The sequence below is a fragment of the Argentina silus genome, assembly GCF_951799395.1.
Source record: "Argentina silus genome assembly, chromosome: 8".
Lineage (NCBI taxonomy): Eukaryota > Metazoa > Chordata > Actinopteri > Argentiniformes > Argentinidae > Argentina > Argentina silus.
Window position 1 is genome coordinate 4,164,765 of NC_139662.1, and position 120,117 is coordinate 4,284,881.

The 120,117-nt window shown below is 41.8% G+C and overlaps 10 protein-coding genes across 15 annotated transcripts in view; 5 read left to right on the top strand and 5 right to left on the bottom strand.

Annotated features, from left to right (window-relative positions):
• Positions 1-1,197, top strand: part of slc6a17 (solute carrier family 6 member 17) — a gene marked incomplete at both ends in the record, with an annotated part of 7,064 nt that extends 5,867 nt beyond the window's left edge. The window contains 3 exon segments of the mRNA XM_083675958.1: positions 9-53; positions 828-938; positions 940-1,197. Of these exon segments, the coding sequence (XP_083532084.1) occupies positions 9-53; positions 828-938; positions 940-1,197 (414 nt within the window).
• Positions 1,198-16,847: 15,650 nt separating this feature from the next.
• On the bottom strand, positions 16,848-32,834 carry kcnc4 (potassium voltage-gated channel, Shaw-related subfamily, member 4). The gene is made up of 4 exons (XM_083675705.1): positions 32,043-32,834; positions 22,241-23,177; positions 20,391-20,585; positions 16,848-17,051 (listed from the first exon to the last, which is right to left on the bottom strand). Exons 1-4 carry the CDS (start codon positions 32,658-32,660, stop codon positions 16,984-16,986), a joined length of 1,818 nt encoding a protein of 605 aa, XP_083531831.1. The 5' UTR covers positions 32,661-32,834; the 3' UTR covers positions 16,848-16,983.
• Positions 32,835-36,043: 3,209 nt separating this feature from the next.
• On the bottom strand, positions 36,044-49,622 carry ahcyl1 (adenosylhomocysteinase-like 1). 2 transcript variants are annotated; one of them, XM_083674366.1, is made up of 17 exons: positions 49,401-49,622; positions 42,902-43,019; positions 42,615-42,758; positions 41,712-41,812; positions 41,401-41,503; positions 41,198-41,292; positions 40,983-41,089; positions 40,667-40,783; positions 40,515-40,578; positions 39,215-39,303; positions 39,038-39,108; positions 38,627-38,721; positions 38,401-38,499; positions 38,124-38,192; positions 37,926-38,004; positions 37,527-37,647; positions 36,044-37,002 (listed from the first exon to the last, which is right to left on the bottom strand). In XM_083674366.1, the coding sequence occupies exons 1-17, from the start codon at positions 49,605-49,607 to the stop codon at positions 36,996-36,998; spliced, it is 1,686 nt and encodes a 561-aa protein (XP_083530492.1). In that variant the 5' UTR covers positions 49,608-49,622; the 3' UTR covers positions 36,044-36,995. The 2 variants fall into 2 exon arrangements, with proteins under 2 accessions (XP_083530492.1, XP_083530493.1); XM_083674367.1 differs by lacking the exon at positions 49,401-49,622 and adding an exon at positions 45,974-46,129.
• Positions 49,623-52,788: 3,166 nt separating this feature from the next.
• nfyal (nuclear transcription factor Y, alpha, like) lies at positions 52,789-58,013 on the bottom strand. Of its 2 annotated transcripts, none has more exons than XM_083674556.1 (9): positions 57,933-58,013; positions 56,795-56,904; positions 55,761-55,907; positions 55,451-55,582; positions 55,224-55,326; positions 54,866-55,011; positions 54,347-54,520; positions 54,018-54,128; positions 52,789-53,918 (listed from the first exon to the last, which is right to left on the bottom strand). In XM_083674556.1, exons 2-9 carry the CDS (start codon positions 56,870-56,872, stop codon positions 53,862-53,864), a joined length of 948 nt encoding a protein of 315 aa, XP_083530682.1. In that variant the 5' UTR covers positions 56,873-56,904; positions 57,933-58,013; the 3' UTR covers positions 52,789-53,861. The 2 variants fall into 2 exon arrangements, with proteins under 2 accessions (XP_083530682.1, XP_083530681.1); XM_083674555.1 differs by having other exon boundaries at positions 54,848-55,011.
• A 222-nt stretch (positions 58,014-58,235) lies between these two features.
• On the top strand, positions 58,236-59,954 carry ngrn (neugrin, neurite outgrowth associated). Its single transcript, XM_083675225.1, has 4 exons — positions 58,236-58,327; positions 58,559-58,807; positions 58,942-59,052; positions 59,256-59,954. Exons 2-4 carry the CDS (start codon positions 58,578-58,580, stop codon positions 59,842-59,844), a joined length of 930 nt encoding a protein of 309 aa, XP_083531351.1. The 5' UTR covers positions 58,236-58,327; positions 58,559-58,577; the 3' UTR covers positions 59,845-59,954.
• A 37-nt stretch (positions 59,955-59,991) lies between these two features.
• On the bottom strand, positions 59,992-72,466 carry sort1b (sortilin 1b). Its single transcript, XM_083675224.1, has 20 exons — positions 71,837-72,466; positions 69,635-69,694; positions 69,297-69,370; positions 69,083-69,185; positions 68,779-68,940; positions 68,283-68,356; positions 67,065-67,114; positions 66,834-66,961; positions 66,449-66,593; positions 66,157-66,312; positions 65,792-65,898; positions 65,390-65,492; positions 64,919-65,090; positions 64,509-64,699; positions 63,968-64,157; positions 63,638-63,754; positions 63,324-63,432; positions 63,056-63,168; positions 62,689-62,821; positions 59,992-62,540 (listed from the first exon to the last, which is right to left on the bottom strand). Exons 1-20 carry the CDS (start codon positions 72,089-72,091, stop codon positions 62,526-62,528), a joined length of 2,457 nt encoding a protein of 818 aa, XP_083531350.1. The 5' UTR covers positions 72,092-72,466; the 3' UTR covers positions 59,992-62,525.
• A 1,678-nt stretch (positions 72,467-74,144) lies between these two features.
• On the top strand, positions 74,145-79,382 carry sypl2b (synaptophysin-like 2b). The gene is made up of 6 exons (XM_083674573.1): positions 74,145-75,223; positions 75,353-75,427; positions 76,589-76,710; positions 76,863-77,067; positions 77,695-77,886; positions 78,280-79,382. Exons 1-6 carry the CDS (start codon positions 75,206-75,208, stop codon positions 78,400-78,402), a joined length of 735 nt encoding a protein of 244 aa, XP_083530699.1. The 5' UTR covers positions 74,145-75,205; the 3' UTR covers positions 78,403-79,382.
• A 386-nt stretch (positions 79,383-79,768) lies between these two features.
• Positions 79,769-86,577, top strand: atxn7l2b (ataxin 7-like 2b). Of its 2 annotated transcripts, XM_083674846.1 has the most exons (10): positions 79,769-79,880; positions 80,840-80,908; positions 81,144-81,438; positions 81,645-81,871; positions 83,469-83,551; positions 83,725-83,933; positions 84,074-84,263; positions 84,526-84,647; positions 84,754-85,585; positions 85,801-86,577. In XM_083674846.1, the coding sequence occupies exons 1-10, from the start codon at positions 79,784-79,786 to the stop codon at positions 85,816-85,818; spliced, it is 2,142 nt and encodes a 713-aa protein (XP_083530972.1). In that variant the 5' UTR covers positions 79,769-79,783; the 3' UTR covers positions 85,819-86,577. The 2 variants fall into 2 exon arrangements, with proteins under 2 accessions (XP_083530972.1, XP_083530971.1); XM_083674845.1 differs by lacking the exons at positions 79,769-79,880; positions 80,840-80,908 and adding an exon at positions 80,937-81,057.
• Positions 86,578-91,103: 4,526 nt separating this feature from the next.
• Positions 91,104-92,624, bottom strand: amigo1 (adhesion molecule with Ig-like domain 1; the record flags this gene model as incomplete). The annotated part of the gene is made up of 1 exon (XM_083675959.1): positions 91,104-92,624. One exon carries the CDS (start codon positions 92,622-92,624, stop codon positions 91,104-91,106), a length of 1,521 nt encoding a protein of 506 aa, XP_083532085.1.
• Positions 92,625-110,161: 17,537 nt separating this feature from the next.
• Positions 110,162-116,295, top strand: gpr61 (G protein-coupled receptor 61). 3 transcript variants are annotated; one of them, XM_083674936.1, is made up of 3 exons: positions 110,162-110,211; positions 110,372-110,441; positions 113,163-116,295. In XM_083674936.1, the coding sequence occupies exon 3, from the start codon at positions 113,449-113,451 to the stop codon at positions 114,841-114,843; it is 1,395 nt and encodes a 464-aa protein (XP_083531062.1). In that variant the 5' UTR covers positions 110,162-110,211; positions 110,372-110,441; positions 113,163-113,448; the 3' UTR covers positions 114,844-116,295. The 3 variants fall into 3 exon arrangements, with proteins under 3 accessions (XP_083531062.1, XP_083531061.1, XP_083531063.1); XM_083674935.1 differs by lacking the exon at positions 110,162-110,211 and having other exon boundaries at positions 110,306-110,441; XM_083674937.1 differs by lacking the exon at positions 110,162-110,211 and having other exon boundaries at positions 110,401-110,441; positions 113,267-116,295.
• The last annotated feature ends 3,822 nt before the right edge of the window (positions 116,296-120,117 follow it).

Sequence of the window (120,117 nt, forward strand, 5' to 3'; positions counted from 1 at the left end):
TTATAGAGATGTCTGTCAGTCCTGCAGGCTACAACGCCTGGGTGGAAGAGCAGGTCAGTGACTCACTCATATTAGTTCTGTGTGTGTGTGTGTGTGTGTGTGTGTGTGTGGTGTGTGTGTGTGTGTGTGTGTATGTGTATGTGTATGTGTGTGTGTGTGTGTGTGTGTGTGTGTGTGTGTGTGTGTGTGTGTGTGTGTGTGTGTGTACCTGTAGTTCAATGATTAATCCATGAATTAAGTCAAACCCATGTTTGTCCTCAGGGTGTCTTCGTACTCATATATGCATGTGTTTGCCCTTTTAAAGATGCAGGGCGTAAGTCTGTTGGAAACCTGCGCGTGTGCTATTAAGCTCAATCTGTGCAGTGCTAGCGATACGAGTGAGATAAAGCAGAGCTTCTGCTGCTCATTTACAGTTTGACGGAACGAGAATCTTTTTATTTACATTGAATTGTTTTTATCATAAAACAATGTTTGTCCAACCAAGTAACGTGTGGCTATCGACCATTTAGTTTTCTAGGCAAGCATAACTTTAGTGATGTTTTTTTCGGTAATGAAAATCATTGAGGCCACTCTCATAGAACACCCCAGGCCAATTGTATACAAACCTGTGTCTCGATTTTAGAAAGCACTTTCAGGACCAAACAGTGTTCGTGACTGAAATATTTATTTCATGGGATCTCATTCCCTGATCGCTTAAATTAATCAATTAAACATAGTAATTTAGAACCATTAGAAAGCTTGAATGTTACACCCTGCACCATTAAGTGTGGTTCTCTGCCAATTGGTTGAGTCTTTCTCTTCTCCCCTCTTCCCACCTGTCATGCCAGGCCTCAGAGCAGTTCCTGAGCTACCCGCCCTGGGCCTTGGCCATGTGCTACGCCCTCATCATCGTGGCCATGCTGCCCCTGCCCATCGTCTTCATCATCCGCCACTTCAACCCTGCTGTCGGACGGCTCCAACAAGCTATCTGTCTCCTACCGCAAAGGCATGATGAAGGACATCTCCAACCTAGAGGAGGTCGATGAGTCACGCTTCATCCTCAGCAAGAACCCCAGCGAAGCGCCCTCCCCCATGCCAGGGCATCGGGCCTATCTTGGCCCTGGGGGCACCCAGGAGATGACCAGCACTGGCTACGGCACAGGCATCGGCACCAAGAGTGGCTATCAGAATATCACCTCCCCAGAGTCCGAACTATGATTCCACCAACCCCCCAACCCCCCCCCTCCAGGGAGAGAGAGTGAGAAAAAGAGAGTGAGAAAAAGAGAGTGAGAGAGAGAGAGAGAGAGAGAGAGAGAGAGAGAGAGAGAGAGAGAGAGAGAGAGCGAGAGCACTGCCTGGGGATGTTGCAGCGTTCATCACACCTTAACCACCACCTCCACTCCGGACCGGAGCAGAGCAGTATCCTCCTTCATCTTCCAGAGCTCCACTCCGTCACTCCTCCCCACTGGACCCATGCTGCTGACTGTCTGTCCCAACCATGATGGGAAATGAGTCCTACCAGATATAGGTGAGGACTTCCATTGTTATCTGCTCTAGGGAAGAATGGGGTTAATGATGTTGGATAGGTAGGCAGCAGTGACTGAGGGATACAGTCCAAAGCTCTGTCATTTGGCCTTCCTTGGGTCTCTACATTGTATGAGCTGGGCTTTTCCCATAATTGTGCCCATTTTGTGTATGGGGCTGCACTCAAACTCCAAAATAAGATCAAGGTCAAGGTGTCACTAGTGCTGCAATATGTTACACTGTGTTTTTGGTGATTTTTTTTGTCATGGTTGGTGTGTTCTTACCTCAAAGCTTTTTTTCATTCCATACATTTTTTTTAGTATAAAATGGAATCTCCATTGGCCCTCTTAATGGATATATGGCCTGGTAGTAAACAGATCATCTTTAAAAGTAATGTACTGTAACTTACAAAAGGAAGATATCTTTGTCGAGTATACTGAATGATAACAGAAAATCATTAGTAACGGATAACAGTATGTTCCACTATATTTGCATTATAAGGTCAATGCAGTATTAAGTATAACTGGGTCCACTACTTATGTCTTTCCAGGATAAGTATCATATAACACTATCAAAGTACATGGAGGTATCACCTCTAATACTATATGTGTCCTTAAACATCAATTGTGGGTCTCCTTCTATCGCTATGCTATTAGCGACATAGAATATTGTACATACTGTATGTTTGGCATAAGAGGTATTATTCATAATTATAAACCATCATGCAGATACAAATACTACATGTTGAGGGATAGATTGTGTTCTTGAGCTCTTCTGTTCTCCCTTGAGTCTCAGAAGCACAGCCCGCCCGTCCTTCTCTGAGCCTTAACACAGAGTAGCACTTTTATTAGTTGTAAACCAACCATCTCCCATCTCCGAAACAAATAAGGCCCCAAACTAGAGCTACTGCCAATGATGTTCCACATCTATCCTACTTCAGTTAGAGGCTCAGACAAAGCCTCCACATTTTAATCAAGCCCTTAGAAGGCAGGGGAGGCTTCATCTGAGCAACGACAAGCCAGGCAAAAGCTAGCATTTGATCATCAGGCAGCTCGGTGTGTGTGTGTTTGTGTGTGTGTGTGTGTGTGTGTGTGTGTGTGTGTGTGTGTGTGTGTGTGTGTGTGTGTGTGTGTGTGTGTGTGTGTGTGTGTGTGTGTGTGTGTGTGTCTTTCTGCTCTCCTCAACCAGCCCCTATGACCCCCAGTGTTTAAAAATAGAGCCACGTTACCCAGGGGAAGCTGCGTAGGAGACAGCAACGTACCATGGAGATGAATTCTCTTGTGATGCGGTCGAGGAGCACCCCCTGCCCTCACCCCCCACAGACATGCACACTGTTTTTTAAGTGGAGTTGGGAGCCCTGGCAACATTGTGGCAATGAAAGCTTAACGTAGTGACAACAATTTGGAGGCGGGGGGCTTTAAACTAGGTGTGCAGCTAAGCCACTCCCTAAAGATGGTTGTTTACTTACCATGATTCCAAAATTGATTGATGTCTGTTCAAGGGTTAGTTTTGTACATTCCTCTAATTATGACAACTATTTGATAAGCTGCACTCTTGATTGATGGCACTAACGTAGGTATAATTATCTTAATTATATATGTCAAGAAAAAAAGTGTTTTGGTTGTTATTGTTGATGTATCTATGATCATGTGTGATTTGTATATCATGTGGAAAATGTAGTGCAAGATGATTATGGCTTTGTTGCTGCAGTAGCAGAGTTTGACCACAGAGTGTCACTGCTGGCCACCAGAAGAGCATGTGACAGACAAGAGTATCTCTGTCTCCTGCCCCTCCCTGAGTCAGATGGCAGTGAGGCTGAGTAGATCTGGGGTGTGAAAGCACTGTCTTACTGTTGGTGCCTGAACATTGTCTCTGTGTCTGTCAGCCTTATGGTTTAGTCCTCTTTGTTTAGACCTGCTGTAGTGTTGTGTAGAGTTTGTACCTCCTGTATGTCTAGTCTGAGTCACTTGAGCACTTTATAATAGGTAGAGACCCTGGAGTTGTTCATCAAGCACAGATCAACAAGAATACCACAAAGCATGTTTTGTCTCTAGTCATTAGTCATAACAGCACTGTTAATAGATGGATAAATAGATGGACTGATAGATAGATAGATAGATAGATAGATAGATAGATAGATAGATAGATAGATAGATAACAATTCAGTAATCAGGTAAAGTAAAGCTAAATCTCTAACGAATGTGGCACAGTACGCACACAACAGCATACAAGTGGCAAAGCACACACTGGAAGCACAAGTAGAGGCACAAAGCAACTGCATTTCAGGATGTATTGCCTTTTAACTGGTTTAAAAAGTAAATGGTTTTATACAGTACACATTAACTGCATGACAGCACTAATGATTCATAGCATGGTTTTGGATGGTGGATCACAGGTCATTATGGGCTAAATGTTTATGTTGGAAGACAGATGGAGACAAGCACACAGGTAACTTACATGTATCACATGTATCTGCAGGGACTTACTGTCATAGAATTATAGTTATGCTAATTGTAACCCTGAGAGGAAGCCAAGCTCTACAATCAGACTGGACTGTTATGGATTTCACTGCACCTTTTAAACAGTTGCCTCACAACATTACAGTGGCTGAGTAATGCAACCCAATGGTTAAAACTTTGGAGACTAGTATGGATTATCATTTAGAAAGCTAGATCAGGTGACCTATTATTCATGGGGTTAGGTGAGGGGGGGGGGGGGGGGGGGGCTAGAGAGAGCACAATGGAATGATATCAGTCATAGAGATAGTCATCATACACTCTCTTTAAACCATATCACCTTTTGCCAATGGTTTGCTGGGCCTGGCATGCACATGGAGCTGTCTGCTCTTTGTCTTAAAGCTTTGCTCTTAAGGCAGCTAGACAATCTGGAGAGCACTGGTGAAAGATGGAACAATTTCTCCTTGCACCTAATGGACCAAGCTATGGCAACTCGAAACAGGCCTTTCTGTGGATTGCCTATAATAAGTTAAATTAACTAAAACAGTTATGGTAATTGCAACTCCAGGGGCTCTTCCTTGTCATTCTGTCATTGTGTCTTGTATAAGTACAATAAATGAATCCTGTTTAGACTAACTACATTTCTTCAATAGTGTACTGTATTTATTCATAGTGGTTATAGAGGCTTTCTGTGATTGATCAAAAACTATGTTTATAGTACTTAATCTGTATATGTTGATGTACATTCTGTCACAATGAAGTTCACAATGAATATCTATGTAGTAAGAGTGACAAGGTGAATACTTGAGCTGTAAATAATAATTGTATATTTTGAATTATTACAGATTTTTGTAAGTAATGTACCATTGTGTCTACAGATTTATGATGTAAAGCCATTATTGTGGGGTTGCTGTTCTTAATCAGTGATGAGAGACTGTGTTTGGTGTGTGTTTGTGTGCGTGTGAGTGTACATGTACTGTATGTCTGTTTGTGTGTGCAGTAGTGTTGATGTGAAAATGTGTGTTTCTTTTTTCCACCTTTAGCGTTGTGTACACTTTACATAATCAAACAGACTTGGGACCACTTCTGAAAGCAATCTGTGTTTCTCCAGCAGCTCCCAGAATATATATATATCAACATTTTGGGAAATGTTAAGTAAAAGTAAACACTTTATGAAACACTTAAAACTGTGCATGGAAAGTGCTTTTTTATTTTGGTAGAGCAAATTAATATAAATGCACTTTTATTTTACCCCAAAGACTTATTTTTCTTCCTGAATCTTTGTTACACCTGTCTTGAAGTGGCCTGACCTAACGCCTCTATATTGATGGCCACTGTAAGAAAGTGTTGTCGAAGCTCTCAGCAGACACTACTCAGCAGACACTAATACTTAAAAGAGATTCCTACACTGTATCTGCCTGTGTCAAAGCAATATTTTGCAGAATCTATCTTGTAGGGGACTGATACTCCCTTTGGACATTGGCTGCTAGCAGAGTGACTGGACGATGCCAGTAACTGGGCACCAGGCACTGATGCTCCACCTGCCACTGTGGCACTATTCTGTTGCTGTTTTTACAGTTTGAATGTGTTCATCTGCATCTATGTCATCAATAATGTTGGACATCCTTACCACATCTAACTCCTCATTATAATCTAGATTGTATCTCTTTGCCCCTTAAAAGAGAAAGCTCCTTAATTGCATAGTCTTGTGTCATTGCAACTGTACAGTGTTTAACTACTGTATGTATTGGGGAGGGGTGAAAATTAATTATTTGTTTCACTATAACATACCAATAAAGGCAACACTATTTGATTGTTCCTATTTTCATATCTGTTTTTGTTTGGTTGTATGTATATCTCTACCTATGTGATAGCTGATTGAATAGTTGTAAACATAACTCATCACTGAACTCTCTTGCATCTTGGTTCCTAAATTCCCCTGAATTAAAATAATGGCACCTTTTTCTCTTGAAATATTCTGAACTAAAATGTGTCACCTGATAATCAGTTTTTTATGAGTATGAAGACATACACTATTTGCTAGCTAGAGAGAGAAGAAGACAACCGTCATTTGTGCATGCACACACACACACACACACACACACACACACACACACACACACAAACACACACACACACAGCTTTCATCTTTCATCAAGGCTGACAGGTTTAATATGCTCACATATTTAATGGTTAAGCAGATATACTGATGGCTACACAGAAAATAATGGTAAGAACAGCAGAAAGGAATTGATCAAGATTTCGGTACCAGAATAGATGTGTCTGTTTCTATTTTCATGATACAGTACTTGCTATAACCTTGCATGCATCAAGCAACTGCATGTTTGAGGTAGCAGCCCTACAAAATTCCCTACGATTTGATGCAGTTGTCACTCTCCACTCATAACACCTTGGCTCATTGACAACAAAATCAAAATGGGGTTGGTGAGTGGTATTTAAGCCTAATTGTTGTATCTTGACTTGTACAGTATCTGGCCACAGATTGGCTCCCATCCATCCCTAAATGCTGCAGAGCCCAGGAAGCCAGAGCGTTAGTGTGTGTGTGTGTGTGTGTGTGTGTGTGTGTGTGTGTGTGTGTGTGTGTGTGTGTTTGTTAAAGCATGTTTAAATGGTAATGCCCACTTTAAGTCTGCTCTCAGTCTCTCCCCTCAGTGTGTGAAAGGCTGTGGGGATACATTAGCTTGACACAGAAACAGGAACTCTGGCCCTTTTTACGGTGTCCATAATGATGTTCCACTCTGTTCCTCTATGGCTGTGTTCTCTTTGGCCCCCTCATTAAGCTGGCCTTCAGTCAGTCAGAGTTGGAGTGCAGTGGCAGAGCAGCCAAACAAACCAAGGCAATGGTGTCTATCCTTTCGCCTCGGCTCTCAGCCAAGGCACTTTTGGCTTTTAACCGCCAAACACACGCCTCCAAACACACACGCACACACACACACACACGCGCCATGATTGACACATACTATAGGGCCATTCAGTTCAAGAGCGTATCATGGAGCCAGGCATTAGCACGGTCCGATATCTCACCACTGACACAAATTACTCTGCGAGAGTCAGGGCTGGACACACATACATCCATTGCAAAGCAGGATTATTATGGGATGTTGACAGGACGGCATCAGCAGCCTTTTAAACTGTTGAGTCCAATCTCCTGCTGTGTCCTCTGTGGGGCTAAGTGGATGGTCATTTACACAAGCCCTGTCACAGTCAAATGAAATGAACTAGTCTCAGGATGATATACAAACAGCAGCATAACACAAACATGAACGCAAACTGTCAGGTTGGAGGAAACCTGTTCCTCGGTTGTTTAACTGAAGTTACATACCAATGATTAATGCCCCCAAGCAAAAGATTAGTCCACAACGTTTTTTTCAAGGTTGATTGCGCAGAATGTACTTAAGAGTTCCGCTAGAGCAGGAACTGATACTGACACTGTTGACTTGGCAGACAGGCAGTGTGCGTAAATGTCAACACTATTTTCCTCCACTGGTTGCGTCACACTTCCATTCTTAACCCCTGTGTCCTGTGTTCTTTGAACAGCATCTCTCTTTTCAGTATCCTGTAAACAAAAGTAACCTCCCCCCACACCTCCTTTTCCCCATGATTGAAACACACACACACACACACACACACACACACACACACACACACACACACACACACACACACACACACACACACACACACACACACACACACAAAGCTAATGGGATTCCCATCTTCACAGCTAATTACGCAGGACGATGTGCCGGCATGCAGGTTCCCTTCCAGATGTGTATCTGGCAGCAGTGCATGCCAAGAGGCCACTTCCCTTTTTCCCACTGGCTAGCCACCTGATTTAGGAAGAGGCTTTCAGCAACACACATTTTTCACACTTTAAGTTTCTTTCCTGGCAGGAAGGACTTGGACATGCGCAGGGGTGGAAATCTCTAAGTCATATTCTCACATGGCTGTTTCAACTCCTCAGCCTCCACCCTCCAGACCAGTGTCCAGCTGGTCTTCAACAAGGCATGCTCTAGAAAGGTTTAGCCATTCAAGCATTACAAGAAATGATAAGGCCCTATTCTCACTGAACACCCCTGACTTTAAACAGAATTCACATTGAAAGTTTTTAGACACAGTTACTATCTAATTTTTCACTAATACAGTCATAAGACACTATATAATCATATATCACTATTTCGCTTTTGTCCAGAATTTGGAGGAATTCTTTCATATAATCGTATAATCAGTGAGGTTTGCCATGTTGAGCTCAACTCAAATAGTATGAGTTATTGTGACATAGACAGAGCCATATTGACCAGTGAGAGACACCATGGGCGAGGAACAGGTAGATCAGCAAAAGAGATCGGCTGTTCCCCCTCCAGCTGAGTTTTCCTCTTGGATGAAGGAAGCTTGGCGTGACTTTCTCTTTCTCTACGTTCTAGAGTGAGAACGCAAAGGATGATAGGGAGGTTACTTTACTGCCTTAAGCCTGAGGGCCAAATAATCTGGTGAGGTGTCAGTCCGGTAGAGGCAGGATCTGACCCTTCTATTTCTAAGAAACATGTCGGACAAGACACTTCAGTTTCATGTGCGCTTCATATTGCTCACTATAATGTTTGCTATTGTAGCGAATAGGGGGTATACTGTAGATTGTGAATCTGGTGGGAATCGAATCCAGCGAATGCACCATCCATAGTGCTAACAGAGTCAATTCACTCAGGATAGGGTATTACACTGTGCAATGGGGTGTGGCCTGATGAGCTTGCAGTGAATGCACCAAATGAAGGGTTACTGTTCCAATACAGTAGTCTACTACTTTACTGTACGGCGTTACAATCCCCCTGAAAGTATTTAAAGTGTTTGAACCAGAGTTGTCTTTTCTTTTTTTTGAAATTGATTTTCACATTGACCAAATTACTCATCCCAAGGGCTCCAATGTGAGTGGAACATTGACGCTGTGGAAACAGTCTTGTGCCATCTGCTGAAGTTGACTGATCCTCGACAATGACAAATGATTCATTGGAATGAAAAGTACAAATTATTTAAGTCTTAAAGACAGATTCAGCAACAGAACAGCAAAGAGAATATACCACCACAGGAGAAATATTTTCACTGCTATTTTGGTTTGTCAAGTCCTGTGTCCTGTGTTCTTTTAACATCTCTATTTTCAGTATCCTGTAAACAAAAGTAACTACCCCCCACACCTCTTTTTCCCCATGATTGAAACACACACACACACACGCACGCACGCACGCACGCACGCACGCACGCACGCACGCACGCACGCACACACGCACACACACACACACACACACACACACACACACACAAATTCAAAGGTTAGCCACGATGTTACTCCATTCTTCTTTCACTTTAAGGACTATTATAAGGGTCAGAGGTAAACAGGAAGGAGTTTGAAAAGCACCAGGAAGATTGAGGAGAGAGCAGAGGTCACTGGATTCTGTCCGTTCTGAGATAAACAAACAAGTCCAGAGACAAACAGTACCTTTTGCCTTTATTCATCATTTCTGTGGAATCAAGAAGGCAGGAGCACAACCACTGTCAAAACAGGACAATGAGATTTTGTTTCCATCATACAGAAGATTTACACAAGCAAGCACTGAAGCTTAGAAAGGCAATGAGTCTTTAGGGTGGAGCTGGGAATAGACAGGAGGAAACCAGATCTTTGAATGTAATTGTCAACAATATATGTCACAGTCCCATCAATTGCCAAATACAGTGTAGTGCTGAGGTATGCCCAGGGATTCAATATGAATATGAACAAGCCAGAGGATTACCAAGGCATTTAACAGTTTCCCATTGTTTTTCCAAAGGCAAGGGCAGCTCAATTATTCTTTGATGATTACATATAACCTCTAATGGTTCCTCCACCTACCTGAGGATCACCTCATCACTAATGCATTAGCCACTTAATGTGGGGTGTAGCCAGAGAGCCAAAGAGGGATGATTGCAGTCATTCAAGTCATACAGTATTGTTGGAGTGTGGCTCTGATGCCTCATGTCTGTATTGATGACTGCTGATAGGAGGAGAGGGCTCTGATTAGACAGATAAGAAATACAAGACATGCTCTCTACCTCATTTATTTAAGAGAAGGGGGGACATTTGTCTATATTTTGGAGGACTAATGACTTACATTAACATGATCAAAGCAATCTGTACCATGCAGTATTAAAGAGGTAATGTACTGTACAGTATTGCTTTTAGCAAAAAAACCTTTTCAATCACTCTGAACTCATAGCAAAATGAGTCTCAATGCTGATTAATATTCATGAAATCCAATTGACCATATGTACAGTAGGCTCTCAATGAATCTTCCTTCAATTTATGTCTTTCATTTCCTTTCAATGTGTCCGGATGGCTCTGCACTTGTATGTGTCTAAAGGGACACAACGTGTCAACAGCTTGAGCAAATGCATGTACTAATGGGATGTTACGTTTAAGAGATAATGGCCTGGCTCTCTCACGAGACAACAGTCCATTCCTTTTAAGAGGGATCTTCTTAACATTAAAAACATGACAGACATTTTATTGCAGTTGAAAAAATATCTGTACAATCCTTATTTCTCAGGAACTTCTTTTACTACAGCTCCAGTTTTACTCTCAATTTAGAAAAAATCAAGAATTAGACATGATAGAGGTATACAAGATCTAACTAAAATGGATAAAAAAAATTGGTATACTGATATTGATATACTGTAAAACTCAGCTGTGTGACCAAACAATTTACCCAACAATAGACATAGCCCCCCCCCCCCATACAAAATGGGCTGATTAGGTGTTGTTCTGTTGGTTGGTTCTCCTGCTGTTTCTGTTTCCCTGGCATTACTGCTGTTCATATGCTCCGGCTATACTGCTCATTAAAATGTCTGTGTTCAACACCTGAGGCTCCTAGACTGGTCACTGGAAAACTAGGTGGGCCATAACTGACTATGCTGGGATTTGGATAAAACCAACACAACAAAAGAAAACATTCAACAATTTCAAGCATTGGATTGTGGACACATACTGGATCTCATTTGAACACACATGTACCTCTATTTTAGGCCCTGTACTCTGCTTATGGCTACCATTACCAATAATAGCTATGCACCTGCTATACATTTATAGAAGATGGCATTTTTATCTGAAGTATTACAGAGACAACTGCAAATACTGGACAATATTCTGTCTACATTTTACATCAGATATTGTAATGATATATCGTGCCAAATACCGGGTAACATAATGATCAGCCTCATGCATCAACAACCAGACTGCTGCACGCTGACTCACATGTCCCGATGAGTAAGTGTGCATGGCCTCTTGTTTAATTAATTCTGTTGCATAAAGACTGTGGCCACTAAGGAACCACAGTCTCCCCTGTCTCATTAGTGTGCACCTGGAACCCCACTCTCGCCTCACACTCATCCACTCCACAGGAGGGCTGTTGACCCATAGAGCACATCAAATGATGTTAGGCCATGGTAATACTTCATTACATAACATTATATAATAAATACCTGCACTAGTACTGTACTGGATAGCATCAATTTGAGACTGACCATTGCTGGTATTTTTGGGTGTCTGCTGCTATTGACAAAACCTGACTGGCTTTCTTCCTTTCTCTTCCGTCTCTCTGTTGATGCTGTGAGTTGGCAGGGTGATTGATGGGTTCAAATTGGTGATGACGAGAGTGGTGGTGATGGGTGGTTTTGTGTCGTGGTGTACTGGAGCGCTCTGGGGAATTGCACCGATGCAACACATCACAGTCAAAGGCCAATAAGTGTTCGCACTCGCTGACCCTCTCTTTTTCTTTCTTTCTTTCTCTCTCTCTCTCTCTCTCTCTCTCTCTCTCTCTCTCTCTCTCATTTACCACCACAGAGTGCCTAGAGAAGTCACAAGGGGGGTGGGGGGGGGGTGGGCGCAGAACAAACAGTGATGTCAATTAGAGACTCCACAGAGACGGCTCTCCTGTTGAACACAAAATGCTGTAATAGCAGGTATGCTGTTTAGGTGTTGACCGCTACTTATTCTGCTCTTCATGGATCATTATGTTTCCATCCTGCTCACAGGATTGGGTCTGTGTACTGTTGTTTCTGCGGAGTGTCTTTTCTTAAGATTTTCCCTTAAGAGGACTCACAGGGACCATCCATGAATGAAAAGTGTTGGAAATGAATGACAATATATTTGCAGCTTGTAAAGTGAGTTGATTAAAAAATAGTGTGGACAGTTATTGCTCTAAGCTTATCAAGTGTATCATGACTACGGTTAGGGCATTCCAGATCCATCTTGATTTTTTGTAGCTACTGCTCTGTCTTTAGAGATGAAACCATTGAAAGGATAGACAGCTGACTCCATCGTGACTTCTTCTACAAGCAGTTAGACAGATTGATTGACACTCTTGGTGTCTTATTAAAGACTATGAACTGATAAAAGAATAAGTAGCTTATGTGATAAAATAACATGAAGTATGACTATCGACAATAGTGCTGTGATAGTGAGTGTCAGTGTTAAGGCTCATCATAGTCACAGCCCCACTCAGGATATAGAGGCTAATGGGGGTTGGCTCTCGAAATGGGGATGATGCTTTGGACTGGAAAAGAATAAATCAACAAAGCCCTGAAGCTGCATCACCATGGCAACCGTTTTTGTGCCTCTGTTTTTTTCTCCTTTGGTTTGTGCCGGAGAGGCGCAGAATTGGTGGAATAAGGGTGGCATGGAGAGGAGAGCATCAGAATACTGATAGGCCAGGGCAGAACCAATTAGACCTGAGGATTCTGACATGTGGTGGAGACATGCTCCTCACAGACTTTGGTTCCAGGATCAGACATAATTGTTTATTTGCTTCGGATTTGCTTTCTAATATAGGCACAAAAAAGGCATATTCTTTTGATGATAAAAGACACACGGATGACATAAAAAGGAAGGGGTCTGAAGTATCTGTTATGTACATTTATTTACTTTTACAAAAACATCAATTTCAACAAACAGATGACCACAACATGCAAGATGGATCCCTCTTACAGCTGTTTTTCTATAATAAAAGATACCATATTTAGCAAATAGCAGAGAAAATTGTCCACATGGTCTGACAAGCTTGACACAGGAAAGGGTGAACTGTCTGTCAGAGTGCCTTAGTGCCCAGTTGGACAGACAGTGACAACAAGGGCTACAAGGGGATCCAACCCACTGTGTGTCTGTCTCAAGGCTCTCAAGGGCTTTCAGACCTTTTGTGATAACCCAGCTGTGAAGTATGGTTTTCTCCCTTTACTATTTCTCAGCTATGGGAATTCTTATCAATAATCTTATCTCATGCTGGTATATTGTAGTGACCACATTGCTTATGACAGTGTCCTGCTGCTTCCCTTTTGTGAGGTCTGAATACTTTCCAAGTTTTAATTTTAATAATAAGACTGTGTGTGTGTGTGTGCGTGCGTGCGTGCGTGCGTGCGTGCGTGCGTGCGTGCGTGCGTGCGTGCGTGCGTGTGCGAGTGAGGGTGAAATAATGGGTCAATAATGTGTTGTGAGAAGTGAAACAAAGATGCAGAGTGAGTTTAATGTACCCCCCTGAGATGTCAAGATGGCCACCCTCCAGGGGTTAACAACAACTGGCTACTCTGTGGCCTGGCTGGGGCTGTGAATGAGCCCTTCTCCATGGAAACTGTGTTTGATATTGCCATGACAACCCCTTTTTAGGGTAAAAATACAACAACAAATGACAAGAAACAATGAAGGGAGTAATCAAGGATGACAGCAGAGCCTCTGACAGATACTTCCCCAACCTCTGGGTCGGAAACATTTCCTTTTGCCCAAACTGCCAAGCCCACCAGCCCACCACATCTGTCAGTCACTGGGGCATATTTTTTCTGGTCTCAAGCTAGTCAGTTAGGGAAGTATTCAGATATACAGCAGTATCATCTGCTACTCTGTTGAGTACTTTAGATACAGTTATCCAGATGAAGTATTAAACATGTTGAAAGGACTCTGGTGGCTAACTTTCATTCAAGCAAAAGTGCAATGAGTTTGAACTGTAAATGGTTGTGATTGTAAGTAAACACTAGTATAAAACTGTCTGGGCATACAGTACAGTACATGTGGTAAACATAAAGAAAATGGCAAGACAGCAGTGGAGATAAGCGTTGTGCTATCATGAGCGGGCATTCTCTGAATAACTGAACCTCAATCCACCATCCAATCTAAATGGTAAAGATACAACATACAACATAGTGCATAATACTGTAGATAATCTCAATCTTTCAGCGCAATCTCAGGCAAGAATAACAGGTGGCTGTTGAAGTAGGCAGTTCTAACCAGAGAAGAAGAGTGAGTATTATCACAGGCAAGTGAGGTGGCTGATTCATTTTCTACATTGAGCGAAGTAAGATATATATGTGTGTTCAAGAGTTCCAGATCTTGAGCCACTACAGTATGACAGGTACAGTAAGATGGGTTTAGTTAACTGCTGTCTTATAGTTACACACCACTTACAGTATGTGTTCAGATCAGGAATATGCTCAGATCAGCTGTTTGGTTGGGTATATGTTTTTGAAATGTAGACAGCATTGCATTTGGAATGTGAGAACAGATTAACCTTAAATATTTCTCACATAGTTTTTCACATCTAACTAGAGGTCTAAAATTCAGGGCAATCCAGATGAATTCACAGAACATGAATGTATCATTATTATGAGAAGAATACGAGACAGAATACCAGCTCCCAGTACCAGCCACCCTGTCGCCATTGGTTCAATCCATGACATTTCAATCCATCCTAATGTAAGCTTACTTAGTTATTTCTGCCTTTCTGCAACCTGATTTCATATTGATACATGCTGGATGTCTGTGACTCATGTGTACGTGTGTGCGTATGTGCGTACAATGCACACGTCAGTTTGTTAGCAAGCATAGGTGTGAGAAACCGAGAGAAGGGAGGGGGATAGAAGCAGCTGAACAGTAATTAGTATTGCCTGTCATCCCAAATCTCCATGGAGATGCTTGTGTGTTTCATCTACACCTTCAGCATATAATCAGCAAAACACACGGGGATAGGAGGCATGGGCATGACTTTCATTAGGCTACATCGTTTTACAGACATTACCACAATAACAGAGACTACCGTTTGGTGCTATACCTGCTAAAAATAGAAGTTGTTAACAAAGTGCAGCACAGCAAGGGTAACACAGTGCAACCAATGGATCAGTATGGAGGCTATGGGGCCAATAGATTAGAACAGTGAGTAACAACACAACAAAGTACATGTACTGTATGGTATCGGCTCATAAAAGACAGTTCCACACTTGGCTTTTTATATAGGGAAAATTGATTTTATTTGTATTTCTACATAGAAACACATGCCTACATGATACAAGATAATCAACTGCATTGTTTTAGACACACAACATCTGACAACTTCACTGGGTTTCATTCCAAAATGACCACTGTTCCAAACACAACCCATAACGAGCTTCTCCCCCATCAAAACACAAACACAAACAGTAAAAGTGGAAAAGGAGGTTGAACAGATAGATAGAATTAAATTAAATAAAAAGTAATTTTATTTTATAATCTAATAATTGCATTTCTCGATACTAACTGAGCAGATCATGTATTCTATATAGGGTTATATTATTTGGGAATGGTTCAGTATAGTGTGCTACATACAACTGTGCTTTTATATACAGACATTTGTGTCAGAGTAGAAATGGGGTTGATATCTAAATAAAATAAAATTAACTTTACATTTGTTTATTAAAAATAAGGCAACTATGGTAGACCATGAGGAACGTATTAAGTTTCCTTAGCAACAACTTATGCAAGGGATATCCAGATCTCAAACAACCAAGTAAAAAGTGTTTAGGAACATAGCTAAGCCTCACGTTACTCCACACATATAAGCTCCATTACTTGACATTAGGCACGACTGGAACTGTATCAGTATGTATCTCTATGATGCATTTACTAATGATGGTCATGACAAATCTACTGTACAATCTAATATGGCCCAATGTTGGTCCCCTCTCAACCAGCAATGTATCAATGGTATACAGCTAATGTAATAGAAATACAAAAGCATTTCTTATGTTTTTCTTCTTTTTTTAAACAAGGATTTGCAGACATTTTGTTTTGTTGCCAGTGAGAAGTAGCTTGAGCTACAGTAGTCATATGCTGCTGCTTGACTAATGTCTGCATGTTGTCTCACTGGGCTGCCATAAACAGTACTGGCACGACAGAAGGCAGAGGCCAACCTGTTTTTACTGTTATGTTTTAATCAAAACAAAGCTGGACTTGGATCCTTTTTGTTGGGAGTCAATTCGGAACAATGAGTTTGAGTTCTATTTCTAGTCCTAGTTCACACTAGGTCACTTTTTTACAATCACTTTTTTACAATGCAATATCCACACATTTTTGTAGTATTTCAGTCAACATTTACCACAATTTAACGGATGAAAGGCTGCATTTTATCTGAAACCACACATTTTGCCTGTCTCAGAATTATTAAAAGGACTTTGAACTGATCATATACTGTATTGCACACCTTAAAACATCATTGTTCACAAATGTATGGTAGCAATATCTTGCAAACACCATTGGAAATATTGCGGCGTAAGTGCAACTCAAGAGAAAGTATTAACAATGTTAATAACATCGGTGAAGTCACTTCAGATATTTAAACACATCAAGTTTAGATGTGACCCTAACCCTAACCCTAACCCTAACCCGATAAAATACACTGATGTGATTTTCTTTCAAGGAACATTATATAGTGCTAGATCATGCAATACATGCAAAATGCTTTGAAACAGACAGATAATTATTAAGTATATAATTATGCCTTCTAAAGCAACAGATATTCTACCACAGAGAGTTTGGGTGTGTACTTGACAGAAAGTGTTCTTCTCATGGTGAAAAGTATCCGCCCTTTGATTCAGTGAGAGAGGGAGGGGTCTAGGTGCTGAAACTCCACCCCTTTCTTCCATGTTCCACCCTTGTTCATGCCCAATTGCCCTTCAATAACCAGCTTCAGGTCAGAGTGGTCACTTCAGCTTGGGCATAATTTCCTGTTGCGGTGAGGACATCTTTACAGCTCTCTGTATTAGAGAAACACAGGGGTTGGAAATAAGAGACATTATTAATGCATGCAGGGCAAACTATTTCTTGCCAACAATTTGCACGTCCATAAAAATTATCAGGTCCCTAACAATCTACAGGATAACTGTATGAACAAACAAATGATTTATGATGACTCATACCAGACCATGACCGTGCCATATGTCTAAGAGGGCCTCAGGCCAATGGAAGCTCGCTGCGGATGCTAACATTGACTAAGAGAATCCGGCGGAAGCGTTGGGCCATGACCATGCTACTAATGGAAACCTATTAGTGGAAATTAACTTGAGAAGTCATTTGGGAGTAAAAGCTCATCCCATCTCAGAAGCCAGTCTCTGTTGCGGTTGCTTCATCTAAGAGGCGAAGATCTTAAATGGCCACATCGTCAGATCATCTAGCCAATGAGCTTTAAACATGGGGAGCGTCTGTCATGGTGAATTTAAAGCATGACAGACAGACCCACTTTTTGACTTCATTTCAATTACAGAGTATTCTAGTGTTAGAAAAGAGTAGGAACACTTTGCCAACCTTTATATCCATCTATGCATTTGCAGACCTGCATATCTATCTGATCTTTTTCAGCTTTGCCATATTGCTCCCTTGACACACTACATCCTGTGTAATCCAGGAATTAGCTCGGCCCTCTCCCATATGGGCATTACAGTTACATTACTGAGAGCAGAGGCAGTTAGCCATAATCCAGTTGCAAGGATCAAATTCAAAACTGCTATGGCAGCCACTTCTATATTGCACGTGAGTATTGTGGTAGCAGTGAATTCTGATCTAATTAATTGATTTCATATTGTTATTATGCAGCAGTGCATATCACAACCCATTCCCTGCAGCTAATGTGCACTAAAATGTGAGTGTATGTGTGATACTCTCTGTGTAATATTCTCCTGTAATAGGCTGAGATGTCATTATCCGCATACTCACCAGACACAGAGCAGCTGATTGAATTACTCTCTCTCTCTCTCTCTCTACATATATATATATATGGATTGATTGGAGCACATACTTCTTTGTCACAAAAAGCATTCATGAAGTTTGGTTCTTTTATGAATTTATTATGGGTCTTCTGAAAATGTGACAAAATCTGCAAAAATATACATACAGCACCTTGAATTATCAATTTTGGTGATGTAGAAAGTTGTGTCAATCAAATTTGCTTTGTGGCATGGCCTCTTAACTTCTGATGAGTGATTATGACTGACTACAGCTGGTGACTTATTTCAGCCCATTTAAATAGGGCTCGTTTGATACACTCATTACACTCAGCCAAAAACGCTACAATGGGAAAGTCTCAGCACGGATCTGAGAAAGCGCATCATTCACTCATAATGAAGAAAAACCCCAAAGCAACTCTCCAGGAGGTAGGCGTGTTTTCAGGTTTTTTTATTTTTCAAATAAAAGCTGATAATCTCTACTTAAACCTCATGTTAATTTTGACTTCAAATCCAAGCTTTTCTAGTGTAGAGCCAACAGAACATGGTGACATGGTGTATTATCATGCTGGAAGTAGCCATTAGAAGATGGGTAAATTGTGGCCATGAAGGGATGCACATGGTCAGCAAAAATACTCAAATAGGCTGTGGCATTTAAACGATGATTGATTAGTATTAATGGGCCCAAAGTGTGCCAAGAAAACATTCTCCACACCATTACACCACCTCCACCATGAGAAGGTGTACAGGTGTTTCTAATGAAGTGCTCGGTGAGTGTATATATCTTTGTCTCTCTCTCTCTCTCTCTCTCTGTCTGTCTCTCTCTCTCAAAGATTGGTGCTCAGTTTTCGTACTCGTGCTCAGTTTTCGTACGCTGCCTCAGAGATCTAGAGAGGGCTGGCAATTCCATGAATGACCTGTATCACTAGTCCTTGTGCAATGTTTCAACATGCTGTTGTTGGGGGGGGCTGTGTCCTAATGAAGGATGTGCACCAAGATCCTGGTCCACTCTAATCACAGTTAATTTTTCCAGGCCTGGACTGCCCATCCTTTTATTGATCCCCTAGGTGGATCTGTCTCCAGGCTCACCCCTAACTGGAATCTCCCATCACAACATGTCCACATACATCCCATTTCACCCCCTTGATTGATTCTAGCGTGAATGTGGATTTTATCTGCAAAAAAAAGGTATGCTATTCAATTCCTATCATCACTCCTCCCACCATTTGAAATCTACAACACTCAACACATTTTATGCCTGGCAAGGTTTTAACCAACATGATTGGTTCTATTTCCTTTAAGGGTGTAAAAGGGTGTGTAAAAACATGTTTTCACTGCAAAACATTCTCATCAGGGTTAAGTGACTCGGTTATCTGTTGGCTTTTCTTGACACTGGTGTATGAATGAGTTTTGACAGGAGTCTTGTAAACAACTTAACTCGAGTTAGGCCATCTGCAGTCAGAATGTTAAGGGGTGGAATGTTTGGATGTGAGAAATGAATCCATTTCTTCCAAATAAAGAACCTTGCGCTCTTTTGGGAATTTGGGAGCTGAGATCTGAGGTTTAGTGAGCGATTCAAGCAAAAATGTGTCAAAAGCTGACAGCATCTGCGGATGATATGTTAGGAGGAGGTTCTGATGCCTCCAAGTCGTTTCACATCAAAGTCTTAATAATAGTCTTAATGATAAAACATTGTTAAAGCCCTATGAGGGTTGTGCTGTTAGTATTTAATTGAAGATGTATACTGTCTCAAATGTTAGATATTCTACCCTGATTGAAAAAAGATATTATGTTACGTTCATACACATTATGCTGATCCAGGTGCTAAAAGAGACAGATTTGATACTTCAAAAAATAAACTAGTTTTAGATTATTATATTGTTAAGCACACAATTAATGCTGATATGCTCGATATGCTAAACTCTAAACAGAGTGTAAGACATCAAGGATGGGTAGCATTGCCGGCAGGTTTACTTGTAAACCTACAAAGGTTGCTGTACTGTGCCTGACTGTTACCACACCTGGGAGTACTCAGTGAAAGTACTACCTTATTCGTCTAAGGACAATTCCCAGAGAGCACAGAAACAGATAGATGATGCAATTAGTCCTGCAAAGCTCTTCAATTGATTTCTCTTTTAACCTTTGGGTGCAACATGACTAAATAACTTCCCCTATTCAGTGGGGGGGTTGTAATGAGGTTGATAAAAGGTTTGAGAATGAACAATACAAGATTCAAAGTGTTTATTATCATATGCACAAAGCATGCTTGCTTTGAGTTTTCCTCCCAACCTGTTGACCTCTAGCCCTCTGCCTTGGTGGTTGTGTTCAGTCTATAGAAGATTATCCTGTCCATCTGTTTCTCACTGGTTCACCTACCAGTGTGGATGGTGGGCTCTCCAGAGCAGGAGAAGTCTCCGGAGGTCAGCAGGAAGCAGGTGGCCTCCTTTTTTGTCATGTCACGTGCTTGGGAGCGCCGCAGGGACCACTTGTCGCTGGGGGACAGAGGCTGGGTCAGGCTGCAGCCTTCCTCCTCCGACAGGGCCACCTTGGCGTCCCCGTTCTGCTTGGAGTCTGACAGCACAGGAGGACAAAAGACACACGGACAGTGTAAATGCCAAAGCTTTTACTCAGCGTCTCCTAGGGCCAGATCTTTATCATGTCGTGTTACTGTCTTTGTGAAGATAAACCTCTTTTATCAAGGAAAACAGAAGCACTGAAGCTACATTATTAAAAAGTTAGTGCATTTCGGTGTTTGCAATTTGTGAAACAACATTACAATAATTGCATATGACTCATGAATCTATTCATAACAATTGTACAATTGTACAATGATAATTAGGTTTAGTTGACAGTAATGAGCTCTCTATGGGTTGAATGAGTGAGTAAATCCATTTCTCATGTGGCATCAGAAGGTTTAATAAAGGGAAATGCACTTATATCTGCACATATATATGCTTCATGTACAATGCCCTCCATACGTATTGGAAAGAGGAAACACTTTGTCTTCTTTTAGCTCTATACTCCAACAGTTTGGATTTGAAATCAAGCAATTACTATGGGGTCAAAGTAGAGATTGTCAGCTTTAATTATTTACATTTTTTTCAGATTGGGTTCACCATTTTGAAAGTACACATTTCAGGGCTCCTAAAGTATTGGAAAAGTACTAATGTTTAGTATTTGGTCGACAATCCTTTGAAAGCAATAACTGCCTGAACTCTGCGCCCCATTGACCCCACCAGACACTGGGTATCTTCTCTGGTGATGCTCTGCCAGGCCTGTACTGCAGCCATCTTCAGCTGTTGTTTGTTTTGAGATCGGATTGGATTTTAAATCTGAAGATTGACTTGGCCAGTCAAGAACTTTTACTACACTTTTTTGGCCCTGAAAAACTCCCTAGTTGCTATGGCAGTATGTTTTGGGTCATTGTCTTACTGTATGATGAAGCGCCCTCCAATGAATTTTGAGGCATTTGCTTGTACTTGAGCAGTCAGCACGTTTTACAGATGAGGTGGTATGCTGTAAATCTTTGGCAGATCCTTTTTTCTCCAAACTTTTCTCTTGCAATTACTCTAGTACATGATAATATGTGTCTTATCTGTCCACAAGACCGTTTTCCAGATCTCTGCAGGCTTTCTGCGTACTTTTTTAGCAAACTGTAACCTGACCATCGTTTTTGAGGATAACTAGTAGTTTGCACCTTGCAGTGAAGCCTCTGTAGTTTGACTGTTGATTTTGGTAAGTCTAAGGTTTTGTTTCTGATAGATTTGTCTGATGTTTCAGCCTCATAATGGCTTCCTTGACTTTCATTCATTTCATTGACATCTCTTTGGTCCTCCTGTTGACAGACACCAATAGCAGACTCCAAAGGCAAATGCAAAGTCTAGAATAAATACTAGACATAGAAGCTCTCTTATGCCTGCACAAATGATGTGACAGAACACACCTGACTAACCTTTACTTACTTTAAATTGTAAAGTAAGTACATTACTTTTGGTGCCCTGAAATAGGGGGACTATGTATAAAAAGGTTTGTAATTTCTAAATGATGAAATCAATCTGAAAAACAAAAACATTGAAGTAAAGCTGAGAATACTTTAACTTCATAGTAATTGTGCTAAATGAAGACTAAATGCTTCCTCTTTCCAATACTTATGGAGGGCACTGTATATTTATATAGTACTTCAAAAACATCCATGTGCAGGGTAAGGAGAATTGGTGGTGTCTCACCTGAGCGGTTTCTCCCGATGGTCTCCTCAGCTGCCAGGGGGCACGTGTCACTCTGGGTGCTGTCTCTGAGAGAGTTACTCTCTGACTTCCCTAAAGAGACTGAGTCTGTGGGCACATCCGGGTTGGGGTTGTGCTTCTTCTTCTTCTTGGGCAGCTTCTGCTTGGCCATGGCCAGTGAGTAGTACATCCCAAAATTGTTCACGATGACAGGCACCGGCATGGCAATGGTTAGCACCCCTGCCAGTGCGCACAGCGCCCCAACCATCATGCCCAGCCAGGTCTTAGGGTACATGTCCCCATAGCCCAGCGTCGTCATGGTGACCACCGCCCACCAGAAGCTGATTGGGATGTTTTTGAAGTGGGTGTGGGCAGAGCCGCGGGGGTCAGCGGGGTCAGCCCCGATACGCTCGGCATAGTAGATCATGGTGGCAAAGATGAGCACGCCCAGAGCCAGGAAGATGATGAGCAGGCAGAACTCATTGACGCTGGCCCTCAGGGTGTGGCCCAGCACACGGAGACCCACAAAGTGCCTCGTCAGCTTGAAGATCCGGAGGATCCGGACGAACCTTACCACCCTGAGGAAGCCCAGCACGTCTGTGGCCGCCTTGGAGGAGAGGCCGCTCAGGCCCATCTCCAGGTAGAAGGGCAGGATGGCCACAAAGTCAATGACGTTCAGCAGGTTTTTGATGAAGAGCACCTTGTTCGGGCAGCAGATGATGCGTACGAAGAACTCAAAGGTGAACCAGACCACGCAGATGCCCTCCACCAGGGTGAGCACGGGCTTGGTCACCACCTCCAGGGTGACCACCTTCTCTGTCACGTTGCCCACCACCACCCGCTCTGTCCGGTTCTGAAGGTCGTTGAAGGCCTCGTGGGTCTCCAGGCAGAACGTAGTGATGGAAACCAGGATGAATAAGAGAGAGGCAAAGGCGATGCCCTGAAAAAGACAAAGCAGCAAACTGAGAGAGAGGGGGAGAGAGGAGGAAGATAAACAACATGTTCCTTCCTTTGTTGAACTTGCATAGAGGATACTGTTACTGAAAGAATGAGAGTGTCATGATTGTTCCTTACAGCTCTCATTTCAAGATTACTGACTGATGCTGTTGTTTGCACGTCAGCAAACAATTTACCCTGGACAAAGCTCTCCGAGAAAATAGCCCCATTTCAAATCAATTACAGCTATGCACACACAGATTGAATAACGCTGTGAGAAAAATGTGATTCCATTAGTTTACACCATCATGGCCCCTGCCATTCTGAGACAGCAGGGGGACATTTCATATAATGACACCAACAGCGTTCGCTGACTCATAAAGGGAGGTAAAGAAGAGAAGGAGAAATGTCTGCAATTGAAAAGAGCTCTGTCCTAAAATGCTAACCAGCCATCACCAGCGCACAGTCAATTGCACACAAATTCCTAGCAAACACAAGGGAGGATGAATGTGGAAAACCCCCAGCTTTAACATGAAGCAGTTTAGTGCTGGTAAAATCATGACCTGCCTATCTGGCTTCCTCTGCTATGAGGGACTCCATGCAACCACCAGCTACTGGACCAGCCATACAATATATCAGCTCCTAGCCAGGGGGATGAGAGGACAGGGGAGGGGCTAGGGCTAAGAGAGGACAGGAGAAGTGGCCATGACAACCACAGCATGTTCGTTCATGTAGCTCACCAGTAGATATGGTATAGAGCAGCAGGGGGGAAAAGCCCTATAGGCTTTATCACCACAGGGCTTGGGAAACATGTAGGATGTAGCTAAAATGCTACAAAACATGTTTTGGGTGAATTATATGTGTGATCTGCTGCTTGCAGATTCAAATTCCCTCTAAAATTCCAAACATTTATTAATTGAGTGGTTGATACATTTTAAACAAATGTATCAACGTTTGTAAGTGTTACTCTCTGAAGAGACTCATGGCAGTTGTTTAACCCATAGAGTTAGATCAGTTCTGTTCTATCTCTATGGTTTGACCACAACCTTGGTTTCACCCATAGACTGGTTTCACAACTGAAAGCCACCTGATTTCCTGCTCATCTCACACAATGACCATGTCTGTGTTTGTATTAGCATTGTAACAGATGATCCATCACAAGTATTTACTATGGCATGGACAGATTGTACTTCATCTCTACTCCTGCTCATCCCTCAGCTGTATAAATATGTACCTGTGCCATGCATGCACTTATCAGCCATTTTCTACATTCAGACCTCCTGCAAACAATCAGCTCTGCAGTGTTTGGATGTATGCTTTGCAAATAATTAAGGGGTCCAGCTTCAATGCTCTTAATAGAGACATTCACTGATTTAGAAATCAACAGGAACCCTAAAATCCTCTCACAGACTATACGTATAAGGGCATAGGAAATGACCAATAGGTCAAACACCTGTTGATTGTTGATACTAACAATTGTATGGTCCTTGTCCAAAAATATGCCTTTGTACAGATTACAGTTTAACCAACAACTGTTTGATAAAGTGCATATGAGTACTATACATCATATTTTGACGAATCTATCTGTAATATAATCATTTACATTTACATTTTAGACATTTAGCAAATGACTTTATCCAAAGCGACTTACAGCAAGTACATTTGTCTAAAGTAAGTGAATCATCTATACATGAGTCATCATAAGAAAAACAAATCTATGCTAGGACCAGGGGCCATTGGTAGTCACAATGCTAGAAGAAGGAAGGATTACTTTTTTGTATTATTCTTTTTTATTATTTACAGTAGAACAGAGAAACTGTGGGGATGAAGAGGTCTTTAATAATAAAAAAAAATACAATACAGTCTGCTGCTAAGCTACTCTATCATAACAACATTATCAGTTTGTGTGATCCCCATATCTCCTGAATGCCGGTCTCTGGGTCCTCCCATGCCCCTTAGAGTGGCACGCAGCAGTACTCCAGGGATCTGTGGAGGCTCAGACATGAGGCCTGCCAGGGGACGAGGCCAGCCTGCCTGACTGCCCCCAGAGCAACACAGAGAATATCTCTAGTTGCATAGACCAATGGCTTGACACATCAATGGTTTGTCTTAGAGCTCTAGCCTTTATTTCTGAAACAAAGAGCCAGCTATTTACATGGTTATGGTTTGGAGTCACTAGGCAATAAGCGACAGTATTGAGGATAAGTAGTCAAGGTAGGCATTGTTTTCAGGTTTTTTGTGTGGATAGAGCCTAGGATTCTAACCATGTGGAAAGATTGCTGTCCTTTTCACGACTAAGTACATAAAGGGGAGAGATACGTGTATGTCATATGTGGAGCACAGACAAGAAATGCAACTCTCAGTCAATAACCTCTCTTTCCTACTCACTTTCATACACACAATCACCACGCACACACAAATACACACATACAACACACACAGCACATTCACTCAAACCAAACGCATGCAGATGTTTCTATTGTGTCCCCTCATCAATATATGTACCAGACTAGAGCCACCCAGACAAAGGTAAAACAGACACAGCTGGAGCCAAATAATTAAGGCAGTCCTGACATACAAGGACATTTTGAGGTGCCGAAGTGTTGCAGCTGTCAATGCCTGGCAAAGGCAGTCACAGGCAGTCAGACCTCCCTCACTGCTCATCACACCAATTCCCTGTGCCAGTCAGACACCTGTGGTAGAGGCTGTCACAATGTCCCGTCTCCCTTTATACCATGGCCTCAAAAGCACCTGTAGGTTGTTGACTAGTTGCATGCGTCACCCAATGACCTGCTGTTACTCACCAAATGCTCTGTCTGGCGTAGCTTAGCATAAACAAGCACTGGGCTGCCTCTTTCTAGGAGATGAAGAATGGTAGATAATAGACTTGTTCAAGCATGGAGGTGTAGTGCATTGTGGCACCATCATGCTTTTAGTCATAGCCTAATGTTTCCTAGATGGAATTCATGTAAAACATAAGGTTATCTATAGATTGTTTGCTATTGTGACAGTCAGGCCATGCTCTCAATTCCAAGCAATCACAGACTAGTCTCTTGATCCCATTGGGCAGGTGGAAGACGGCACCGTTTTTGGCTGTAATCTCTCTTAGCCAAAGTTCAATGAGCCATAGAATAACCCATTTCTTTGATGAATGGGACCAAAATACATCTCACTTTTCTACTGTATGTCCTCTTATTGCACTTCCCATCACAGTGTATACTTGTGAGATTGTGATCAAAAAGGTAAGGCCTTTTGAATTACTGTATGCATAATCTCATCTCCTTAATCATGCCATCTATTGGTGCATGATATGTAACACAATAGGAAAGCGGAGCCCGGAAAAGGTATGAATGTAATATTTTGTCATGGTAATAACAACTGAGAGCACATTCCACTTGAAGCTGTGTCTGGAAATGGCACTTTCTATGGATGAATAGTGACTGAATGACTGAATAATTTGTGATTTTTTTCACATTTGTCAAATTAAATTAGTGCCTCTCAATAACAACTATAACCTACAAGAACAACTATGACCTACAATTAGGCAGTATTTTTGTAAATATTCACTGTACTGTATATAAAATAGTAATAATAAGTAATTATTACGATTTCAGGAAATAACGTATTCCCCATTTGTGAATTAGGTCATTTGAAAACCCATATAGACAAATTTGATAAGGCTCAGACCACCAAGCATGTAATATTTTACAGAATGGTACCGTAGAATCAATTAAACACTACTGCAAAATAGGGTTGGTTCTCATACGGTAGCATGTTTGACATCAAGGTCTCTGCATTAAAACAATTCCAGTTTGACAGCTGATCAGTAGCACCTAATAAAAACCCTTCAGGTTTTGCTTTTCTCATGTCAGAGGAGAGCCTAACAGGCGTTTGGTTTATTTAAATGCCAAACGGTTTACCCCAGAGCTAAACAGAGCTGGCAATCTGCACAGAATCTTTTCCATGGCTCTTTGGGAATGGAGGTGGTGTAGTTCTGAAGAACAGTAGAGGACGAAGCACTCTGGTCATAAAAGGCTCAGCCCTAAGACCTAATAAAAACATGCCCTGCCTGCACCTGTGTGTGTGTGTGTGTGTGTGTGTGTGTGTGTGTGTGTGTGTGTGTGTGTGTGTGTGTGTGTGTGTGTGTGTGTGTGTGTGTGTGTGTGTGTGTGTGTGTGTGTGTGTGTGTGTGTGTGTAAAAGTGAAAGAGTCTGTGCCCATACGTGAGTGTTTGTCTTTGCCAGCCAACCTAGCTACATCTAAATGTGTGTGTCTATAGTGTGTATATCTGTATCTAGTTTGACACCAAGGGCTACCATGATATTGTGTTTACTATTTAGTATCAGAGAATTTAAACACTGTCACAATGTTTGAACCATTGTCAGGGTGTCTCTTTCCAGGGTGCACTGCCATGCTGGTCTGCAGAATCAATCAGTTACAAGCAGTCTGAAGGCCTATAGATACAACAATATCTGATCCTCAAGCACATTTGCCTCATTACTTTTGGCATGTTTGCAGGTTTCCATCTTTGTTTGTGCAGAGCCCAAGCATCAGAACTCCAAAGTGATATCAAACATTAGCCCAGCTGTGTCGACAAAAGCACCCCAGAGGACAGGACAGGGTAGGCCAGAGGCCTCCTGAGGTGTCAGGTGACATTGCCAGGCTGGCACAGTGAGGTTAGCATGGCAGGACCCCAGACAGAGAGCAGGGCAGCTGGGGCAGCAGCTGGAGGGGGGTCCTCTCAGAGGCATCACCTCCAGCTGCTCAACATCATACTCTGTTACAAGTGCAGTGACACTGTTTCCTACACAGCACCAGGCATGCATTCAGTTACCATCAGCTGCAAACCTAATAAGACAAGTCACTGCTGATTTTGCCTGTAATTTGTCTGAATTTATGTCAAATTTGATCATGTCTTTGTAGGGATACAGGTAGTGGTGGCCGTGAACTAATGGTGACAGTGCGTCCCAGTTGCTCAAATTGTCTCTCTCCTGCATTAGAGTGGTGCTTATCTCCTTCCCTGGGTGGGTAAAGTAAGCTCTGATTACAGAAGAAGACCAACTGCTGAGAGGAATGCTCTGAGTGCTCCAAGTCCAAAGAATCCCATGAAAAGTAGCAAGAACATACATATTCCATATCCATTCCCTTCATATTTGTATAGAACTTAGCTTGTCCAATAAACTCCAAAGCTGATAAAAACAGTTCATATGACATAACCGTACAATAACAAAGGGCAACTGCAGAGAGCCAGGGAGTCTGCCTGCCTTGTCCAGAGTTAGGCTGTTCCCGCTTGTGAAAAGGTTGAACACATTCAACATTAGATCTGGGAAAATCAAAGATCCTGTCTGTGTCAGTCAGGGGCCAAAGGTTTGTCTTCCAGACACTAAGGAACAGATATCTTTCAGAGGGGGCCAGTATCACTTAAAATAAGGCAATAAGGCAATAATGTGCAGTTCGGAGAACAGCAGCACAGATGATAGATAAGAGGCCTGTGGTTAGTGTAATCTAAGTTCATATTGTCCATAAAATAAGTCTATTGATTTTTTTGCCTTGGACCCACAGTATGCTCTTTCTTAAAGCAGAATAGCTTGCATCAGAAAAATTGATGTCTCTGCCACACCTGCTTGAAGGCTGCCTGAGAGGTGTCTTTCTGTGGGTAATTTCAGACTTGTCTGTCAGATCCACAGAGCGTAGTCTCAGACTTTATTCATCCCTGCTCCTCAAATTATTTCACAGCGAGAGGGCCAATTTACTCTCCCAGTCAGCAAACAGCTTAGACCACCGAAAAATAAACAGCAAACATAATCACACAGGATTATTGATGTAAATATCGCTTTAGGTAGGGGTGGAAGATGGAGTGATTTGATGAAATGGGGAAAAATCTGAAAGTGCCAGCTTTTATGCCATTCACCTAGTAGAGAGGTGGCAGCACTGTGAGCGCCAGGCAGAAGGATGTATGCCTGTGCTGTATCAGTGGGGGGGTTCAAACAGGCCCTGCCAATTATTTCGGTTTGAGGCGGAGAAAAATCAATCCACCACATCAAAGCGAAGGGCTTAGACTGGGACACAATTGAAGTTCATTTGAATAAAGGGAGCTTTATCATCAACAAGTGATTCATCGGATTTAAACCACTAATTCTTAGTCAAAACATAAGAATAGGTGCACCACATTTTGTATTTGACAGTCAAATGTGATCTTACCATTGCTACTCACATTAAAAACATTGTTATTGCTTAACAGACTCCAATTAAATGATTGTGTGATCAAATAACTGCATAATTGGGACCTGGACTAAAGATGTCTTCAGGGCACATTTAGTGTGTACTTGGTGGAAACAGATGAAATAACAACAGAACATTGAAAAATCACAGTAGCACCCAGATCTCTTTTGAAAAACAGCTTCTTTGTTACAGAGCTTCTACTTATTTTAGGGATACGATTCTAAGGTTAAAATCAATACTGCAATTTTGTCTTTATAGCTGCCTGCATTCTAAAATGCCAAATCTTAAATAGTTTTAACGTTACCAACAGTAGATTCATTCTTTACTCCGAGGAAACACCTTGTTCTTGTCATACTGTGTCTTGGCATGGGAGTAGAAAGCGATTAGCGTCTTCTTCAGCCAATAACCAGGAGGGTCATTAATTGCTGCCAGACCAGGGTTTTAATGAAATAACGACGTATTGGAGCTTTGCAGAGGTTCAAAGATGTATGTCTGGGCTTGCACAAGTAAAATACACATTACTACCAGTAAATGCTAATGCTAGCTCAGATGCTTTCTGTCACACACAAGTCATAATGGCCTTTATAAGCATCTGTTTTATGGTGCTTTCTGATATATTGTGATAAGTGATCGTACTTCCTAATCTCAGCCAATGCTTGATGACCTGGTATCTACTACTCTGATGGATGGATGGACATCCTAGCTCTGGCTTCTAAACCTGGAGGAGATTTAACCTATCCACTGGTCTGGGGTCAGATATGTTTTAGCCCCCTAATGATTTATTAAGGTTAGGATTGGGTAATCTAATCCTAGATCTGTGGCTAGAGGCCACCTCCAGCGCTAGTGCTTTCCGTGCAGTACTAGCTATACCTCTATGCTTTCAGCTGTTATGGAAGCGCTGGGAATTTATGGCTCCTGTGATGGACTGATTGATTTTCTCTTGGCTTTTTCGAATCACATTACCTGGGATGGGCTCAGAGGCCATAAAGGTAATGTGAGTCCTATGCTGTTTCCATCATATACTGTGGTCATGCATACATGAATGAGATGAGAGAGAAAAAACTAAAAAAGAAAAAGAACCCTATAATTATGCTCTTCACCAGTGAACAAGTGTATAGGCCTGGCCCACCTATACCAAAGTCATCAGTGAAACCCCCTCATACCAATTTTCATGACCTTACCCCAAGAAGACCCCACTCCTCCTGATCCCCTGTCTGTCAAACCAATTCACAAAGCGTCCATCTTAATTCATCAGGGCAAGACACAACATTCAGCTAGCGAAGGACAAAAGTGATTAACTGGCAGGCACTCGGTTGGTCAGCTTTAGGTGGCATAAAGACAATGACTGTGGCTCAGCTGTGACTGAATTACAAGTGATGTCTACTGCTCTTCAGTGTGACAGCCTGCTAGTGCCACAGGGCATGGCATGTTGAATTGTGAAAGTGAAAATAATCTCTTTGAATACAGAGATGACTAGTGGGGGCAGCATGAGAGGCAAATCATGTGATGATACATATTGTACAATCTATGGGCAATACTAATTTGATACACTGTGAGAGTAGGCCAATTGGGATAGGAACAATTGATGGAACAAAGCCTTAATCTGTCAATAGACAAGTGAAAAGTACAATGACCTAGTGCATTCTCCCTACATTCAATGTAGTCCTAGGAATAACAACTGAATGAATGCACTGGATCACAATACAATAACCTTGCATTGCCTCCCATTTATTAGACAGCTGCTGCTGGTATAATGTAACCTGATACCTGCCTTCACATTTGCCTCAATAAGCTCTCTGTTGCTTTTGTTGAGCAGCCATTAGTTGTGAAACGCTCTCATAATTGCTTCCTGATAACAAACTCCTCCTGGGGTGCTGCTTCCTGATAACAAACACCTCCTTTTTTTAAATTGAAGAACATGCGTGTTAACTGACGGAGGAAATGTACATTTGTGAATTGCACAGATCCATAAGTATAGTAATATCATGTCACTTTCATGGTGTTCTTATGGTCATGGCATTTCTGATATAGGCTAGTAACACTGGTAAAGGTCTAATTCATAGCTAATATTGTATAGCCAAATCAATAAATTCCCCAGCTAGACTTTCGGGAGTCTATTTTAGTCTATGACCAGGAGATATAACAATTGCATAACCCACTGACAGATATCACCTGTCATGCTGTCACTGGCTGTCAATTATATGAACTTGGGCTTAGACTTAGTATTCAGCTATTATTATTTTCATTTTACTATATTCAGCCATTTATTGTGTATAATGGATATTAGGCCAATATTCCGTTCCTATAATTATCATTCTCTAATGTATGCCCAATAATAGAAACCATCGTGGATGCGTAAAGCATGGTAGCCTGTGGTACAGCCGCAATGTCCAGCAGCACATTACTGTTTTGTTTAGAGTCACAGTCTACATTGGCTGTAATAGTAAGATGTAGGCCTAATTTAAGTGAGTGAGAAGACACCTGTTGGTGCGGGTGGCGCGGCCGCCTATGCGCGATTGCGCGCGAATTATGGCACGAGTGAGACCACCTTGTTGTTTGCAGGGTTTCGACAAAACGCTCAACGAGAGAGCTTGTGGCTAGGCATTCATTCCAATAAATTGTCGTGGTGACAAAAATATCAACTTACTCTAGCAGCCCTGGACGAGTATGGATCCTCAAAAAGAGCCCATATCTTGGGTTGCCAAACTTCGCAGCAACCTCTCGACCTGTCTGGGCAGTCTTCGATGCCGAACCGTCTTGGTAATTCTCTATCATCGTCAGTGTCGTCTGGGTCTGGTGGTTCGAATATGTCAAGTGCTTCCTCTGCATCCCTGTGCTGGCGGTACGTCATCCAGCAACACGGCTCCACATCTGTCTCATCTATTCCCCAAAACGCCAACTCCTCCTCGAAAAGGGGCCCGCAAACATCAGCAGGGCAATGAAGCTTACCAGTCCTGTAATAGTTCAACACATATGAGAAAATGCCTGGGTGTCTGTCAAAAAATAACTCGTTTGTAGACGTCGGTACAGGCTCCGAGTCTGGGTTGACCTGCTGCGTCTCTGGGTCGGCTAACCATGCCAGGCGAGTGCCAGGCAGAGTCCTAAGGGTGCTCTTGTAGGTTTCATGTCGTGTGCCACCAACATTGATGACTATTTTTTCCGAGTCTTCCCCCCTGCTCATCTCTTCCTTCAGACATGTTTTAGACGGAGGTTTATTGCCTGACTTGCGCCCACGGTAAGACGAAACACACACCGAGCTGATCATAGATTTCGATGGAGAGGCTGTCTTGGTTATTCCTGGTTGTGTTTACAGTAATGATTCCCTTATGCAAAATCAAAAATTCGGTGGAGAGTTTACCCGCATGTCAGACCTTAGTATGATGCCACCCAAATAGTGGTCCAAAGATAGTTGTTTCAGCAAGTCCAATGTGCGAAAGGCTGGCCTTGAATAAAACCACCTGTTAAAGAACCCCGCAGTTCCTCCAGTCTATGGTGAAATTACAATATCCTAGGCCTATTTGAAAAATATGTGTTGATTAATGAGTCTAGTTCTAATATAATTGCGAAATACGCAAAAGAAGCCTAGTTTTCCTGCAAATAAGAGACTTCAAGATTCAACAGTTGGTGTAGTTCGTCTTGTCAGGGATACTTCGCGACCTTCAGCAATAGTTTTCGATTGTGAATTAACGTGTGTGCGGTTGGCCACGTTGACTCTACGAAATGTAAGTCTCAAAAGAACATCTATCTTCCAGGTGGATTTCCAAAAAATATTTGAGTTTAAAATGGAAAACCCCCAGTCCTCACGTTTTTCTTGTATTACCTATATTCGACATTTGCACTGACAAAATCCATGTGAACAAAATGAAATAAGTTTTTCTTTCAAGATGAAAGTGGACCCTACAATCATCCAAACGATTAAATGCGCGCGACGCGTTCATCGAAATATTTCATTTATTTTCAATGTCGACAGCTGACAGCGAGGCTGGGAAGATGAGGTTGTTTTTCAGCAGAGGATCTGTTGCTTCTCCAGAAGTATCCTCCCTTCCCATAGTCAGACGACACAACCAGGCTGGTGCGTGCAACAGCCCTTATAAATTAACTCTTTATACGCGGATTCAGAATATTTTGTAAACGAGCCCCCACTCCTTTTAGAATGTGATTGATTGAACTAATGTTACATAATTTAGAAACGCTTAAAATATCCTTGTTTTAAATGAACACCATTGACACCAATGTAAACCTTGTTGCGTCCCTAGTATGCCCATATGGTGTTATTTGATGGTGTTATTTGAATAGGTCTAATCATCAAAATCGTATCATGACAATTTTAAGATATAAGGGACACTATGTGTACTTAGCCTCATCGTGAGGGTATATGAAAATGTTTAATATTTTGAAAAATGATTGATAACGATTTGTAATTATAGTAAATAGATGACAAGATAATCAAATTCCCACTCATTTGTTTCATGTAGTAATACAGTATGCAGCAAGTTCTGATATGAAATACAGTACTTCTCTGTGATAGGCACATCTAAAAGCAGCTCCAGGAGGGCAATAATGAATGGATAACAACGTGTGAGTGGCTATGTGTTCACCACACATTTTGCACCCACCAGAATTGGTATTTAGGGATGTCTAAGTCATTTGAGCTATCACCAGATGGGACACACATTTCTCCACAACACTATGCCTATCAGGGTTGGGGCGAATTCCTATTCAATTCTATCAATTCAGGAAGTGTTTTGAAACTCTAATTCAAATCAAATTCTAAAGCTTTTTATTTTCAATTTACAGTAGGTTTTATTACTGTAAAAACATCCATGTACACAGTTGCTGACTTTTGGAACACACAGTATAGCCGGATACTTACTTATAATTCAAATTGCTTGCGGAATTGAATGAATTTCAAAAGAATACGTCCAAACTCTTGAATCCTGCATTGCACTTAAATGTTCTCTTTCACCCACTGATCAACCGCCAACTTATCTTACATCTCCCTCATTGCTGGCTCTCACAGCCTGTTTAGTGTTTACAGAAGAGAACAGATTAACATATTTTTTGGTGGAGCCTGTTGCAACAGGTAAACATGGTCATAATATCCCAGCAATAGCTTGCATTTACCTTACCATAGTCACCTAACCTTACATTGTAGTTTGGTTATTTAGGAATGCCATCTAGTGTACATATAATGCATAACATCTTGAAGAGAGACAATATAATACAGTTGTCAATAGCCATAGCCGACATGAAAGAGTAAAGAAAATGTGCATACTGTAGTGTAGTTCTATTGACATAATTATATCATGTACATGCTTTGAATGTGGTCATATACAGTATTTAGTCCACTTCCTAGATGATAGGGCCCTGAAAGCTGACTGTTTACTTCAGCTTCCTGCTGGAGCCTCTCCCTCTCCCCATTGGGTTCCACACTTTCTCCAGCTCTTTCTGCTGGTGCTCCTTCCCAGCCAGCTGGTTGTTCTCAACCTACCTGGTTGTACTTTTGGGAGCTGGAGGACAGGGTTCTCTTGGCCCTCTCACGTGCTGTGTGCAGTCATTGCCCTCTTATTCTGACTGATGTGTTTCTTGTTTTTCCTCTTAAATTCCTCCACAAAGTGACTGACCATTCGATTGTCGAAGTCCTCCTCACCCAGGTGAGTGTCTCCAGCCATCGCCTTCACTTCAAAGATTCTTGATGGTCAGGATAGACACATCAAAAGCACCCCCACCCAGGTCAAAGATCAGGCCGTTGCCTTCATATCAGACTGCACAATGGGGTCGTCAAACTTTCGACCAATCAGGCGTTTGGCATCAGCGTTGGTTGGGTTTATGGCCACCTGGTTCTTGGCAGGATCTCCAATGAGCCTCTCTGTGTCTGTGAAGGCTACATAGCTGGGGGTTGTTCTGTTTCCCTGGTCATTGGCGATGATATAAACTTTTCCATTCTGGAACACTCCCACACAGGAGTAGGTGGTGCCAAGATCAATGCCAATGGATACTCCCTTTGCTGAAGACATCTTGGTTATTCCTGTAGAGGAATATTGTCTGTACCAGGGTGCATTGTCTGGACCAGGGAGGTAAAGACAATAATATACACATTTTAAATGAAAAAAAACTGCCCATTTTAATTTGACCATGAGGCCTCTTTTCCACATTGATAATCTTGATTAATTCAAACAATTGGACATATACATACAGTCAACTATTAGTTCATTAACAGGCGTATACCTTTTGTATTCAGAATTATTATCTTATTGTAAGTTATTGACGGCTACTTACAACTATTTTACAGGATCTGAGTCCTCTTCAGTAGTTTCCCCCGTGTATTCTGGTCTTGCTCCTGAATTGTGTTATAATTCAATAAGACATGTCGCAACTGACAGAATCTCATTGCTTATATAGTAGAATCAAGTTTCTAGGACGCTCACAAGTCACCGACTCCCGGTGAAACAGCTGTTAAAAATAGTAACAGAGGCAGCGGGGCGGTCTGCGATAACGGGTGAATTTTCTGAGTGGGACTGTACCCTGAACGTGCGCAAGCCAATATATCTGAACACGCGAGGGTACACGCTGGAGTGAGAACAGTGCCGTGGGTTCAGGAAGATGCACGCACGCACGCACACACACACACACTAACCCACAAACAAACCGATTCCATTTGTTTTTATTAATTGGGATGAGTTTATTGCTGGTATATACATTTATTAACATAGACAGACACATATGTAGGCTATTTTAATCACAGGCCAGGTATAACTCATGAAGGTGATCTCACAGCATAGAAATAAGAAAATGAAAGCACAAATTATCACAAGGCAAACAAGAAGTCTCATATGGTAGCCTAACATATGGCTTTAACCTCAATATAATAAAAGCAGAGGAAAGGGTATGGCAGTACTGTACAGATAGATGAAAGACAAACCACAATGTTCCTAGGATTCTAAACCTGGGTATTCGTAACATAAGAAATACCCAATAATTAACTGAATATTGAGGGTGACTGAAAAGCAAGTGGCTCAGAAGGCACATCCATACCATAACCCTAATAACAAGTATGCAGCAACCAGCCTATGTGTGTTATCAATGCTTTCCATGATTTATGAAACACAAACTATCACACATAAAAATAGTCGATTTTGGGTCAGACCGTGTCCTGGCTCATGGAATGTACTTTATATGAAACCAACACAGAAACATATCTTCTTCAGTCATGTGGCCTTAATAAGGCATATGATTTTCTTTACAGCAAATAGACTTGACAGATTGACAAAATTATGTTTTAGCAACATTAGAATTAGCAACTAAATACATACATAGAGATGAAAGCATGCATGCAGACATTTTTCTTTAAATTAGTGACAGACATTGTGAAAGTTACTTGGTCACTGTTCTTATTAGTTTCTTGTGTATCAATCATTGTATCTAACACAGACAACTGGATGTTGTTATTTCAGTGCCTGAAGTACTAATAATAAAGAGTTACATTCAGCATAGGTTAAATGATTCTTCCCTTTTTCTTCCCAACTTACAAAATAAAATAGAGATATCTCTGTTGATCCCATGCGTTGTCTGTTGCAGGTCAGAGCATCATCCACTCCCATTAATACCTTTGAACAGTAGATATTATTTAATTAGAACAATAATGGAATGGAATCACACACAGTAGAACATTATTATCTGAGCAGGATAGTGGTGCATAATATCTAGTTTGTCACTAGAACAGTGGTTCCTAACCTGGTGGGAGATTTTAGGGGGTGCGCGAGGCCTTAATAGATTTGAGGCATTGTACAAAAAATGCATATATTCAACAAATAACTACATTATCATTCCAAGACCTGGCTTGAATGATAATGTAAGCTGAACAAAATAAAGCTGAACAAAATAATACCAGGACACCAAAAACCTTGAGACAGTGACTGTTTTTTTCTTCAAATGAGGGTCGCAAATTTCAGAAGGTGTAAAATGGGGGGACTCCAGGTGAAAAGGGTTGGGAACCCCTGCACTAGAGGATGTCACCCCTATGAAAATATGATATAAATGAAAAATGTTAATATTCCATAGGAAATGTGTACCAGAGAGGGGATATCACATGTATACCCATATAGTAAAATCTCTTAGTGCTGTGCTGTACCTGTAGTAGTTGGGTTTGAAGGGGCCGTTCTTGTTTAGGCCCATGTATTTGGCCTGCTCATCAGACAGCTCTGTCAGGTGGGCGTCAAAGTTGGGCAGGTGCAAGGTGGCCACATATTCATCTAGGAGATAATGAAAGATTGTGTATATTGTTTATATTGTATAGATTGTCTATGTTGTATATACTTCTTAAGACACAGATTTAGCTGTATTATCACGCTTCTTCACCTGTGTTTGGAAAATGCAGTATTATTGTAAAATCACTAGGTGGCAGTAATGAGACATGTACAACTGAGCATATTGAAACATTCAATCTTATGAAATGAACCAAGTAATAGAGCAAATTAGATCTTAATGTACATTGTGTACTGTTTAACAGTATTGATGTTGTCCATCTTACCCATTTTCTTGGGCAACAGGTAAACATCCTGTTTGTAGCGTCCCTCCGGAGCATTGAATAACTCAATCAAGGCCAGGGCCTGAAGAGACACACAGACCACAGTATAAAGACTCTGCCAACTAATTTCATTCTCACAAGGCTCAGGTAACATCTGAACAACAGGAGATTCAGGGGACATTGTTCTGCTACGCGCCTAACCTGAGTTGTCGCTGTGATTGAGAGTACAAATGTAGGTACCGTGGAACAGCTCAGATTCAAAAGACGACCCTGTAAATCAACACGCACAGGAAATCAGTCAGCTGATCAGTTATTGGTCATAACTTGTAACATAAAGTAACAGAAATAGTTAATTAACAGGCGTATAACAGGACAGTGGGGAAACAAAACCTTCAGTTACAAGGAAACACCACAGTGTAGGAGTGCCTACAATTACAAATATTATTTTATAAGATGGGAGGGGGTGGAGGCTAAGTACCTCCGCCAGCAGTACAACCCTCTTGCCATCAGGCCAGATGACGTGGTCCACCTGAGAACGCACCCTCTCCCAGGTGAGCTCAGGGCTCCGCAGACTCGCCTGGAGACAGAACCGAGACCGCATGAGCAGTGCCAGTGATATACTGTACCACTAAAACACATCCACACATGTACCCTACATACAGTTCATGTGTAAACCTCCTAAGAAATGTCCTAAATCAACTCACCACATCAATCTCTGTATTGGAGTGGCCCATATTGCACACTATGCAGCCATTCTTCATACGGTCCAGCTGTTCTCTGGATACAACGTTTTTATTACCTTAGTAAAATCGGGAAAAACACAATACAGCGAGTCCTTATTCATCTAAGCAGCGATCCCATTAACATGTAGTTGAATATCAAAATGATCAGCAAAACTAAGAACAGAGTAAGTGATTCACCAACTCGGTTAATAAAGAGTCACAAGACACTGGTTGAAACAAGTGACCCTTAGCTTGGTGCCTAGTGAATAAATCCCAATCATAAACAGGGTCTGGTGGGATATTTGAATACATTTCATGCTTCAATTGTATGGTTAGCAAAGTTAAATAATGGGGGTGAGACTGCATGAAACAATGTTTACTACAGTAGCTTACCAGTGCAAGTTATCACCAAGTCCATTTGGCGAATGACCTCATTCAGCTTGACCACTCTGAAACCATCCATGCTATATGGAAATAACATGGTGAGCTTTAGTAGGTAAATATGATAAGCAGCTAAAATAATAATAATAATAATACATTACACTGACATTTTAATAGACAGCCACTCACCAGCCCTGCAGGGCACAGATGGGGTCGATCTCTGTGATGCACACAATGGCTCCCAGGGCCTTCAGAGCAGTGCAGCAACCCTTCCCCACCTACATGTACAGAGGAGACCCCAGTACACTCAACAACACAGAACTAAAACTGACCCCACAGAACTATATACCTACTAGAATAAGATCATATACAGTGCCCTGTGTAAGTAAGAAATCAAACAATTATGGTGGGGTTAAAGTAGAGATTCTCAGGTTTTATTTGAGGTATTTGTGTACATATTGGTTTCACCATTCAGAAATTACAACACTTTGTATGCATAGTCCCCCTATTTCAGGATACCCAAAAGTAATGGCACAATTGGCTTCACAGGAGTTTCTGGTAAGTCAAGTGTGTTCCGTCACATCATTTGTGCAGGCATAAGAGAGCTGTCAATCTCTAGTATTGATTCTAGACTTTGCGTTTGCCTTAGACTGTTATCGGTGTCTGTCAACATAAGGACCCAAGCAGTGTCAATGAAAGTCAAGGAAGCCTTTATTAGGCTGAAAAATCTGAAACATAGCCAAAACCCTAGGCTTGCCAAAATCAACAGTTTGGAACATCATTAAAAAATAATTTAAAAAGCGCTCGTGACCTCAGCAATCGTAAACAGGCCAAGGCAGACTGCTACAGTGGATGACCAAAAAAAAATTATGCTCACCATAATAATTAAAACACGGAACAACTGTCCCACTGATCAGGAACACTCTCCAGGAGGTAGGCGTGAATGTGTCAGAGACTACTATCCGCAGAACATGTCCCCAGCCAAACTACAGAGGCTAGACTGCAAGGTGCAAATCACTAGTTATCCTCAAAAAGGATGGTCACTTACAGTTTGCTAAAAGAGTGATTCTAAGTGGAAAGTTTGGAGAAAAAAGTATCTGTATCTGCCCAAGATTTACAGCATACCACCTCATCTGTGAAACATGGTGGAGGGGGTGTTTATGTTAGGGCATGTATAGCTGCCACTAGAACGGGCTAACTAGTCTTAATTGATGGTGTAACTTCTGACGGCAGCAGCAGAATGTACTTTGAAGTGTACAGAAAAAACTTGTCTGCTCAAGTACAAGCAAATGCCTCCAAATATATATACACAAATATCATCAAATAAAAGCTGTGAATCTCTACGTTAACCTCAAAGTAGTTGTTTGACTTAAAATCAAAACTTTTGGAGTTTAGAGCCAAAAGAAGAAAAAATGCTTCACTGTCCCATTACTTGGGCACTGCATTTCCAACTGCTATTCATAAACTGTATAGAACCTAGAGGACTCACCTCTCCGTAACCACACACCACAACTTGTTTTCCTCCAAACATCACATCAGTGGTCCTCTTCAATCTAAAGCAGACATGGGAAGAAGGCATGATCAACATCAGAGACTAATGACTATTGTGTTACATCATGGCTCATCATAACTCTCCCTCACCCGTCCAGGATGGACTCGCGGCAGCAGTAGAGGTTGTCAAACTTCTGCTTGGTGACAGAGTCATTCACATTCATGGCAGGGACACACAGCTTGCCAGCCTTGGATAACTGGTACAACCTGAGAGGACAAGACACAGACCACTGAACTCTGTAGGATTGGCATTAGCCTAGCATAGCATTCCAATATGCGAGATCTAACTTCCCAGGCTAATTGGCCCCTCTTTAGGCCAATGCTAGGTAATTGGCTCCCCTGTGGGTTCTACTTGGACAGTTCCTGTGACCTGTATCTCTGTCACCTAGCACCACTCAAGTCTAACCTGTGCACTCCAGTGACGCTCTCCTCCACGATGCCCTGAGCCTTCTTAAAGACACTGGGGTACTTCTTGTACACCCAGTGGGTCAGGTCCCCTCCATCATCCAGTATCTAGTGGAAACACACCCAGCACACATGGTTTTGGCAGCATCAAAATCAACCTCCTCAGTGGAGTATTACTATATGATGAGTGTCCAAGTGCATTAAGAGGTTGTCTACCATGTTAGCCTGCCAGCCCTCAGTGTTGACACAGCGGTCGATGCACCACCAGAAGTCATCCTCCGACTCGCCCTTCCATGCAAAGACAGACACTCCTGTGGGCCGAAGCAAAATAATGATGCTCACACTTACTGAGAGAGAGAGAGAGAGAGGATGTGTACTTAATGGGTCCATTAAAGACTATGGCATCTCTGGGGTCTCACCGATTTCTGCCAGGGCCGCAGCCACCTCATTCTGAGTGGAATAGATGTTACAGGCAGTCCAACGGCACTGGGCACCCAGAGCTACCAGAGTCTCAATCAGGACCTGAGGGCAACAATACACACACACAGTTACAAAGAGGTACACATGGCGACACACACACACACACACACACACACACACACACACACACACACACACATACATACAGACTGACATCCTGAGTAAAATACATTTAGGTGACACTTCACATTAAGGTTGGCTTTCTGTTCTTTATAAAGGGTTTATAAGTAGCAAGAGCAAAAAGACCTACTGCTGTCTGAGCCGTGATATGGGTGCAACCCACTATCTTAGCCCCAGCCAGAGGCTTCTCTCCTTGGGCTCTCTTCCTCAGGGAGATCAGGGCAGACATATCTGTAGAGAGGTGAGGGTGGCAGGGAGAAGGAGAAAAAGAAGGAAAGAGACAGAGAGAGAGGGTAAATAATTAGACAGAAAAAGAGGACAGTTTGAATGTATGACAGCGTGACAGTGAATGACATTGTAAGGGAAGAAGGAGTATCACAGAAAATGAGAAAGAGAAAGGGTGAACATGAAACAGTCAAGCACAGGAAGGAGGACCGGTAGTACAGAGAAAACAACAATTCAGTTGAAAAAAACACGAGCTAAAGTCCACATGATGAGTAAATGCCTGCAGGTTGCTTGCAGAGGGCTGTCAGCCACAGATGTTGGGGCCCAGGCAGAGGCTATGGGAGCCCTGACAGAGCACTTCCTCATTATCACCCAGCTCTGTTGCCCTCAGGCCTCCTCCTGTTTCCCTGAACACCACTGACACTGAGATGAGTCAGGACCTCTGTTGTGAGTCAGGAGGATTCTCATATCAATCGTTAACTCAAGCAATGGTGACATGGCAAAGTGAACAATCATGTGACATGTATCTGGGTGTTTAGAATGTACAGTGTGCACTGTTGTTAGAGCTCATATCACTCTCTGTGCTCTCTGGTCCTGAGTCAGTCCTCTGTGTATATGGTAGCTTCAATCTCTGCAAAGTTGTATGACTTAATTAAAAGACAACAATAGTTTCAGCCATTAAAACACAACCTCACTAGGCGTTTGGTTGATTCATCATGTTCATATAATCTCGGTGATGAGAGCTAACTCTCCTCACTTCCTATGATTAGGCCTATGTTCGCGTTAGAGGACAACGGTGGTTCCACACCTTGTTCTGCGATCTCGATCTCACGTCGCCCAAACTCGGCCTGTTTGATGTTCTTCACGCAGAAGTCGCCGCTGCCCTTGGAGTTGGCCTGGGTCTTGTCCCGGGGGGAGGTCTCATCATCAGAGCTGTCAGAGTATGAGGCAGCTGGACATTGTAGGAGAGTGGGCGAAGGGACACAGCAATTAGCAATTTTGGAAAATGATATCTCAATAGACATTCATGAAATGTTTGTGTGTGTGTGTGTGTGTGTGGGTGTGTGTGTGTGTGTGTGTGTGTGTGTATGGTACCTGAGCTGTAGCTGTCTGTTGAAGACTGGGAGATAGAGCGAGAGAGGGAGCGTCGTCCTGCCTTGGTGGGGTACTTGCTAAACTCCTGCTTGTCCTCAGAATTACTTGCAAACTGGATCTGCAGAGGACACAGAGCAAAATATGACTGCACTGAAATATGGATCACACTGCCAAACAATATATGCCAAACAATATATAACTCACATTCCATACCCTCTAAGCCTATATTTCATTTGGCTGTTTAGTGACCATGTGGTGAAGGTGGACATTAAACAATTATTGTGAGACTTGGTTGAGTTGACTCACCCCCGGCCTTGTTAGAAGTCTGGGGTATGTGTTTGACATTATGGAGGATACTTGTTATCATTATGTGTGATTTAGAGAGGTTGAGAGCTATATGAGAAATGCCAAACAGCAAATAGCACACATGAGAAATTATAGCTTTTAATGTAGATTATTTAAAATCTCTAATGTTTGTTTAAAAAGATGCCAGAAAAAAATATTATTCACACCCAACCGCACTGAGGTGTGGGTGTACCACTACCTTACTGCTTATTTATTCACCTAGAGAGTCTATTCACATTTGCATTAATCTCAAATTTAGACATTTCAAAAAGCCTCTCTTTTCACATATCCCCATCAAACGCGGGAGATGAGGCTGCCTTGGTTTCACCAGGCCTTGCTACATTGACGTAGACTTGCAGAGTAGATAAATCACAAAGGCAGTTTAAAAGAGGGCCTAAAAATCTATTTTAAAACGCTCCTTCCTGCACAATGATTTGGATTTGTTCAAATACACAAGATTCATGGATCACTTCCATGTCACAACATCCACAAGACTTCTGTGGAGCGGGATTGGTACACAGGAGTATATCAACATACACTGTATATGTATACCGAAATACAGCAGGTTTTGCCATTTGATTTACAGCGCAATACATACCATTAATATTTTGGTATCAATGCTGCTAACACGTAATCACTCTTCAATAAGCAAACTGATACAGTCTAACCTCTGAGTACTATTTGCTCTCTGTCTTATCCTCACGTTTTTAAGAATATACGTTGAAGCAATTGCTGGAAATAATCCTATTTGTTTGTCAAAATCAGAGCTTTAGTTCATAAAGACGATGCTGAGTGGGAAATCTGCCCCTTTGAACAACCAAAAAGCTGGCTTTGGCAAAGAGATCTGACGAATCCTCCGACTACTGTACTACGGTACTACTGTGTAGATCAGTCTGGACATGCTGGCAGCCGCCGTCGGTGTCACCAGAGGAGAGATTAAGGATGGTAAACCGGATGTCACCAAGGTCGCTCCAACTGGGTCAGTGAGTGCACCAAGGATGCAGAACGTGACATAACAGTCCTGTGAGGTAACCTGTGACAGCTTGGGGTAGCATTGAGAGTGAAGAGAGAAAGATACCTGGTACCTAACCTCACTAATGCAGGAAAGCCCTGCAGGCTGATGACAGGTCTCAGGCTCCTGATGACGTTAGGGGAAAGACCCTTGGCTGGAGTTGATAAACTCCATCTGACACCTGGATCCAGTCCCCATGAAGGACCAGCTTACTCACCCTAGAGGCACTGATGAACCAGTGCTGATACACAGGGACTGTTGACTGTATTCGATCGGTTTAGGCTTGAAACAGACTCAGCAACACAGAGAAAAACAAAAAAAAACCTTATCTCTTGAATTATTGTTTGTAGTGGTGGGGGCTAACCAATCTATTCAGTGATAATGTAGGTCTTTCGCATGCAAACCTCCCACAACATTATTGTGTTACATATAATCCAAAGCTCCTCACTGTAGATTTAGGCCTTGTGTCTCTTTAAACCTTAGCCCCCCAGTGGTCATTTAATTTCATTAGGTTCAGATATCAAACATAAACTCCACCTGATCAGGTATACCAATCACTAAAGGTTTATCCTTACATGCCCGACAGGTCATATAGGCCTGTTCTACTAGTTTGATACTCATACTCATTTTCCTTCAAGGTCCTGTGTTTTCGATGTCCATAGATTATGTTTGGACTGAAAACGGATGTGCATGGCCACTGAGTTGACACAACATACAATGCCAGACTAACAACAATGGGTTGGGTAACATTAACTGTAAGTGTGAGGTGATCTGCAAGCACACATTGCCATCCACATCCTACATATGAAGTGTAAGGCTATATCAGGGGTGTGTTGTTGGCAGTGATGTGTTGTCTCTAAAGATAAAATAATATGCATTGCAATGGTCTGATTGTAGTTAATGGGTTTGTTTCAGTCAAGTGGTTGACTAGCTGTGATTATAATGAAATACCCCAACACCTGTACTGTAACACTAACCCAAAACATAGAAACCAAAGTCATTTTATGTTGACACTTGGCCAAAACATTCAGAGTAAGTATCTTAGGAGAATCCTTAAAAACTGCAATATCTCATAAGGGTACTGATATCTAGAATAAAAAAAACAGAAGGAAACTAAAGACTCTCGTAAAACAGCATGAAATAAGGAGCTCTGCATGTCACTGGTTTGGCAAATGGGTGGGAGCTCTATCTCACATGTTTGTGGAATAACTTTTGGTGTTTGCTTTGCATCAGCATACACTCCTGAGCATTCGGGGAACGTTCCAGAGCTAAGTGAGTTGCATTTCAATATTTTTTCTTTTCTCAACATGCAGTCAGCAATAACAGAGAAGCCATCTCCTCTCTCTGTTTATAAACAGAAGAATATCCTCAGATGTATGAGAATATAAAGGGTGGGGTATGGTTGATAATGTAAGAAGTCTCTCAGGATTGCATATATCCTATGATATATATCCTATGATAAACCCTGCTTAAGCAGTTTGTCTTGTTAACCTTGGCCTCTACTTGCATTCTACCTGCAATCAACAAGCCTTTAATAATGATGCTCCACCATAATTCTACAAAAATGCATTTGTATATACACTCAACTCAACACGACAAATGATCATCCAAGTGAGAAGTCAAAACATATGCTTAACTAACAGTGAAACAACTATTGAATGGCTGTTTAGAGAGAGTTAATGAGGAAACTCAGCATTAGGAATAAAGTGACTCACCCGCTCTCTCAGATGCACATGTGCATGTCTCTGTGCCATGGCTCCCTGTCCCTGGTCTCAGCCTGTCTCTCCCTGTGCCAATGTCCTCTGAGTGATTGGATTGAGTGCCCCTGATATGTGATTATCACTGAACACACACACTCCCAGACTGACCAGGGGGGAGGTTCCTGCAGTTTACCATCATTTCAAATGGCCAACCTCTAGTGGCCTGGAGGGTGGGGGGGTGTCGAACCTGACCAGCCCTCCCCTGTCTCTGTCTCTGTCTCTGTCCTTGACAACTACATGCTAGAGTCAGAGTGTGTTGTAGAACAGTGTGTTTCTGGTGGTTGAACAGTTAGGGAACACACACAGGAGGTGCATAGAGGAATGCACAGACAGACAGGCAGACAGGCAGACCGACAGACAGGCAGACACACACACACACACACACACACACACACACACACACACTTCCTACTTAATCTACCAATGGCCCTTACTAACAGATTTTATTTTTCCTGCTGTGAGTTTCTAGTCAGGCCTACTAATAAAAAGGGGATTTAGGGGGAATGAAATCTTGTTTCCATATGCCCTCAGGCATCAACAGGCATTGTCCCATCCTATATCTTAAAATACCATCTCTGTCTCAGGTGGCTGGTTAGGTCATAGACATTGGCTTTTGTGTAATTGTGAATAGGAGGTGTAACAGCAGAGCGTAGCCTTAGCACAGGGGAACGTTAACCACTTACAATGATACCACTAATGCCTGCACATCATCTGACAGGATGCTTAATCCACACACACTTTCTACAGAGCCAACCTGGGCCATAACCACAGGCTCTCTGAAACCTCTGTGATAGGCAATACATAAAAAATAAAAAAAATCTCTCAGCTCTCATTGATAATGTTTTAAGAAGTTCTAGAACAGCAAATAGGCCTCAGTGATCTGTGAAACCACAGAAATGTGACAACTTTCAAACCAGTGAACCACTAGTATGTGAGGTTCATGATCATGAAAAGACGAGACAGTCCATGGGGAGATGGCTCCAGAGACTGGGGCGTCACCTGTGTTCAAGTTCCACAAAAGCATGACGGCTTACGAGTGTTGTGAAAAATAGTATGATAATCCCTCCTCCAAACATTCTGACCTTCAACGTGAAACTATAACCTTTACTGACAATGGGAGGACACGTTACTACCCATGATCGGCTGAAAGGTATGTCATCCTGATTATTTGTTGCTCTTGAATGTACCTCAGGGAAACATTGAGAGTACACTGAGGGTATGAAGGAAGGCTCAAGGTCAAGGCAGAGACCTCAGCAGCGCTGAGACAGGTAGGCTGCCGTGGAGCCTCTCTGAGTGCTAGCACACAATTTGTAAAGACTAGGGCAAATGTTCCAGACCAGTCAGTATGGATGTGTCATATTTCTCCGCTTATTGGGAATTTTCACAGTGTTAATATGACTCATACACTGATGGTCAAATACTGTCAGAGTGACACATGATTGCTGGGAAAAATAGAGAACTAAAGGGCAATAAATTATTTTTTATCCACAAAGTTAGTATGTAAAATAATGTATAATCTGCATGTAAGAGTATACACAAGAACTATATCTGTCAGAGGACCATGAATGTATTCTCATTCTAGGGTGATAATAATGTAAACATTTCACTATGTTTCATATCACTTAGTAAAAATAAATGTACACTTGAGCCTGACCGTCACAGTAACAAAGTACTGTCAATTATGTTTTCTTTTTATATAAAGAGGCTTTTAAAATGTTTTCTTAGGCCTATGACATAAATAATGTACATAGGAACATGCAATAATACAATGTTTATGCAATAACACAACATATAGAGATGAAATTAAAGAAAAAACAGCCACAAACTACAACTCCAGAGGGATGTATTGTGTAACTAGTGGATAGATTAAAGAGGAAGTAGGCAGAGGAGTAATACCATTTCACCCACACACACGTCATGGCCAGTGAGCAGTGGGCACAATACAAGCCTATCATTCATTGGCCAGGAAGGTAAAACCACCTCTACTGAACAATGTAACAGATAATTGAATTGAATTACACCTAAACTAACCCAAGTTATATAACTGTCCAACCTACTCAATATGAAGGGACTGATATTGCTCTTATATTGGAGATGTCGTTGTGTTAGATCCTTTTTTTTTATTTTATTTTTTTTAAATATGCACAGTATTATGTCTTCCCAGCTCCTTTTCTACACAAAGCACATATTCATCTAACCCTTTTAGAAAAATAGTATTTTTCATAATCTATGTACTGTACAGTATCTTCAGTGTTTATAAATGATCTTTTCATTATTCTGACCCCAAATTCATCTTATTACACAAGACTTTAGACTCGACAGGTGGCACAGTTTGACATGTATTCATAACATGGAGCTTTGTTTTCATAGGAGCAAATCCACATTCCTCCCATATCCAATGTGTTTTAACATCAGACTCCCCAAGGCAGTACGCTCAGTCCACATATTGTCCTGCCGGCCAGGGGGTCAGAAGCAATGTTCTGGGCTGAATAAGCCCTGCTACAACGTAAACATCCACATTCTAGCCTAGACAGCATACCAACCCAAAGTGTGCAGCACACTTCACTGTCTACAGTCTGTATTGCTCATCTATGGCACTGACGCATAGAATGTATACTCTACAGTATCCCCTAGTTGAAATGGTGCTTTACTGAAATATGCTCTAGGCATAAACTATCCAATCTCTGTTGGTATACTACTGTCTTATGAGAAAGTCACTTTACATGCCACAATAATCACTTAGATGAGGAAGTTAAATTAAATGTCTATGATTATAATCATGTGGTAATTGAGTGTGTAAGTGTGTGAGTGTGTGTGCGTGTCTGTCTGCGTCTGTGTGTGTGTGTGTGTGTGTGTGTGTGTGTGTGTGTGTGTGTGTGTGTGTGTGTGTGTGTGTGTGTTACTTAATTGTGCTTACAACAGATGCAGCCACTGTGTCCATCTCTATGGGATTTATCTCTGCTGTCACAAGTCGACTGAAATGTAAATATAGATTGCCCCGGACCTTAAAGTCATTTGCCTACATATTACAGCATTTATTCCTTTCAGCTTAACACAGCGAACTTGATTCGAATTGACAGCACTGAGAGACACAGTTACAAATGTCCTATTCTACAGGCAAAATAGTATATTAGGCCTATAAACTGTACAACTAGTTGTTGGATTACGTTTGGGTATTTGTACCACACTATGTTGAACTGAGATGGGACACTTGGATAAAAAACATTGTAGCCTATGACGTTTTTTCTAGCAAAATTAGTCACTGTAAAGCACGACCAGGTCGCTGCTTATATAGCCTACTGCACACGCGCCTTTGCGGTTTTCTCAATGCGTAAAATATGATCACTGTATGTCTACAGTGAATGATAGAATAACGTCTTACCTTTTTGACAGATTTGAGAGTGGGGACTGCGGTGAATGCGGCGGACAATTCACCAACATTCATATTCATGTCGCTGTTCTTGCTTACTGTCATCGCAGAATATTTTTCGGCGACATTCTCGCTATCTTTTACATATTTAGTGGCCTGTTTCACCTCCAGCTTCCCGTCCACAACAGAGTCTGTCATTTCATTCAATGATGTAGACATCCTGAAGAAAATTCAGATGATGTCCGACTTGCAGTGCGGTGCTGTCACCTCTCCTCTTCTTGCTTGCCTGTCTCCTTATTAGTGCTGCTGAATAAAACAACGGTGGTTACTGGGCTACATTGACTAAAAATGCACCACCACTATGAGCATAGAATGTGTATTCTTGTCGCCGTCGTCACTTAGTCATCACCCAGGGTTAAGTACTTGTTCTTTTTCGGGTCGGCTGTCAACATAAGCATCATCTACAGTGGGCGGTTTGTCGGAGAAATCACCTGAACAAGTGGGCGGTGAGTAGGAGGCGCTCATCCAATCGCCAGCAGAGAAGGGAAAAAGGGACCACTTGTGGTTAATACCATGTACTAAACAGCCTTTGTTGCTACATGATTGTCCAAGTGTAAATTCATCATTTGATATCACCTAACAATATATTTGCTCTTCTTCTGAAGTTCCATTCAAGTGAAGTAGTCTTTCGTAATCATAGGCTATGTGAAATGGTAGGTATAAATGAATAAATAGGCCTGTAGACATATCAAAAACACCACATATACAAGTTAATTGGGGAAAAAATGAAACACCACAAATACTTTCATTTAAAATATGTGTCTTTATTGGTAATTCCTTTCTAAGATATAGACTGAATTTATTCAGGTCTGAATACAAAGGAAATCACAGCTGTCTTTATAAGCATTACTTCCTCCTACAGCTCCGGTAATCTGTAGGTCATCTGGCATTAATGGCAAATTTGAAAACACATTATTTCATTTCATTATGAAAACCTGTGTATATGGAAAGTGGAAGTGTAGTTTGTCAGTTTGCGGTCTATCTCCACGCAAAGTTCCACAAGAAGGAGAAGCAGCTACAACAAGTCCTGAGAAAGAGGAAGACAGGTGTCAAGCAACTTTGTTGACAGCAAGTTCCATCAGTGTACATGATGAACATTGACCATGAGGGGTTTACTTGGATTTATTCGTAGTTTTCATGGCCTTTTTCTTCTGTGCCCTACATCCACAACAGCCAGTATTTCCTGCATGAAAACATGAGAATTAGTTTAGGCCAGTTTAGTAAATCAACATCAGAGTCTGGTTCTACAGTATTGGTTTACTGTTTTCATCCTACCATACTGGTTGGTCTCCCTCGCATCTTGCTCCTTCTGCCTGATCTGCTGCTTCAAGAGTATCCTGAGCTTGAACATCTCTTCATCCTGTGAAAACAAGAAAAAAGTATGTTTTGGTTTTTTTAATCATTATGAGCTTAAGAGGTGAAATTGTTTTAAACAGTTGAGCTTGTCTTACCTGATCAGACTTCATCTGATACAATAGTCTGGTCTGCTTCTCCCAGTACATCTGACATTTGGCATTCGCTTCCTTCTGAGAAAATAAGAAAATATAATTTTCTTCAGAGTTTTGGCAAATAATTATCATAGGTTTAAGAGATGACATTTCAATCGCTGTTGAACATGTCTTACCTGAGCATTATTACTGAGCTGCATTTCAGCAATTGCCTTCACCTTAGAGAACAAGAAAACATACAAATGGTAATGTTCAGCAACCCTTTTTGAAAACATTGTTGTGTTGAAGAGATCACATTTCAGAAGCTGTTGTTTAACATGTCTTACCTGAGCAAGAACCATCTGGTCTATGCTCTGCAATTGACTTGTCAACGCGTTCACTTGTTTGTTCTGCTCCTTCAAGAGCAATTTTAGTTCAGTGTTCTCCGCAACCTACAAGAACAAGGCAAAAAATATCAACATGGCAATTTCTTAAGAAATATAGAAAATCATTGTTTTGGGTTATAGAGGTAATATTTGAATAGATGTTGAACATGTCTTACTAGAGCACGAATCTGTGGGCGCAGTTGGTTGTGCACCATTTCAAAGAAATAATCACTGACTTCTGAAGTGGCATACATGTCTGTGAATGAAGGAAGAGATCTCAGTTTCCAATCAATGCTTGATTATATATATTTTTTTTTTTACCAAGTTCTGGAACCTGAGGTTACCTGCAGTGGCCTCTGTGGCAGTGTCCCCTGTGGCAGAGACAGTTGTGGCTTTGGTAGCAAAGCCAGGAGGTGGAATGAAAGGCATGGTTATCCCTGCTGTAAACAAGGGGAGAGTTCTCAGTTTCCTAACAAAGTTCACAGAAAGCCAAGAATTCAAGGTCAAGGAAATAAGGTTACCTGCAGTGGACACCTTGGTAGTGGGCTCTGTGGCAGAAAATCCAGGAGGTGGTCTGACAGGCGTGATCTTTACTGTGATAAAAGGAGCAGAGTTTACAACTTCTAATGTTTGACACAAAAAGGAACCATCCAAGATCAGAAACGGAGGTTATACCTGCAGTAGGTTCAACAGTAGTGTTTATGGCAGTGGGCAGAGCTGCAAAGCCAGGGCCCAGGGGTAGTCGCACTGACATCTCCTGCTGGGATCGAGGGAATTACACTAAAACTAATTCCTAATATAACACAACATAACGCACAATTAGAACAAACAAGACCAGAAAAAAGCAACACGACCTAACTCTAATGCTGTAAATGTCTGTTAGCTACAAGCTACAGTCAGGCTAGTATAGCCACAAACACTTGCTAAAGAAATTCAACTTTGGCTAGCTAACCCGTTAAACCATGAAAATAAACAATAGCAGAAAACAACAATTTTATCAAACATAATTAGTAATGTATTAATGGATTTAGAAAGATAAGAGTTAAGATTTCTTAAGGTTTTTGAAGTTGTAGGTAGATGATCGCAGGATTTCTGGAATTACTCGGGAGAGAGCGAGATCACTGCGCTGATTTCTGTGAAGTTCTTTTTCGAAAATTCTGTTACCATAGGCACCGGGCGTATCCATAGAAACAGAACCATTTACTAGTGATCGAAATTCCGGTTGTTTTGATTCGGTTATGTTTGGAAACAAACAAATAATTATGGCAAATTAGCGGATGTCAGAGCTATAGAAATATTATAAGCTGGTAAAGTGGAAAGTCACTGGAAACACCGCTTAAACAAGCGCACAGCGCTGTAACGCTGAAACGCTGACATGATCATGCAGATATTTGGCTTGATCTCAGCGAATTGGATCCTCGCCTTCAGCGTGTGCGTGGGTTGGCGCAATAGCCTATTCAATAATACTAAATCAAAACATACATTTGCAAAAAAAAATTAACAACAGATGGACAACATGAGCATAAATACTGGACAAAACAGTAGTCATCTCGACCACATTTATTTTGTTACACAGAGCGTTCACAGTCAATTTAGTCAAACACAAAATATAAATCTATCCTTGGAGGACTGCATCAGAGGGTATACAAATCCATTTTCAACCCCCCAAAAGACCCCTAAAACAGACTGAGTACATGGGTCAGACATCAATGAAACATTTATGAGTGTAGTCTACCTCTCATCTAGTCTTATGAAAAAAGTCATATAAAATACATTCCCAATGCAGAAGTTGGGCACTGTATATTCAGTATAAACAGTGCCTCCAAACGTTATAGCCTATAGATACGCATCTTGATATTTGTATCAATATCTGGTTTCAGAATCCCTTTACAGTTTGGACCAAGACTGGACTTCTGCAATGTCACACATGGGGGCAAGAAACAAATATTTAAACAAACAAGACAATACTGGGCACAGGTGTTTACCATTTTATTTCAACTAACAAGTGAATTTGTTAATTGTCTGTGTATTTGTGAAACACCCAAAAAATTAGCTACTGTACAAACAACCAAAATGCTCTTTGTAACTATTCAATTGAATAACAATTATTAGGAACTGCTTCTGCAAACATAAAGTGGTTGACATAAGTATGAAAGTAAATCACTTTATAACTGTGACCTTCTTATTGTTGGTCTCAAGAATAGTCATACAGTCTTGGTCTCAGTAAACTCTACACCCCCATTTCCTAAATTAGGTCCAAATATCAAGATGTCCAAATGATCAGCAAGCTGCTCATGTTCGTGCTGTGTGGGGACATCTGAGCATGGCTGCATCCTGTCTGTCAGGAGAGAGGAGCAGAGGAGTCTACACAGGCTTTGCAGCCACAGAACCAGCTCTGGAAGACCAGGATGTAGGGTAGGCATATATGCTGAAGTTCATAGTGATCCATTGAGGCTAACCTCGTCATGGTGATTTGCTTGGGTAAGGGGCAGGACAGGGCAGAATACAGAGGAGTAGAGGAGAGGTGATGCTTGGTGTTGGTTCGCCTGATGGATCTTGGGCAGAAGGGCTCTCGCTGGACGGGTCCTGTTGTGTTGGTGCTATGAGACACGGATCATCTGCGCCACATTCTCTTCTCCTGCCTGTTCTTGCTGTTGCTGATGGACAGAGGGTGGACAAGGGATCCGGTCAACACATACAACATGCAGATAAACCATTTCCATTCTAAAAACCATTACGATTATTAGCTCTCTCACCTGCAGTGCCGCCAGTGCCATCTCCTCCCTCTCCTTTGGTGAGAAGAAGCGTCCTCCGTCACCCCGCTTGCGCTGCATGGCATGGCGGTGACGAGACTCATGCAGGTATTTCTAACAGAGAGGACAGAGAAGCATTGTCACTGAAATGAAATATAAAAATCAACTACTTCTCTCACTAACCCTTAAAACAAATACCAGCTTTGTAATCAGTAAAATAAGTTCTCAAAACAGAAGAAGTACATAATATATTCCCATAAATTCCCATTGCCATGTTTAGGTCAACGTCTTTAGTGATAGCCCATGTGGTGCAAGTGAGGCCACTGACTCACCCTCCTCTCTTTAGGGATCTTGCCCTCGGCCTCTAGCTTGGCGCGGGCCTGTCGTCTCTTCAGGATGCGGTGGTACTGCTTGGCGTTTACGTAAAGAGGCTCCTCTTCCAGCATCTCTGCCCCAGGCAGCGGGATGCGCTGCATAGTGGGCACTGTACCACCACCAGGCATCATCTAACAAGGAGAGACACACACAGGTACACACTGCCTAAGCCTCTGGCAGAGAGAGAAAGGGAGACATACAGTACACATACACAGGATAGAGTATCTGATAGGCACGAACAGGCAGAAATAGTTTGGAGATACATTTCTATTGAATTCTGCAAAGGTATTCCATGTGAGGGTGGGGAACATCTTATATTAAAAAGTGTTATAAATATATTAGAAAATATAATTATATTAAAATAAGAGGTGCCCAAATGTGTGTAGATAGGACCAATTGAAGCCACATATTTACCACCACACACCCTTAGTGAGGCTAGGTAATATGTTGCTGGGTACCTCTGCAGAGGGTCTTACCATGACCATTCCACCAGCATTGACCATGTTGCCTGGCAGGGTGACAGTCACAGTGCCCTGACCACTGTTTGTGGTGTTGGTGTTGGCGCCCCCTGCCTGCACTATCTGGGCACCTGCCAGGCTGGACGCTGGGATGGTAATCATTCCTATGGGACGAAATCATCATCATCATCATCATCATGGCATCTTTTTCATCTGTATTCAACGTTTGAGAATGTACAGAAAGCATATAGCAAATGCAAATGAGTGTTTGTGACAATGCTAGAGAGGATAAGTGAGCAACTTTACTGGTGTGTGTGTTTGTGTGTGTGTGTGAGAGAGAGAGTGTGAGTGTGTGTGTGTGTGTGTGTGTACATACCCTGCTGCAGGACTGTGCCATCAGTGTTCACAGGCTGGTAGACGATTGTCTGTCCGTCAGCCGTCTGAGCCACCTGCTGGCCCTGTAAACTGATCTGCTGACCCTAGAATGCAGGTGAGAAGGTCAAAGACTCACAATGATCTCAACTGGACACAATCCTACCTTATATTTTCCCATGGATATGTATAAATGTCAATGAGAGATGTGAATGTTGAGGGAGGGCTGACCTGGTTCTGTCCGGCCGTGATGGCTGTCTGGGGCTGCTGGATAATGAACTGCTGGGGCTGCCCTTGCTGGCCCTGCAGCTGCAGTGTCTGACCACCCTGCAGCTGGATCTGCCCTGGCTGCAACAGTTGAATCTAAACACACACACACATACACATACACATACACATACACACACATACATACATACACACACACACACACACACACACTTAATAGACTTAATTTCAATTCACATTGAGACTTAATCAAACACTAAGGTGTTCATGATACTATATTGATTTGAGCCTCTCACAAGTCTCCGCTGCTCACCTGCTGTAGTCCTTGTGTTCCGGACATGGGCAACTGCATGATAGTCTGGCCCTGGCCCCCCGACATGGCCTGTACCATGATGGGTTGCCCTGACGACGTGATGAGCTGCCCTCCACTCACCTGCACCATCAGGGGCTGGCCCTGGACCTGTGGGAGAGAGAGAGATATGAAACACGCAGCTCTTGGTCTAACAGTTATACTGTGTGGTTTCTCATCACAGCCAGAGCTCCACATAAAGCATGTTATTTTGGCTTGCATCACAATCAGGCCCGCATCACAGTCAGGGATAGCCTTGTCTGGTTGGTTGTCATTCCTGCTTTTTTAGGACACAAAAAATGTACATACACATGGAATCACCCACAATGTTGTTTTGAGTTAACACTGTCAGCAGAAGCGTGACAGATGATGAGCACTGAAAGATGGCTGGATGTAGGCAGAGTGACAGTCAATCCATGTTTCACACTGTAGCCACCTCCAGAGAGGACATGGCCAAGCTTTTTAAACTCAGAGAGAGCCATACACAAACTCACAAACAGCACTGACTGACAGCCATAAATGAGGAAGCAGAGGCATATGCACATAGCTGACACTGATAAGCTGGGGTCATGCAGCTCAGATCAGCTGTAGCATGCTAGGGGAGCTCACAGAACTGGAATGGGTCATGGTGGTCAAGTGCATGCAGTACACTACACTGTGATAATGTGACACAGGGCGGCGGTCACACCACTACCTGGAGTGTCTGCACCTGCTGGCCAGAGGCCGTCACAACCGGCGCCTCGGTCTGCAGCTGCACTGCTGTCACTGTGCCCTGTGTCTGCAGACAAGGCAATACAGCTACAGTTGCTGGCATAAACTACTCTCGCCAGGTCTCTGGGATGTATTAAACACAGTAATTGTTGGGAGTATCAGTAGAACATGGGTTAGGACTGTCATAACTTGGCTAAATCAACTGACCATGCACTTAGTGTTGTACTCCTTTTAGTCTATGTGTACTTCAATAAATGCTGTTTCACTATCTCTGAAGTGGTACTGACCTGTTGTTGGATCTGCCCATTGGTTGTCTGGACTACTATCTGCTCTCCTGTTGTGGTTGTGGCGGTGGTGTACTCCATGGTAAACTTACGTCACAATCCTTCCTAACAAACTGAGGGACAGAGAGATGAGAAGAAGCGGGACAAAACAAATGAGTTAGGGTGTTTATCTTTACACCCTTTTATTAACTGCTGTGGTATACTGAAGAAATAATACAGCCTACATTTGAGGTTGCACTATCAATAACTGAAAATAATATAGCATTTGGCTAAGAAATGAATTGTTCAGTATATGCCTGTGTTATCTCTCAATGGAGGGGATGGCTAGATCAATACTCAAAAAAACAGTAAAAATGAACAAATAAATAAAATCTGGATTTTTAAAAATGATCATTATTAATCTAAACTCAGGATTGTCGTTAACAATGTAGCTTGACAATGTTGCAATGTCTAGGCTAGACCATTACCCTCCACATATGGATGCAGTTAGATGGCTGTGGCCTGGTCATTACATTATTAACTGTCTGATATAGAAGGAAATATAGTTAGCTAAGGAATTGACTAGTTACCTAGGTTAGTATCCTAGTGTGATTTGATGTGAGGTCAAATCCATCTAAATTGTGTTCATCATTCAACCTCTTCTGACATTCATGCGAGGCAAGGACTGAACACACGCCTTTGTTTACAGGCAACTGCTGTTGGCTTGCTTGCTAGTTAGCCTAGCAAGAAAAGGGCACACGTATGACTTAGCTATCTATATCGTTCATAATTCTCTTGCATATCTCATTCAGTCACTGACGTAATTGTCAATTAACAGAATGGATGCATATACATTTAGGAAGTATTCAGTGAGTGCACGTGACGAAAATAATATTTTGTCCATTATTCTTTTGGGCTCACTCAAGCGCTATTGCTTTGGCTAATGTTATTCTGAAATGCAGGTCGGTCACTCGTCCATGTTTTTTTACCGAGGTGGACAACGTAGATAGACAAAAATAGGTACGATTGCAATAGCAAGTGTTCGGATACTAATTTAGTTCCCATTCGATTCCTGTACTTTGCAACGTTAGTAATTTGGTTGGTCAATGACAAACCAATCCGTGCTGACAACTACCAATGCCTTCAATCGGGCCTCCCTTACCGTTTCTTCGCTGTCCGGTTCCCCTCTGATTGGCTCCAGTACAGCTTTCTAAAGCCCAATCACCAAAGTGAGCGGACAAAATGGCGCAAATGAAACAACAGCGATGTCGAGGAGATCGTGCATGTGAAACGAAAAGATGCGAAAATGTCCGAACTAGAGACTGCATTTTCCCTTGCTGCTCGCCAGATGACGCTCTTCCGCAATGTTGCCCACCAACCATCCTCACCACTAGGTGGCGGTACTTGAATTTGAGCACTGCTGCTAAATGTATTTGCGGAAATAAGCTTTCCGCGATTCAAGCAATAGAAGTATGTGGATTCAAGCCACACATGTAGGATGACAAAGAGTGTGCTCTCTTTGGTGGTAACGTCAGCTTTAGGAATAATTGTATTTTGGTGAGTGTATGATAATCTCTTTGAACTCTGCACTGGTTAGTGTGGTTGTGGCTGAATGTCATAAGCACTCTGTATCTTTGGTTGCAACTTGGACAAGGTTATTACTATTAGACAGCTAGCTATTCTACCAAAAGTTTCTACATCAGACGTAGATACTTGCCAAATTAGCCATATACAGCAAACTTGTTCTAAATTGTTGGGAATTTCTCTGTCATGTTTTTCTTTTCTCAGTACCCTGTGAGGCTTCAGCATGGCCATGTCCCTCAGGATGGTGTCCTTGGTGGCCTCCCAATTTGGCTCACTGTCAGTGATGCCCATAGTGTCTTCATGGAGCTGTCGACTTGCAAGCAAAGATGCCAAGGCCTGGTTGAGACAAAGCCATTCAGACAAGGTCCCAGACCACAGACAAAGATGGAGGGATGAGATGGTTGAAGATCCAGATATGGCTGACTTAGAGGATAAGGTACAGGCCGTGGTCAGGTAAGAAACCTAAACACAACATTTGTTGATGTCGTATAGTCTATTGATAGGTGCATGCATACTGGTAACCAATACTGTATATGCCAAACATTCTCACAAGTCAACTAATGCAGACTCTGACCTTCCCTGTGCAGAAAAGAGATGCGGAGGCAGAAGACTGTCAAGTACCAACGAGTCAAGAGGCAGATGACTTCACCTGGAGCCCCAGAGAGGAGGCTGAGCTGGGATGCCATGCAGCAGATCAGGTGAGGAGGAGGAACCCCTATACACCCCGTCTTTGCTTGATCACCAAAATGCTAACATAACTCAATTCCTTTGCCACAGTCTGTAGTGCATGATTACTGCTTTGTGACTTTGATTACGCCTTTAACTCCACTGCTGCGTGACATTGTGTATGTGATATTTGCAGAAGTCTACATTTCCCTGATCCTTTTTATTTATCCACCAGGTATCTGAAACTGGAGCAGCCAGAGGAGTGGACCGTGGAGCAGCTCGCTAAGGGCTTCTCTGTCAGCCCTGATGTCATCCTCCGAGTCCTCAGGAGTAAGTTCACCCCCACCCTGGAGAGAAAGGCCAAGCAGGACGCCAGAGTGCTGACCAGGCTGGGGCAGCAGGCTCTACCTGCAGGTGGTCAAGCTGGACAGGACAGGCCAGGTCACAGCACGCTGCCTGCTGGAACTGGCCCTGGTGCCCTGGTCACCTTGGCCACCCAGAGTCTGATGCCCAGGGAGGATGGCTCAAGAGCCCTGGCTACCTCAGAGGGCACTGCCCCTTTTGCCCTGGTGTCCACCCAGCTCTCAGTCTCACCTTCTGTTTACAGAAAACATGCCTCATTACAAGAGAACTTAATAGAGGAGGAGGAGGAGGCTACCAAGGACAATGTGTTAGAGGAGGAATATGATGATGAGAGCTGGGATGGAAGGGTGTTTTCAGAGGAAGAACTGGAAGAACTTATGCTATCCAAAAAGTTCTCCCCAGTAGTACAAAACGGAAAAGAGTTCTTTGACAGCGAGGGCAATTTCCTGTACAGAATCTGAAGGTGGTATGTCTGTATGTTCACATTTTTATTAAATGCAATGCTGTACAACCAGATGTCATGTCAAGGACTGATCATTATGATGAACACAAATAAAGCACTATTCAGTTACATTGCAGTTGTTCATGTTGACATTAGACACAAGACATTTTAAAGGAACCAAAGGGGCAAGTTAATTTATTGGTCAATCCAACGCAAATTGTCTCAAATATACAGAAGAGAAACACAGCAGATACACATGTAACAATAGTATATTTACAGAGCCATCACAATGAATAAATGTATACAGTAATTTAAACCCTAAGAAAAAAAGCATAACACTTCTCAATACATAAAACCTTCATTAAATATGAATACAAAATTCAACAAGTGTCTCTTCATCCAGTGTTCATCAGCTACCGTAACAATGTGTTGGTTCTTATGCCAATTCTGCAAATTTTGCAATTCAGTTCAGGAGCAAAGACATAATTGTACAAATAAATCACACTTTCTTTTTTTTTTGCACAAGTTGGATTGATTTCATTGTGCTAGAGATCAGAGAATCAGATTGGGGAGTCAGTATCAGGGAATCAGATTGGGTTATTTGTTGGATATTCCAATGCTTTATGGAATGGAGCAAAAAATGTGAATGAACAGGCTAGTTAGTATTGGAAGTCATCATGTGATAAGGGAAGCTTCTATGAAGCAGACCAAACTGACATTTTATAATTCTTTAAATGGAAGGATTTGTTAAAATACTGAAAGTAACAAGTCCAATGTAGAGGTGTCATTAACAAAATGCATGCAGCTGTGGTTACACAGAGCTGATGCCAAACAGTTATTCTGAAACAGTGGGAAGGCACAAGCCATACCCTCATACTAGGCACTTGTATAACCACATCCATATAATAACTAACATTACTGCACTGAGAATATGCTCATTAAAAATAAATAAACCTACATTACCCTGTGAAACGATGCATTGGACACAAGAAACAAATAAAGATAATGCAACAACTGTTAAGAGCAACTAGCTAAGTGAGAGAACATATACAAGAATAAGGGATGCCAAAATAGTCTCAATATCATCTGGTTTAAATTGGGAAGCAACAACTCATTAAAAGGGTCTGTATCTCATTATTCAAGAGATGAAAACAAGTATTGCTCATTTAACTAAGTTCCAAAATAGTTGTCTAACTTTGTCATATTAGCAGAAAATATAAAATGTACATGTTTTAGTTCAGTTAAAACTAGGCCGACCCTGTATGAAACTAAGTCAATTTAAGTCTCAGGTAATGTGGTGACCCATTACACAAATAATAAATATGTGATTCAGTAGTATTTGCTCATCTCATATTTAGATACTTACAATACATAGAATTATTTCATACGTACACTAAAACAGGCATGTCAGTGCAAAACTGCTAAATATCCATAAACCATTGTTAGCTTACCAAACCACAACACACTAAAGCAAACTTTTATTTCATAAAATATGCTTGAATCTATAAATCATAGACTGCATTTATATAATTGTATGTTTGCTCATAGTACCTGTGTTAATAGAATTCTGTCCTGTGATCCATTTAGATTGATGGATTGTTGTGCTAAGTTTGCAATGGGGAGATATTAGGCCAACAACTATTTCTATGTAAAATGTTCTCACTCAAACTATTTTCACATAAAAGGGAATTTGTGCTTTAGGCAGTCACACTGCAGACCATGTTGAAACGTTTTCTTAGAGTCAAATCATAACTTGAGATAAAAGCACACAACTAACCCTTTTTTTTTATTGACATCAATGTATGAATTTGATGAAAGTTTGGGTGATGCATGTGTATCTCAAGTTAGGATTTGTCCCTTAATTCAGAACGGACTGACTTAAAAGAGGTTAATTCTTGCTATGAAAGCTCAATGTGCCAATACAAAGCATTTAAACCTGTTATTGCTATAAAACATGAAATCCATAATGGACATTTTCCACTTGCATCTTATCATTTAGGCAAATACTTAAAACAAAAGTTAAGAATAAGGTGGCTTGGCAAAATCAGTTGTCAAGCCACAGTAACCAACAGCAACCCAATTACCATATCCCCAAGCAAAATCACATCACTAAAAATTGTGAGATGTTTATGTACAAGTGCGGGGGAAGAGAAAAAGAGGAAACGCACATCTTCAATAGAAGTGAAATATTCCCAAGAACCCTGCAAGCGATGGGGAACTATAGTGTGTAATGTGGTATGTGTTTACGTTCACTTGGTTTCATAAGACAGAGAAGAGGGAGAAACTCCCTATGATCCAGCAGAGCTTCACACAGCATTTATGGAGTCCCATAAACCCTAATATTCGTCTATACCAGTCCAAAACCACCACATCAATCGTCGTTCTCAAAGAGAGGAACTTGGGAAAAGAAACTCAGAATCAAGTAGTCTAACCAACAACACTACATACAAGCCCCCCACCTATTCTTCGGCTCCTTTCTTCTGGATGCTGGCTGTGTCTCAGAAAGCCTCTGTTCATTCATTGGATACCTCACAGATGAGAGCAGAGTGAGAGAGACGCTCAGTCAGGCGTTGGAGGTCAGTCGTGGTGAAGGGCGGAAGGAGGAAGTAACTGGAGGCAGAGGAGGAAGAGAGCAGGAAAGCAGCCAGCCTCAGGTGGGGCTGAAGACCAGTTCCTCGATGTTACAGCAGGATCGACCTGTTATTCCAGTAGGTCCTGGGCACATAAGCAAACAAAACCCTTAACAATTATATGGACTTTAATTATAGCGTTTTAGGTGTATTTATGCCTTAAAATCATGTATATATATTTGTGTGTGAGTGAGTTACTGTGTGTGTGTGTATATGTGTGTGTTGTTCCATACCTCGTCTGAGTCATCATGGAACTCTACTCTCTTGTTGTTTTGAGTGTGGTTGCTGTCCAGTGGGTCGTCCACTCCCTCTATGCCATTGGCCTCGGCATGCTGTTGCAGCACAGAATATCTGTGCACCAGGAACCTGCAGGAACCAGTCACAACACAGCTTGACTCTCAGACACATCGATGTATACATGGCTACTACTTGGTACACGTTATTTTAATGGTTTTTCTCTATGTACTAGTACTGTGGTTAAAATTGTAAGCCTATTTGTTAGACATTGTGGCAAAGACACATAGCTGTGAACGAGACTAGGTATATAAACAAAAATGTAAACAAAACAAAAGACCAGGGATCATAAACAGTTGTACTGACCTTCCACCACAGACGTACTTCTTGACAAAGAGAACCCCTGCTACAGTGCTGACCAGCATGATGATTATCACTGTCACTGCGATGGGCACAGACCTGGAGGCATGGCCCTCCGTCTATAGAAGGGAGCGAGAGAGAAACAAAGAGGTAAAGGAAATGGAAAAACATGCCAAAATAACATCGTACACCACTGACCACAGTCATATAGTGATAGTAAACGTATAACATGGCTAGTGATAATAACTCAGTGATAGTTGTCAGTAGTACTCACCAGCAGTTCTGGACTGAGCAGGTCACTGACGCACCTCTGGCTCAGGTCAATCTCCTTACGCTCTGGCATCTGCCCCCCCTCACACTTATCACCAGGGATTTTCCTGTAGCTGTGGACCAGAGGTGCATTGTCAGACTCAGTAAAGGCCATATTCAATGAAGGTAATGACCTTGTTGGAAGCTTGTTATTACGTTCTCTAGTTCAACTAAAACTCCCTCAATCAGGGAGAGAGTTTTCTGTGCCAGGTAAGTACAGGTGAAGGGAACAAGCTGTAGTGTTGATGGAGGACGGAGACTAGACTACTAGAATCTTACCCGCTAGTCTGTAGCTGCTCCTCCTTGCCCTGCAGACAGAACTCCAGAACCTTGCCCTTCAGATCCGGCTGCTCTACACACTCCGAGCTGTTCTCTTTGCGGTAGTACCCAAAGTCACTGCAGGGGGGCAGAGTGGAGCAGGGCAGCAAAGGGGGAATCAGACATGGTTCAATTAAGGGTGCTCAAAGCCTAATATACTCATTCAGTGAACAAGACATTGCACATTTCAAAAGTGGCATGATTACGATATAACTGGGCCATACAATTAAGACAGAGATTAAGTTAGATAATATGTTAAGTCTTGAGATGCATTGTTGGTGGAGGTCTCACCACAGGAAGTCATCCAGGGTGCAGGGGCAGGGGGTGGGCTGCTTGTTGACCTCAAAGCCCCGTCCATTCCAGCACACAGAATCCTTCCGCAGCCGCAGGAACCTCTCCTTGTAGCCTAGCATGCAACCGTCTTTAGGGTTACTGATGTCATCAGAGTGCGCCAACCACTGAACGTAGTCTGTGTCATCGCCTGAGGAAAATAAATAAGCTGAGTCACAAATTCAAGGACAAACCACTAAAGTATCTGTGCTTCTATGTTGTGTATGTGGAAGAGGAAGCCTGTTTGTTCCTTTCTTTTGTTGAACAACAAAAACTATTGAAATGAAGCTTCCTTATTCAGTAAATCAAAAAACATATAGTGGAAACTGGAAACTACTAACTAAACTAATTCTGGCAACACATAGTTTCCCTGATTTTCATGAAAGACATACGGTATGTATTACAAACTGTATTACAAAGTATGTCTATATCACATCATGTTGTGACTGGTTAGAGGGCCGGCTGCAGTAAAACAGTAGAATAACTGAACTCTGTCACTCACAGTCACGGGTGAGGAGCTCTCGGAAGTCAATGGTGACAGAGACCCAGTACTGGCTGATGAGGGAGTCCCTGTAGCCCCAGATGCTGACGTTCATGGAGCGTGCCCCCGGCTCCGACGCCAGGCCAGTGAAGTGGATGGGCTCTTTGGTGAAGTTGTACACGTGCCAGCACTGACCCTCGTCAGTGGAAAACCTTCAGGGGAAAACACACACGTTGTACAAACGTCAGCAAAACGACATTGCCGTTTGTTTGTTTGCAGTTATGTTTATGCTTTACAGAACTCCTATGCCAACAGGTTTTACATATACTGTACGATGAAAAGCACTTTGAGTGTCTGGAAAAAAGCACAACAGTATATAAATCCAATAAATTATTACCATCAATGTTTCTTTCTCTTTCACTGAGACTCACTTGATCTGGTTGATTGGCTGGGTGGTGGTGTGCTCCACAGCCACCAGCAGACCGCCAGAGTCCAGGATGGCGTAGTGGTGGGGGCCCTTCAGGGCCGTTAGCCAGGAGTAGCCCCCGTCGTCAGACACGTACACATCCGGCTTCATCACAGAGATGGCATCTCCCACACTCCCTGAGGGCAGCCAGTACAGAGAGTAGAAGTCAGAGGGATTGCAAACAACGACAATAACATCACCACTTACAGCCTTATACACAAACCATAAGCACCAGTGTAGTCATCACCTACAAACAACGATGTCCTGCAGGGCTGAGATTCCCGAAAGCTTTGTAGCTCTAGGATCATTCTTTGCAGGTATGCAGGTATCCTTTGCAGGTTGACCTTAGTGCTACAAAGGTTTTGTGAAAACCAACTCAGGACCCTTTGCTTAGTGGAATGAACACAAACTAGAAGGGACAGTGTGTGTCAGTTACCGTGGGCTATGATAAGGCCTACAGCGTTGGGTTCAGTCAGAGGTAGCATGGGGACGTTCAGCCTCATAGCCGTGCTGTAGGCTGCGTGGATATGGAGACTGCACTGCAGGGAGAGAACACAGCCAGAGGGCAATATGTGAGATCTGACAGTCTATTAAGGTTATCTTTTGGTTAGGGTTATCTGAGATGATGACTGATATGGCACAATGCCTTTGCAGTAGCTGTAATCAATGTATACAATCCAAACAATGTTGAATGTTTGAATAACATCTACACCTATTGTATTTTTATTTTGACAATGCCTCAACATTGTTGCGTACACATTCTAGGGAGCTCTCGTTTTCCAGCCTCAAGCAGCAGTCTCTCCACCCACCCGACCACCCCCCACCCACACACCCTTACCTTGTCTGGGTCTTTAGCTGTGGAGTCACACTTGCTGTAAGCTGGTTTCTGCAGGGGCACCCACTCCCCTCCCTGGTCAAAGGACACCACCGACTGTACTGAGCCATCTGGACAACAACCAGAGCCAGAACGGCTGTCATTTATCATCCTGAGTTCCTATATACATGCAGCTCATCTCACACCCAACAGCTCATGAAATATTTACATCACGGAAATCTTTATTCTGAAATAAAGAAACTTCAGTGAGTGAGTTAGTTAGTCAATCTCTCTCTCTCTCTCTCTCTCTCTCTCGCTCTCAATTATGTGTGTGTGTGTGTGTGTGTGTGTGTGTGTGTGTATGTGTGTGTATGTGTGTGGAGACCTACCCTCAGCCAGGACACTGGTGATGAAGACCCCTCGCAGAGATGTGACGTTGGTGAAGTCAGTGTCGCCCCCTGTGGTGGTGTAGAGGTGGCGCTCCAGGGACTTGGAGTAAACTGTACCCCGGTCGTCTGACACGTAGATGGTGCCAAAGCCTGTGTCTATGGACATAAAAAACGCATTTATGGTACATTCAAATAATAATGGAGCGTTGCATTACACTATATAAGGTGGTTGTAATGGATGCAGGCTACGGTGAGAATTGTGACTTAGTGAGAGACTGATCTATTAACTGACCCCCTGGTTCGTCCACGTGCATAAACACCATGTCCTCATTGGCTGCTAGGATTGAATAGAACTGCTCGTGACCAACAGGAGGCAATTGGGCCATGTTCCACACCTCGCCCTGGTCCACTGAAACATGAATTATCCTCAGAGTGCCCTGTGAGAGAGAGATATTGATGGCAGGGCTTAGAGAGCAAGCTTGCATACTAAACAGACAAACAAATCAACAAGCATATCTATGCAAACAAGCATGCAAGCTAGAAAACACTCCCTCTCTTTCTCTCTCTCACACACACACACACATGTAGGTACAGGAGTCCAAAGAGTGACATAGTAAAACAATGTTTACTATGTTTACACCCCACTGTTGCTGACACTGACACAGTCTCACACTAACCTTTCCAGTCATGACAGAGGCGAAGAGGAAGCGTCCTCCCAGCCCAAAGGAGAAGATCTTACTGGCCACCGTCTTGATATTTTTTCCATAGTCTGTAGTCTTCCTCAGATCCAACATCCCCCGGTCATCTGAAACAGAGGGACAGGGACAAAGACAGAGGTTTATTACTCTACTGATCCTGGTTAGTTATCAAGTCTTGGGATTCTTAATCTCTTAATGGGTGTAACTTACTGCAGGATCCATTGAGGTTAGTTGTGAAGAAGATGGTATTGTCCACCCCCCTGGAATCATGGGACAAACATATCAAACAAGATGTCACCAACACCAACAGATCAGCTCAGAGAATTCAGGCTCTGCAAACACGACAGATTCGGACATGTTTTATTGTTATAGCATCACAGGCCATGACCTTATCCAGGTTCGGATAACACAACCTTGGCTTGTTGTGGGTATCATTTGGGGCACACAGATACAGCTCGAAAGATGTAAATATTTGATTGCTAATGTTTAGGATTGCTAATGTTCCTCGTTTAGGAAAGAGCCAGGGCTTCTACTTTAATAGCAGGCTCAACTGCATTGATTTTGTATATCTGATTGAGAACTCTTTAACTGTGTTCAATCTATTTAATAGAAAATGGCCTGAGAGGGACACAAAATGGCAGTGCAGCACAGAGACTTCCTATTGACTTAGAAGGAACTTGGTGAGTTGGCACCTCGATGCCAAATGTTGTGTGGCATCACGTGGCTATGGTTATCACAAGCTCGCTACCATACGGCCTTGCCCTTCCCAAATATGTACTCTGCTCCGCCTGTTGTGTTGTGACTTCAGAAACTCCTGGCCCAGTTGAGCTTGACCTATTTTTCCCTGGATTGTTCATATCAAGGTTAGGTCTCGTGGGAAGGGAGAGGCTGTCAGAGAAGAGAGAGGCTGTGCTGTGTGAAGCCCTCCTGCTCAACACCCAACATAGACAGACAGGGAGGGTAAACAAACATTTACAGCGACTGAAGTCATTTTATAACTCCAATTGTAAATAGAGCTGCCGGTTAGGGCTTGGTCAAAGAGTAACTGCAATTTAGTTTTACTGCTTGCTTTCATTACAATGCAAAAATAACTTCATTCCAATATAGGAGGAAGTATTATTACCACGTCCATTTCAGCATAATGGATTTTCATTCAAATCCAAAAATTAATCAGCTTGCTGCCAGAGGAAGAATAAGTCAAGCAAATATAATTCCACCTTATAAGAACACAAACAGGGCATGACTAGAGTTAACAGATCCTAGCAATAAGGAAGTCTTATTGAACTTTTACCCTGTACCAGAGGATGGCTTCCTTTACCAACTCTCTCTTCCTAATCCCCTTACTAAATACATTTAGCTACTGTATCATACATATGGGTTTCAATAGTGATGGTGTTTGTATTGTAGTTTAACATTGCAGTCTCTCACCATTTCACCAGACACACCATGTCGTGGATCTTCCTCCAGCTCTCACCAAAGTCCTCAGACAGCCAGAGTTCATTCTGAAGCACAGAGTTCAGGTCAGGTTACTTACATGGGGAACTCTTCGATGAGTCATAACAAATCTTGTTGGCTAGTGTAAACATGCTACTAAACAATCATGAACTGTACATCAGGACATTTTGAAAGTAATTCCCACAGATCGGCTCTGTCCCATGACACATGTTTAGCAGGCCTGTTAATAACTGAGACCCTAAGGTTAACTGAGACCTTTAAGTTATTTAGATAAGGACCACTGATAAAGGTCTTATCATTTCTCTTCAGAGCTAAATGATAGCATGTGAGGGTGTCCAAACAAATGCCATTGTAAAAAGTACAGATATCATGTGTGTGTCAATCTGGGTCTGGGTTAGACAAGTTTGAGCACTTGCTACTCTCCAACCCGACCCCCACCACCCTCACCATAGCCCTCGCCCCCACTCACTGTGTTGCTGATGACCAAGAGAACATTGGCATCATGGGGATTGTAGGTGATCTGCATCAGTGGGTTGAACGGCAGGTCCTGGTGCTCAAAACGTTTCCCAAAGTCTTTGGAAACAAAGATCCGAGAGCCCATGGTTCCAGAAACATCACCGGTGAGGATCACCTGGGAGACAGAACATGCAAACCACACATCGAGGAGGTTTATGTCCTATTGAACTATAGTATAACCATTCAGAAAACAATATCCGAGCAAGTGGGCAGTTCCTCTGAGGAAATGTAAGAAGAAAAAAAATAACATAGCCCACCTTCCCAGAGTTTTCAGGGCCAATGGCGATGCCAAACTCAGTGCGTATAAAGGTGTTGTTGATGAGGGCAGTGACGTCCTGGAATGACTTCCCATAGTTCTCACTGGCGCAGACAGATAGTTGACATCATTAAATCAGACATTCTTATCTCATTTTCCACACATGCATAATTTTGATCATAATAAGACATAACTATGCATTGGGCTATTCTTACCTTCGATAGAGTTTTGACTGGCCAAATCTTAACATGAAGAATGGCACCTGAAATGTTGTCAAAGCCAGGATGACCTGCGAGGAGATAAATCAGTGATTTTGTGTTATATATTAGCCACAATACCTTTTCCAACTGCAAGTCGTTTGAGATTCACATACATTATGACTAATAAACTATCATCTGCATAATCTTATCCAGTCTTCCTAGTCATGTCACAGCTGATTACGGTTTGGTGGGGTGACTGGGTAGTGCCTCAGAAAAAAAAACATATCAAGTCACACTAATGCTGATCATAGATCCAGGACGGTAAATGCTACAGACTAGCTAGTAAAACTCACCCCTGTGCCATCTCCAACCCAGGCAAGTGACACAGATCCACTCAGGTCATTGAAGGCATACTGAAAAGAAAGGGAAAGAGAAAATGTAACAACATCAAAGAACCTAGTTATTTAAGATTTTTATTTTATTTTAGAGACAATGTGAGAGGAATCCATCATTTTGGACAGGCAGCACGATAAAGGGGTAATTTTGGTCTAATTTTCAAACTTCACTTCACTTCTATGTTTTTTGTGTTTATAGACTGATATCTACATTATTTCTACAATGCATTATTGAACTGAAATTAGTGATGTAATAATATAATCTGTTATAATCTGATTATAGCCATGTATATGAGTGGGTACTCTATGCACACTCAAAAACAGCACTACTAGGTCAGAACAGAGTCATTGAGACCTTCCCAGCTTTAAACAAAGCAGGGGAAGGGAAGAGTCGATGCGTGTGCCAAGTAAGCCTACTGATGAACTGCCGCTATCACCCTCTCAAGCTCTCAAGAGTGTACAGGCAAGCAGTGCAGACAACTGAAGTGTACAAAGTGAAGCAGCACTAATCCAGATCGACAAACTCTTAGCATGCAGTAGGCCTCAGACCAAATGGTCTCAGAGGAGACTACACCACAGAGAAACCAATTCCAACAATCAATCCTCTTGAAAATAAGAATCAAACATGGATTTTAAGAGTTTGTTAAATCACTGAGGCATGCTGTTAGACAACTTTGAACCTATGTGACATAAGAGAAGACATTGATGGAACACTTTCCCTTTCATTGTCCTAGCTTCTGCTGTTGCCCTGAATAAGACACTTAAATCCCTAATCTCATCAAGCAGCCCTCCACATTTCACTATGTGGACATTCATAGATTGTGTTAGAACACATCCTGTAGCCAGCCAGCCATAAGTGGCTCTGGAGCTGCCTGGACCTAAACAGGAGTATGGGACAATTTATCAGTTAGTCTCCTGGAATGTTGCTCCTAGCCCTACTTAGACTAACCCGGTCACAGTTCAAGGTCTAGGAAAGGCTACAATACAAAGTCGGTTGTATTTAATCTCTGCAAATATAAGCAGTGTGTTATCCTGCAAAGGTTTGTGACATGGCATTGCTAATTTCCCATGGTTTATTGGGTAACAACCCAACCTCTTATTAATGTCAATGTAGTATTGCTCATAAATAAACTATTTCTTTAGAAGCACCCATTATAGGGAAACTATCAATACATGGCTGCTTTGTTAGGATTAACACATTTTTGTTAACAAAGTGCAAGAGTGAGGACAAGCAAGAATAGTCTGGGCAACAGATATAGCAGTACAGGCAAATGTTGTTAAACTGGTTCGTCCTGTGGTGACTTCCTGTTACTAAGAATATCTGGTGGTACCAAAATTCCACTAAGATTTGACTACAGTCAGTCTCCAGAACTGGTTATACTCCCAATATTCATCTTGTGAATACTGTTAATATCAGAAATGCAGAAAAGGCTTGTATACATGTGTGATATAACCTTCCTAACAACATATTTTGCATATACTTCATCAGACCAAATGAAAATGAAAACAAGGCACATAACTTACAGCTATTCATTCTCATGGATACATAAACAAGAACATTTGAGAGATGTAACTGAGAGTGTGTTCATACTAGAGACCAGTTTAGAGACCTGACCAGGATATTTGAATAGCATGTTGTATTTCACTATTCTATTACAAGAGCCAAACAGGAAACCTTTAAAAACATAACAGAGATCTGAACCCTTTGTCCTGTGTAGACTGTAGGCCAAACACGAGAGGTTTATCCACTATCATGTAAAACAATATTAGAAGGAACAAGTACCAAGAGTGGCCGTCTGTAGCCTATATTGTTTGAGTCGACTTGGAGAAATAGGCTGAAGACATGTCTGCTACAAACTGTGCATGCTTTTATTGAAATTACAATTTATTGTACGCAAAGAATATCAAGGCAACTGTATGCCTTCCAACTTGGCCATAAGAGTGAGCTATCAAACTGGAACACTGTACCACTAGAGTGGACAATTTGGTGATTATTCGAGGGCACCAGTTGTTGAAAATGTACAATTGCACAGACTCAGGTGATATTGAGAACACAATTAACCCTACACACAACATACAAATGTAAATATGAATCCTTGTCACAGGTAGGGCTAGGTTATACCTGTGAGAAGTGTAACAGGACCTGCAAGCTTTACTTACACTGTGGGTGTTGTTGGATAACTTGGTGTCATATTCCTGATGAGTTTTGCAGTCCCCTTGATCAGTACTTCTTCTGCGTATTTTGTGTTTTTGTGCAAGCCATTCCACAAAGGATTCCTTTTCGACATTCAAACCTTTTCCTATTCTGGGATTAGTCGTAAACACAGACTGTCCATTGTATGCGAGTTTCTGATGATCTAATCCAAACGTCAAATGAAACAGAAAAAGTAAGACACAGTGCACTAGAACTCCCATATTCACTGCACCAAAACCCGAGTTTAATTCTTTGTTCTAATCTTGTCTACAAATTGACGGTCGCTCCAACACAGCCGCTGATGACATCAACAAAAACACAGTAGCCTAGTCCTGACAGCGACAGCGAGTAATGCAGGCTTTGTATGCACGGGTCATAGACGTTTCGAGGCGGTGCGCTCAAAAGCACCTAGTTTCCCGATGCAGTGAGAAATGGTTTGAAGGGTCCCAATAGAATAATGAAATCAAAGACGATTTAAGTTGACGAGATGCATAATTGTTCACCGTATTAACTCCTTGTCTAATTGAGATAACGTAACAAAACCTCAATTTGTGTCTGTAAGAAATACACCTTTGCAGTGGCACCACCGAGCTTGGCTATTTCTGCCATTGACACTTCCAATACATCTTCTGATTGGTTAAACCCCATGAACACAAGCTACCGTATCTCAGTAGCTGTCAAAGCGTTGTCAAGCTTGGTTGAGGGCGCATGGAAGAGGCCTATACTGTAATATGTGAGTTATATTTTTCTCTAGTGAGCTCTATCAGTAATTATAGATATTTCGAACACCTCTGACCATGGTTGAATATTAGGAATATACAGAAGTACAAAATAAACAGTTTCAATACATAATAATAACATATATAAAACATGTTTATACACATGTATACCTAAAAAGAAAAAACCCATTGTCCAAAATCAGCATCTTTAGAGATCATTTTGAAAGATTAGTTTGCTTCGTCTAAAGGAATATTAAATTATATTATATAGAGTTTATATGCCTACAATTTCTCTGAAAAGCATTGAAGCAAATGCATGTCATACACAAGGTTCTCAACAACACTATTTAGTTATATTCCCCTATCAGACTCATAGTCATTGTAAACCACAATCACACGTGTTGCACGTGCCACAGAGGAATCAAAAGTGCACAGCAGTGAGAACATGGGTGAAGCTGAGAGGGATTGAACATCTGGACACAAACGTTGTGAGCCTGGAAGCCTGGGTCTAGGGATTATTAGATGCTCAGCTTGAATAACCCCTCAACAAACAGTCCATCGGTAATCTCTGTTTACACCAATGGTTCCACACTGCAGCAAGAGTGCTGGGCTGTCATACAGTAGGGTTGAATTTGAGGAAAATACTATTTGCATAATGACTTCTTCCTCAATACAGTTGGCATTTTGGCCAGATGTCCCTGTACATACAAATGGTAGAGGTTAGCCTTAAATGAGATGTATCAATTTTACAAGCAGCAGTCAGAGTCAGATTCTGCTTCTGATTAGATTACGAACATGTGATGAGACAGAGGGTCCTAGCGCCAAGGGGAACCCATGACCAGTGGTCATGTGGGGTTGAAAAAAGAAAACCCAGTCTCTCTGCTGGTGGTCACCACGGGAACCCCATCTACCTCCCAAGAACATTTGGCCTGATGGCAGACAAACATTATGTTGCCTCTAAAGAGTTGTGCTGAATTGACATTCCCCTCCTAAAATAGACCTACAAGTCATTTTGAAGATGTGTGGACAGCACATTTACACTACCAGGATAATGAAATATCTACACAGGCAGCTAATTTAGAGGGTCTCACTCACGTATTCCACCCATAGACAGTTATTTATACTGATTATTTTTGGCTTCAATATTAGATTGTCTTGCCTGCAAATACATCTCTGTTATAAAATGACAACACTGTGACAGCTTTGTCAGACAAATGTTGTTGACGGAGATAGTTAGATGGTTTAGTTAAATGTTTTCCCTATAATAGCCTCACTGTGACTAGTAGTGGTCAAAATTTAGCAAAATCTAAACATTGGACATTTTTCTTTCAACCTCATAGCTTCCAGCACTAACAATGGTTACATATTCCTCTCCTAGATTCACTCTGAAAAGCAACCGGTCTGGTGAGCAATGATCTGCAGAACAACATTCCTCTGAAAGTACTGTACAATGCAGAGACAACCACCCCTCCCCCCATAGCAGCCCAGTAAACTATCAAAAGGTGGTGAACAAAGGCACTCTTATTCCTTCGAGATGTGCCTGTGATATGGGGAAGACTGTGCCTTTCCACAAAACCCCTGCCTGTTCCTATTATGGTCACTTGGTGGGCCTCAGTGTTCAGGTAGGAGAGTGATGGATATCACTGAAGTTCCTCAACTTTACCAAGAAAGGACAAATCAGTATTTGTATATAAATTGACTATTAGATACATTTAGCACTGTGAATGAGATCAAGTTATTCTATGAGAGCACATGATGTGAGTCATGTGGTGTACCGGTTACACTTCTTCTGACTGAGGCAGACCAATTTCATGATACAACACTGGCTGTATGAAAAAATGGCGACCTCTTGTGACAGACACATCTGAGCTAAATAAATAAAAAAGCTAAAGTAATGGCAGATTTATTACTGGACATTTATGGGATGTGGGATTAATAGGACTGGGCAATTTCTAATTTCATTTAGTAATTTCAGGCAATTACCACAAAATTCCATGTAAAATCCCAATATATAAAAGTATGCATCTCATTAGCAGCTATCAGTTTTGCATGCAGGCCAGGGTCACCAACAAAATGTAAACAATGTGGAAAATGCATTTTAACATGCAAATAGCATAAGATTTATATAACTGTTGTGCTCAAGGAATAAAAATATGATTACAACCTATACATCATTTGTTTACAAAATCTTCTATGTCAAAAAAATAAATTAAAAAATACAGTAATAAGTCCTTACTGCTTTGGTTATGATGAGGTACAATACATGTGTTTACATGTTGAGTTTCATCATAAATCAACTCAAGCAGCAAACTCATGAACGGGTAAAGAGAAGACGGTACCAAAGTAGCAGGTGATGAAAGTGCTGTGCAGCTGAAGATTTACACTTTTCGTTAAATGTAGCAACATTTAATCATGTTAACTTTGTCACACAAGTGGGCTTACACAGCGCACTATGTCCTCGTGCCACTTTAAGAAAGTGTCAGTGATCACGTGTTCGTTGCAATGCCAATGCTGAAGTTGGAAGAAAAAGTTTGACCGTATGAGCAAGCTTTCAAACTTGAAATTTACAAACAATCGGGAAAGAGAAATTGCAGTCCGACTGGTATAAACTTCGCGATGGACGGAGTAGCACAGGTGAGAGAAACGTGTGGTTATGTTTGCAGTTAGCTTTTGTTATTAAAACTTTATTTAAATTCCTGTCAGACTTCTCCAAGCCAAAAGTAATGGTAATTACCCATCAACATTTTTTCTGCTCATCTTTAGAAAGTGATGACGGGGTTCAGTCTTGACCTGGGACCCTTGAAAGAGCCATTGGCATTTATTCGAATGCTCGAATTGGTAAGATTCTATTCTCATTTAAGAATAGCGCCCGTCCAAAGCAACCCTCTAGCTTTTTTATACTGTAACTGTGTAGCGCCGCGACATTGTAACATCTTCATTGTTGAAAATTGAACATCAGGGTGATTCAATGACCATTGTCCTTGTTGGGCAACCATTATATCGGCAGACAGTGAGTGCAACAAATGTATATCTGCAGTATATTCTACAAAATGCGTCGTCTGTTCTCTTGCCTAACTTCGCCTACACCTTCTGATGTCTCATTTCACTGTTATTAGTTCAACCTTTTTGAACACAATACGTTGTCTAGTAAAACTTTACGCAAAGCACTGAAGCATAAAGGTATCATCCATAGATATAATGCATTTAATGCAAGTTTTTATTTTTAGGCAAGTATGATGCTGTATATCTCAATGATAAATCATAACACCATATCTGTCTGAGGCATTTCAGCTGAAGGAAAATGGCTAATAACAACTCATGATTCATGAGATCATATAAGATATAATTGAGTTTATGACAATTATAGATGTAAGTGCTCAGTAACACTCAAGGTTCAGTGCACCACTGCTACAGAAGATAAGCAACACATCTATCAGTACATCTGCAGCAGATCTGTCAATCTAAGGAAATGCTGCATAATGAGTGTTATGTAGAAAAGCATCAGGCCGATGTAGATGAGCATCCTGTATGTGTGTATTAAAGGTGTTTGTGTAGGCAAGTAAAAAAAAAACTACACAATTAGACTTGTTTGATCTTCATTATGTAAATGTCACTAGATTAATAGACTGCAAATCAGCCCAGCCCATCCTTTTACTTGTTTTCACACCTAAGAACACCTGTTTTCAAACCTATGTATTTAAACTACAAGTTGTTGAAATTCCCCACTGCTTTCTCTTTGTATTATTTTATAGCTAAAACATGGATTTTGGTGTGACATGTTTGCTCCTCCTAGTGATGGCATACTGTGAAAATCACATCCTGTCAGGAAGTATGCTGCTAAACGTTTAAGAAGGTGTGTGTGTGTGCGTGCGCAAATGCATGCACAAACTGCAGTTAGCATACAGTAGGGATCCTCCATAATGTGATATACACTAATTATATTATAATATCTACCGCTTCTTTCATTGGCTTGTGTGCTTCTTTGGGCTCTGACTGCAGGTCTTCTCCATATTTGCCTTTGCAACAACTGGGGGTTACGCTGGCTCTACAAGCATCATTGTGCAATGCAAAGGGGCCAACCATAGCCAAGAGATTTCTGCCTTCTTTAACTACCCTTTCAGGTACGTGGAACAGACAGAGGTAAATGCGTGCATCAAATCATTTTTAATGCATGACTGACTTTTTAATTTGTATTATATGATTCTGCCTTGAAGTACTTGTCATCATGAATGCAATGTACTGTATGCACTACTGTGTGCTTATGTTCACACAGGCTGATGGACCATTCATACAGAGTCCCCAGCTGTATAATCAATGACACCAGCACCACTGACCTCTATCTGATTGGGGACCACTCCTCTTCAGCCAAGTTCTTCGTCTGTATCGGAGTCTTTGCCTTCCTATACAGCATTGCCAGTCTTGTGCTCTACCTGGGCTACCAACACTTGTACAGCGAGACCAGCCGTGGCCCCATTGTGGTAAGTTTACTAGACTTATTTGTGGCCTTTGTAGGGGGGAGTTGAACTGTTTGCGAAGCTTGATTTTATTGCTGTGGGTGTGGCATGAAAAGTATGGCAAGGTCTTTTGGCTTCCTGAATCACACCTACATTAGTAACAAAGATCAGCAGATAATCAGTGATTATCAAAGCTTGCTTCAGCATGGTCTCTTGATTTAGTCACTGTTGTGTTGGCATTTATAACACAAATTGCTTTATGCTTTGCTTTTGTTATTTATTTAGTGGGAAAAATAAGATAAAGGTGAACTGCATAGTCTGGGCTATAGTCTTTAGTTACACTATTAGTTCACATTTCAAGAACTTGGGCCCTTGTTTGCTACTGTTCTCACAAATAAGATGTATTCACCACTTCCACACTAGAACCTAATGCCTAGGTCAGAGAAAGGGCACCTAACAGTGCGGTGTAAATGAAGCACTGGGGACGGTGTGTGACTCTTGCACTCAATTCTGCTGCTGCTGTAAAAATAACTCCACCAGCCAGTGTCAAAAGTCAAGTCATTTTTAACCTATTCAACCAAATTGAAACTGCCTTAAAATGCTTCTGTTACAGTACCTGTGAGCAATTACCATATCTTATCCTGCCAATAGGACCTGCTGGTGACTGCAGCCTTTGCCTTTCTGTGGTTGGTGTCTTCCTCTGCCTGGGGTAAAGGCCTGACTGATGTTAAGTGGGCTACCAGTCCCTCAAGCCTTGTAGGCCTCATCGATGTATGCAAGGACGTCAACAACAAGTGCACACCAGGAGGGGTGCCTCACATGGGACGACTCAACTCCTCTGTGGTAGGCATAAGTGTTGGCTATATGTGTAACTGGGTTGAGATGATAAACTCACTCCTCAAGTTGAAATACCACCACCCGCACCATTGAATTGCTAGTTTTTCTGTGGCCTAGTTGGTTAACATCAGGTGTTTCGGAGGGGGGGGGGGGGGGGGGTCACGTGTGTTGCTAATACAGAGGATGCATGTTCAAGACTTGTTATGCAAGGAAGCAATACTGTTTGCAGCAGGGTGACACCTGTTACATATGCATCTTAATACTCTCTTAGAATATCTGCATCAATCTTAAATAATAATAATAAATAAACTGGTATGAGGATGCCAGCATGCCAATGTGAAATTGTACTGCATGCCTTAAATCATGTGTTTTTCTCCCCCTTTTGTATTTTTATTGCAGATATTTGGATTCCTCAACCTCATACTGTGGGGTGGCAACTGCTGGTTTATCTTCAAGGAGACACCCTTCCACAAATCAGTCAATCGCCCGGCAGAGGTGGAGGAGGGAGTCAGGCCATCCTAACTGGGCAGTTGTGTTGTCAAAAGTTTCCTCCAAGTTTCTTCCCTTTCTAATGCATTGTAATGTTGCATTAGGAAAGTCTGCTAGCTCATTAAGTTTAAATAAGGATAGCCACAGTTTCTTTCATGCATTTCAGTACATTGACGGCTCAATCTTATTAAAAAAAAGTGTTCAAACAGGTGCATTTTAAGTTATCTAGAAATATGAATGTGGAAATATCTGGAAGGAGAACATTTAGGCATCATACATTTAGGTCAAACTAGTTTTACTTCACGCAGTTAACACTTTAACAGTATTTCTAACACAAGAATGACAATGGTCATATTTAATGTGTGCTTCCCTAGATTTGTTTGAAATTTGATTATTTTTCTTTGCCTATTTGGCACCAGTGTTTTTCATTTCACACTATTAATTTTGTGAATAGCTAAATGTTTTTTGTATTAAAATAACTTACTGCATACCAATGTTACACAAAAAGCTCCTCTTCACTCATTCCTTATCTACCAGAGAGAAATGGGGGTAGAAATGCTAAATAGTTATGGACATTTCATTAACAGTAATGCCAAAATATTGAATCCTTTTTACTTTGAAATGTGTGTTTTTCTTTGTCTTCCATGGTTTGTAATATTAATATGTTTTAAATTAACACAGAGTTTTGTAAGAAAATAACTTCTACTAAATGTACTGATGATGACATTCATGCCTCTGGTCAAATAGCCTTGTTACCATTTCAACTCTTAAATTGACTGATCTCAATTAGTTATGCATCTATGTTTTATTTTTGTTGTGCCGCTCTTCTACCTCAATTTTTTGATAAGGGACGGCAGAATATGTTGTCATGGTTGTCATTAAAGCAACTCCTCTTTATGCAGTGCATTTGTCCCATCATCTATCCGTTTACCTTTTGCAGTAAATGCCTATTGCAAAAAATATTGATTTGTCATATTTGGACATTGAAATGCTTTAAATTATTAAAGGGAAGAGCTGGTAGTGTCCTGTGTGTGTCTATTATGTATTAGTGTGAAAATGTATGAAGAGTGAAGGAACAGTTTTATCCTTACTTAGCAAAGTAAGAGATGGGTAGGGTTATCATATCAGACTAATTTCAGTAGGATACTTTATATTTTGGGGTTGGGGAGGACTCAATGAATATGACTGCAGTACAGAAGCACAGAGACCATGAAGTACTTGGATTGTTGTGGTGTATGTATTTTGAAATGCTCTCCAAGAAGTGAATTATTGCCACTGGCCTTAATCCTTAATCTGTTATTGGCCTGGCATTTACCCTTTTGGCCCTTTAATTTGTGAACGAGCATGCATTTAATGACGCGTATATGATGCGCGCGCACTGATGGTGTAGATACGTGAACGCGCCAGGGCAGCAATGGCCGCTTTAGATCGGCGAAATCCTAATCTCGACGATTTTGTTGGATTAAATTGGAGTTCTTGGATAGACAGGGCTAATATTCTCACATCAGAAGGTGAGTCACATTCCCATCCTGACAACTCCTTTTTGTCATGCAGTGATGTCATTTTACTGTGATTTATCTCTGATGTAAAGCACGGTCCCCATAAACCGCAACCCAAACAAAAGACTCACTGGGTCCTAGCGCGGAATGGATTTTTATCCAGCTAGCTCAGTACCTGTCTAGTCTGGATGCCTTTAGCAACTTCATTTCAAAGAATGTCTCTGATCCTTCAGTGCCAATAGTGACTCAATCCGGTCAATATTGAAAAACACATCAAGGGCAAAGGTACAAATGGTATACCTTGATTAATCACACTAGTGCACACTTTTGCCAATGGATTTAGATTATGAAGGAAGCTGACTTGCTATCAGTTAGCATGTTTAGCTACGTATCTTGAAATGACGAGGTAGGGGTGTGGGACTGGGAAACACCGTAGCAGATTCACATAGCCTTTTGGTCATATTCGAGAGGATTGGTCTTTTGTGTAGTTTGCTAGAGTTGGGCCAATGCGGAGTGAAGCTACATGGAACAAGCTGTCAGCAACTCAATTAGATAGTTATCCCATTTGACCCGGCCTCAATCATAATTGAAAATCTGGGCTGGGCACCTGTTATTCCAGAGAGCCTATTATGGCAGCTGATGTGATGTGTCGTTGGATGGCATAAAATGACTCAGACACCCACCCAGTTACATCCCCTCTCTTGGTTAGATTACTATCTAGTTTTCTGGCAAACAAGTTTACTGAACTTGTGTATAATAATTGGATAATTGTGACATCTATCTATGGAGCTTGTTTTGGCTCCACTGTCATTTGGAGATATCTCTGAGTTGTGGGATGGACAGAAATGTTTCCTACCGTTAAGAAGCAATACCTGCATGTCACTAATATTACTGGGTGACTTTTTTTGTACTAATCTTTACGAGTACTGCAACTTCACATCTTGAAATGCTAATTATTTTCTATTCTACAGGGTCTAATGTAGAAGAATGCAGCAAGCATGGGAAGAGAAGAATAGAGACAATGACTCTCAGGAAGGAGGGTGAGTTGTTAATGATGCTCATCCAATGACAACTGTAACAACTACGTCTGCAACAGCAAGCCTAGATCGGCTTCTGCCTGCAGCTTTGGAAGTTGATGGATTCTGCAGTGTTGTACTCTTATAGGGGGTTTGACCGTAATGTGGAAATGGTAGGTGCACAGTCAACCATAAGTGTTGCATAATTCCCCTTAAATTTTAATCATGTCTGACTTGAACCATGTAATTTCCCATGCAGATATGTCCATATATGGCCATTGCCCAGCGCACGATGACTTCTACCTGGTGGTGTGCAGCCACTGTGGACAGGTGGTGAAGCCCCAGGCCTTTCAGAAGCACTGTGAGAGGCAGCATGGTTCCCTCAGTAAGCTCTGTAGCCAGTCCTCCCCCTCCGCCCCTCAGCAGCGCCCCCGGCCTGGCCGCCCACCCTCACACGTCACCTCCTCCAGAGAGGGGCACGACAGCAGACCCTCTACAGCTCCACCACAGCTCCCCCAGCACAGACCTGCCAAAGCCCAGAAGGATCGAGTCAGGTGAGGAAAACCCCATCAACCGCCCCTCTCCTCAGCAACTCAGATACTTTGCTGATTATTTTACATGTGCATGCCTTGAAGTCTTCCAAAACAAATCCCTCCTATCAATTTCTCTGTTCTTTCCTCTTCCCTCATATCAACAGCTCTCATCTGTAATTATCCATTTCTTTCTGTAATTAATTCTCAATTTCTGTCTTCCCTTTCAGTTTACTGCCAGTGGATAAGTCCTCCCAGGATGTCCCACCCTCGCCGCCGTACTCCTCCATCCCTCGACCGCGGGTTCCTCCATGGCACTCTGGCCCCCTGCCTCCAGGGGGGTCCCCCTCCTCAGAGAAGCCCCTGCTGCAGAGGGCCATGGAAGGGCAGCCTGATGATGGCCACAGTGCCCCCCGTGGACCCAGGACCTACAGCAGAATTTACAAAAAAGTCTACAGTAAGCCTCCTACTTTTGTGCATACCATCTCATTCTTATATTCACCTGTACACCTATATGTTAGCCATTTGTATTGCTGGTGATGATGACGCTATTTCTGATTTACATTTTTTTATTGTCTTATATTCAGCCTGCCTCCTCATGGCAATAGCAGAAACTATGCATCATGATGTATTAGCCTGATGACTGCTGTGATTGGTACCTTTTCTATTTTGCTCTTCTATCTTGGATCTTGTGGGTCTTCATGATGTGGTCCCACAATCCAGTTCATGTAGCAAAGAGTAGAGGCCGATACTTTTGGGTCCCATACCGATTTATTCACAGATAACTCATATCTGCCTATATATACATACACTCACTGAGCACTTTATTAGGAACACTATACTAATACTGGGTAGGGCCTCCCTTTGCTCTCAAAACAGCCTCAATTCTTCGTGGCATTGATTCCACAAGATGTTGTAAACATTCCTTTAAGGTTCTGTTCCATGATGACATTGCGTCACGCAATTCCTGTAGATTTTTCAAGTGCACTTTCAAGCTGTGAATCTCCTGTTCTACCACATGCCAAAGGTGTTCTATTGGATTAAGATCCGGTGACTGGGAAGGCCACTGAAGAACACTGAAGTCATTGTCATGTTCATGAAAGCAGTTTGAGATGACTTCTGCTTTGTGACATGGTGCATTATCATGCTGGAAGTAGCCATTAGAAGATGGGTAAATTGTGGCCATGAAGGGATGCACATGGTCAACAACAATACTCAAATAGGCTGTAGCATTCAAGCAATGATTGATTGGTATTAACGGGCCCAAAGTGTGCCAAGAACACATTCCCCACACCATTACACCACCTCCACCATGAGAAGGTGTACAGGTGTTCCTAATAAAGTGTTGTGTGAGTGTATTTTATTTTATTATTTTCTTTAACAAACATTTTTAAACAATATTATATAACAAAATTCCTTACAGCACCGTTATTCATAAGAATACAATGGCATAAAGATGCTAGCTGATTAGGCAAAAATCTATATCTCTAATGCTCCAATGCTGATTAGGCAGAACATCCATATCTCAATAATGACCTGAAATGACCAGTGATTTGCTGTTCAATTCATCTTTGTTGTGACACAGGTTGATCATCCACTGAATTATTTTTGTTGCACTCAGTTATATTTACAAAAACATAGACAAATGCTCTGTGAAAAGCATTCTTAAAACAGTATGTTTTAAGAATGCACTTTCTGGTTGCCAACCTTTGTAAGAGCTAATGTTACTTTGCTAAATTCAGCGATTTCAGTAGGCATTCGAATAACAGCAAACTCCAAGTTTATTAACCACAAGTTTATTCATTTATCAAAATCCATATATGTATGTTTTCCTCTGGATACACCCAAATACACTGAAATTCTATAATTTCGGAATGTGAGGCTGACGCACAGTTTTGGTGCTGCATCAGTTTATTATCAGAGGAATATGTGAGGAAGGAATCCGATACAGATATTTCTGTAAAAGGCCAATGTCAGCCGATAATATCAGTGCTTTAGTGAAGAGCCATGCCTGTGTTCTGCTGCTGACTACATTGTCTATTTTCTTTACCCAGAGAAGGAATGTGACCTGGACAAGCACTGTGGAGTGCTGGACCCAGACAGGAAGAAACTATGTACCAGGCAGCTCATGTGCAATGTAAGCTCCCTCACTAACCTCTCACTTGGCCTGTTATGTCTAAATAGCCAACAATATAATTCTGTTCTCTATGAAGGTAGTTCCTTGTTTATTTCGAGAGAGGAGCAGATATTTGGTTTGTTAGGGTGTCATGGATGAGTGTCTTTAACAATCTTACCCCCCCCCCGCCATAGATACACTCCATCCACCAACGACGGCAAGTGGTGGGGAGGAGTAAAACCTTTGACCAGCTGGCTACGGAGCTGAGGACGGGATCCAAAGTCCGGGAGCTGGACCGGCCTTCTGTCTGCAGGGACGCACCTAAAGAGGGCCCTCCACGCACAGAGGCTCCAGAGAGCCCAACAGGGCCCCCACACAGCAGACACAGCTCTGCTATTCTCAGGTATGTGATTGGTGGTTAGAAAAATTGACTCTTCTAGATGTCTAATAAAGACTTTGTAGTATTAACACATGGTCAACAATTTTATCAGTCGTGCCAGATCATGGTCTTTTGGTGAAATTGTCCTGTATTGTGTATTACAGGTCCAGGGAGTCCTCAGATAGTGACTCAGAGGAGGGTGTGGAGGATGATGTGGATGGTGCAGTGGAGGTGGAGGTGCAGCCTCCGTACCCCTTCAACCAGAGTCTCTTGTCCAGTGAGGAGAGTGACCCAGATGAGCCGGAGGAGGCCAGGGATCTGCCGGCCTCCCCATGGCACCCCAAACCTCACGGGGTGAGGATACAATTAATCTTAATCCCAGCTGTCAGCTTGCCATTCCAATACTTCCCCATCAGACCAAACATTGAGCTTCATGTGCATTTCAAGTGGTCTAAAGCAGTGTACACCTCACATTACTCTAGACTCAACCGAGCTTGTATCTTCAGAGCTCTGAATATTGCTTTAGATTAGAGTGATGGGACGCTGTTCATGCTGTTACACTCTGGTATTTCTGTTGCAACTCAGGTAAAATCATATATTTTTTGGTCTCCTCTAGCTATGCACTTTTGGAAGTCGTACATTGGGATGTAGTGTCTTTACTTTTGACCGGCGGTTGCACCACCTGCGATTCGCCCTCAGTGCCATGGTGGAACACCACCTCAGCGCCCACCTGTGGAAGTGAGTGTCTCCTCTATGGACTTGGTCTTATCTGGCTCTTATGTAGTAATGTACTAGAATCTATTAATAAACAATGTGTTTTCTCATATTTATTTTTTCTCAATAGGAAAATACCTCAAGTGACAGGTCTACGTTCTCGTCACGCTTCGACCACACCCTCTATCGTCACTGGGTCGACTGGCAGGGCTGGGGGTGGGGCTGCCCCTCCCAGTGCCCCCTCCCTCAGGACTCTTCCCCCTTCTCTCCCCAACAGAGCTGCGGGCTGGGAGAACTGCTCCACCAGCCCCAGCTCCTCCTCCTCAGGACAATCCGAGACCAAGAGCAGTCCGCACAAGCCCCCCAACACCAAACCTAAACCCTCCACCCCCGCATCGGGCCCAAGCCGCCTACGCAACCCAGTGGGAAGACCCAGCAAGGCCCGCCTCCGAGAGCTGGAGCTCATACGCTCGGCCAGCATGGAGAAAACCAGACCCTCGCCTTTGCAGGAGGAGCAATCCCCCAAACGCAACAGGGACCACCCTCTCCACGAGAGAGGTCGGACACACGGGGCCAGTGTCTACCCCTCCCCCTCCTCTCAAGGACCAATCAACGGCACTCTCCTGTTAGGAAAGAAGTCACACCACACAGAACCACACTCGCCTTCTCTAGAATTGGGGAAACAACGTCCCCCTCCCCCCCTCCGTCCTCCCAACCCCACCTCTCGTGGTAGAGGGAGACCCCCAGGATTGCACAGGAGGGCCGGGGGCTATGATCACAGAGGCCTGGGCAAGAAGCGCAAGACCAGCGGTGCCTCGACCCCCCTCAATCCCTCACCCTCAAAAGCCCCTAAATCCCACTGTCTGTCCTCTCCTTCACACTCCAGCCTGTTCTCTTGGAGGGGGGAGAGCGTTGGAGGTGCACTGGCCCGAGGCCTGGACAAGAGGGTGGAACCACAGAGAGTGAGTACTACTATCATTAGGCAACATGGGGTTTGCCTGGTTCAAAATCAATTACAGGTTGACAATTTCTCTCTACATCAGGACAGATGATTTACTTGAATATTATTTGGCCATGAAATTTGAAAGTATTTGTTTGTATGTGCAAGCTTTTTGTGCCTTTTTTTTTTATTTATTTTTTTTTTTTAAACTGACACCTACTCTGTCTTTTTCAACAGCCAAAACTACAACATTAAGGAAATCTGCCTTAAAATCCACTGGGAGAAGAAGCCTACTGCAGTCTACTGTTACTACCAGCACAGGACACAAGTGTATGTCTTTGAGCACATGTCTTCAGGAATGAGTGTGTTTGTTTGTTTCTATGTGTATGTTATTGGAATTGTTCATTTTTTTTTTTTTTATGTGACTAAATGGATCAGTATATGAACATACAAATACCTCAACCTACCTGTATTGCTGCTATGAAATAATGTTTATGGAAAATGAATTTAAAATCCTTGGAACACTTGAAGTAAAGTTGTTTTTGTGTGTGTGTGTGTGTGTGTGTGGTTGACCTATGCTGTACAGTACCCCTCTCTTTCAGTACATGCAGCAATCTGTTATGATAATTGTGTTTCGGATAAGGGAAGGGATATGTTGCAGATTAAGTCAGCAGCAGAACCAGCACAGTACTGCCAAATACAATGTATGACTACCACCTGGTGTCAGAGTAAGATAGAAAGCCCTGTTTTCAGTTCAGTTACATATGGCTCAATTCGGTTGCCAGGTGACCCGTCCTTGAATTGCCTCACCCACTATTGTTAATTCTCTGTGGAATTGTATGGAGTTAACAAAATAAAATTCAGGATGTTTCGCCAGGCAATCAATTTGGACCAATGAGTCCTGATTGAGACATTGCAGAAGCTTTGGGCACTATTATTTTCAGTCTCCCTGATCATGTTCATATGGAGAAGAACCACATATTACCCATATTGTATAACTCATGAACCATAAAATGTCAGATTATAGCATACCTGAAATGTCAAAGTAACATACCTGAAATATAAAATCAATTATTATAATGTGTGTGGAACACTAACACTGAAACAGCATCACAGTAACATCATGATACCACCAGGTGGTGCCAAACCATTAACATTGGGGATATGACTGCAACGTTAGTCATTTCAGCTAAGGATCAAACTCTGATTTTGATCCATGAAACAGGATCTCTAAATCAGAAAATCATGAGTTGAAGATGTGTTAATGGAAGTCAATGTATTTTCTAAAGATTCATTTGTGTTAATGCAGATCAGAGTATTACAATGGCAATCTGAGGTCACTGGTGAGGAATGACAAGGAGTTTCTTATGGATTTTTAACATTCTTAGAGGCTAAATCAATCCTGTAAGCTTTGATTAACAACTGTCATATAACACCATAATCTCTCTAGCTATCATCATCACAATACTTTGACCTTAGAATACCGATCAAATATATCAAAGAACTAGTAAACACAAAACATTTAGTCAGTGGTTCTGTAACGTACATGAAATGACAGAAAGCTCACTTTAGGGTTTGGGTCCAATATTACACTGATCTTCTCCCATACACTAATAACACAATAGCAGCTTACAGGCACCCTATTGTGAGTTGATAATGTGTAGGCTAACGGTCGGCCATTTAACAGTGTGAAAGATGGTGTAGGGTTCCAGATCTATATCAAACAGCAGGAAACAAAAAGCAGGCACATAAATGTAAAATACGATTGACTTTTTTTATTGTTTTTGATATTATTTCTCATAATTATTTCTCTACAGTATCACCTATATTATTTTGGGTTACACTTTCCTGCAGTCAGATACACTGGCCATTCAACTTTATTTGCAAGACCTCTCTAATTCTATGGTCGAACCAGCCGAGTCATCGTTGATATGATAGACTGTAGCCTCACTGTTAGTGTAGGCTGAGTAGAACACTGTTAGTGTAGGCTTAGTAGAACACTGTTAGTGTAGGCTTAGTAGAACACTGTTAGTGTAGGCTTAGTAGAACACTGTTAGTGTAGGCTGAGTAGAACACTCTTAGTGTAGGCTGAGTAGAACACTCTTAGTGTAGGCTGAGTAGAACACTCTTAGTGTAGGCTGAGTAGAACACTCTTAGTGTAGGCTGAGTAGAACACTCTTAGTGTAGGCTGAGTAGAACACTGTTAGTGTAGGCTTAGTAGAAGCCATACAAAAGCTTTTTCAACAACTGTTGCCAATGTGGTGTATATGTAGTTTCCCCCCAATCTTTGTAAAATGGTTGATTGGTTTCAAAATGGTTAGGAGTCCTTGAACTAACAAACACACCTGCTATAGCTTGTGTAAAATCAAGCACAGCAATTCTCCTTGTTGTCAATAATTTATTAGTACTGAGAATATGACATTCGAAAAATAAAAATAAAAGATCATTAAATGTATTGCTTTAAAATTAATTCAATGTGTTTTTTTATGACCACATTTTGACACTGTAATAGGAAATGCAACTCAGATACTGATTCTTTTTATGGCTGGGTGCTGTGAACCACGTCATATACTTCTCTCTAGAGGTGATAGCATGCTGACAACACCTTAATAGAAAACTGATGAGTCATCTGTCAATCACCGGCAACACTTATATGACGCCTTGCTGTGCATTCTCCTTGAGGGGTTATTTTTTATGGCTTAGTGGGCGTAATCCAGGGCAAAAACATCCCTACATTCTAACTCCAACAGCTAGATCAATGACTTGTCCCTTTGAAGAACTTAATGACCAACAGCAATCATTTTGAGACAATAATGAAACTGGCAATGAATTACATTTACATCTGGTTCAGTCCTCCCAATTTCTGGAGAGGTAATCTCCTATTCTTGGGTTCTCCATAGTCTTGAGTAGAATCAAACATACAACCTCTTTCAATATGATACTAGCCCAGAACTTGGAATAAGAAAATACAGTTACATAAGACTGAGGACAAACACTGAAACAACTGACAGTCACTGACACAGTCGCAGACAAAATGCAAAAATGGTCAATAACATTGGTTAATACAAGAATACTGTAAGTATATCTTTAAACATAGCAATACACAACTCAACAATATTAAAGAGATAGCCTTTTAAAAGCCTGGTGATGTGAGAGCTGATACATAAGTACATAGGGCAGTTTCCACTTGGGGTTTTGCTTTGGAGAGAACCAACCATGAGAGCCTAGAATATTGCAGAATCGCACACTGTCATTTAGTATTCTTGCAGATTGTAGCTGTGAGACAGTCAACTAAGGAACACCACCTATTATCTGAGGCAGTCTCTACCCTGATGGACTGTGGGTTACTACAGGGCAAACACATGCTCTCCCATAGGAATCTATCATTTGGAAGCATGCTGCATAAAAATCCATTCCTGTATTCCCTTTTCGAAGTTTTACCAGCTATCATTTTAGAAATGTCTCGTTAACATTTACTATCTTGATATATTATTTCCTACCTCTATAATTACCCAGACTCTGACCGTAGAGGAGATTTAAGTTCATGACTGATTCATTATGTTTCCTCTGAGACAACATATGAGCATACATGTGCATAATATGAGATGAGATTAGTGCTAGTCTCAGGGTAAAATTAGGGTTCGGGTTATTCCATTTTAGAGAGCTAACCGTCCATGATTCAATGAGTAGGAAATGGAGTGGTATACACACCTGTTAACATGTCTAATAGAGATGAAATTGGTGCAGTATTTCAGATCATCATCTGATGCTCTACCTGATGTTCAGCAGTTAGAGGAAGAGGAATGATTCACAACACCTCTCGAGTGTGACTTCCCTTTATCACCCACACAAAGTGAGCTGCAGTGAGGCCACTGAAACACATACAGTGGCTGTATGATTTTGCATCCATTACAACACATTGAGAAAGACAATATGTGCACCTAAAAAGATTTTCCATTTCCAGCAAAATGATCAGTCTCAATTAAATATCCAAGAAGCTTCTGAGGATGGTGAACCAACTCAACCAACTGCAACAGGCCTTATGTGTAATTACACATAAAAATTTCATTTTTGTGCAGGGAGACAAGCAGGCAGAGGGGCGCCTTATTCCATCAAAAGATGTAATTAGCATTTAGAAATTTGTATTCGTTGTCATGACAAAGCTGCTCACCATAATGAAATTACTCCTTTTTTGTTTTCGTCAAGAAACGGATGTCTGCTTAAAGCCTGGTTAATTTGGGCTCAACAGCACTACTAGGACTGTATACATTTGCATTATTAATCAAATGTATAATGAACCTGATGACCGACTATGGAAATCAAGGACGTTGATATTTAATTTTCTGGAACAGTCATGAAACCTACAGTATCACTGTCTTCTCAACGTGAAAGTGTACAGGCCTTTCCTGCTAACACCTAGGATCACTACAGGAGAGACTCAGGCAGCAACTACGTAACATGGCTATGTTTATCTACTAGTATACATCACATTCAATGTGACATGGAACATACTGTATACCATGAACAATATAATCTGGAAGAAACATCACATTGATATAGTCACATCTTAGAATAGGCAGAATACAGACATACATACAGTATATGACCCTTTTTATATCGACCATATATCTAGCAATCATAGCAAAAATAAAGATACAATTGTCTCTTCCTAACAACGATTATAGATTTGCATGTGAGAGGTAATATGAATGGTATGTGGGGGGATTCCTATTAACTGACCTATCCCTTATTCAATACAGCTCTAAACAAGCACGGATATTTTATTTTATTACCGTAAATGTGTGCAATTGCTATTTCGTTATGACTAAATATCTGACCTAGCTGTCTACTTGAGAGAGAGCCACACTCTGATATAGGCTACATTTCCTGTTTCCCACTCAAAGGCCCACACTGTCTGAGATTTAATATGATGTTTGTTTATGGCATACTGCTCCTCAGATGACTCACTGATAACGACTATTCATAACCTGGTAATACCGGTCTATCAGCTGTGGTGTGGGTATATATAGTGTTGCTAGTGTCTACAGAAGACTCACTCTAGTTAATTTCCTATTAAATATAAATATGAGTCTACAAGGCTCATGCTCATGACGTGATTATATGTATGAACTATATTTTTTTTCCAAACCTATCCACCGCTCCCGTCTTTTAAAAAATGTATGTTCAATGATACACCTTATCAAGTTTTCTTCTACACCATTCTATCTCTTCCTGAGTACTGATATCCAACATGATACCCTCTCTTCACACTTATCTAGACAAAAGTGTTAACTTACACTGGCAGGCTTTCACAGTATGTATATTTAAGTGCTACAGATTAAATGCTGGAAAGGTTCTGTCTATTGTCCTTGTCAATCCCAAGGCAGTTGGTTTAATAGTCCCTTAAGCCTCTGACTGCTTAGGGTCGTAACTATAGATGTTTGTCCTTCCTTTCCACCTCCAGGAAGTCACAGTTTGAGTTCAGCACCACATGGCTGACATCGCACCACATACATCCAATCATCAGACCACGTCCCATCTCAGACCATCATGGGTGTGTCTGAGAAGACAGAGCTGATGGACTCGGCCACTGACTTCTTCCTCCTGCCCTTCCCCAGTGAACCCGCCTCCTCATCCAGGTTCTGGTCCCCGTTGGGGTTGACCTTGCCATTCTGGCCCTGTAGGTCCTTGGGGTCTATGAAAGCAACGTGCCTGTTGAGCTCCGCCTTGGAGGCCAGGTCCTCGTGGGAGGGTGTGGCACTGAGCATGGAGGAGTGGATGCTGTCCTCATGGTTCTTTCCCTTACCAGGGCAGCAGAAGCAGTGGCAGGGTGTCAGGTACAGATAGATGAGCACCAGCACCACGCTGGCCAGGCAGCCCACGAGGGTGGTGTAGGCCGTGTTCAGGGTCTCACCGTCCCCGTTCAGTGTGAACGGGTGTACCCTGACCAGCACGAAGAGCGTCTCATTGACAGTCTTGCCTATGGCAAAGCAGGTGTAGGTCCCCGAGTCCTCTGGCTGCAGCTTGCTGATCTGGAGACTGCCGTCCGGGAGGACCTTGGCTGTCTGGTTACTGCCTTCTGACACCACCACATTGCCAGGCATCACCCATGCCTTCACCATGTCCCTGTGCTTAGTGTCACAGCGGAGAACCAACGTCTGTTCCAGGTAGGCCTCATAATCTGCCTCTTTGAAAGTGCTACAGTTCATATAGTTACTGTTGAGTTCCAAGATGCCAACGTTGGTTTTCTGGGGGATAGGCAGAATGCAGGTGTGTTCATCCTTAAAGTCCATGACTGAGCTAAGCTTTCGGATTTGCCATTGGGCCAGCAGGCTGTAAAGGTCACAGTCACAGATGAGGGGGTTGTTGTGGAAGTAGAGGCCGTTCTTGATGAAGGCGGGCAGGGCCTGCAGCTCTATTATGGGGAGGTCTTTGATCCTGTTGGAGGATACGTCCAAGATGCTGAAATGGATTTTGTCCTTGACCAGCTCCAAGGGGAAACGGGATATCTGGTTCTGGCTCAGGTAGAGCTTCTGAATGTTAGCCAATCCTGTGAATGCTGCGCGGTCGATCTGGGAGATGTGGTTGTTGTAGAGCAACAGCACTTCCAGATGCACCAGGGGGTCGAAGATAAACTCGTCCAGCTGCCGGAGGTTGTTGGAGGAGAGGTCCAGGTAGCGCAGCTGCTTCACGTATAAGAAAGCCTCTGAGGAGAGAAAGTGGAGGCTGTTGTGGCTGAGCAAGAGATTGTGGAGCTTGAGCAGCTTGACCGTGGTCCACTCTACACGCAGCCGGGTGATGTCGTTGTAGCTGAGGTCCAGCACGGCTGTGTAGAGAGGCAGTCCTGTGGGGACAGTGGTCAGGTTCATTTTGGAGCAGCTCACTATGTTGCTGGCGCAGATACAGGTCTTGTGGCAGTTTAGGGTGGACCCTGCTGCACCTGGCATCCAAAAGAGGGCCAGGAAGAGGCAGTGGGAGAGGTAGAAGGCCCTCCTCACATGAATCCTCAGGCAGGTAGAGGAGTCCAGCAGGCTCTCTCTCTCTCTGTTGTGAGGCAACATGCTAGCAGTTGGTCTTATTCAAGGAGAAGTCTTCTGTTACTTGCTCTCGCTAAACAGCATGGAACAGCAGCTGGAGGAATCCCAGGCATTGCTAATTGAAGGCTGAAAGAAAAGCAAACAACATTAACTACTGTTGGAAATAGACATGGCTATTGGGCGGAATTAAATACTGTCATGGTAACATGCCTGGTATATCCATCCTCCCCAAAACATGCACGCACGCACGCACGCACACATACACACGATTGAGCAAAGCATTAAAGATGTGCATGCATGTATAGCCTACAAGTGTAGCCTACTAAACGTCTTTCTTGTGAGCCATTGCTGTTGCATTGCATCATTTGCTCCAAAACATAAATGATCAATTCATTTGAATAATAGCCCATGGATACGTACCTTATTCACGTCAGATTAAGCCACCCTCAGGAATTGTCTAGAATTAAATCCGCAATGAATCGTCGGACACATGACTGTTATGCATCTCGCAGTCAGTTACAGCAGGATAAGTCTCTAATGTCAGGACAACAGATGGGATGAATTGAGATAGGAGAGCGGAGAGCGCTTGAGTATGCTCGCCAAATAATCCAGATCTAAACACACCGTTGTATAAAAAAAACTCGCAGGGTATTAAATCACGCAATTGTAAGATTACGTAAATATCAAAGAACACGTCCCTCGGACTGCTTCCACTAACTGCGAATCTGAATACAGAAAAACAATACGGTCAAGGTATGATTATTTTCCAAACACAAGTGGTCCAGATCCATGCGGCCTTCGTTACCTTAGGTCTTCTACAGCAAATCAGTGCATTTAAAGCGCAGGTCCGACTCCGACTCCGACTCCTCAGTCCTCACGAGCTCACATCAGCATCCCTTCGAAGTAAATCATTGAAGCGCATGAGCAGCCATGCCAAGAGAAATTGCCATTGGTTTCTTGTCGGCTATTAGAGCAGCATCATTCTGCGTTCAACGTTGCTGCAACGGGCCGATTTAGGTTGACCCGTGTTTTCAATAATACAGAGAGGTACACATTGCGGTACCATCATAAGTCACAATTTCCCAAACCGGCAAAGAAGACATTATGGTGTGATTCAGATTTGACCATTCCAGCAAACCACTGCGGTGGCTCTTAAGTAGAGGAATAACTGTAAAGTAATACTGTCATTTACCCCTCCCATAACATGAGCCCCATATCCGTCTGAATGCTCAAATTACTCTAGATGCAGGTGCTGTTCCATGCGCGAAAGCACAAAAAGATACAATGTAAAAACTCAGGTTTTAAATGACAACCAATTTCTCGACATGCATGTCCCTGTTCCCATTAGCGTTTAAACAGTAGTTGTTGGCTATTGCGTTGACAGTTACAACTATATTGCATTTGATCATTGTAAATGACGGAAATAGAGGAATACTTGGGAATGTAGTGCGTTGGGAATAGGTCGGACCAAAATTATAGGTTATCTAATTACATTATACATTATGCATTTTTATAAATTCAGGGTCTTACTAAAGGCTACAGTGATATGAAGGATGATACATATTTGTTATTGTTTCATTGTTCACTTGTTCACTGTGAATCTATAGCAGACAAATAGCTGATTTCAACCAGAGAGAGAGAGAACTGAACTGCATTCAGTAAAGTATTGTATCTCTCCTTTATATTGCTATATTGCAGTTGATATTTACCCATTGATTGGCCTTGGTTGTCTTTGAAGGGATTTGCAGCTTAATGTCCCCAACAGTGCACTGTATTGTGGATGACAGGGGCTTTTAAGTTGATGCATGGCCCACCTCTTTCACTCTGCTGCAGGCAGCATCAACCTGCTGCTTCCACCTGAGCTTATGCAATCACAATAAACTACCCGCCGGGAAATGATTTCACAGCCCTGAGCTGCACTCACTCACATCTATGCCAAACCTGCTTATGCAAACTCTGTTCACTTGTTTGATTGGGCCACTGAGCAGGGGAAACCTTGTAATTTTATTCAGGCAAATTCACCCACGTGCAGCTTAGACAAGGTTTCAGGGCTTGCCTTGCTTAAATTCTGAATACTGCTATAGTGAGCCATCTTTAGCAAGCCTATGGAGGTTAATATTATGCCATTTAGCAGATACTTTAAAGCAACTTACAGTATAGTGAGTGCATACATCTTTTGTATATATGGTCCCATGGGAATCAAACCCGCAACCTTAGCATTGCCAGTGTCATGCTCTACTAACTGAGCCACACAGGGCCATGTGGTATTCGTCCCACGCCAATGGATACTGTAGTACTCACACCCTAGTAGCATCTCTGGCATCCCGATGAAATCATTTATTTAATGTGATAATTTGATGCATCCCATTAGTTTTGATGAAGAGCAGATTAGAGGTTACAGTAGCATATTGGTTGTGGAGACATTGTCATGAAGTGGATAAGGGCTAATTTGATGTTAAGCTGCCATTGCAGGAATTGGGGTGACCTGGGACAGCAGGCCTGCCGGCCTGTAGAGATGAGTTATGTCTGCAGTGTGTATCTCCTCTACAGCATCTTTAAGAGGTCCACAGGACCACTCCATAGATCTTACTGTATGACCAGGTCAAAGTCAGGTGACCTCGAAGAGAGCAATGAGTTGGAAGAGGAACAGGGTGAATGAGGGTGGCTGATGCTTGATGACTTACTGCTCTTTGAATCTCAAATAGATTTTACCCATTAGCCAGACCATAAATGACGTCCTGTTGCTGCCTGTATTCTGAATTAAGAGCTATTTGCTCTTGCTGCAAGACTAAGATATGTTTTTGCTAGAGAGATGAGGGCAGTGGACAATGTTCAGAAAAAAAAATCAGTTTGAGTCATAGTGAGGAAATCAGTTTCCTCAAGTGAAATACAATGTTGATGTTTTTGATGTCAAAGAAACAACAGGGCTAGTTTTCATAGTAGTCAGGTTTATATAGGATTGTGTGTTGGCAATGGGAGAGAGATGATCATGTTGCTAATGTGAAATTAGCTCAGTTTAAATAGCACAATGTAGATGTTGCAGATACTTTGCTCCTAATGATGGTCGTTCATTTTCATTGACACATTTTACATTACTATGGGAGACTTATGCTATCCCTAATGAAACTAAAGGCATTGAGGCAGAAAGGGAAATATTGTGATATTTGTGTAATCATCTGTCTGAATCAATAACCCTAACCCTAACCCTAACCCTAACCCTAACCCTAACCATAACCCTAAGTCTCTTCCGTCTGACCAGACCATCCAGACACACACACACACACACACACACACACACACACACACACACACACACACACACACACACGTTCGACTCTGCATCCTGCTGTGATACAGGGATAGCGTTGCCTGGCAACCATCTGCGGCCTTGCATTGACTGTGGTGGTTGTGCAGCCTTGTCTTTACTCAGAGCAGGCTCAACCTATTATGGGGCCCTAAGTGAAACATTTCTGGGGCCCCCACCTCACATCTGCAACTCTTCAGTTGCTTTTTACATTATTTTCTGCCTTTACTTGCTTTCGATGTACAGTACCTGCTCAGATACCTTCTGTTGCAGAAAACTGCCCCTATAACAACATGTCACACTGAGAGAATCACCCCCCAGACGCAGGCAGTGACAACAACAAACCAGTTATAAAAAGGACTTTCCTATTCTATAATGCATTAGCATGTATTTAAATATTTAAGCATGGGACAGAATGGCTGTGTTTTTCAGTGAGACAGTCATCCAAGACAAACAATGGTAAGGGTTCCAATAAACAATTCCACCAATTAATCATTGAGCTGCTTGGTGACAGCATTGTTTACAATGTGTTTCAATGGCCTCACCTTACCTTGCTAATAAACACTGCCAAGTGGTCATGAAGACCTTAACTGCAGATAGAAGAAGAACAGATTGGTAAGATCCCATTTCACAGAATCAGGATGTGGTGTATGAAATTACAGCAGTGTGCATCTATTTGCAGGGATATTACCTCCATCCCATGTTATGAGGATTTCTGCATCACTGCTTCATTCCTCAAGCCTGATAGCTCCACTGTAAATGGATCTGATATTTGCATTAACTCTGCATGTACCACCTGGCCACTTCACATGCATGGTAAGCACATTCACTGGTATCTGAGCAGGGTGGTTTACAGAGCAGCTGAGTCCATCCATGACATGTCATTGTCACCCTTGTGTTAGTGTCACCATTCTCACTTTATCGTTGTCATGACCTGTCAGTCACCCCTGACATCATCAGCACTGTCCTCCATTTTAGAGTATTCAAGGTGTGGACAGAGCTAGCTTGTTACACATGAGAGAGCATGGGTGTTACACATGAAAGATAATGGAGCCCAAATTGCTTGTAAGACATGACCTGTAAAGCCTACAAGTTATATTTATGATTCGATATCTCATTTAACTTAATCATTTGTGGGTTTGTACTCTGGAGCTGAACACATCCAGGTAAACTGAGAAGATAGATGGCACTAAAGATGGAGTCAATACATTGTTAATAATGCATCTCTCTTAAATAAATAAGACAAACAGTGGTTATTTATAGGGCAATTGGGCTGAGGCAGGTGGCAATAGCAAAACAAGGTGTTTTATTTGTGTCGTAAGTTCTTGCAGTATCTATTGCCTCTTTTAAACTAATCTTAAATATACATGTGCAATAGTGGTTGTAAAGTACTGAACTGAACATTTCACAAAAATCACCATAGACTACATGGGATATTCCTGGTTTCCATAGAGACATCCCCATTTTCATCTCCTCCTTACGTTTATCCACACCTCTCATGTTTAACCATCGTTGTGGTATCTCTTATTTATCTCCAACATCTGCCGGGGTGAAATGAGTTAAAGCACAATGTATGTTGTGGACACTTGGCAGCACTCAATACCTGATGATGATGCTATACAAACAACTGTGTTTGTATTCCTAGCACGTCCCTTTTTCATTGCTTAGCAACAGGCTGTACCTGCCCATGCCTGCTTTGACAGGCAAGGCCCCTGCTCAAAGCCAAGGACAGACTCACACAGGTGTCTGTCTATGAACACTGTTATTGAACAGTAATAGGTAGTCATCTGCATAAAATAGGCCTTTGCACAAAAATCGTTTACCTGCACTCATCAAACATAACACAAAGTAATGCTGATGCTATAATTGCAGTATGATGTAAATACCCAATTTTTATTTTGTATCTATTAAACCCAAGGATCTATTACAGATCACAGATCTATTTAAAGTGGTCTCCATGAGATGCGATTAAACACTGATTAATCACTGGGCTCTATCCAGCGAGAGTAAAAGGGGAGGAGGGGGGAATATAAATGAAAGACAGTGTGGGTATTTCACAGTCTGCATCACTAATACCTGTTAATCCTCTCCTCTGGGCAGGAATAGAGGAGTTGAGTCATGCAGGCTCTCACTATTCCCACTAGACACAGAGAGAATCCTGTAATGCTAATTAACTATGTGGGAAACAACAATAATCCCTTCTCATGGGGAATAAGAGTCAACTCATGGACCCTGGCAATGAAATGAGGTCCACAATAGAAGGCAGGGAGACTATAAGGCTCTGAATAACCAATGACTCACAACGCCTCCTCTGTTTTACTACATCCATTCTTCCAGAAAGTCTCTTTTATAGCAGGAGATACTATCTCTAATCTGGCATGGACATCTTTAATTTCCTATGCACTTTCAAAAGGTACCTCTGATCAGATCAGATATATTATAACTATTTTGTACGAAATCGATGATGCATTCAATACCGTCCAGTCTTACAAACATACAGTATGTAATGAGTCAGAGAGACCTGACATTCTGCCTTTTAGGACAAGTAGAGTAGCATGTTGATTCTGTGTGTTTCACATCAGCCACTGCAGCCAGCCAGGCAGGGAACCAGCAGTAATGTGGGCCAGCAAGAGGCCATTACCTGGCAGAGGAGTCCCTCACTCTCACAAATGACTGAGATTTGTTGCAGTGATTGGAGGGAGCGGAACATCTGCGAAGAGGCCCTGGCTGTTATTGTTGCTAAGAGGCCATCCACATGCCAGAGTAGACAGGTTCAAAAGCAGACCTGCAGTGCTTGTTTACCCAAGCCTGCACTTTTAGCACACTCTCCCACCCTCGCTGCCATAGTGGTCACTGGTGGTACATCAAGCCTGGCTGAGGATGTCTCCTCTACAACTCTCCAGCTAAATGCCACGCTCTCACTCGAGGGGATGTTTTTCAATTGCATCTGTGTTTTTTTGGAGTGGAGTGTTTTAATGAGAGATGTGCAGAACAGGGGAGGTGTTGATAGTAATGAGATAATGTGTATCCATAGAGTATGACTGGGTCGATGTCATACAGCACAATAGATTATATGAAATCAAAATGATTTCATTGTGAGCTACAGTTTATATTGTAAACAGGAATATGACAGGATGATTTATAATGTAATGAGAATATGTTCCACAGTTATTATAGAGTATCACAGTATACAGTACTGTAAGGAAATGTTATCAATGATAATGCTAATCAAACAGGTCTGTCTAGTCACCATGTAGGAACAATGAATAAGGCGCCTCAGCGACACCTCTGAAACTGCTATCTGCCATTTGAATGGTGGACAGGAAGGCTATTGTTAACCACTCCCACTTTCAGGTCACCACACCTTTGGGGTCTCTTGTATAAAAGGTGTCTCTCAAACATGTAGTTGTATTCAGAATCAGAATCATCAGAATTCTGTTATTTGGCCAAGTATATTTGCACATACAGGAAATTGACGTGGTGAGGTTTGTGCATGGAACATAAAAAACAATAGCAAATATTGACAAGAAATTTACAAAATAGCAAAATATTAACAAAATAGCAATAACAAGTTTACAAATTTACAAAATAGAACAATAAAACAATATGTTTTTGTAGGCTGTGCGAGTCTAAGTGGACTGCCTTTCATTTACCCGTATACTCGACGTACCGTACAATACTATTTTGCTTGGACAATAAACTTGTTACTTGACTAAACGCTTTTTGGAACTGCAAGACATCTTATTTCTCAAGGGTGAAATTCCATACATATATATATTCAGTACATATATCATTTGTTTATTTATTTTGCCTGAACGAATTGCAACTCAACAGAAGGCTTATGTCTGTTAAATTAATTGAACAGCTACATTGCAAGTGTCACAAAATAAAGTAATATAATTTGTACATCAATAGTTAATGCCTGACAGAAATGGTTACATTTGACAGGATATTCCAAAGCTGTACATTCCTCAAAGGAACATAGGAATCAATTGATGAGGAAACATTATACTGTAATGGTATAAGAGCAATCTGATACCAGTCTGTAATAGAGTGGCAAACTGAGTGAGCCTTTGGCCTGCATAAATCAGCCTCTGCAGCCTCCCATCAAGCTAATGAGATGACCTCACATTATGCAGTCCCTTACGCAGCCAGAGTGGACAGGTTCATGGAGTCAAAAAAAAAGAACCAGAATGCTGTGAGAGATGCACTGAATGTGCTAGTACTCCTCTGTGGCCAGTGTCCCATTGCATGGCTGGATCACTATTTACCCCCAGTATTCATTTATTCATCCCTAGGATGTGAATAATGTAGGATAGTGGTAAAGAGGTTGTGTTTGTGTACGTGTGTGTGTGTGTGTGTGTGTGTGTGTGTGTGTGTGTGTGTGTGTGTGTGTGTGTGTGTGTGTGTGTGTGTGAGAGAGAGAGAGAGAGAGTGATTAGGGAGTGACCATTGTCAGATGATGTATCCTAAGATTAATTTATCCTCCAAACATCCCTCTCAGATGAATTCACTTGCTTTTCACATGAAACACTGGGCTGAATAAGATATGAATCTGCGTTTGAGAGGATTTGTGCAGTTCAACTACAGTGATTGCAGTCCCTCTCCCTTGTTCCCTAATCTACCATGCATCCCCCACCCCCTCCCCAATCACCCATCTCATCACCCTAGGGTGAAGCAGATGTACTCTGGCCAAAGCCTCTGAAGGCCATCCCAAAAAGCCCAGACTGAGGGAAAAGATAAAGAGTCATAAACACAGAGACAGACACGGAGGCAGCCCTAGTGGTTACCGACAAAGCCAGCCTTGCAGTGGTTATGTAATGGTTCCCTATGCTGTTGCCCATGCCTAGTTATAGGAGTGAGCAAGCCCATGTATTATTCAGGCCCAGGGTGCTCTCTGGGACTGTCAGGTGATGGCCCATGTGCTGATGGGGAGCTTACAGTCACAGAGCAGGTACTGTAGTGATGTAATCAACACAGCATCAGGGATGGGGATTAGTAAAAAATGTAGCATTTCCTCAGAGACACCTTGCACCTTGAGAGGCACAGTTATACCACAGTCCATACACACTCATATCAAAGAGTAAACCTTGTGTGGGAGAAGGAATACAACGAGATAAAAGGAAAATATCTCTGAAAAAAGCTAGAAAATAAAGGGATACTTTTTTGCAAAGTACTAAGAGGAGCTTAGTGAAAGGAAGAGGAACCCTGTGCAAGCTGTCTTGATGACCAGAAACAGAGGTTAAGCCAGCTAACATGTATGTCATGACAATTTCTAGGTAGCGTTTTCTTCCTGTGATCATTATACTCAGCTCAAAACACGGCAATGTTAGAAACACATGACATCTGCATGAGGAGAAGAGCAGGGATGATATGCATGTAAAAGTGGTTGATTTTTCAAGCTGATTTTTCCGGTGATATCAGATATCCTTCTGATGACAGGTTTTCAGGAGACTCATTCAGACAGTAGAAGCATGATTACTATACTGTCCTTATTAGACATACCTAGAACACAGTGTCTTCCTCTTGCTAGCAACGAGTCCTGTCTGACAGAGAGAGAGAGAAAGAGCCTGACAGAGAAAGAAAGAGAGAGAGAGAGAGAGAGAGAGAGAGAGAGAGAGAGAGAAAGAGAAAGAGACACTACTAAACAGATTTGTTTCAAAGTTAAATAAAGCCTGTGTCAATCTGTAATAATCTTCTGCTGAAGGAAGTGCCTTGTGGTGAGATAAGGGATTTAAAGCGTCTCCTCTCATCCAGCCGTTGCCTCTATTAATCTTTTCCCTCTGTAGTGTCTGGATATTTCTGAGAGGAGGCTTATGGTTTCTAAACCTAATGCCCTCCTGTTACTGTTATTATGCTTCTGTGAGACCCAAACTGTGTACTTTTATAATGACAGCTAGTGTGCCTTTTATTTTGACAAACTGTCATTGTGGCCTTAGGGGAAGAACAACAGCTGTTGGGATATTCCTCAGTTTTGCGTGTTGAGGCTTTGCAGGTGCCACACTCAATGCTCATCTTTCTTTTATATTGTCCCCAATAAGTTGTGTAGAAAACAGATATTAAACAGTGAGTCACTGCTGCAGGCCCTGCACCAGGGGAAGGTAACTACAATTGCCCTCAGGACTTCAACGTTGTTCGGATTGACTATTGAAGACTGTTTTGTTTGTCTGTATTTTGTTTTTGATTGGTGAGTGTTTCATATTTTATGGAAACATAATTTTTTTGAGTGGGACTTTCTGCACGTTGGAATTTTACTTCTTCTCTCTGCTGCACATGTGTACACGGACTACATCTCCACACATGGAGGATGACGGCGCCATACAATATTGGCTGCAAACTTCAACGTCTTGTTGCCTGAGGACTTCACCAGCAATGACAATGAAAGATTTGAGCTGTGGGCTCGTTGGTTCTGTGTTGTGAGGTTGCAGATATGGATAAAGCACAAATGGCCAACACTCTTCCATGTTGTTTGGCTAGAGCTGCATTCAGGTACTGGAATACTCTGTCAGATGTAGTGAAAAATTATTCGGATGAGACATGCACGCAGTTGTGATCTGTGTTTAGACTACAACTGGAATTATATACGAAACATTCAGAGTCAATTAGCCTGGGGAAATTGTGGAGGTAAATCAAACCACAGCATGGAGATTATGGAATGAATGATTATAGAATGAATGAATTAACAGGATTATCCTCTGAGGTTCATTTATTTGATGGCCTTCATTATTTTTCTGAAACAAACAAAATGCTAAAGTGGATTACAGTGTAGCAAAGTGACTTTTCAAAAATCTAATGTCTTCAGAGGGGGATTCTGTCATAATATTAGTTGGTTTGGAGTGTCTGCAAAGTGTTTTGGACATATTTCCCGAATTAATGGGTCTCTGTGGGGCCCATAATATGACTACCCAGTATCTAAGGGAGCAAAAATATGTTGCTAAAAACTGTCTGGGCTAATCAACTACAGGACCAAACCAGGAAAACATTTTCTATTTGGTGGAGCAAAAAAAAATGCATCCCTTTAAATTGGTTTCACTTTCCCTATGGAAATTAGTTCTCTGGCAATTTGTCATTAATAAATTCAGGCATGTGTAAATCTCCATAAAAATGTAAATGTAATTTCTGGGAAATGAAAACCATGAACTAAGGCAGGGATGTCAAAGATACAGTCCAATCAGGAATTGTGCCAAAAAAAGGATAGATCAAATTTGAAATGGGAAGATAACAATTAAGTTGCATCAGAAAGCATTGCTTGCATAATGTCTTCTCCATTTTATGTCATGTTTTAATCCCTACCACCCCTTCCTCTGATTGGAGGACATAAAAAAAAAAGTTACACTCCTACTTACAGCTATTGTACTTAGGTAGGGTACCTTAGGTAGGGAAAAAATTCAAAATATACACTATTCAGTATATCTGTCTGTAGTTTCTTATTATTTACAATGTATATTGGTGAATTAATTATTCATTTTATTTTTAGTTTCAACCTTCAGATGCCTACATATGAACCCATCTTGAAAATAAAGCATTGGCATCTGGCTTGATGCTCTCCTCTGGCAGCCGGCTGTGTTTATTACTAACCATGCAGCATCTGGTTTATCATCTTCCACTACTCATCTAATGGCATAAGTAATGAGGATGGAGGAAGATTACAGACGGGAGATAGAAGGAGGTTTTACTGTACTGTGCTGTTTAATAAACAGTTTATTTTCACAGTGCGGTATGTTCTAAGAGGATTTTATAAACTGTAAAAGATTGATGATCTACTGAACTGTATGTTGAATTCACCCAATTACAGTTTGCAGTTTATCTTGGGTATGTCAACAATGTGCTCTTGCTGATCCCTGCATTGAACAGTGATACTGTTAGCTGTTTGTTAGACATAGTGTAATCTCTGATATAAACAAATAGAAATTAATGAGACTGTAAGTGAGGAGGAACAGAGAACAGTGTGACAGCCAAATGTGCATGTGTATGAGAACAAGGTGCAGAAAGAACCGTGAACTACTATATCATACCCCTTCTGAAATGGTTATAGATTATAATCCCTTCCTGTGCTGGATGTAAACATGTTTGCTATCATCATCACAGGTTAAGACAAAAGTGAAAGGGGAGCAAAATACAACATGCAGGCACGAGGACGCATCAATTGTCTCTGCCAATAGACTGATGTTCTGTCTGTATGACACTAGCATACATTTAGCCCTGTGGTATCATTCAATAAGTTGAATTTGTAAATATCCCCACAATCCTCCAAACCTACATATTATACTACTCTAGGACCAAAGTTGCATATTATATACCCAGTGTACTACAGAGTGAGTAACCTGTTGACATGGCACGTCATCACAGTAGTTTGTGTTCTACGTCAGCTAGCTACATCACAGTAGCTTGTGTGTCGCTCTACCTTCAGTATGAAGATTGTCGGTTGCCGCAGTGCGATGTTGGGCCTCCATGGGGCCCCTGTGACTCAGTCAAGGGCGCCTTGTTACACTCATCTACCGGAAGCTATCAAAGACAAATGAAAGTCACCCCTGCATTTGTTGATGAGGGTCAGCAGTGCTTGCAGTGTCTATTTTGAGATAGATGCCCACAAACCACACTCAAATAGTGCTTCACCAGTGGGCCCACTAAGATAAGTGTCAACCATTTAAACACAAAGAGAGACACAAATCACCTCATATGCAAAGCTGGGTGATACACTCAAGATATTTGCTGTATTTAATTGAGGCAATGACAATTATGGATTGGATTATTATGGATTGTTTTCACTCTGTGATATTAAAAGAAATAGCTCCTGGGGGGGCTATGATGTTCAGAAAATGGCATGTGTTTTATTAGATACATCTAGTGAATCACTTGGCTAGGGTGCACAATTATGCTCAGGACAAGCATGTTCAAAACACACACTTTATGTGAATACACATATGAAATACCCTTCATATTGAAATACCCTTATTTGTCATACAGCACTGCAGACATTCATGCATATTATACATTATTATTTATGTACACTCTATATATCACTTATGTACACTCATGCAGACATAATTCTGTACATGAATACACATACATTCAGTGCATATTACGTAATAAAAAGCAGTTAAGTCTTGATACTTGGTTTTGTGGAAGATTGTGATAATTGTTCATCTGATTATTAATGCTATATTCATACTTTAAATTAATAATAGGACATATTGGATACTGATCATTTAACCTTTATACACACATATGAACTCTTGACTTGAGACTCATGTCGAACTTCTCCTGAGTGCTATGTGGTTTACTGTTGCAATAACACATTCCTGAGCATATGGAGAGGTTAAAAGTTACATTCCCTCAGTATATACAGAGAGATTGAAAGGTCACATCTGGTTTAAAGACTGAGAGGGGAAAGTGGGAACAAAGAGGTGATCTGGATATAAAAAGTCTGCCCACAGAGGGATATCTTTGAATTTTTCTCTGCCCTGTGTCGTGTGTAGAGTATCTCTCTCTGTGCATTGATTTCGGTGTATTGAAAAGTTCCTGTCAACTTGGTATGATAAATGAGCTCAAAATTAACTTTGGTTTCTTGATTACTGAATATGTAGAATGCTAAATTGTGACTAACCAAGAAGAACTCAAGTTTGGAGGTTTTTCCTCCACAGTTTCATCTTCCCTCCTGTTCAACAATACACAATCATACACACAATCAAAACACGTACTGTGCTTCAGTGTGTGTGCATCTCTGGGCAGACGGTGCCCTTAGGAACATTAGCACTCTGTGAGTATGTGCTGAAGATGACACTGCCAACAGAGAGTGCTAATTGTGTGTTTTTTTGTTCCAGGGCATGACTCCTGGTGGTTGTAAGACAATCACCAACCATATTCCAAGACTAACCACTGATGGCATCTGTCAATAAGGCATCTGAGCACATGGAGCATGAACTACCTGACAATGTATATCTGTACACAAATGTCTACTATATCCACTGTCTACAAATACAGTGGATATAGGCTTAAAGTCATTCAGTAGTTACATCCAGGTCATGCATACCTTAATGTTACATGATATCATACCACATGGTCAATTACATAAGAAGAGTTAATTTGGTTTATAAAGTGCACTGATCTCTTGATTCAACCATTGGCTTTACCATAATAATAATAATAATAATAAGTGAGACAACAATTAAAATGTTTGTATCGTTATATGACTATACAAAGACTGGAATCTTATTTTTTTTTAGGAATTTTGTACTACTGTGTTTTTTCAATGGTACATCTGCAGTAACACCCTGGAGGAAAGCAACAAAAAGCTTGTCTAAAAGGAATCATTTCATAATATATTCAACTCAACGTTCCCTGACTGCTTGGAGACCCCTTCTCAATGGAGACTTCTTTCTGTGGATTTGGTTAACATGAGCCTAGGCTCCCCTCTCCCTGGACATGTCTATTTTAAGCTGCTGCCCTTTTCCAAACTCATTGCAGCGAGGCTTATTTGAATAATAATGATCATGATCGTGATAAGAACCGCTGAAATGTTCAAGGTTGAAAAATGATGCCTCCGATCCTATCTTTTTTGTGAACCAATGAGTACAGTATAATCTCCTCCATCTGGTGAGGTGCATTTACATTATTTAACATTACCCATTATCAAACAACAGAAGAATGTCTGCAGATACAACTAGGAGAGTTATCCAGCTAAATATAGTATCTGACTCAGATCATGCATTGACATATAATCCACATATTATTTCTGCTGCTAATGTTAAGCAGGGAGCGCTCCTCTTTCTCTCTCTCTCCCTCTCTCTCTCTCTCTCTCTCTCTTTCTCGTACTACAACACATAGAGGACTTGTAGACATGTAGTTCAAAACATTATTTTCCTCTAGCCTTGTCTATTTGTATCTCTAGCCTCATTCACATCTCGGTGCATTTCAGGAGTGTCTGGAATTTCTATCTGTGATTTGTCCACTTGCCACTAATACTTTAAAATAATTATATTTCTGCTTGACTGAGTAAAATTTAGCAATGGTTAATGGTTCACATTACCAGTTATGGTCTTGTAACAAACAATTTGACATGATTGTGTTTTTGTCATATTGTGTCAATGCATTCCTGACACATATCATGTCAAAACCAGCTGTTGTTGTGTATGTTGTGTATAATCCTGTTTTATGTTTGTGAAGGTTTCGCTGTTAGTTCAGAAATCTAAGAGCTCCCCCTACTGCTGAGCCATGATTTCACAGTAGGGTGCACAGCATATACAGTATGTACTCTGGGGTTTAGTTGTTGGGAGAGAAGAAGAAGAAGAAGATGAGAGAGGAGTTACAGGAAGCTGATTTGTATTCATCTTAAGTTGGACATGGAAAAGTTACCTTAACAACATTCCCGTATTGTGTAGTTTTTCCACCATCTCCAAAATCCCAGTGTGTGTATATCACAGGGTCAGTCTGCTGAACTCACCCCTTAACCTATTTATAGAGATATTTAAAAGATGATTTTGTCATGATTTTTGACCAGCTCACGAGGCCCCAAATGGCCAATCCAGATATCAACCACCAGTGTGTGTGGTGTGTGTGTGTGTGTGTGTGTGTGTGTGTGTGTGTGTGTGTGTGTGTGTGTGTGTGTGTGTGTGGTGTGTGTGTGTGTGTGTGTGTGTGTGTGTGTGTGTGTGTGTATGTGAGTGTGTGTGTGTGTGTGTGTGTGTGTGTGTGTGTATGTGAGTGAGTGTGTGTGTGTGTGTGTGTGTGTGTGTGTGTGTGTGTGTGTGTGTGTGTGCATGTGTGTGTGCGTGTGTGCGTGGGTGGATGCTTTCATTTGTGTGTGTGTATGTGTGTGTCTTTATACAGGACATCAGTCGTTTCCTTCCTTTCAGCCACTGAGGTTGTTGCACTTTGTTATCTCCAGGAGGAGAGTGGGAGTCTGAGGTCTGGGTTGCCATGGAAACCATTGTATTTGCCTCCTCTGTGATTGGTGCTGCTAGAGTGAGCAAGTATAGTAGTAGTCTATTGGCCAGGAGAAAGTTAATCTATGGTTCAGAGTTGTTTAAATAGCCACTACTAACTTCAGTTAAGTTTAACAAAAAAACAATGGGAGTTTATTTGGGAACGAAAACAAAGTTCAACATTTCAACATTTGAGGTCGAATCACCCCGAAGTAACTTCCAACCAAGTCAGAGAGTTAATTTGAGGTGATTTGACACAAATGTAGACTCTTTTTTTCCCTATCACTCCCATTGTTTTTTTGTTAGTGGTTTCTAAAGTAAGTAGCAGAAGTTAATAGTGGCTACTCTGGACCATGGATTACAGTTTTTTCTGGTCCATAGACTACTTTCAAGGTAAGGAACCATCTAACTATTGTAAAATAGTGAACTATCCCTTTAACCCATATTCATTAATTGACCAATGATAGGAATCCAAGGTTCATGACTTAATCAGCGTATGCTTCACCATAGTTATATCCCTAGAGGGCGTACTCCCCTTACTGAACTGTGATAATATGGGGAGTGCTATGTAGTCAACTTTCTTCATCCTCTGTCATTTGAGCAGGTGTTAATCCAATGTTGGTGAATTACAGCTACATGCTGTGCTGGAGTGTCTGTTTGTGTAATGTCAACACAGCTCTAGTATCTAGGGCATTTATTGACACCAGTAGATGGCGTCATGCCACTGAAAGCCATTTACAATTACAATAAATAAACCTTTTGAAGAAGGAGACCTTGCAATTGGCTAAAACCTTCTCACCTCATGCTGTCAAAAATGCAATGAATGGGAAAGATAGCATGTGGCTTCTCTAGCAATATAAGTCTATGGTTTTCACAGGTCCTGGGCAAAGGCGCAGCACTTCATTTGGTGAAAGGGCCCCCTTGTGAACACAGCCGCTATTAACAATTCTAGGGGGAGGAATGTGCAATAATAAGCATTTACACAAAGCATCCTGGGACAAATGTTCATGGGGTTAGTAATGGGGACTGAATCCAAAAATAATGTTTTGGTTTTTTTAATGTTTTTTGCTTAAAAATGTTGAATTTTTCTCCTTTTGTTAACCCTTGGTCAAACCATTTAACATAATTGGAATTTTGCATCAAATAATTCCAATTAAATTAATCTGTAAGATTTCTCAAACATCAATGCGATTTAAAATCTAATCCTTTAAATAAATATACATTTTTATTCTGTGACATTTGAGTTATTTCATATCTTCAACCCTAATCCAGTACTGTCTCTAGTATTGTCACTGTCAGGGTGAATTGCAGACAGAGGCCTACCTTTATTTACCCCATAGCCCTTTGACAATTATCTTAGAGACTTTTATCTCTTTGATCATTGTTTACCTGTTTGCAATTGAAGTGCATTACACACATACAGGTACATTATCTGGGAGCATCACAATAGTTCTGTACTGTCACTTTAGCTCTCAGGTATTAGAACCCAATGATGCCACAACAGAGCACCTGTCTAGAGACATCATGGTAAACAAAAACAGTCCTACTGTGTGAAATAAAGACATAGTCCAATTGAATGTGTATGAGGGCTTTTATACATGTTAATCTCAGCTCATTAACATTAACCATTGTTGTTCTTTCTCCTAGCAAATCAATAATCCATCCTCGTGAGACGGCTTTTGCAGGATTGTGGTGAATGAGATCCTGGCAAGCCATAAGGAGATAGACAATAAATTAGAGCCGTTGAGTCCAAGAGAGAAGGTGATTTGGTGTACCAATTGTTCCGCATTTTTCTCCTCATCAGGAAGACCTGGCATGACCTTTACTGAAGCTGCCAGAGTTCTGGGAAGTGAATATAGAGAAAGGGAGCTGTCTATCCAGGGGGAGCCTGTGGCTGTGAGACACTAAGACCCAGTGGAGAGCAGAGAGGCTGGGTGCTGCCTGCCTGCTTGCCTGCCTGCTCTGCAGTTGCCCTTAGCGCGTGCCGGAGCCAGCACATGTGTGTGTGTGTGTGTGTGAGTGTGTGAGTGTATGTGTGTGTGTGCCTTAGTGCATCAGAAGCAGGAAGACGAGAGGTGCCCGCCGTCCTGTTCTCTTTTTGTTCTTCCTTCCATTCTGCTCCTGCTCTGCCTTGGCCACCTGGACTGGAGACCTGGCCAGAAGATAACTGAGGGGGAGAGGTGTGTGTGTGTGTGTGTGTGTGTGTGTGTGTGTGTGTGTGTGTGTGTGTGTGTGTGTGTGTGTGTTTGTGTGTGTGTGTGTGTGTGTGTGTGTGTGTGTGTGTGTGTGTGTGTGTGTATGTGTGTGTGTGTGGGTGTGCGTTTGTATTTGTGGGAGTAGGGGGGTCAGGGGAGGTGGGAAGACAAGGAGATGAAAGGACCAGGTGAGGAAGAGACACAGGAGCGCCTCTCTCTCTCTCTCTCTTTCTCTCTCTCTCTCTCTCTCTCTCTCTCTCCCTCTCTCTCTTTATCTATCTATCTATCTCCCTCTCTCTCTCTGACGTGGAGTGTGTGTGTGTGTGTGTGTGTGTGTGTTTGTGAAAGAGCGAAACTGGTCCACTTCCTCAGCAGACTGTGAACCTGAGCAGGAGGGAGCAGCCTTCTCCAGACTAAGGTATGTCCTCTTTCCATTCTGACCAATATTCACAGATACCACATTTACATTTGACTATAGGCACCACTGTCTGTCATCAAATCTGTGACACAGCATTAGAATATTAGATAGTCTACGTCCACTGCATGCTACAGTCTGTTTACTGGAAGGGGGTCAGGTTTAGAGGAAGAAAATAGGACACACAGTGAGGATAGATCGGACATAGGGGGTTGAGATGAGGGCAAGGTGTTGAACAAGGCAGTCATAGCTGAGGATCCATCCATATGGGGCAGTACATAAAGGTTATGGGCCTCTACTTTCAGTCCCTAGAGTTTACTGTTCTGTCTTATCTCCCTGATACTGTATTTGTTGTAGCTACATTAGATCTATCATATGATGAAAACGGTCTTATTCATTTGCTGCTCAAAAGACTAATTTTTTCCTTTGCAGTAAACACAGAGTCATGTGCGTATGATAGGGTCATATGTTTCTCAATTGGCAGCATCCGAGATTCCGACATGGCCTGAATTTCTTGTTTCACGTGAATTGTTGTGAGCTCCTGGACAGTGAGGTAGTGTTTCAAGCTATTTTAACTGACTCTTTTCTAAGTCTGATCTTATTAAATGGGAAACTGTGAAATGCAAGAAATGCAGCAAGCTTTTTTCTATATTACATATCCTGTTGGTTTTTGCACTTTTGGACATTGAAGGGGCTTTTTAACAAAATTGTGTTTCTAAAATTAGAAAGTGCTTTGTTGCACAGGTGGAGGGGGGTGGAAGAGAAACCAGTGAGGTGGAGAAGCCAAACTGTTCTCTATATGGAATGTGGAAACTTTGTGGAGTCTAACCTTCAAGAGTACTGTACACCCTTCATTAAATGTTACCTCAGAGCTCTGTGAGAGGGTCCCTGCTCCGAATGACTTTGAAAATTGACTTAAATTGGTCACCAGGCCACCTCAGTTGTATCCCAGCATTGCTTATCTACTTGACATGCAAATGACACGGAATTAGGATGGGGTCAGGATATATCCTTGCTGTGAATAATGGATTGACATGATGTTAGAAAGATTGGCTGGTCAGCAGAACATTTTGGTTTCACTATTTTATGAATGTTGTTTCTCAGTATGACATTGCAGTAGATGAACTGGATCAGCGTTCATATCTGTACACAGAAACGCCTGTTGAGATGGACCTGTGCACTAGGGCATGGTGCTGACTGGTCCAGTGAGTGGACCCAGATTCTGTCTGTTTCATTATAAAGAATAATTTAACTTTAAGTGGATGTCAAAGGAGGTAACACTTGCATGATGGTCCCTCCTTAGTATAACAAGGTTGAGAAGCCCTGGACCCTAAAGAGAAATAAACCACTTAATGCTGATTGGACTGAGCATCTTTTGGGGCATTTGACTATATCACTACTTCACTACATCACAGCTAAAACATTGTTTATTGTTTTTTTATTGGGTTGAAGGTTGCTTTGACCCTATGACCTATTTAACAAAGACCTCTGGGTAAAATCAGAGCTTTGTCGGGCTGGAAAAGAACAGGCGCAACAATGTGCTCGTCACACTTATGAAATGGAAAAATTGCACATGCAGATGTAATGTGTATGGAAATGTACCAAAAGCCTGTGCAGTTGTTCCATGACTGTGACAGTGTGCGGGGTTGTGGCCAGGTGAGGTTGTGACAGCAAACACAGAACAGAGCCTCCTGATTACGCTGTTGTTAATGGGAAGCACATGCACACAGAGGCCTGGAGCTAAGACACCATTCCCCCCCTAGCATCAGACCATATTCCAGTATAGCCGCTCCCTTACTCCATGCTATACTTCTGATAGTATCCCTAACTACCTGAAATAACATACTGTACAGTAGTTTGTATTTATAAACATTGATTTTCACTTTGATTGCAGATATGGCTCTACAATTGCATATACTGTAGATAAAGTTTGAATGCACAAAACCCCCATATATGCTGTATCTTTGCCATCACTCAGTAATCTCCTTCATCAGATCAAGGTGATAAATAATATCATATTTTGTCTATTTTTACTCTTCAAGACATGTTTACATTTTAATCTCCATAATTGTAAACCATGAAATCAGTAATTCAGCCAACAGAGTGTCGCAGCTGACAAATTCTCCCTACAGTTAGCAATTTCTGACTCTGGTAAAAGAGACATATGGTCGGCTTCGTGCTTTTAGCTTTTCCCTGCGGGGTTGGGTGTCCTGAAAACACACATTTGATGATGCAGATGTCAAAGATGTGGTAAATTAAGAACTGGGATGTACATGAAGTCTGTGGCATACTTGGAAACACAAGAGTGAAATGGGTTAGCGCCCATGCACCAAATGAAGACCACTGTGATGGCAATAACACCATCTTAAACAATTACATAAAAGAGTTTAAATGCTTCTGTCTATATTTCACAGTGATAACTGACAGGAGAGGATACTGTATTTTGACCTTGAATTGTGCTTGGGAAGGTCCCTATCTTTGATTTATCTGTAGGCTCTTTTGATACAGCTTCTGAATGTTTGAATGAAATGATTAGAAGAAGGTCAGATAGTGATGTGAATGGCATTCAAAGCTTTATTAGATGATTTCATGAAGCAAACTGGAACTATTCATGTTTATGCAGAGATGATTTTAAAGGTTTCGTCCATGACATAATTCATTAGAGCTGTTTTGAAATCTGCTTCTTGTTTGCTTTTGACCAATAATGTTTCTCCTTTGTTTCAGAGTCCAATCTCTCCAACAAGAAGCCTCTTGGGAGCTTTGAGATAAACAACAATACTTATATACTCATGTAATCAAACAAAGCCTCCTGCACTGTACCATTCCAGAGCCTAGGGTATCCTGAAGCCCATCCATAGTCCAGAGGTCCACCAGGGTCATGACCTGTCCTGCACCGGCTGCTCCGACAGACAGCACTACCTGAGCCCTCATTCCTCAGTCCCACCCTACGACAGGGGAGGATGGGTAATGGGCCCGTGAGAGTCAGTGGCCTCTCTCATCCCATGCTCTCATGGAGCCTCCTGAAATGCCCAGTCCTCTGTGGAATGCCTCCCTCTCCGGCCCCCCCTGGCTCCCAGCCTCACTGCACCCCAATGGCTCTAACGTGAGCCGGACCAATGGCGAGGCACTCACCCAGTCCCTGGCCCTGTGTGCCATGCTCCTCATGGATGTGCTGGCTGTGGTGGGGAATCTGGCCGTCATGGCTGTCATTACCAAGACACCACAGCTACGCAAGTTTGCCTTTGTGTTCCACCTGTGTCTGGTGGACCTGCTGGCAGCCCTGGTGCTGATGCCCCTGGGCATGCTCTCTGACCGGGTCCTGGTGGATGAGGCCCTGTGCCGGAGCTACCTCTGCCTGAGTGTGTGTCTGGTCAGTGCTGCCATCCTCTCTATCTCTGCAATCAACGTGGAACGCTACTACTACATTGTCCACCCCATGCGCCATGAAGTCAAGATGACTGTGGGGGTGGTAGTGTCAGTGCTGGTTGGGATATGGGTCAAAGCCATCGTTATGTCTGCCCTCCCGCTCCTGGGCTGGGTGCTCCAGGGGGACGTGGGGGTAGGGGGTCCTATCCAAACCCCTGGGCAGAGACGCTGTTCCCTGCACTGGACTGGAGGGGGAGCCACGCGCCTGGTGTTCATGGTCTTCTTCACCGCCATCTACTTCCTGTGCCCTGTGCTCATCATCCTGGTGGTGTACTGCAACATGTTCAAGGTGGCGAGGGTGGCTGCCATGCAACACGGCCCCCTGCCCACCTGGATGGACACGCCCCGGCAGCGCTCAGAGTCGCTAAGCAGCCACTCCACCATGGTGGCCAGCCTGGGGGGGGCCCGTATCACCACCCAGAGGACCTTCAGTGGAGGGAAGGCTGCGGTGGTCTTAGTGGCAGTGGGGGGGCAGTTCCTGTGCTGCTGGCTCCCCTACTTCTCCTTCCATCTCTACTCGGCTCTGGTGTCTACCTCTCCTGCCTCTCTGGCCCAGCTGGAGGAAGTGGTCACATGGATCGGCTACTTTTGCTTTACGTCCAACCCCTTCTTCTATGGCTGTCTAAACAGGCAGATCCGTGAAGAGCTGGGCCGGCACCTGGCCTGTCTCTTCAAGCGGGCAGGGCCGGGCGAGGGGGAGCAGCTGCCCAGCCGGGAGGCCTCCATTGAGGAGAACTTCATGCAGTTCCTCCAGGGCACTGGGTGCAATCTGGAGCCCCGGAACTCCCACAGCAGAGCCAGCCCAGAGGATGAAGAGCAGGACCCTCCTCAGGACTCTGCAGTCCAACACAACACACCTGCTGACTTCCACATCCCTGGACAGATTATCGAGGAGACCTCAGAATTCATAGAGCAGCAGCACCTGAACAATGACCTCAACCTATCGGACAATTTCTGCAGGACCGTGCCTGAGCTTTAGCAATTCATATATAGATATGATGTTTTGCTATCTGTTATTCTACCTGGCACTTGATTTTATCCACTTTTGCAAAGGTTCAATTAAGGAACATACCTCTAAATATTAAGACAATGCTTTTAAGATAAAGCCACAGTGGAACACCGTTGGTATCTTCTTTGAAGAATTCAGGTTAAGCTCTATGTGCACTGCACTCCTCTGTTGCTGGAATCAGGGTTCTTTACAGGAGAAGAGGAATTATGACATATGGCACACATTATTTAACGACCAAACCATTACATATATGCTGCCAATCTATCTCTCACACATCTCGTCAGAATCAATTTCTCTTTTGAGATGCTATTGGATTTTCATTTTGGAGAGTGTGGGAGAATATCCCATCTATTTGCACTTGACAATCTTTGTTTTAATGTGGAAAAGTCTTCTTATTGGCACAATTCATAATTATTTTTCAGGTCTAGATGAACCCCAAGACAATCGGTTATACACACTATTATTTGGCTGGTGAGAAAACAAATTATTAGAACAACATCTGTTTCAGACATTGTACCCTTCTACTTGGCCACTGGGGTCTCTTACCACTGTTTTATTTTGCCTCTTAGCTCCTCATTGCAAGACAAACCTTATAAAGGACTTACAGAAATACAAACATAACATCGGTGACATATGGTCAATTGCAGTTAGATGTCATAGTGTGAGAAGAGATAAGCAGTAGTATTTATTCCAATCCCAACCGCCTCCTAATGCAACCAAGAAATTAATGCAAATTTAGCTTGTTTTCCTCAGGAGACATGAAAGAATATTCAGCACCATTTTTAACTGCCTCTCAGTTTGAAATATTCATTGTGTTAACAGGATGACTTCACAGCTGGTGCTAATGGTATTTAAAGTAAACAGGCTCACACACATGAGTGTATTTTTTGACTTCATCCTGAATACATTATTACCATATTGTATTTATTTATAGATTTTTGACATAGGAATGGTGATGCAGATTTACTGAAATGATTAGGCAACAAATACTATTCAGAAAAGTTATGATATACCAAATCATGTTTCCCGTTTCTAATTTCACTGTTACATGTTTAATTTGAGATTTCTGACATTGAAGAAGTGAGACATGGAGTTTTTCTGTTCAAATGTCAACGACATTAGAAATGTTAATGTTGAAGTAAGGGCTCCCATAGGGACAGATTTAAACGATTATGTCCAATCACCATTCTCCACCACTGCTCCTGCTGTTTACAGGTAAACCTTGGCCAAATGCCTTACAAAGGAACAGTCTGATTGCTGTTGTGTTTAGCCATAAACAACCCTGGGTTGTTGTGGCTACACAACACACTGGTGTGACCATGCTTACACAAGGCAAGGTTTGCTTTTGCCCTCTTTCAGCAACAAACTGGAAATGTCTCCTTTCTCTGATCTCAGATGGAATAAAAACAACTTCCACACAGACATCTCAAAGATAGATATTGCAAACAAAATAACCAGGTCAAAACCTCTTCTCCCTTCTTTGTCCCTCTTGTATCTCTCTCTCTCTCTCTCTCTCTCTTTTATTTTCTTTATCTGTTCAATTTCTCATACCAGACTTAGTCCATTGGCATGATCACAAGACGGAAAACCCAAGGCACTCTGGGAAGTTTTAGATGTGGTGGTTAGATGTGGTGGAAGTTAAAGAAAAAAGGATTCTTTGTCACGAAGGCATAACGTTCCTAATTTTATTGAGTAATGACTTCAGTGCTGACTGTTGTTTTTCAATTTGGCTGTTTATATCATCTTGTTGAGATGAGAAAAAGACGTTTCTTTTTCGTCAAAAGATGGGTTGGTGAGGCGATTCGCAAATTAGTGAAAATGTGATTAAAAATAAGTAGAACAAATGCCATAATCTTGATCAAGTGCAACATTGAGGAACTGTAATGCCATCCCAAGCGAAAAAATAAATACTTACTTCAGTATACTTAAGTATTATATTTCTAGTATACTTGAGTTTAAATATACTTAAGTATATTAAAGGATACAAAAATGACTAATATTAAATTGTATTTAAACTGTGTTTAATATACAAACATTTTAAATTATGTAGGTTTTGAGCATATTAAGTATACTTGAAATATGTTAAATTCTTATTTAAGGATACTTATAACAGATTATCTGAAATGTACTTTCAACACAATTAGAATGTAATCTAAGTCATATTTAAAGCAACTGTCAAATAGTAGGAAGTAGTAGACGTGTGTTAATAATGTGTCACTGGCATAATTCTGTGTTTTCTAAAAGTATACTTCAATTAGATTACATTTTACATCTTACATTTTAGACATTTAGCAGACGCCTTTATCCAAAGCGACTTACAACAACAAGTACATTTGTCTAAGTAAGTGAATCATCTATACATCAGTCATCATAAGAAAAACAAATCTATGCTAGGACCAGGGGCCATTTGCAGTTTTTTTAATTTAAAGTAGATAAACTGTACAGGGTAGTGGGGATGAAGAGGTCTTTAGGAGGGACAGTCAAGATGTAGCCTGAAGAGATGGGTCTTCAGTCTACGGCGGAAGATAGGTAGTGACTCTGCAGACCTGACAGCAGTGGGAAGCTCATTCCACCAGCGGGGCGCCAGGACAGAGAAAAGCCGTGACCGAATAGCGCGACTGCTGCATCCACGTAGAGACGGCGGTGCCAGACAGCCAGCCGAGGTGGAAGAGCGGAGTGATCGGGCAGGGGTCCCTGACCATTGCTTGCAAGTAGGGATGGGCTGTTCCCTTTAGGCGATTAAAAATACATTGTTATTTATGTTATTTCTAATTGTAATATTCAACCTTTATTAATGCATTAAGTTCCATTGGAGTTGAGGGGGACATGCCATGTTACCATGTAACTCTTGCAGCAGGTCAAATGCCATTCAAGGAGGCCCCTAGGCTTCTGACTTCATACACATAATTGAGGGATAACAGGAATCTACAAAAGTATACAAAACTGAAGGGTAGCACTGTTAATACATAATCCAATCTCAAAATGACCATTGAATCCAATATATAAACAAACTAAGTGTTATTGTTAACAAACACAAATATATTTATATTAACATTAGTATATTAACATTATATTCTAAATATATTTCATTTCACATGTTTTTATTGTGATTTTTTCCAGGATATTCTACAAATGTTTTTGTTCAAAGCTGTTGTTGAGATGGTTTACTCATGGCGCAAGACGACCAAGATATCTACTTGCCAAAACTTTTTTCGTCACAGTAGTTGACTGACAGCCCATCTAGCCAATCAATGTTACAGCTGCTTGCTAGCTAGTACTAGCTACCCGTTCAACAATATCCCATTTCACAGATAATTTACTCTACTCACTAAAATCGTAGCATACCTGAAATTGACTGGTAGAGTATTCTTATTCAGAGAAAATCTGTGTTCAAATCTGCCGACATCTAGCAGCAGGGATATGCAGTGTATGGTAACAATCGCTAGCTATTAGCTTAGCTAGCTGTTGAAGTCTAATGTCTACACGCAACCCTATTTACAGTCGAGGCGGGCACACTTCACCATTGCCTTGAACATGTTGTAATTCCTGATGTCAGAAGTCACAGCTATTTACAATGCTATAAAATATAAAAATAAGTGGCGCACTTCGAAGCATAATATCTTCGAGTGTCATTATTTCGGAGACAACTTAGAGAAGCTTACCCTTTGAAAATCAAGTATTACAATTAAAAAGGAATTAGGGCATTATTATGAGTGTCATTTAGTGATTTCCATTTCAGTACGACTTTAACGATATGACAATAAAGTATACTTTTTGTCAGTATACTGTCGTCCATATTTAAGAACATGACAATAAACTATACTTTTTGTAAGTATACTAAAGTACAGATTCAATTACATGACAATAAACTATGCTTTTTGTAAGTATACTAAAGTACAATTTAAGGAAATTAAATTAAAGTATACTTTGAGTAGGTACACACGTCAGTTTAGTGTGTTTAGACTTTAGTGTGATTTACGTATAGAGAAACATGAATATAAGCATATTAATTAATCCTTTAATATATTTTAGTATACTAAAAAAGTATACTTTTTTACGCTTGGGATTGCTCTGTCAGTAAATCTTCAGACACTATTGGAACCTGTGAATTTTCACTTCACATAGCATACTGTAGCATAACTCCCTGTTACCAGATCATTTTTTAGCTCATATTTTAACAGGTTAATTGACTGACAACATTTTGTCCTTTAGAGCAGCCTTGGGAAAAGTTTTAAGGGAGATTAGAGGGAATGAGTGAGCCAATAGGTTGGGATGATAAGGGGACCATTATAGAATGTGGGACAGATTGGGAATGTAGCCAGGTAGCTGGGGTTACCACCTCTACACTTGCTATTAGCCAAGTTTTCAGTTCAATATCTCCTTTGTGCAATGACACCTTTTTCTGGGCAATGTCCTCAGTCACTTTCCTTGAGCATTAGGGTCTCCATAGACCAGAGGTATGAGTGCCCCCTACTGGCTCTACTAATCCAATGATCAACCAGGCTCTCCTGCTTAGCTTCAGACACAATTAAGCAGTGGGATGCAGGGTGGTATTGCTGGTGCATACAGGATGAAGACACTTGAAGAAACAAAGCAGATGTGATCAAAAGCTAACTGTTTTACTTTCAGAACTTAACTCATAGTCTCACAACCCATCAATTACAGTATCTCTTAGGAGGACCTGAAAAATATAAGGACATAATGAAAAAACATTATTGAGAAAAAATGTCAGGATTAATCATGTCAGGATTAATTATACTTCAAAGGACATTCTTCACAGACCCTTATGAGACAAGTCAGTCGCCCTGTAATGGAAGACTACGTAAGAATACACACTGTTGTACTACATCACGTTTCAGACTGGAGTAGGTCATTTTAGACCATATTATAGACACTAGGGGCCTACAGAACCCCATTGTGGATGTACAGGTTCCATTTTGGGACATCCCCTGTCCTTCCACGAATCAACCCTTGGTTCTTCTTTAACACTCCCCCCCCAACCATTTTCCGTCAGGTTTAAGTTCTGTTAATTTTTCACCCATTTCATTAATTGGTCAAGTTGTGAACTGACAGTCATTTGGAAGGAGAGATGAGGATCAATAGAGTTTACCCTAGAATAGATACTGTACATAAATGTTAATAACATTGGTTATTGTTAAAGTGGTTCATTAAGATCCATTCATGGTAACACTTAAAGTTACCTTTGTACTGTACCTGTGTGGTAACACTGTACAGTAATTACTG

Excerpts from the sequence above, each read along its gene's own strand:
- kcnc4 (XM_083675705.1), bottom strand. The coding sequence starts at position 32,660 with ATGATCAGCTCGGTGTGTGTTTCGTCTTACCGTGGGCGCAAGTCAGGC. Across the intron at positions 23,178-32,042 it reads ACTCGTCCAGGGCTGCTAGA|GGCATCGCCTTTGCCTCTCT; the intron begins GTAAGTTGATAT and ends TGTCTTTTTCAG. Across the intron at positions 17,052-20,390 it reads AGAGCCCACCATCCACACTG|AGAGCTGTAAAGATGTCCTC; the intron begins GTAGGTGAACCA and ends TCTCTAATACAG.
- ahcyl1 (XM_083674366.1), bottom strand. The coding sequence starts at position 49,607 with ATGTCTACATCATTGAATGAAATGACAGACTCTGTTGTGGACGGGAAG. Across the intron at positions 38,500-38,626 it reads CCAATACAGAGATTGATGTG|GCGAGTCTGCGGAGCCCTGA; the intron begins GTGAGTTGATTT and ends TTCTGTCTCCAG. Across the intron at positions 37,648-37,925 it reads CCTGTTGCCCAAGAAAATGG|ATGAATATGTGGCCACCTTG; the intron begins GTAAGATGGACA and ends ATTATCTCCTAG.
- nfyal (XM_083674555.1), bottom strand. The coding sequence starts at position 56,872 with ATGGAGTACACCACCGCCACAACCACAACAGGAGAGCAGATAGTAGTC. Across the intron at positions 55,583-55,760 it reads GAACACAAGGACTACAGCAG|ATTCAACTGTTGCAGCCAGG; the intron begins GTGAGCAGCGGA and ends GTGTGTGTTTAG. Across the intron at positions 55,012-55,223 it reads TGGCACAGTCCTGCAGCAGG|GAATGATTACCATCCCAGCG; the intron begins GTATGTACACAC and ends TTCGTCCCATAG.
- ngrn (XM_083675225.1), top strand. The coding sequence starts at position 58,578 with ATGGCCATGTCCCTCAGGATGGTGTCCTTGGTGGCCTCCCAATTTGGC. Across the intron at positions 58,808-58,941 it reads AAGGTACAGGCCGTGGTCAG|AAAAGAGATGCGGAGGCAGA; the intron begins GTAAGAAACCTA and ends TTCCCTGTGCAG. Across the intron at positions 59,053-59,255 it reads GATGCCATGCAGCAGATCAG|GTATCTGAAACTGGAGCAGC; the intron begins GTGAGGAGGAGG and ends TTTATCCACCAG.
- sort1b (XM_083675224.1), bottom strand. The coding sequence starts at position 72,091 with ATGGGAGTTCTAGTGCACTGTGTCTTACTTTTTCTGTTTCATTTGACG. Across the intron at positions 65,899-66,156 it reads CACCAGTGTCCTGGCTGAGG|ATGGCTCAGTACAGTCGGTG; the intron begins GTAGGTCTCCAC and ends GTTGTTGTCCAG. Across the intron at positions 62,822-63,055 it reads AAGTACGTCTGTGGTGGAAG|GTTCCTGGTGCACAGATATT; the intron begins GTCAGTACAACT and ends TGGTTCCTGCAG.
- sypl2b (XM_083674573.1), top strand. Across the intron at positions 77,068-77,694 it reads CCAGCCGTGGCCCCATTGTG|GACCTGCTGGTGACTGCAGC; the intron begins GTAAGTTTACTA and ends TCCTGCCAATAG. Across the intron at positions 77,887-78,279 it reads GACGACTCAACTCCTCTGTG|ATATTTGGATTCCTCAACCT; the intron begins GTAGGCATAAGT and ends TTTTTATTGCAG.
- atxn7l2b (XM_083674846.1), top strand. The coding sequence starts at position 79,784 with ATGGCCGCTTTAGATCGGCGAAATCCTAATCTCGACGATTTTGTTGGA. Across the intron at positions 81,439-81,644 it reads GCCCAGAAGGATCGAGTCAG|TTTACTGCCAGTGGATAAGT; the intron begins GTGAGGAAAACC and ends CTTCCCTTTCAG. Across the intron at positions 81,872-83,468 it reads AATTTACAAAAAAGTCTACA|AGAAGGAATGTGACCTGGAC; the intron begins GTAAGCCTCCTA and ends TTCTTTACCCAG.
- gpr61 (XM_083674936.1), top strand. The coding sequence starts at position 113,449 with ATGGAGCCTCCTGAAATGCCCAGTCCTCTGTGGAATGCCTCCCTCTCC.